The sequence below is a fragment of the Coregonus lavaretus genome (genome assembly GCF_964263955.1).
Source record: "Coregonus lavaretus genome assembly, chromosome: 22".
Classification (NCBI taxonomy): domain Eukaryota; kingdom Metazoa; phylum Chordata; class Actinopteri; order Salmoniformes; family Salmonidae; genus Coregonus; species Coregonus lavaretus.
In genome coordinates, this window is record NC_140009.1 from 17,789,946 (window position 1) to 17,915,615 (window position 125,670).

Consider the following 125,670-nt stretch of genomic DNA (forward strand, 5'->3'; position numbering starts at 1 on the left):
GGTTGGAAAGTAATAAAGGGAAATATATTGTAAAAAATAAATAAAATAAAAACACAAGTGGCAGGCACTACTCAGTCCTACCTTCAGGCAACAGTGAACCTGCCAAAGGCACCAAGTTGGCTGCAGAGGCAGAGCCATCAGTCAGCTGAGCCCTAGGCAAACACAGCTCTATTGACTTTTAGCCTTTTAACATTTAACTTCCCTCCAGCTCAGGCATCGGCACAGTTACAGAGCACATACATTCTGTTTCCACTCTAACACGAAAAATCTTGATGGTTTGATTTTTAGTTTAATTATACTGGATTGGGTATAGTTCCAGTTTTAAAAGAAGTCTGTAGCACACTTTTAATAGTAAGATATACAGTATATCTTGATTTGGATTCATAGCATGGAAGTGTGGATACCTAGTCTAACCATTCTCATTATAAGTTGACCGGGTAATTTCAGGGCTATGTTGATTCTGTCCATGTACCTGTTGATCACTTTGATGCACTCACACTCTGTGATTTACTCTGGTATTAACATATGTAACGCTCCCACCAACTATATGCACTAGCTCTAAACTGATTGATCAAGTTTAGCCTAGATAAAAATAAGGTTTTCTTCTCATGAAGATTTCTTCTTTCTCTCAAATAATCAGACACCCACACTCTATTGTGGTTCTCAGGGCCTTGGGTTCTGCAGTCCTTTTGATTTTCATTTCTCCTTTCACTTAATTGGTTGTTTGGCTGGGGACAGTAAGAAGGGCATACTCCTGGCTACCCAGATATAAATCAGTCTATGAAAACTAGCAGACGTTGTGGCCCCAGAGGACCGTACCTGTGCACCTTGTTGTAGTTTAACCAGGCACTTTGGTACTGTCCTGCTAGTAAGAATGCCATCTAGATGCTACTGAAACTTTAGTGTGTTGTATGATCTTTGGATAAACATAGCAAACAAGAGTTTGTGATTGGTTGCTATAACACTGTATCTATCTAACTGTTGTGTGCTATTATCTCTTCATCACTTTATGCTTACACAGCTCAACTTCATGACTTGGTTTGATTTAGTCTCCATCTATAAAGCCCTCTCTATCTGTTCTGTGATTAAGGGTGTGTTCGTATATTCACTCTGGCTATCTACTCTGATTTCAGAGCGCTCTCGTCTGTGAGCACTCTCGTCACAGAACAACTGATGAATTTACGAACACGCAACACCCGTATATTTTTTGGGGCCAAATACCGATGTCAGATCTTAACTTGATCACTCTCTTGTTGCAGATAATTTTCCTGCTTTTCGATCTGGGTAGCCATTTTTAATTATTTTTAAATGTTGGATTATTGTGTGCTTGTTGACATTTACTCCATTGATTGATAGGAACTAGGAACATAAGCGTTTCACTGCACCCACCATAACACCTGCTAAACAGTGTACACCACCAGTAAAATTTTATTTGAGATTAGATGTGGGATATCTGGCATCTGGTTTGGAACTAAGTGGGTAACAGGTACATGGGGACATATCCCCATCACAACTTTTCCTCATAACACATAGTAGCAGGTGACAAAAATATTGGAGTTCATAGACTGTGTTATGGGTCATACAGAGCATAGACCAGAGAGGTATACGACAAGGCAGAAACAAGAAGCTAACTTGTCTAAATATTCTGATATAACTGTTTTACTTTTTAGAATGATAAACTTGAAATGGACATGGTCTAATTCAGGGATCATCAACTAGGTTCAGTCGTGGGTCGACTTTTTCCTGAGTGGATGGTCAGTGGGCCGGAAGATAATTACAAATAATTTGTAGACTGCAAATTGACGCAAGATGCCCAAACAGATATATATAATATTTGACTAAAACATAATAATTTCAAACCTGGCTTACATTTGTATACCATCACATATATATTTATATTATGTGTGGGAATACTTTGGAACAGATTTCCTAAATTAAAATTACTTGGAGCTGATATGCTGGTGTTTTTTAAGTATGTTATGTCCAACAATAACCTTTTTATTTTGCTCAGAAAACTTGGGGGGCCAAATAAAATCATCCGCGGTCCAAATTCGCCAGTTGGGGAACCATGGTCTAATTGATTCAACAAACCAAAAACACATATCTATGTTTAGCTTTCTTAATGAACTAGAAAATCAATAGTTATTTCTTGTTGCTTATCGAAGTTAGCTGGCTAACTCATGGATCCTGCTTTGTAGTATACCTCTCAGCACTGTCTCATACAGAGTTGCACCTCTAGAGGGAGTGCCGAGATGCTGAGAGGGAGACAGAACTGGAGAGTGTGAGTGGTGGCGCGTCGGAGCTGAGGAGAGAGAGGGAGACAACAGAGTGGAGAGAGAGAAAGAGAGAAAGAAAACGACAGGAGAGGGATATTGTGCGTTTATGTCTGTTTGTCACCACTGGACTGGAATCCCTCTCTGACCATTCAAACCGTCAACAGTACGGAGGACTTCAATTCGGCCTATCCTTCCCAATATTGGCTTGGCTCGTGCGGTCTAGTTTGGAGGGAAAGAAGCGATAAGGATGATCATGGTGAGTTAGTCCTCCTTCCAGTGTGATCCGTCCTAGTGTGCATGTTTGATGTAGGCTTCTTTAGTCGTATGCTATCTAGGGCAGGCCAAACCTTATTCTATTTTACAGCCATCTAATTTGAGAAAACGGCATTATTGCCATTCTATCAGTGCGTAATTCAGAGCAGTCCGCGGAATGTTATTATATTATTATAGGGGTTGTGCGCCTGAGTCCTCTGTGTTTATCGTAGTAGTGTCTCAGTAATCGATCCGTGTTTCTTATGGCTCAATGATGTGAATAGCCCTATATAACACGGATATAAAATAAAATAAACTGACATTTAACGCTATAGGCTCTAATATGCTTGAGTTTCACATAAATTAGTTTGCAGGTTAGCGAACCACACTAAAATTACTGCTGCCATCTAGGCATGGCTGTCATAGCTGCTATCTCAAAGGTTGCAGCTGCAGGGATCTTCACGTCTAAAATGAATTTCCAACCGCAACGCTTCTGTTTGTTTCCATGTTTGAGTTATTTTTAATTAAATATAGGCTAGGTTATCATAACGGGAAGTAAGAAGGTTAACCTACTGTTGAGCCAGCCCTACAAAAAGTAAATAAGGCGATGTGATGCGTTGGAATGTGGAATAGTCCACCGCTCGTTTGTAATGTCTGTCGTGTGTTTATTGACTCGTGGCGTTTGTCAGTCAGGGCCTGAGCCATGCTAGAATGTATTCTCCCCTCGCTGGTTGAAGAACAAGACACATAGGCTACACAGCGGGCGGATGTGACATGCAACATTGTAGCCTACAAGTAGCCGCACACCGTAACACAGCATAACAATTGTAATAGCTGTGATCTCCGCTATGATTGTCACATAGGCTACGCTGAACAGAGTTATGTAACGAGTGTGTGAACTGTGAATGCGGCTGATATGATAGCCCCACCGCCTTCGCATGGAATGTTACATTAGCCTCTTGCAGACCTTGGATACATTCTTACCATTAGCCTATGTTATTAGGCTACACTGTTGTTAGGCCTACATTCCATTAATTAAACCGTATGCCTATGCTGACATATTAATTACACCAGTCTACAATAATAAATAGCCTATAACAGGCAATATATCTGATGATGCGATTATTAAATATGTTTTTACTTTGATGCGCTCCTCACACAACACGGTAGACTATAGGGTAATAGAAATAGGAGCTGTCCTCTAAAAACGGAAATAAGGATCTGATTAATAACAATTACGAACGATGCCAATCTCTACCCAGCTAGCACATAACGTTCTGAGAACCATATGTTTCTTAGAGCTTGGTGAGAGCATGGTTGTCCTATGGTTATTTTGCATACAACATTCCCACAACTTTCTGGGAATGGTGCAGGATAGTTGCTTGGCTTTGAAACATTCTCAGCACATTTAAGGAACTTGACAAAAACACTTTATTTTCTTGGTATTTCATTAATTTAACGGAACGTTTCCTAAAAGTTCAAACATGATTACATTTAATTTCAATGTTGGTAATGTTCTAAGAACGTTCTCCAACTAGTTTGAGATTGGGAATGTTCTCAAATAGTTCAGAGAATGTTAACCTTTTCACACTTACCAACAAACGGCTGTGATCGTTCTACAGTGGTCCCTGCAGCGTACGCTCAAACTGCTGTGATTAGAACGCTTATTTAGAACGTCCAGTTTCGATTGACGCAACAGTCAGCATTTGAGCTAGCCATACTGTTTATTCACAGAAACATTTTGCACAAACACAGTCCTTACAAAGGTATGTCCTGAATGTGACCAGTTAATTTTTTGGATGCAATGTTCAGACATTCACAGAAGTAGCGACAGTATACTCAATCATCCAAATCGGAAAATGTAGGCTACATTAGTCCTAGCGCTAACTGAGGAAAGATTGACGTAACACAAGCGGTCATATTTAGATAACTCTCAGCTGTCAGAAACCACAATATGAATTAGCTAATAGCAATTAATATTTATAATTCATCACATCACAGGTGAGCTCACCATTGATCAAAATAATTAAGTAAACCACTTTCTAGAAATCGAAAGTAATCCGACGATGAGTAGTTTGTACGCGCCGCCATGTTTGTTTTTTCGCCTCAACCAAAGATAATAAGAGGAGACAAGATGAGTTTGGTCAGTTTGCAGTATGCATGTTTTTCGCCTCAACATGTATACTGCAAACTGACCAAACTCATCTTGTCTCCTCTTATTATCTTATTATTACACTTCCCTTCTTTCACTTCCGGAAGTTTACCCTTCACCTCATTATAATGCATTGTATAATGTCAACAAACATGGCTCCACACATAGCTGGCAAATAGCTTAACATTAGCTTATTATAATCATTAGAACCTTCAAAAAAGTATTTTACACACATCATAGGTGTCCATTACAATCTATGCAAAAATTGGAATGCATTATTTGTCACCAGTACTTGAAAACTGTAAATACATTATGCTCCATACATACAAAACATACATACATACAAACTGTATGCTACAGTAGAAACAACAACACGATATACAGAAAATAAGGCACTTACTTTGATAGGAACGCACACATATCCAAAGTTATTATTTGTAAGGAAAACAACAAGGAAGGCAATGCGAGTGCCAGCCAGAAAATGTTCCAAATTGTGCAAGACTGTTCAAATGTCTACATATTTGATCTGCAGAAACATTGGTGAAGACGTGTTTGGGCTCTCCTCGAAGAGAGAAGTTTGGCCAGCTCAGTAAAGCCTCAAACATAAATTGTCCGCAACACTGAAATGGGCTACTTCTATGTGAATTAATGAGGAGGCGGAACACACCTCAATTCAAACTGTTGTTAGAAAATAAAACCTGTTAGAAAATAATTTGAAATTGAGAAGTTGAAACATAGCCTATAGATAAATAGCAGGTTGTAAATAGCAGCGTGTTAACTGTCCTGTTTCGTAACAATCACATTTTGGAACAGTGAGTGCATTCTAACATCACGTGCTTAAAACAACTCATGCTGGGGCGACCGTTAGAGATATTTGGAACTCACATGTGAAAAGGTTAAGAAACAACGGTCTACTCTGGGAATTTCAGCATAACGTTTCCTGCTGGTTTCCTCATGGTTCTATTTAAAGTCATGTTCTCACATTGTTCCAAGAATGTTAAGAAAACTTTCCATAAAAACCACAAGAAAACATTAGTAACATTCAGAGAATGTTCTAAGAATTAGGGGTGTGCCGAGTAGTCGGACAAAATGAGTATCGTAACGGATATGGGACATTTTCTGAAGACGATTATGATCCGAGTATTTTTTATAAATGATCCGTGATCTGATTTATTTTTATTTTCGGGTGCCAGCAAGCATCTTTCTCATGTCAGTCACATAGTTTCTAAACCATACTGAACTGTCTTTGAGTCAGTCATGTGCGTGGTCTAAATAACTCAACTGGTTAGTTTGCCTGTCTGTAAAGAGAAGGGCGGGCTGTACGTTGATCCTGTTGCTCTGATTGGATCGAGTGAAGCTGTATTTCTCTGTCCACTTGCTTCATAATTTCACCCAATCACTTTTCTTTGCATGTTTTCGGTCTGATCAATTAGATTGCTGCTGCCTGCTACTATGATAAATCACATAGCGAGGACGTTTGCTATCATTTTTTTACATTTTAGTCATTTAGCAGACGCTCTTATCCAGAGCGATTTACAGTTAGTGAGTGCATACATTATTTAAAAAAAATATTTTTTCATACTGGCCCCCCGTGGGAATCGAACCCACAACCCTGGCATTGCAAACGCCATGCTCTATCAACTGAGCTACATCCCTGCCGGCCATTCCCTCCCCTACCCTGGACGACGCTGGACCAATTGTGCGCCGCCCCATGGGTCTCCCGGTCGCGGCCGGCTACGACAGAGCCTGGATTCGAACCAGGATATCTAGTGGCACAGCCACTCGGGAGGTGGCACAGTGGTCAAGCTATCAATGTGCATTCTGACTGAGTGACAGCAAACTTGGCTGCCCGCTGCAAGTTGAGTACACAGACACACACACACAGACACACCCACTCCTCCGCGCACTGCTCCTAATCTGCATATTTTTTGTAGTGAGAATGTGCAGGGAGGTATTTTGCCAACATCTATTTAGGCATATTAAAACACTTCCGTTTTTTTCCAATCATGAGTATCATCAGATCCGATCCGACTATCAACTGTCAATTTACGCATACGATTACAAATACGAGTATGGCCATGTCGGCACACCCCTACTAAGAATGTTATTTAAAAACATAAACATTCCGTTCTCTGCATCAACAAAACTCTCTCTATTTTCTATCTTATTAAGTGTGTTCAGGTGTGTTGTCCGCACCCACTAATTGGCCACACTAGGGCCCAGATTCACAAATCCTTCTTAAGAAAAAATGTCTTCTTAACTGCCATTTTTTCCTTAACTAAAGATTTAAGAAGAAAGTTAAGCAAAGTTGCTATTCCTCAATCCTCATCTTAATTAGTGTTTTTCCATGGAAATGTTTGAATAGACTAAAATGAACAGCTTCGTATGAGTTAAAAAAACATGGCATGCTAGCTCCATCCTGGTGGTGCAGTACACTAATTCCATGGATATAGAACAGAAGATCATAGGTTTGAATCTCACTGACGTTGTGCCACAATAAAATATAAAGGTGTTTGTATGATTAATGCCTAAGCAAATTAATTTCCATGTGTCCTATCTATGCTTGGAGTTCAAAACCGTTAACCCAAACTAAACTAGCAGTGTTATGAAAAGTATTATTGAAACATGTTCTCAGAAGGTTATTTAATTACCTTCAAATAACCTATTATTTCCGTTCTCAGAACGTTAATAAAACCTCCCAGAAAAACTTTCAGTGAACTATAGTAAAATGTTCTTAGAACCTCACTGCAACCTAAAAATGAACATCCCAGAACAGGTGAAATGTTCACTTCCGTTCTCAGAATGTAAAAAAAAACATTTTTGGATAAAAGCGTCTGCTAAATGGCATATTATTATTATATTATACCTGTCAGGAAACATATGGCTTCGTTCCCAGAACCAATGGGAAACCAAAAACGTACGTTCCCACAACTTCCAAGGAACCAAATGTGCTAGCTGGGTATGCACACACTGTTTGCATTATGTAACGCCAGCATGCTGCTGTCCGGTCGAAATGTCGCGCAAACGTCCCGGAGGAATAGTCCCCCGCATTCTATTCTACAGGCGATAGCGAGGTAGGAAGGAAAGGATTCAGGCAGGATATCTACAGCACAGCCACACAAACACAGAGATAATTGTAGCTGTTGAACGCCGTAACGATTGGCAACATCACGACATTTGCAATAGGGGCACCGCACTGGTCGACCTTGTGCACCGGAGAGAAGGGAGTGTTCGGAGCCGGAGGGGTTGTAGCGTCCACTTTGACTGAAGGCTATTCTCCTTGAACACCTCTTGATCAACCAGAAGCCACAACCAGCAGGCTGGATGGTTACGTGCCAGAGAAGGCATACGATAGCCATAGCGAGGAAAATCTATTTTTGCTTCAACAACACAACATGCCTTTCGACATGAGCGGCAGTTCGTGTTCCCAATGAAAACAAAAATGCAAGGAGAGGCGACAGCACATCAGCGTTGCCTTGATATAAGCCGTTCTGCACATTCAAGAGCTCAAGTCGTTTTGAGGCCTGTCCCTGGTACGCTCAGCTGATGAGCCTATAGGTTTAGGGAATACTGAGACTTATGAGGCTGCATCAGCTTTGATACTGTAGAGTCGTGATGGTGATCATTATAATTATTAGGCAATGTTTTCTTTGTTCTGCTGATTTAGGAAGAACTAGACATATAGTAATAATTATATATAACCATATAATAACTATACATAATTATGTCATCCATGCGCATATAAATATGCCTATGCTACTATAGCCTATAAAATATGTTGCACTAGTCTTATTATTATAATGGATGGGTAGCCTATAGTTCTGCACAGATTATAAATCAGTTACAGTAGTCATTGGTAAAATAATGCACAATTCCTTGAATACATTAGAAAAGCCTATAATGTGTACAATGTATATCAGTGACAAGATTTGTTGTGCTTGTGCCCGAATATAGCCTATCTTAATTTACAGAAATTAGGAGAAATCCCTCCTTTGTCTAATTGATTCAGGAAATGTCTGAATGATCATTAGCATTGATGGTGTTAGCTGCTTGGAATCAAAGTTGCCACTAAACCACAGATCTAGGTCCAGCTTTTCCTACCCCAATGTCCACCTCTAACACCATGAGCTAAAGAGTCAAACTGACCCTTAATCTGTATTTGGAGGCAGATGGAGGAGGGTAGTGATACAGGCAGCATGTCCATGATGGTTGCCCAATCTGATTATTTTCCAGTGATCTTGTCTTCATCAGTGAGAGAATGAGTCAGTGATACTGTTCATGTCATCCGTGTTTCCTACCAGTGATGACAGGCTCTGACTCCCACCACCTGTTATCACACCTTCCTCTTTACATCTCTAATGAGTCAAGCCACCAAAGAAAGAATAGCACCCAAAACATCTGATGGGGCACAAAGTACGTGAGGATGGGGGGTAGTCTGGACGGGGGCTAGGCCCCTTCCAAGAAGTTGGAGAATTTTGCATTTTGCCAAAACCTGAAACAGCTTTTTTCCAGCAATCTAGAGCCATAATCATTATGCTTAATTCTATGTCAAAAATATGTTTATTTTTCTGCATATCAAAGCATATCTCTTGAGCTGTCTGAATAGCCTCCTGACTGGTGGTATTTAAAAAAAATAAACTAAATATGCTTCTCTGAGTCAAGCCACCAAAGAATAGCCTAAACCTTGACAAATGTTTAATTTGCGATCAGGGGTGTCATGCACACAAAAAAATCTGAGGGGACATATCTAAGCATAGCTCTTGAGCTGTCTAAGCATACCTCTAAGCATACCTCTAAGCATACCTCTGTATCCTCCTGACTGGTGGTTTAAAAAAATAAATAAACTAAATATGCTTCTCTGCGTCTCTGCAAAGATCTGGGTAAAAGAGTGAAAATAATGTGAGTCTTAATCAGTACATTTAGTAATCGCTTGCTTTTTCTAAAGTCTACCAACTTTGCCAGCAGGTACGCCAGCTAAGATAGTTACACAAGCTAGCTACTCTAACTTGATTGATAGCCTGAAATGGCTTCTTGGTAGCTAGTTATGAGGTTGGGAGATTGGGAACCTATCTGGGCTAGCTAAAGCCAACTTCATAAAATTGCTATGTGGCTAGTAGTATTACAGAGAAACAACAACAAAAAATTAAAGACTTTTATTTATATATATTATATTTTTTTACAGGACAATTCTGAGGGGGCATGTGCCCTTGTGCCCCCTATGGGCATGACGCCTCTGTTTGTGATGATTGTGGTATTGTTGTCTGACTATTCTTAGAATGCACTTATTGAGAGTTGCTCTTCATCACCGAATGATGATTGTACAACTTCCATGTATGACTTTGTTTTTGGGTGCTGTCACTGACCCATGACATAAATGTATGGTTAAGTGGTTTTCTGAGGTTCTTGCTAACACATTTCTTACTTCTAATTCCCTTCTAATTTCACCTGTATTTGTGTGTGTTTTGGGTCTCTCCTCCAAGACTCAGAAGCACTGGAGATAGGCCGGATCATAGAGTGATTCCCTAAACCCTGCCTTTCACATCACCTGCTCGGTCCGAAACTCTGGTTTCACACGCCCCTGGACTTACCCCGGTCACGATCACCCACCCACCCAACCACCTACCCACACCCCTGCAGAACTGCGTCTGAAACCCCTCACTTCTTCAGACCTCTGCCTACTGGGATAAATGAGTGGACCGGCTGGAGAGGATAGGGCTGGGATATGTACCAGAACCCACACAGGTAATGTCCACAGTCATACAGGTGACCTTAGAATAACAGGTGAACAGTTTTATTTTGGACATTAGGTTAAGAAAATACATGTGAAGGTTGTTCTTTTTTTTCTTAAAGAATTTTCAGAAAGACTATGTTGCATGTCTAATTTAAGTTGGTGGATCTATGAATGTTTCCAAGTTTATTGAAACTCTAACTGCCACCGCCCCCTCCCTCCTACATTGTGCTTGTCCCCCTTCCCTCCTACACAGAATGTCCTGGTTTAGCGGCTTCCTAGTGGCCAGAGTGGACGACCGCAAGACCTCGTGGGGGGAGCGCAATGGCAAGAAGTCCAAGCAGAAGGGAGGCTCATCCTTCTGCAACCCGCGTTACATGAGCTGCCTGCGGGACCCGGACGCCATGGAGCCCCCCTCTGGAGCCCCCCTCCACCCCCACCACCGCGGAGGGGGGGCTGGGGCGGCGGGCGGGGGGGGCAACTTTGGCGTGCGCTGCATCTGGCAAGAAGACCACTATGGCAAACGGGGCGGCGCCACCGGGGAAGGGGTGGGGCTCAAATCTGTCGACCTGGGCTTTGAGGACGGGGACCTGAAAGGGAGGAAGGGGGGGTGTAGCGGGGGTGGTGGGGAAGGGGGGGAAGAGGGTCCCAATGGGGAAGGGGAGGTGACGGTGGCGGACTGCTGGCTGCGGGTGATGCAGGTGTTCCAGTCCAAGAAATTCCAGTCTCATAAACTGGAGCGTCTGTACCAGCGCTACTTCTTCAGGCTCAACCAGAGCTCCCTCACCATGCTGATGGGGGTGCTTGTGATCGTGTGCGGCGTGATGCTTACCTTCCATTGTGTCCATGCACCCCCGGACGTGGCCTACTCCTCGGCCCTCTCTGTGGCCATGGCCTTGTTCATGGCCTTCATGTTTGTGTGTAACCGGAACGGCTTCCACCAGGACTACATGTGGATGGTGAGCTACCTGGTCATCGGGGTGCTGTTGCTGGTGCAGGTGTTCGGGGTGCTGATGGTGGCGCCTCGCAGCGCGTCTGAGGGCATCTGGTGGTCTGTCTTCTTCATCTACATCATCTACACGCTGCTGCCTGTCAGGATGAGAGCAGCCGTGCTGAGCGGAGGGGTGCTCTCCACCATTCACCTGGTCACCACCTGGCAGTTCAACCAGGAAGACGTGTTCCTCTGGAAACAGGTAGGAACTCAGCCTGCTCCCAATCCATCATAGAGATATAGTATATGTTCTATATAATTATGTGGGTGCCATAGTGTACACAACTGAAGGCAACTCTTCTATTGTTGCTAAGTGACGTCTTTGGCATGACAATGAATAAACACAGACAGGACTATCCAAATAAATTGTGACCGGCACTACTCCTTTGGCTGTCCGGCTATGTTAATTGACTGAGTTTTTGCTTTGGCTTGAGCGTAGGCCTTCATTCCACTCACGGTTGATGAGACATTTGGGTGATGATCCATATAGGCAGCAGCTTACTAGCCCACTTTTTTGGGTTAGATGGGCTTCTTGGCCTGCAGTTTGTTGTATTAATTGATTTCTACGACTGCAGTGAGTGTGTCTTTGCAAGCTGATACTTTGTGGTATCTGGGTCTTGCTCTTGGACCTACAACACAGGCTACAATATTATTATTGTATCAGTGCAGCCAACCATGTGGTACTAGTCTGACAAGACATTGTTTTCAGGACCATCATTTTGAATAAGATTTTACCAACCTAGGGCAACTCTTAGGGCAACACATATCCATTGTTTTTGTCTAAATTGCTCAGCTCAGTACATTTGGTTGGGAATCATTGCTGGACAACAATATTCAAACCTTGTCTCTGATTCTCAAGCAGATTTAAGTCAGGACTGAGACTGGACCATTCAGGAACAGTCAACACCTCTTGGAAATACCATTCTGGTGTCTTTGGCATTAAAATGGGTGTTATTGTCCCGCTGAAAAAAACCCCTCTATCCCAGGGTTTTCAGAAGACTGAGGCAGTTTATCCGATAACTTTTTACATAGTCTTTGCTTCTTTCATATTTAATTTGATCCTGACAAACTCCCAAGTCCCTGCTGTTGACAAGCATACAAATAACATGATGCTGCTACCACAATACTTGAAAATGTTACTTGAATACTTGAATTTCAGTTCACTTTGAGTAGGTTGTGTAGATCAGTAAGAAAATAAATCAAATGTAATTCCTTTTTAGATTACATTTTAAGGCAGCAAAATGTAAAGACGTTTTGGTCACTGGATGGAACAGTGTGTTTGTCACTGTGTTGTCAGTATATTTCTGAATGTTTTGTAACAGTGTGTTTGTCAGTGTGTTGAGGCAGTGAGTGTGTGTGTGTGTGTGTGTGTGTGTGTGTGTGTGTGTGTGGGTGCGTGCAGGTGTGTGTGTGTGCGAGTGTGTATATGTGTGTTTGTGTATGTACGTGTGTGTGTGTGGCCTACTGTAGGTTGTTTGTGCGTCATGCCAAGGACCCAGGGGCTAGCTGAAGGTCAGTGGGCTAAATGAACTGCCTCGGCCGGCCGGCTGTGTGTGTGTTTGTTTCTGCGTGCGTGTTTGTGTGTGTGTGTGTGTGTGTGTACGTGCGTGTGTGTATGTTTTTGCACGTGCTAACATGCACACTCGTGTAAGTGCGCATGCTCATGGCGCATGCGGGTGTGAGTGAGTGTTTGCCAGAGAGAGAATACCATGGCCCATGATAATATAAATCAGTATCACTCAGGTCTCTGTGCTCCCACACAAGAGACACTTTGTACTTTTTCCAAGGGTGGGGGGTTCTGTATGGAGGCTGAGGCTAGGTGCGTTCTGTACTACTGTAATTGTTGTGTAACAGTTTATGACCATTGGGAGAAGGTATGGGAGAGGAATAATGGGGCGATCATTCCAGGAAAAACAATAAGGGGACACAGAATAATTTTTGGCTTCATGGTAGAACATTAGTCGTTATATGTTGATTGAAGAGGACATGATTTGATAACTGCCCACTGAGAGAGTGCTCAGCCTTGGTACAGGTTCACATTTTCACAAGGCAATTGTGCATGAAATAACTTCATGTCAGAATTATAGGCTTTATATATATATAGATATATACACTGAGTGTACAATATTAGGAAGGTGTTATATGTCTATACACATATTTTGTAGAAAACAGAATTGTTTACCAAAGGACGTTATTTGGGAAGAGGAAAAGGGAACCCATTTGGTTTCTGTGAAAGAGAGATAAGAGATAGTTTACAACATGTTGTTTTTCATTCATTGAGACAGAACTATACTGGACTGTCACTCCTGACTAGACTCATGCCTATTATTGATCAAGCCACTGTAGGAAAGATCACTGCTCAAGAATATGGTAGCCTGCCAACATCTGTGTAACATCTCTATGGTGCTATATGGTGAGAACTGGGCTACTGGGCATGTGCATAATGTAAAGGTGTTCTCAATGACCCCCACATCATGCATATGACACAATGCACAGAGTGTTTTGCTTGCTGTGGTAAAATGAATGAGGGTCCTATTGAATGAGCAGAGCCGAGCGATGGTGAGATCCTTCCTGTGATCGTCCATGTGTGTACAGGGCTGTACAGTAATAAAGTGCCATCCATCACTTCTTTACGATTGTGTGCAAGTATTTCCCCTTTCTTTGATAACTCATTAACCTCACTGGGTTTCTGTTGGCGTCGTTAGCCACAGATAATGATGAACGAACACACGCACACAGTGTAAGGACATTGTAGTGTAATTAGGATGCAGGGTATGTTGTCTGCCTGTCACTCGTATGTATCGCTGGCCTCTCTCCACCTGTCACTGATCCAAGCCCCCTGCTGAGAGCACGTCTCCCTGGGCTGGATTACAACTCTAGAACCAGGATGTGTTTGGGCCTTTAATCTGTCATGGTCTGTGTGGAAATAAGACCTCTTCTTCACTCACTGGTGCTGTAGCCTTTTTAATGTGTGTGTGTGACTGTGTGTGTGTGTGTGCATATGAATGTGTGCGTATGTGTGTGTTTCTGTGTGGGTTGAGGGACTGTACACATATTGTTTCCATTTACAATAATGGAGGGCTGTGTTCTCTGAAAAGCCTTGGTGGGTAGATGCTGTGTGTGTGCACACGTGTGTGTACACTGTATGTGTGTTTGCATGATGCATGTGTGAATTTGCAATTCCAATGCAACTCTTATAAGTCTTTAAAGATTGTAATAATTGCATAGCTTTAGAAAAATCCTGGAATAGCTTTACTGCTCGCTGAGAGGTCAAGGGCGATTCAAAGAGTCTCCAGGCCAAACCCTTCACAGACTGTAGATCCTGCACCTAGTAGATCTGCTCACACTGTAGGGCTCCTCAGATGCACGTCATTATCATTTGTTTGTTTGTATTTCCTTTGGCAGAACAAAGGGGATTACAGATCTAACACCCAGATCAGATCATGGTTCAGGTAAAAATGCTTTGTGGAGAGACTATGCTAGACTAATACCTTTAGCTGCATCATAGGTACTAAACTCTGTGTTTGGAACCAAATATTTCTTATGGATAACATTTAGGTACATGCCACTTATTTAGTCACTTGGATAGTCATTATAGCGTATTGTGTGTAGTGTAGCCTAAAACTGCTGTTTTTAATGTTTGGGTATTTTTGTGTCGAAGCCAGCGAAATAGACCTAAACTTCTTCTCAGTTTTTTATTGTAAACAACCAAATTAAACATTTGGGAAGTAAGCCTCACTCAATTAGAAAATACTCTCTGCTCTTTCCTTCGCTCTCTCTTTGTAATCCTGAATGTCTTCTCTTTTCCCAGCTGGAATCAATTAACCACACACACACACACACACACACACACACACACACACACACACACAGACACACACACTGTGTGTGTGTAACCATCTCACTGAGAAATTGTCGTAATATTTGTGTGATTCAGATCTAAACATTGGAAAAGTTGGTTCTTCTCAATGTTCGGCCACCACAGACAAATTAAACAGCAGAGACAAAGACAACACAGGAAGACACCACAAAGTGCAACTATAAATGACTAAGGACATTTTTGTCCCCTTACGTAGTACAAGCTCATTTGTTGTTCTGCGTATTTAACATTTCTGCTAACCATTGTGTTGCGTCACATGGAACAGTCTTATCAGAGTCTGCGTCATAGCAGCCACTCACTCTATCCCTCTCTGTATACACACACTTACACTCACATTCGTGTGTGTGTACCATGTCACACACACTAACACACACTCTCCCTCATGCACAAGCACACACATGCGCACACAGGCAGGCTGGCACGTACCCACACACTCATACAGTGCCTTGCAAAAGTATTCATCCCCCTTGGCATTTTTTAAATTTGGATTTCATGTAATGGACATACACAAAAAAAGAAAAAGAGAAAGAATAAATAACGGAAAAGTGGTGCATGCATATGTATTCACCCCCTTTGCTATGAAGCCCCTAAATAAGATCTGGTGCAACCAATTACCTTCAGAAGTCACATAATTAGTTAAATAAAGTCCACCTGTGTGCAATCTAAGTCAAATAAAATCAAATCAAATTTTATTTGTCACATACACGTGTTTAGCAGATGTTATAGCGGGTGTAGCGAAATGCTTGTGCTTCTAGCTCCGACAGTGCAGTAATATCTAACAATTTCACAACATATACCCAATACACACAATAAAGTAAGGAATGGGATTTAAGAATATATACATATATGGACAAGCAATGACAGAGCGGCATGGACTAAGATACAAAAGTATATTATAGAATAGAATGCAGTATATCCCATCACGGTTGACAACTCCGTTGTGTCCTCCTCCCAGAGTGCGAAGAGCCTTGGCGTGACCCTGGACAACACCTTGTCGTTCTCCGCTAACATCAAGGCGGTGACCCGATCCTGTAGGTTCATGCTCTACAACATTCGGAGAGTACGACCCTGCCTTACACAGGAAGCGGCACAGGTCCTAATCCAGGCACTTGTCATCTCCCGTCTGGATTACTGCAACTCGCTGTTGGCTGGGCTCCCTGCCTGTGCCATTAAACCCCTACAACTCATCCAGAATGCCGCAGCCCGTCTGGTGTTCAACCTTCCCAAGTTCTCTCACGTCACCCCGCTCCTCCGCACACTCCACTGGCTTCCAGTTGAAGCTCGCATCCGCTACAAGTCCATGGTGCTTGCCTACGGAGCAGTGAGGGGAACGGCACCTCCGTACCTTCAGGCTCTGATCAGTCCCTACACCCAAACGAGGGCACTGCGTTCATCCACCTCTGGCCTGCTGGCTCCCCTACCTCTGCGGAAGCATAGTTCCCGCTCAGCCCAGTCAAAACTGTTCGCTGCTCTGGCACCCCAATGGTGGAACAAGCTCCCTCACGACGCCAGGACAGCGGTGTCACTCACCACCTTCCGGAGACATTTGAAACCCCACCTCTTTAAGGAATACCTGGGATAGGATAAAGTATAAAGTAATCCTTCTACCCCCCCCCCCTTTACTCCAACCCCCCCCCCCCCCCCCCCACCCCCCCCCCAAAAAAAAAAAAACATTGTAAAGTGGTTATCCCACTGGCTATAAGGTGAATGCACCTATTTGTAAGTCGCTCTGGATAAGAGCGTCTGCTAAATGACGGAAATGTAAATGTAAATGTATATACATATGAGATGAGTAGTGCAAGATATGTAAACATTATTAAAGTGACTAGTGTTCCATTTCTTAAAGTGGCCAGTGATTTCAATAGGCAGCAGCCTCTAATGTGCTAGTGATGGCTATTTAACAGTCTGATGGCCTTGAGATAGAAGCTGTTTTTCATTCTCTCGGTCCCAGCTTTGATGCACCTGTACTGACCTCGCCTTCTGGATGATAGCGGGGTGAAGAGGCAGTGGCTCGGGTGGTTGATGTCCTTGATGATCTTTTTGGCCTTCCTATGACATCGGGTGCTGTATGTGTCTTGGAGGGCGGGTAGTTTGCCCCCGGTAATGCGTTCGGCAGACCGCACCACCCTCTGGAGAGCTCTGCGGTTGCGGGCGGTGCAGTTGCCGTACCAGGCAGTGATACAGCCCGACAGGATGCTCTCAATTGTGCATCTGTAAAAGTTTGTGAGGGTTTTAGGTGATAAGCCAAATTTCTTCAGCCTCCTGAGGTTGAAGAGGCTCTGTTGCGCCTTCTTCACCACACTGTCTGCGTGGGTGGACCATTTCAGTTTGTCGGTGATGTGTACGCCAAGGAACTTTAAGCTTTCCACCTTCTCCACTGCGGTCAGGTCAATGTGGATAGGGGGGTGCACCCTCTGCTGTTTCCTGAAGTCCACGATCATCTCCTTTGTTTTGTTGATGTTGAGTGAGAGGTTATTTTCCTGGCACCACACTCCCAGAGCCCTCACCTCCTCCCTGTAGGCGGTCTCGTCATTGTTGGTAATCAAGCCTACTACTGTTGTGTCGTCTGCAAACTTGATGATTGAGTTGGAGGCGTGCTTGGCCGCGCAGTCATGGGTGAACAGGGAGTACAGGAGGGGGCTGAGCACGCACCCTTGTGGGGCCCCAGTGTTGAGGATCAGCGAAGTAGAGATTTTGTTTCCTACCTTCACCACCAGGGGGCGGCCCGTCAGGAAGTCCAGGACCCAGTTGCACAGGGCGGGGTTCAGACCCAGGGCCTCGAGCTTAATGATGAGCTTGGAGGGTACTATGGTGTTGAATGCTGAGCTATAGTCAATGAACAGCATTCTTACATAGGTATTCCTCTTGTCCAGATGGGATAGGGCAGTGTGCAGTGTGATGGCAATTGCATCGTCTGTGGATCTATTGGGGGCGGTAAGCAAATTGAAGTGGGTCTAGGGTGACAGGTAAGGTAGAGGTGATATGATCCTTGACTCTCAAAGCACTTCATGATGACAGAGGTGAGTGCTACAGGGCGATAGTAATTTAGTTCAGTTACCTTTGCTTTCTTGGGTACAGGAACAATGGTGGCCCTCTTGAAGCATGTGGGAACAGCAGACTGGGAAAGGGAGAGATTGAATATGTCAATGAACACACCAGCCAGCTGGTCTGCGCATGCTCTGAGGACGCGGCTAAAGATGCCATCTGGGCCGGCAGCCTTGCGGGGGTTAACATGCTTAAATGTCTTAATCACGTCGGCCATGGAGAAGGAGAGGCCACAGTCCTTGGTAGTGGGCCTCGTCAGTGGCACTGTGTTATCCTCAAAGCGGGCGAAGAAGGTGTTTAGCTTGTCTGGAAGCGATACGTCGGTGTCGGCGACGTGGCTGGTTTTCTTATTGTAGTCCGTGATTGTCTGTAGACCCTGCCACATACGTCTTGTGTCTGAGCCGTTGAATTGCGACTCCACTTTGTCTCTATACTGATGTTTTGCCAGTTTAATTGCCTTGCGGAGTGAGTAACTACACTGTTTGTATTCTGCCATATTCCCAGTCACCTTGCCATGGTTGAATGCGGTGGTTCGCGCTTTCAGATTTGCGCGAATGCTGCCGTCTATCCACGGTTTCTGATTAGGGTAGGTTTTAATAGTCACAGTGGGCACAACATCACCTATACACTTCCTGATGAACTCAGTCACTGTTTCAGTGTATATGTCTAAATTATTTTCGGAAGCTAACCGGAACATATCCCAGTCCGCGTGATCAAAACAATCTTGAAGCGTGGATTCCGATTGGTCAGACCAGCGTTGAATAGTCCTTAGCACGGGTACTTCCTGTTTGAGTTTCTGCTGATAGGAAGGGAGAAGCAAAATGAAGTCGTGGTCAGATTTGCCGAAAGGAGGGCGGGGGAGGGCCTTATAACCATCCCGGAAGTTTGAATAGCAATGGTCGAGGATTTTAGCAGCGCGAGTACAACAGTCGATATGTTGATAGAACTTTGGCAGCCTAGTCCTCAAATTTGCTTTGTTAAAATCCCCGGCTACAATAAATGCAGCCTCAGGATATGTGGTTTCCAGTTTGCATAAGGTCCAGTGAAGTTCTTTGAGGGCCATCGTGGTATCGGCTTGAGGGGGGATATACACGGCCGTGACTATAACCGAAGAAAATGATCTTGGGAGATAATACGGTCGGCATTTGATTGTGAGATATTTTAGGTCGGGTGAACAGAAGGACTCGAGTTCCTCTATGTTACTACAATTACATCACAAGTCGTTAATCATGAAACACACACCTCCGCCCTTCTGCTTCCCGGAGAGATATTTATTCCTGTCTGCGCGATGAACTGAGAACCCATCTGACTGGACCGATTCCGACATAATATCCCAAGAGAGCCATGTTTCCGTGAAACAGAGTATGTTACAGGCCTTGATGTCTCTCTGGAAAGAAATCCTTGCCCGTAGTTCGTCGACTTTGTTAACCAAAGATTGAACATTAGCGAATAGAATACTTGGAAGCGGTGGGTGGTGTGCGCGTCTCCTAAGTCGGACCAGCAGGCCACTCCGAGTGCATCTCCTCCGCCGGTGATGTTTTGGGTCAGCCGCTGGAATCGGTTCAGTTGCCCTGGGGAGAGCAAACAAAAGATCTGCTTCGGGAAAGTCGTATTCCTGGTCGTAATGCTGGTGAGTTACTGCCGCTCTGATATCCAATAGTTTTTCCTGGCTGTATGTAATGATGCAAAACACTTTCTGAGCTAATAATGTAAATAATAATACATAAAAAAACAATATACTGCAAAGTTTCCTAAGAGCTAGTCGCGAGGCCGCCATCTTCGTCGGCGCCAGGTAGTGTCACATAATCTCAGTATATATACACCTGTTCTGAAAGTCCCCAGAGTCTGCAACACCACTAAGCAAGGGGCACCACCAAGCAAGCGGCACCATGAAGACCAAGGAGCTCTCCAAACAGGTCAGGGACAAAGTTGTGGAGAAGTACAGATCAGGGTTGGGTTATAAAAAAATATCTGAAACTTTGAACATCCCACGGAGCACCATTAAATACATTATTAAAAAATTGAAAGAATATGGCACCACAACAAACCTGCCAAGAGAGGGCCGCCAACCAAAACTCACGGACCAGGCAAGGAGGGCATTAATCAGACAGGCAACAAAGAGACCAAAGATAACCCTGAAGGAGCTGCAAAGCTCCACAGCGGAGATTGGAGTATCTGTCCATAGGACCACTTTAAGCCGTACACTCCACAGAGCTGGGCTTTACGGAAGAGTGGCCAGAAAAAAGCCATTGCTTTAAGAAAAAAATAAGCAAACACGTTTGGTATTCACCAAAAGGCATGTGGGAGACTCCCCAAACATTTGGAAGAGGGTACTCTGGTCAGATGAGACTAAAATTGAGCTTTTTGGCCATAAAGGAAAATGCTTTGTCTGGCGCAAACCCAACACCTCTCATCACCCCAAGAACACCATCCCCACAGTGAAGCGTGGTGGTGGCAGCATCATGCTGTGGGGATGTTTTTCATCGGCAGGGACTGGGTAGCTGGTCAGAATTGAAGGAATGATGGATGGCACTAAATACAGGGAAATTCTTGAGGGAAACCTGTTTCAGTCTTCCAGAGATTTGAGACTGAGACGGAGGTTCACCTTCCAGCAGGACAATGACCCTAAGCATACTGCTAAAGCAACACTCGAGTGGTTTAAGGGGAAACATTTAAATGTCTTGGAATGGCCTAGTCAAAGCCCAGACCTCAATCCAATTGAGAAACTGTGGTATTACTTAAGGATTGCTGTACACCAGCGGAACCCATCCAACTTGAAGGAGCTGGAGCAGTTTTGCCTTGAAGAATGGGCAAAAATCCCAGTGGTAGATGTGCCAAGCTTAGACATACCCCAAGATACTTGCAGCTGTAATTGCTACAAAAGGTGGCTCTACAAAGTATTGACTTTGGGGGGGTTGAATAGTTAAGCACGCTCAAGATTTCTGTTTTTTTGTCTTATATTTTGCATCTTCAAAGTGGTAGGCATGTTGTGTAAATTAAATTATACAAACCCCCCAAAAATCCATTTTAATTCCAGGTTGTAAGGCAACAAAATAGGAAAAATGCCAAGGGGGGTGAATACTTTCGCAAGCCACTGTTTGCACGCACACACACAACACACTGGTAATTTCTTCTGTGACACTTATTAGGGCTGGGAATTTCCAGGGACCTCACGATACGATATTATCACGATACTTAGGTGCCGATACGATATGTATTGCGATTATCATGATTATCACGATTTTATATGTATTGCGATTCGATACTGTGATTTTATTGTGATTCAATGTTCCAAACATATTACACACCATGTGTCTGCTGCAGAGGGACAAGAGAGAGCATGAGAAAACTAGTGTTGATCAGTCGTGGAAATAAAAGTCCTGAAAACAAATTGGCTTCCTATTTAAAAAGAAGATGGAGAACAAGCTATGAAGGAAAAATACTGGTGCAGGTACAGCCAACTAGTGCAAAAAATAATATTGCGATATTGTCAAAACGATACAATATATAGTCAAAAATAATATATCAATATGTATCTGTATAGATTTCTTCCCCAATCACTAACGCTTATGCACACACATATGCACGTGCACACACACACACACACACACAAACACACACACACACACACACACACACACACACAGACACACACACACACACACACACACACACACACACACACACACACACACACACACACACACACACACACACACACACACACACACACACATACACACAAACACACACACACAGGTACTACACATCCACACACAAAGTCAAACACACTGGTAATTTTTTCCGTGGCACTTCATGACACCGAACATAATGCATTGTGGGATAGATATTTTCTCCCCTTTGATCCCCAACCACCGCAGAGTTCCTGAAAGCCCATTAGATGGACGGATGGACGGACGGACAGATGGACGGACAGAACATCGAGCCATGCTGTGGGACTCTGAGTCAGGGGACAGTCAATACGTTTCAATAGCATGTTTGTCTCCTTCTCACAACACGGTTAAAAAAAGTATTTATTTTATTAGACTAAATAAGTTGAAAATGACTGAGTATTTATAGCTCTTTCCTGGGTAAACAACTGTGTTTATGGCGCAAGGGTCATTGTTTTTGTATGGATATTGAATAATACAGTGTGTTGTAGGTCTTTCATAATATGTGACCCACAAATTCTGTTGAATATTCCCATATTAAGCTTTTTGATTTTTGATTTTTTTTCACCTTTATTAAACCAGGTAAGCCAGTTGAGAACAAGTTCTCATTTACAACTGCGACCTGGCCAAGATAAAGCAAAGCAGTGAGGTCAAAAACAACAACAACACAGAGTTACGTATGGAATAAACGAAACGTACAGTCAATAACACAATAGAAAATCTATATACAGTGTGTGCAAATGTAGTAAGTTATGGAGGTAAGGCAATAAATAGGCCATAGTGCAAAATAATTACAATTATAATTTAGTATTAACACTGGAGTGATAGATGTGCAGAAGATGATGTGCAAATAGAGATACTGGGGTGCAAATGAGAAAATAAATAACAATGTAAATAACAATATGGGGATGAGGTAGTTGGGTGGGCTAATTACAGATGGGCTGTGTACAGGTGCAGTGATCAGTAAGCTGCTCTGACAACTGATGCTTAAAGATAGTGAGGGAGATAAGTGTCTTGAGCGGCAGGCCTACATGTATGATCTTCGGCCTTGGCGGTGAAGCTATAGGTGAAGAACCCCACCTAGACAAGGAAAACACTAAAGGAAACACTATTTAACCCATGGCATCCTAACCCATGGCATCCTAACCCATGGCATCCTAACCCATGGCATCCTATTCAGCAGTGTAGAACCGGTCACAAGAGGTGTTAACCCCTAACCAGCCATTCAGGTTTATAAGTGTAGAATAAGATACCTCATGGAGGAGGAGGAGGAGGAGGAGGAGGAGGAGGAGGAGGAGGAGGAGGAGGAGAATCTGATATTCTCCCCATGCAGGCTTCCACTGCCTCACTGATAAATTATTTGTGGATTTAACGCCGCAGCAGCATTTTAACGAGGCTACCTGTCATGCTGAGATTCTCCTTCCTACCAGGACGTCTTCTGACAGACGGGATCACAAGGGTTTTTACAAGAGATATTACACACTGACCTATACATAAACGCAGACATACAGGGTTTTTACTCATGTCTGCAGTCTGCATGTTCACACTTGACACATGTTCACACTTTACACAGTTCACACATTTGATATTCAGTATTTGCTGTTCATGAAGGTTGTTGTTTTGTTTCTTGTGAAGCAGCAAGGTTTTCTATGATCTTTGTAACAGGCCCCCTAGAGAAGTAAGGACCAATGAGCAACATAAGAAAGGAATCATCATTTTAGCATCACTTCTGAGAATGACTAGGACAAAAAAAAGCAGCACCACTGCTAACCAATGATGTCTCCCTCAGTGCTTGTGTTCAGTTCAGTCCAGCGGTTGCCACGGAAACAACTATGGCTCAAGTAGTCAAGACCCAGTAGGCTGTGTTGGTATATATACAGTTGAGTTGCTGTTGCATTTTAGCACATTTTAAATCAGATCATACTATACTTTTTCTCCTCTATCCATCAGATAGTGGAAAAGGAAACCATATAGGCGTATTCTGAGCCCGTACCATGATTCTGAGCCCGTACCATGATTCTGAGCCCGTACCATGATTCTGAGCCTGTATCATTCATGTTGAGGGACCTCTTAGTTTTGTGACAATTGTTTTACATCCGGACAGCAGAATGAGGAGTTGGGGTTAAGGCCAAGGTAATGGTTTATGTTAGTGGTTGGGTTGTTCTAGGGTCCGTGCTATCCGGGTTCCTTGTGACATCCCTACCCCATTGAAGTAGTAATTTAAAATGGTTAAGGTAAGGGTTAAGGTTAGGGTTAGGCAAGGGTGATGGTTATGGTTATGGTTATGGTTAGGGTAGGGGTTAAGGTTAGGGTAGTGTATAGCACTGACCGTCAACCAACAGAAACCAGGGGTTGTGTTCTGTGTGTGTGTATATATAGCACTGACCGTTGTTCTAGGACTCAGCTTTGTTCTCTAACACAAATTACAAAATGGCGGCTAGATTCCGCTGCCATCCACAGGCATGACCATAGGCATAGTACATTGTGCTGTATACAAGCTGTGCTCTGTTGCTGAGCTGTTGGGCTGCGTAGAGGCCTTTGTTCTCCCCTCTGGTGTGGACGTGGCACAGTCCAAATGTAGAATGGACTATGGCTGGGAGAGAAGGCACTTGAGTGGAGACTGTGGGCAATATGTGGGAGGGAGAAGGACACACAGTGTGTTGTTTTTTGCCATCGTCCGTCTGGTTCAGAGAAGCTTATCTGTGGTCAGCTAGCTGAGGGGTCTGTGACGCTGCACGTTTTGGATGCTTCCGGGGCATTGTAAAAGCTCACTGTGTTTTCAGGCCTAGTGTGGGGGAGGGAAGAGGAGGCTGTTAAAAAAATCACACTGATTAACTCTTTAGGTATATTACAGCTTACTCAATTTACTTATGACGCTGCCTACTCCAGACGACTCGTTTAAAAAAAATCAAGGAGCAAAAAATATTGCACTTTATTTGGAACGCTAAGCCAGACAATATTAAACGTGCCTATTTATATAATGAATATGAGTTTGGGGGGCTGAAATTATTAAATAATAAAGCATTAAACGTCTCATTAAAATCTTCACTAATACATAAGTTATACTTAAACCTGAACTGGTTCTCCAGTAGATGACTAAGGAAGGCTCATCCATCGTTCATCCTTTGTTGCCTTTATACAGATTACAACTTCTCATTTTCGGTTAGTTGAAAATCAAACCTTTTTCAAGTATCGCCCTTTCTTAAACAAGGCATACAATGCTGGTTACAATTTAAATGTTATCCTCCAGAAAAAACGGAACAAATATTACAACAAATATTATGGTTAAACTCAAATTGATTGATAAAAATATATATAAATTGTTTTATTATATTTTATTAATGATATTATGAATAGGAATGGTGGAGTTATGTCACACATGCAGCTATCGAAAATAAATGGGAACGTTTGCTCAATCCAAAGTTATAACCAACTGCAGCATTACCACAAAAATGGAGGAGGCAAGTGGAAGGGGGAGAATGTAGGGAACTTATAATAAAGACCAAAATTGGCTGAAAAAGATTGGCATAAATAGAATAATACACTACTTTCATTTGTGGACAAACACTTTGGCAGCTGCACCATACAGGTTGCAAAATAGTTGGGAAGAGATTTTCGATGTACTGATTCCATGGCACATGGTTTATGAACTGATACACAAAACAACGCTTGATTCAACATTTTGAGTTTTACCATTTAAATTATTATAAAAAATTATTGCCAACAACAGAATGTTAAATATACAGTATGGGGCATACAACAATCTCAGATATGCAGATTTTGCTGCGAAGAAACAGAATCATTAGATCATTTATTCTGGTATTCGTCTCCCGAGTGGCGCAGTGGTCTAAGGCACTGCATCGCAGTGCTAGCTGTGCCACTAGAGATCCTGGGTCGAATCCAGGCTCTGTCGTAGCTGGCTGCGACCGGGAGACCCATGGGGCGGCGCACAATTCGTCCAGGGTAGGGGAGGGAATGGCAGGGATGTAGCTCAGTTGGTAGAGCATGGCGTTTGCAACGCCAGGGTTGTGGGTTCGATTCCCACGGGGGGCCAGTATGAAAAATAAAAAAATAATGTATGCACTCACTAACTGTAAGTTGCTCTGGATAAGAGCGTCTGCTAAATGACCAAAATGTAAAAATGTAAATGTCCCCATGTAGCTTGATTCTGGTCACAGGTTCAGGAATGGCTGAAAAATCACAACATTCATTTAAAATTAACCCTACAAATAGCACTGTTGGGTGATTTGGAAAGTCATAGTCAATCAATCAACAATATAATACTATGGGGAAAATATTAATGTTTAACTTACAATCTGTGGATACTATGAGACTAGAAAGGTAAAAAAATTAATGTAAGACATCATAGCACAGTTGGAGAATATATGGCACGTGGAAATCAAAAGAAGATGGTCTACAGAGATACACTATGTGGCCAAAAGTATGTTGACTCCTGCTCGTTTAACATCTCATTCCAAAATCATGTTTGCTGTTATAACAGCCTCACTCTTCTGGGAAGGCTTTCCACTAGATGTTGGAACATTGCTGTGGGGACTTCAGCCACAAGAGCATTAGTGAGCTCCCGACGAACAGTTATTGTGCTGACGTTGCTTCCAGAGGCAGTTTGGAACTCGGTAGTGAGTGTTGCAACCGAGCACAGACGACTTTTACGCACTACGCTCTTCAGCACTCGTTCTGTGAGCTTGTGTGGCCTACCACTTCGTGGCTGAGCCGTTGTTGCTCCTAGACGTTTTGACTTCACAATAACAGCACTTACAGTTGACCCGGGCAGCTCTAGCAGGGCAGAAATTTGACGAACTGACTTGTTGGAAAGGTGGTATCTTATGAAGGTGCCACATTGAAAGTCACTGAGCTCTTCATTCTACTGCCAGTGTTTGTCTATGGAGATTGCATGGCGGTGTGCTTGATTTTATACACCTGTCAGCAACGGGTGTGGCTGAAATAGCTGAATCCACTAACTTGAAGGGATGTCCACATACTTTTGCACATGTATTGTAGGTGGGATGGGCTGAGAGTAGCAGAGGGGTGGGATTAAAAAACGAATGATCGGTAATAGTTATTACTGAAAACACTATAAAGATGTCTGACTACTATGTATCCAAAATGTAATGTGTATAATCAAAAAAACTATATATTTTTTATGTAACTACTGTGTATAAAAGTAACATATATGAAACATGTGTGTAAAATGTATATGTGGTGGAGGATGAGCCAATATAAACATTAAAATACAATAAAAAGGAGGCTGTCATTCTATAACCCGATCGCCTCGCTCTGATAATGGTTTGGCTGGGGTTTTGTTTGGGTGTTATTATTCTATGATCCTGTCTGTGTGGAACTCTGTTAAACAGACCTCTTTGATGGCACAGATTCTGAATTATGATGCTGAGAGTTTGTGAGAGAAAGGGGTAGTTAAACAGTAGTTAGTCAGTCAGCACCCATAGACAGCAGTTAGTTAGTCAGCACCCATATACAGTAGTTAGTCAGTCAGCACCCATAGACAGTAGTTAGTTAGTCAGCACCCATAGACAGTAGTTAGTCAGTCAGCACCCATAGACAGTAGTTTGTCAGTCAGCACCCATAGACAGTAGTTAGTCAGTCAGCACCCATAGACAGCAGTTAGTCAGTCAGCACCCATAGACAGTAGTTAGTCAGTCAGCACCCATATACAGTAGTTAGTCAGTCAGCACTTATAGACAGTAGTTAGTCAGTCAGCACCCATAGACAGTAGTTAGTCAGTCAGCACCCATAGACAGTAGTTAGTCAGTCAGCACCCATAGACAGTAGTTAGTCAGTCAGCACCCATATACAGTAGTTAGTCAGTCAGCACTTATAGACAGTAGTTAGTCAGTCAGCACCCATAGACAGTAGTTAGTCAGTCAGCACCCATAGACAGTAGTTAGTCAGTCAGCACCCATAGACAGTAGTTAGTCAGACAGCACCCATTGACAGTAGTTAGTCAGTCAGCACCCATAGACAGTAGTTAGTCAGTCAGCACCCATAGACAGTAGTTAGTCAGTCAGCACCCTTTGACAGTAGTTAGTCAGTCAGCACCCTTTGACAGTAGTTAGTCAGTCAGCACCCATAGACAGTAGTTAGTCAGTCAGCACCCATAGACAGTAGTTAGTCAGTCAGCACCCATAGACAGTAGTTAGTCAGTCAGCACCCTTTGACAGTAGTTAGTCAGTCAGCACCCTTTGACAGTAGTTAGTCAGTCAGCACCCTTTGACAGTAGTTAGTCAGCACCCATAGACAGTAGTTAGTCAGTCAGCACCCATAGACAGTAGTTAGTCAGTCAGCACCCATAGACAGTAGTTAGTCAGTCAGCACCCATAGACAGTAGTTAGTCAGTCAGCACCCATAGACAGTAGTTAGTCAGTCAGCACCCATAGACAGTAGTTAGTCAGACAGCACCCATTGACAGTAGTTAGTCAGTCAGCACCCATAGACAGTAGTTAGTCAGTCAGCACCCATAGACAGTAGTTAGTCAGTCAGCACCCTTTGACAGTAGTTAGTCAGTCAGCACCCTTTGACAGTAGTTAGTCAGTCAGCACCCATAGACAGTAGTTAGTCAGTCAGCACCCATAGACAGTAGTTAGTCAGTCAGCACCCATAGACAGTAGTTAGTCAGTCAGCACCCTTTGACAGTAGTTAGTCAGTCAGCACCCTTTGACAGTAGTTAGTCAGTCAGCACCCTTTGACAGTAGTTAGTCAGCACCCATAGACAGTAGTTAGTCAGTCAGCACCCATAGACAGTAGTTAGTCAGTCAGCACCCTTTGACAGTAGTTAGTCAGTCAGCACCCTTTGACAGTAGTTAGTCAGTCAGCACCCTTTGACAGTAGTTAGTCAGTCAGCACCCTTTGACAGTAGTTAGTCAAGTAGTTAGTCAGTCAGCACCCTTTGACAGTAGTTAGTCAGTCAGCACCCTTTGACAGTAGTTAGTCAGTCAGCACCCTTTGACAGTAGTTAGTCAGTCAGCACCCTTTGACAGTAGTTAGTCAGCACCCATAGACAGTAGTTAGTCAGTCAGCACCCTTTGACAGTAGTTAGTCAGTCAGCACCCTTTGACAGTAGTTAGTCAGCACCCTTTGACAGTAGTATACAGAAGACATGGAGGCTTAAAGAACTGGAATAGGCGGGGCCTCCCTCTCTCTATTTGTCCATACACCTCTGGTCATTTCAGATAGGGGCAGGGAGAGAGCTGTGTAGACATGGAGCTCAGGCTGAGTACACAAACCCAGCAGATGCACAACAGAGGGAGGGAGGAATGGAAAGGAAGAGACTGGTACTGAGTGAGGGAGAGAAAAAGGGAGCCAATGAGAAACCAAAAAGAAGGGGAAATAAAGAAAATGCGACAGAAAAACAGAGAGATAGCTAAAGAAAAAGAGAGACAATCACAGGCAGACTCACGCACGCACGCACGTATGCACAAACACACACACACACACAGGGAGACACGAGGCACAGCTCAGAAAGAATGATGCATCTTCTGTTAGTGATTTGTTACTAGTTCACTCTTTTTGGGTGCGAGAGTGCGTTTTATAGACTGATCTAACACAGATGTTTGAAGGACTTCCAGATGCTTCACAAAGGCCATAGCGCTCCGACTGCTCTCTCCCTGGCCCCATTTCAACAACAATATCCCATCTGTCACTGCTCCCACTGGGAAAATGGACTTATAAATTCACTGCGGCTCTCCTCCTCTCCACTTCCTGTACTGTTATTTTCCACTAAATGACTTTTCCCAGCTAGTGCTACATGTCTTACTCCATGTCTTGAAATGACCACAATAGTAATATAATTCCTACTGTAGAGCCATGATATTACTGTTCTCCATGTAGAAGGCAGCCTGGTTGTTTCCAAATAGATCTGGTTCTGGTTACAGTGAACAAACAGTGAGTGCACGTCAGTGATAGTGGTCCCAAACGGTGATAGCTAGCTGCTAGCCTGAGACCCCTCCACCCTCCCTCTCTAGGTCCAGGTCTGTAGTACCCTCCACCCTCCCTCTCTAGGTCCAGGTCTGTACCCTCAGTGACCCCTCCTGGGCAGGGGATGGCAGGTCTTTGGAGGGAGCCTGTGGAATGTGGGTGATGCCTGCTAAGTGAACTCTGTGTGGTGATAGCGTCTCTGACAGGTCACAGTCTTTCAGGGTGTGAGGCACTGGCCTTCGCCCCATCAAGGGCTAATGCTAACCACAACCCTTTAGCCCCAGGGTTAAAGAGTGGGAGAGGACAGAGGAATATTGATGAAAAAAACATCATCATCATTAGTATAATCATCATCATCAAGGCATATTATCTGTTACACCTAAATTAATGACGAAATACTTTTTTCCCGGATAATGTCAACTATACAGTATTTCTATTTTTCCTTGGCCTTTGATTTGAATGTTGTGTATCTCTGTCTGTGTAAGAGCACAGGAGGAGCTTATGAATGGACTGAACAACGACATCAAACATGGAGACAATTGCATGCTCACGGTCACAGAAAGTGAAATGGATGTGAGGGGGAATGCTCAAAGGTGCAAACTCAAGTGTCAACTGATTTCACTGGTTGCTGGTTTCATACAAACATGCATGCACAGTCGCACACACGCACGCACGCACGCACGCACGCACGCACGCACGCACACACACACACACACACACACACACACACACACACACACACACACACACACACACACACACACACACACACTCTCACACACACACACACACACTCCCAGCTCCTAGCACCCAGCTGTGATTGGTTCCTCAGTGTTGGGTGTTGGGTGAGTATTGTAAAGGGGGAAGAAGGAGAGGAGGATGTGGGGAAGAGGGGTGGGCGTGAGATAGCCTGCTGTAGTACTACTATACTGTATGTGTCCTTGCTGGGAACAGAAAAAGAAAGAAAGGAAAAGCCCCTTACATGTGCTTCCACGAATAAGCACCCCAAATAGACCCTGTCCTCCCTCTCAGTTTTAGGTCACACATCTCTGGTGAAAGACATTAACAGAACAGTTAGCTAGCTATAGCGTGCGTAACATTTGGTTCTGGGTTCTGAGATTAGGTCAAAGCGAGCATTCCCCAAGTAAAACCCATTTGATCATAGATCGTATAATGTGTGAGATGTTAGGCTTGGGCAGTGCATGGTTGATTTCTAATGGCAACTAGATAGGGGTTCTTGACAGATTATTAGCTAAGTATATTGGATATGACACTGCTAAATGACTCAGATGGTGCGATCAGTGTCAGATGATGTTAAGTATAAGAGGTAACTTTTGCTGTGCGTCTTACTCTTCTCCCAGCTGTCTCTTCTCTCCAAATACATTCTCACTTTCTCTCTCCTTCTAAGCGCAATTCTCTCCCCGGTGGGACTGACATATTGAAAGGATATCTTCTGGCCTTAAAAGACAATGTTTATAGACACTGGGGCCAGAGCACAGACATCCTGCTAAAGTAAATGACCGGTGAGCTAAATCCATCATAAAGGAGCAGAAATGATAAATAAACCCTCTGGAGGTTCTATTAACTCACTCTCATCTTCATATGGCTTCCCAGGGTGCTGATGGCTGGGAAAAGCAAAGGGAGAGCAGGGTGAGATGTGGTGGGGTTCAGGGAGTACAAGGGAGAGGAGAGGAGTTCAGGGGGAGTATACCCCCTGGAGCTCAGCTTGGTGGAGCAAGGCCTGGACTAGGTGTGAAGGGCTAGTGGGTGGTTGGACGGTGCAAGGGCACTTTAGTGATTTGAACTTTGTAATTCCTACCTACTACAGTATGTTCTGAGCATTAGCCTACACCATATTCTTCCAGTCAGGTATTTCCTTTCTTGTGATACTATGGTTATGCATATACTCATCATATTTCCAAAGTTATAAGCAGTTATGTTTCAGTCTGTCCATATAAGCGGAAATTCTTGTTTATGCCACGATGGAAAAATCCACCGAAAACAACTAATTCCTTTTCATTTACAGTGTTAAATAACACTAATATGTGAGAAAAATTGTCCTTACACAGCCTGGAGATGTGTTGGGTCATTGTCCTGTTGAAAAACAAATGATAGTCCCACTAAGCCCAAACCAGATGGGATGGCGTATCGCTGCAGAATGCTGTGGTAGCCACGCTGGTTAAGTGTGCCTTGAATTCTAAATAAATCACAGACAGTGTCACCAGCAAAGCACCCCCACACCATAACACCTCCTCCTCCATGCTTTACGGTGGGAACTACACATGCGGAGATCATCCGTTCACCCACACCGAGTCTCACAAAGACACAGCGGTTGGAACCAAAAATCTCAAATTTGGACTCCAGACCAAAGGACACATTTCCACCGGTCTAATGTCCATTGCTCATGTTTCTTGGCCCAAGCTGGTCTCTTCTTCTTATTGGTGTCCTTTAGTAGTGGTTTCTTTGCAGCAATTCAACCATGAAGGCCTGATTCGCACAGTCCCCTCTGAACAGTTGATGTTGAGATGTGTCTGTGACTTGAACTCTGTGAAGCATTTATTTGGGCTGCAATTTCTGAGGCTGGTAACTCTAATGAACGTATCCTCTGCAGCAGAGATAACTCTGGGTCTTCCATTCCTGTGGCAGTCCACATGAGAGCCAGTTTCATCATTGCGCTTGATGGTTTTTGCGACTGCACTTGAAGAAACTTTCAAAGTTCTTGAAATGTTCTGTATTGACTGACCTTCATGTCTTAAATTAATGATGGACTGTCGTTTCTCTTTGCTTATTTGAGCTGTTCTTGACATAATATGGACTTGGTCTTTTACCAAATAGGGCTGTCTTCTGTATACTTCCCCTACCTTGTCACAACACAACTGATTGGCTCAAACGCATTAAGAAGGAAAGAAATTCCACAAATTAACATTTAAGAAGGCACACCTGTTAATTGAAATGCATTCCAGGTGACTATCTCTGGTTGAGAGAATGCCAAGAGTGTGCAACGCTGTCATCAAGGCAAAGGGTGGCTATTTGAAGAATCTCAAATATAACATATATTTTGATTTGTTTAACACTTCTTTGGTTACTACATGATTCCATATGTGTTATTTCATAGTTTTGATGTCTTCACTATTATTCTACAATGTAAAAAATAGTAAAAGTAAAGAAAAAACCTTGAATGAGTAGGTGTGTCCAAACTTTTGACAGGTAGTGTATATATATTTATTTTGTGCCTGTTTTGCATGTTATTTTGACATTAATATGTGTCACATATCAGTTTGCAAACAATGTAAAAAAATAAAGAAATAATCATTGAGTTAATAAAGCCGCATACAAATTTGGTCTCTTTTTTACTTTCTGGAGTAAGGCAGCTCCAAAATGCAGGTGTTTCAACCTAGCTCAGTGCTTTCTGTGGTGGTGGGGCAGCCAGCGGAAAATACGGAGCGTAGGGGTTGGTCATGTTTTCTAGTTGCGCCATGATTGGGTCAGTGTTCTGTCACTCATGGGGACACCACGTCACCGCAAAATCTATGGGTAGAGTTCGAAAATTCAAGCTGCCATGGAGTTACATTAGAAATGCCCATCCAAAAAGGCTCAAGGTCATTGGCCACAGATAAAATGACGTCAAATCATGTTATATCTACCGTAGCTTTGATTGGACTGATCATGTCAACATCGTACTTTCAAAATCTTAGCTAGCAAGCTAGCAGTCATCATCATGAATCAAGTCGACAATCTACTGGCAAATCCTTTTCAATCCTTGTCATATGAAGAGAAATAATGAAGAGAAATTATAGATTAAACGTATCGGTATTCACCGGCCATTGGACATAAATATTACACAACAAGTTGGAAATCGCAAATTCAACAATGAGTGGTTTGGAAGGAATCAGTGGTTAACTGCAAGCATTGCAAAGCAATCACTAGCCTGCTATTCAGTGGAGTGGGAGTGTGGTCCAAGTCTGGGTTTAAGGTTCTATTTTCCAAGCTTAAAAGGATAAACATTCAACATTGGCCATGCTGTCAATCCAGTATGACTTCTTCCGCGCTCAAAATAACTGGAAACTCAGAACTGGGAAATCGCAGACTTCAGTGTTCAAGACAACTGGGAACTCTGAAAAAAACGAGCTCCGACTAGGGAAACACATTTTGAATGGTCATCCAACTCGGAATTGCAAGTCGGGAACTCGGGCCTCTTTCTAGAGCTCCAACCTGAAGATCACTGACGTCATCATGATTCAACCTTGTTTTTTACGAGTTCCCAGTTGTCTTGAAAGCACCATAAATCCAGAGAATGACAGACTTTGATGACAAAGTTTGATTACAAAATCTACCCATGAAGGAGTCGCGCAACCTTCCTTTTCAAGTGACCACAGCATAACAAGGTGAGTCCAAAGATATCTTGTATGCTGCTGCATAAATGATGTAATATGCCGGTGAGATATGTATACTGTAACTAAGAAAGTAATACTAAGTGTATGTTGTGTAGTAAGCTGTTAGTAGCCCATATGCCTCACCCTAATAATTTGGTCCCTTTTCCCCTCATAACTTAGCCTACTGTTCTGTGCCTCGCAGAGAGGTGTCTGACATTGTGGTGGAAAAAGTGGTGGAAAAAGTACTCAATTGTCATACTTGAGTAAAAGTAAAGATACCTTAATAGAAAATGACTCAAGTAAAAGTGAAAGTCACCCAGTAAAATACTACTTGAGTAAAAGTCTAAAAGTATTTGGTTTGAAATATACTTAAGTATTACAAGTAAATGGAATTGCTAAAATGTACTTAAGTATCAAAAGTAAAAGTATAAATCATTTCACATTACTTATATTAAGCAAACCAGACGACACAATCTTGTTTTTTTAATTTACGGCTAGCCAGGGGCACACTCCAACACTCATACATAATTTACAAACGTAGCATTTGTGTTTAGTGAGTCTGCCAGATCAGAGGCAGTAGGGATGACCAGGGATGTTCTCTTGATAAGTGTGTGAATTGAACCATTTTCCTGTCCTGTTAAGTATTTAAAATGTAACGAGTACTTTTGGGTATAAGGGAAAATGTATGGAGTAAAAAGTACATTATTTTCTTTAGGAATGTAGTGGAGTAAAAGTTAAAGTTGTCGAAAATATAAATAGCAAAGTAAAAGTACAGATATAAAAGAAAACTACTTAAGTAGTACTTTAAAGTATTTTTACTTAAGTATTATACAACTCTGAACAAAACAGTGTGTACTGATTGAAAACAAAACTTAACTGCGAATTCATTGGAACATTCTCTTGCTGTGAGGAACTAAGTTGTACCAGATTCTGTAATGTAAAAGTATAGACTGTAGAACTAAGGCTGGCACAATTACCAAATAATTGTGTAACTGACGATTATAGATAAAGACTGTCATGAAAATAAAATAACCACTGTAACTGTAAAAAATATATATATTTGCTTTAGTTTTTTTGTGTGGAACAAACAGCTGACTGAAGACGGACAGCTGAGCATTCATGCAGTTGAGTCCGTTTCCGCAGTAACATGGACTCTTTACAACCTGATAAAACTTTGTTGCTCCTTGGTGAAACAAGCAAGATGTTGTAGAAAACGAGTCTTTGGTTGCCTAGGCAACGCCCCCTCCCTGCAGCAGCAGCACTTGCAGTCAGGAGGAGGAGAGGAGAAAATGTTCTTTTTTGGTGTGTTTCTTTTTGCTATTCAAACGACCAATAACCGTCATCCAAAATTCCATGACTGTCAGAACCCTATGTAGAGCAGCAAAGACTTCTGGCATCTCAGGTCATCACTGAGTGAGTCAGTCAGTCTTTTATTCCGCTGTGTATTCATTGAGTAATTTGGAAATTCATTGATTGAGCCTGTTCATACTCTCTAAGCCTTTTTTGGAGGTTTATTGTGTAATAAATGCATTTTAATCTATCCTGTGTTGTTTTGTCATGGCTGCTGCTGTTGTTCTTTTCCCTTTCTAGATCAGGGACTACTGGCTTACGTAACTCCATTTTGATAACCAAGGATTAGGTTCTCTGTCTACAGAGTGGCTTGCTGCCCTCAGTATGTCACTCTGAGGGAAATATGGACTATACCTCCTTAGATACAACAAGTATTATTGTTTTAGAGGGTCCTCATAATCACTATGTAATAGAGGGGACATAACATTATTAGTGGACAATAGGAGTATGCCTCCAACTGTACTGTGGCATGGACACTATAAGGGCCCTACTGTGTGTGTGTGTGTACACAGTGACTATGTTCTGGGACAGCTGTAGGCCCACTACAGGTAGATAGTGCTGAGTGGAGCTCCTGAAGAGTAGGTGTGTGTCTATTGTGTAAACACAGGACCTGAATGTGTGTACCATGTCAACCTGCAGGCCCTCTCCCTCTTGAGAAAAGCAAGCAATTGTGAGCCTACTCATATACCGTACAGTACAACTATACACACAGACAACACTCCGTCACAGACAAGAAGACAGGCAAGAAGACAAGAAGGCAATGTCAATTTTCCCTCACAAATATGCACACAGTACTCTCTCTACAGACCACTTAAGTAAACATACACCACACGCACGCACACAGCAGGTTTCTCTCTTCTCGCTGGGCTGTTTTTGCTTGAACAGTGAGAGTAATGTAAACAGAGCTGAGCGCTCAGAACCATCTGCCTAATGTCACTGTGTCCCATATCTGTCCTCTATATCTCTCTCTCTCTCTCTCTCTCTCTCTCTCTCTCTCTCTCTCTCTCTCTCTTTCTTTCTCTCTCTCTTGCTCTCTCTCTCCCCCTCTTCCCGCTCTCTCTCTCACTCCTTCCATCTCTCTCTCTCCCTCACCCCCCCCTCTCTATCTCTCTATCTATCTCTCTCTCTCACTCACTCCCTCCCTCCCTCCGTCTCTCTCTCTCCCTCTGCCCTCACTCCCGCCGTCTCTTTCTGTCTCTCTCTCCCTCTGTCTCTCTCTCTCTCTCTCTCTCTCTCTCACTCTCTCTCTCTCCATCTCTCTCTCTCTCCCGCTCCCTCACTCCCTCCATCTCTCTCCGTCTCTCTCTGTCCCTCACTCCCTCCGTCTCTCTCCGTCTCTCTCTGTCCCTCACTCCCTCCGTCTCTCTCTCTCTCTCTCTCTCTCTCTCTCTCTCTCTCTCTCTCTCTCTCTCTCTCTCTCTCTCTCTCTCTCTCTCTCTCTCTCTCTCTCTCACTCACTCCACTACCACCACATCCTTCCTCCCCTTAACATCCCCCTGTCTCCATGTTATCTGTTGTTGTCCGTTGTATGCTATTCTATTTTCTACTCTCACCGCTCCTCCCTTCCCAGTCTATTCCCCCTTCCCTTAGCTCACATATCTTCCTCTCTCTCTTTTTTATTGCTGCTTCTCATTCTAAATCTCTCGCTCCCTCTTGCCCCATTTTCTCCATGTATCTTGTTTATTTCTCTTTTCTCTTATTCTTCCTGTTTTATTTATTTCCCTCTTCCTTGGTGTAAAAACTCTGCATATTCACCTATGCACTTTTTCTCGGAGAGGTCAGGGAGAGTTCAAAGTAAATTAATGGGCCAGATGTGGATTAAGAGATCAAGCTAAACCAAGCCTTCTTCAGTTAATTTCACTCTTTGACGAAATGCACATATATGGGCTAGGTGGAATTTCATCCCTGTCTTGTGTAATATTCTTAGGAGGAGGAATATTTTAAAGTGTGCAATATAATGGTTGTATGTTTGCTGTAAACTGAAGTCATTCAAACCAAGCCTACCTGTGTTACAGTTTCTGCCCAGTAGGAGTCAGACTTCACCTGCATAATGATGGGGCAATCAACTGTCTATTTCAGGATGATTAAAAGTTTTATAAGGACGGTAGAATCACTTTCATATAAAGTAGAGGGAGTGCATAAGAGAGAAAGAGAGAGTGAGGTTTGGCAAAGAGTTGAATTTAGAAAAATATCTAATCTTATACCTCCAAGGAAAGATGTGGTTTAGATTGGGAAGACCTTGGTTAACCCTAGCTGGCACATTAGCCCATTAACTTATTTGCTGTGCTAATTTTGGGTAGCCACATAGGGTGTGACATAACAGTGTTTCCTGTTGGCATGCGGCAAGCCGGTGTTTGTGTCCAAAAACAGCCTTGGGAGGAGTGGAGTGTTTCCACTCTCTCACGCAGCAGACTGTAAACAAGAGGCCATCTTTAAAGGAAACAGCCTCTTGGCGTGTCAGAGGGCAGCGTTTTTTCCCACGCTACAGCTGGGGCACTCCGGGGACAGTGTGACAGGGGAGGTCCCAGAGGCAGGAAACAAAAAAAACGCCTGTTTCATTTCAAGTTTAACAAGTTCAGAAAGCAAGCTGTAAAACATGAGGTGGTCAATGGACTGCCATGAGAGGACGAGAGCAGGAGGAAACACGGTCCCACAAACAGGATCATCATGCCTCCACAGGGAATGTTAATATTTGTGTGTGTGCTCTGTCTGTGTGTGTGTGCATGCTTGCACGTGTGTGTGCATGCATGCTTGCACGTGTGTGTGTGTGTGTGTGTGTGTGTGTGTGTGTGTATGTGTGTGTGTGTGTGTGTGTGTGTGTGTGTGTGTGTGTGAATTTGTGTGCGTGAAGGAGTGCATGTGTGAGTAAATGCATGGATATTGTGTATTTCCATACAAGGTCAGGTGTATGTAATGTATTATAATGATGTAACTGTACATCTCAGTCCTTGAGTCCCGTGTAGCTCAGTTGGTAGAGCATGGCGTTCTGTATGCACTCACTAACTGTAAGTTACTCTGGATAAGAGCGTCTGCTAAATGACTAAAATGTAAAATGAAGCACAATGTGTCATTGACCACAGTATGACCAGTGAATCTGTATGTATGCCATCATAGAATTAAAGAGAGGGAGAGATGTGCAGGGAGAGAGACAGAGAGATATATACAGATAGAAGGGGGAGGTAGAGAGGTATAAGAAGAGAGGGGGAGAGTGGGAGAGAAAGATGGGGTGAAATAGATTTTAGATTATCGGTACATGTATTCATTGCTTTCAATTCCCACTAGAGAATTAGGTGCATTTCCTGGAACTGTTGTCAACTGTAGAAATGTCAATATACCTATGCCACTGTTTTAATGCAAGACAAGGAAAGCACCATTTCAGTATCAGATTCCATGTGTGTTTCATCACTGTGTTTAATACTGTACATCCCTATCCAAATACCCACAACAAGGCTCTACCATGCTCCCTAGCACAGAATGTTTTGGAAAAACCGATGTGGGGTCAAGTCTCTAAATGTCCCCCCTTTCTTCACCCTCCTCTCTTCTAGCTGAGTGCCAATGTGCTGATCTTCCTGTGCACTAACATCATTGGGATCTGTACCCACTACCCTGCTGAGGTGTCTCAGAGACAGGCCTTCCAGGAGACCAGAGGATACATTCAGGCCCGACTGCACCTGCAGAGAGAGAACCAGCAGCAGGTACACCCACACGCACACACTGCGTAAACACCTCCACTGACTGATAAAAAGCAGTAATTTTGAAGGACATATGTATTAAATGCAGATACTAACTAAGCCAGTTTCTTTCTCTCTGTCTTTCTTCTCTCCCAACACTTCAGGAACGCCTCTTGCTGTCTGTGTTGCCTAGGCATGTTGCCATGGAGATGAAGGCTGACATCAATGCTAAGAAGGAAGACATGATGTTCCATAAGATCTACATCCAGAAACACGACAACGTCAGGTCAGCATAGACACAATCATCCTGGTAACCTCAGTAGCCCTGCCCTGACAACTACATATCAATAACCACAGCATTACTTGAACAAACCAAACTGACAAGAGCTATGACCTCTAAAGGCGTCAGCATGCTTCAGTTCGGCTGCCGTCCAGCCGAAGTCGGCTAGGAGAATCGAACGAGTGTGCTCGGATACTCCCTTAAAAGACCTTCGCTTGAAAAACGAGAAAAAAACGCAATTGTACTTTTTGTCCATTTTGAGACGCCGTAGCCAAAATAGTCAGAACTAATCTAAAATAACTCAAGAAATCTGTCTTTAATTTTGATGTTTTTGCCGAGGAGATCTTAGTTGTACAATTTTACATCTAACTAAGATGTTTGGTGCAGTATTTCTCAATGAAAAAATTGCATGAAAACGAGTTGTCCCTAATTGAATGACAACAAAGAAGAATGTTGACCAATCACCGACGAAGGGGTTTAGACTTCTGCTCCGAACTTTGGCTTGCCTTTAGATTTTTTTTTATTATGCCCGAACAGTTGAAAAAACCCTCACCGAATTCCAAAATGAACAAAAACGTCACAAAATGTCGTCATAATATATACACGAGCTCTTCCGAACTGTTTCGCTGGGAAGCATGCGGACGCCTTAACATATAACATAATGTTGATGTGTTTTATCACTTGACCTCATTTAACTGCTCTAAGCAAACTACTGTTAGCATTTCTGTGCCACATATTCAACGGTATCTTTGATCAAATAAAGTCTGGGTACTTTTATATTTATTCACACATGCAGATCAACATTCTCATACACACACACTGTATAGAGACGCACGCCGACACACACACACATATACACACACCCTTACTCAGGGCTTGGCAGAGAGCAGGCTAATTAACACTAGTAAGGGAATACTTAATTACCAGCAGCCAAGATAAAATAATCCCCAAAGAATGGGAGCTCAAGCCCAGATTCAATTACAGCGACTATACACACAAACACACACACACAAACACAAATACACAAACACAAATACACACACACACACACACACACACACACACACACACACACACACACACACACACACACACACACACACACACACACACATACACACACACACACACACACACACACACACACACACACACACACACACACACACACACAGAGAGACTGGCCTCACAGAACAGGAGGATGAAGGGTCATCTGATTAGTTACTGATCAATCAATCCTATCTCTCTCTTTCTCCTCAGTATTCTGTTTGCAGACATTGAGGGTTTCACCAGCTTGGCGTCTCAGTGTACGGCTCAGGAGTTGGTCATGACGCTCAACGAGCTCTTCGCCCGCTTCGACAAACTAGCATCGGTAAATAAGCATTTCTCTTCACCTCTCTCTTTTCACCTTCCCCCCATTTTTTTTGAAAATGTTCTCCGTTAACTACTGTCTTCCCCATCCAATTGAATATCATTTGTTCTCTGTCTCGCTAACTGTCATAACTGCTTTGTCTCTCTGTCTGTAGGAGAACCACTGTCTGCGTATCAAGATCCTGGGCGACTGTTACTACTGTGTCTCTGGGCTGCCTGAGCCCCGCGCTGACCACGCCCACTGCTGTGTGGAGATGGGCGTCGACATGATAGAGGCCATCTCGTGAGTATGGGGAACGTCTGTGTGTGGGGAGATGCCATATTTTCTAGATATGACAAATCATAAAATATAAATCATAAATGAATTGCCTCAGCCTGTTGGAGTATCATGTGTTTTTTGGAAAGAAATGTAACATAAATCTTCTCTGTGTGTGTGTGCAGGCTGGTGCGTGAGGTGACGGGGGTCAACGTGAACATGCGTGTGGGCATACACAGCGGCCGTGTGCACTGTGGGGTGCTGGGACTCAGGAAGTGGCAGTTTGACGTGTGGTCCAACGATGTCACACTAGCCAACCACATGGAGGCTGGGGGCAAGGCAGGGTGAGGGAGACACACATACACACACACACACACAGACACGCATACACGTATGCATACACGCGCGCGCGCACACATACACACACACAGACTGACCTTGTGTCCCTCTCCCAGGAGGATCCACATCACCAAGGCCACCCTGCAGTATCTGAATGGGGATTATGAGGTGGAGCCGGGTTTCGGAGGGGAGAGGAACGCCTACCTGAAGGAGAACAGCATTGAGACCTTCCTAGTGCTGGGCTGCAGCCAGAAACGGGTCAGGGATAAAAATACTTCCTATTCTTGCCAACCACCACACATACAGTTGTGTGACAGTTTACAGGGCTCTCCAAACACTAGAGAATTGAGGTTGTTCCACGAAGAGTGCCTTTTGCGTCCCTTTGATATTTGAAGTAGACATTGTGCACCAATATATTTTAAAAGCATGTTATATTAAATTAAGTGCCCTTTAATATAGACCACATGGATAATTCAATAAATCTGATTTTTTATATGAATAAAGACTTGATAAAGTGGCAAAATTCTGCATTTTGACATGTCACTCTGTGCACCCTCTGTGACTTCTAGGAAGATTGTAAACTACTTAACCCCAAAATGTCAAGTCATTTCTAAAGCCCTTTTCTAAAGCCCTTTTGTGGGGAAAAACTCATTCTGATTGGCTGGGCATAGTTCCCCAGTGGGTGGGCCTGGCTCCCAAGTGGGTGGGCCTATGCCCTCCCAGGCCCACCCATGCCTGCGCCCTTGCCCAGTCATGTTGTCGTGAGGTGACTTACTTTAATGTATGACTGTTATTTATCGAATCACCTAACTATGTTTGTCACTCAATTAAATTAATAATGTAACAATTAACTCATTAGGAATTTGGGGCACCACGGAAGAAGTTGTTTAACAAGTTACCATCTCCCGAAGATATATATATTTTATATATCGATAACAGTCACTTATTAAATAATTACCTCTTATCAGTCTCATTCTGAATGTCGCAAAATCCTTGAACCTGCAAGAACCCTAAATGTATTGATCAATCAGCAAAACACAAATTGGCTTAATTATTTATTTACTAACTAACTAAATAATACCACAATACAAACACACACACACATACACACACATAGGTTATTGATTACTAACGTAATACAATGAAAACAGGTCCCTAGTGGACTGGACCAACAATAGCATGAATGCTTGGGTAGAAGGAGGGTCAGAGTGGAAGGGAGAGACAGAGATTCAAACTATCGTGGTTACACTCACGGAAATCATAATACTTATGCAGCCTAATAACGCTCATTCGGATTAGAAATGCAACATGTATTTACGTGTAGCTGTACTCGATAGTTGAGTTGATGAGGTAGGACTCTGGTTTGCCCACCAGAGATCCCAATGTCCTTTGTAGAGTTTCTTGTCGTAGTAGTGGTTAGAATATATACTTCAGATGTACCAGCGGTTGTCTGAGAGGGATTGTCCTCTCCTCTCATGTCTGTAGTGAAAGTTCTCTAGACGACTATACATGCCAGCTGCAGACTGAGATGATAAGGTCTGGTGCGTTGTCTTCTTCTTCACCTCGTTTCAACATTTTGCCATATTCAGCTCGCGCTGCATGTCGGCTGGTCTGTAGAGTTTCAACCATTTTAAGCCGTGGGGCTTCCTGGTCTTCTTGGTCTAACCATTTTAAGCCGTGTAGCTTCAGCTTCACGCTTCCTGGTCTAATAGAAATTCTACCATTTGCAACATTCGGCTTATACCAAAATCTGCTTGGTCTTCCTTTGGTAATGGAGTTGTAGTTTAACCCATTTTTAAGCATTTAGCTCACACTTCACGTCTGCTGGTCTTGTAGAGTGTCAACCATTCTAAGCCGTGGGCTTCCTGGTCTGGTATGAAATTCAACCATTTGCAACGTTTAGCTCACACTTCACGTCTGCTGGTCTGAGGTGAATTTCTTCACGAGGCTTTTTATGCACTCAGGGTAAAAGGGGCGTGGCCACTGACTGAGAACAAATCAATATGGAAAACAATCATCTCATCTAGAATGCTAAAATCACATTGTTATCTTCACAAAAGTATTATTATATTTAATCATTCGTTTTATATAACAATTGGATGCAAACCTCATAACTGGGAAGTGTACACCCCCAGAGATACAGTTATGTTGTTCCACCATCTTTAATGACATCACAACATAGTAACGAATTTGACATGATTTTTCTTTAAGTCCCCACCAACCATTTCCCACATTCTTTTAAGTAGGAATATTGTTTCATTATCCACTTTTGGATGTTGGAGTCTTGGCAGGAAAACTTACTTTGTTAACAAAGGGATTCTCCCAATACATCATGGCAAGGAAGAGAAAGTCTGCACGGTATTTATGACCGGTCATAAAACTGGCCCCCAGGAAAGGGGGTGTTCAAACCTTTGCCTAGCCGGCATGTTTGATCCTCAACCCATGAGTCATGACAATGTGAAATCTATAGATTAGGGCCTAATGAATTTATTTTAATTGACTGATTTCCTTATATGAACTGAAACTCAGTCAAATCTTTGAAATTGTTGCATGTTGTGTTTATATTTTTGTTCAGTATATATTTATTTCTATAAAATGTAGAAATGCGCCGTTTTCACACAGACACTGGTTTGGTGCTGAAGATAATGAATATGAGGTTGAAAAGTGGCATAGTTGCTCTTTAACCTATTGAGATTAGATTTTAAAAAATGTATGATATTGAACATGTGCCCTTTATGACAGAATGTTAAAATTAAGTGAAATCAAGGTATTTTTTGACCAAGTTACTGTTACAGGAGGGGGTCGCAGTTCCGGAGCGACCCACCAGGTGTCATCCTCCAACACCCTCAGGCACCTCCTCACTCACAGTCTGGACTAATCAGTATCCTATTGGTGTCACCTGTGTCTACCTGTTCACCTGTGTATTTATGCCCTCACTTCCCTGTGTTCCCTTGCTCAGTTTTCTCTGTTAGTTTCTCTATGTCCAGCAGTACTACTCAGTGTCTGATCAGAGACCTATGTACAGGTACTTGAGAAATGTTCTCCCTGTTTCGTTATTTGTTTCAGTCGTAGGTAGTATTTCGTATTTTGGCTGTCAGACGGTTTTTGGAGACTTATTTGCTCCGCCTTTCTTTTATCGTGATAAGTCCGTATTGTTGTATTTTGGCTTCGGGACCACAAGTAAAGATCCTTGTTTCACCATCTCTGCCTACTGCCTACTGTATATCCTGCACCGCACCTGTGTCACACCTCACACCAACCCTTACAGAAAACTGAGCCAATATGGACCCAGCGGAGGCAGCACAGTATCGGAGCGCATTGGCAACACAGGGAGCTATGCTGAACCAACACGACCGCAGCCTGCAGCAGATCATCGAGAATCTCCGCCAGCTGATGATCGCCGTGCAGGGCCGGGTGGACACCCGACCAGCCCCGGCAGCCGGCGGAGCGAAAGCCGCGGCCGCGGCGTCTTCAGTCTCACCTGCGACATTGCGGGAACCCCGCCTACCACCTCCGGAGAGGTATGACGGACGTCCAGAGGGCTGCAGGGAATTCCTCACCCAGTGTTCCCTGATATTCAGCCTACAACCCTCCTCCTTCCCGACGGAGCAGGGCCGGGTGGCTTACATCATCACTCTGTTGACAGGTCGGGCCCTTTCCTGGGCTACCGCGGAGTGGGATAGCCAAACTCCAGCGTGCTCCGACTCCTACCAATTCACCCGGGAGCTACGCAAGGTGTTCGACACCTCTCGGGTGGTGTCGGGACACGAGGCCGGGAGGCGGCTCACGGCCTGTCGGCAGGGTGACCGTTCGGTGGCGTACTACTCCGTGGAGTTTTAGACCCGGGCTCGAGAGGCGGAACCGAAACCCCAACTCCAGAGACTCCCAGACTTTTCTCCCCGTAAGGGTTCAGTGGGCCTGCGCTGCGCGTCGGGAGCATGCACTGGTGGATTCTGGGGCCGCGGTAAACCTGATGGACGCGGGGTTGGCCCAAGGGTGGAGCGTTCCGTTACTCTCCCTCTCCGAGCCGGTTCCGGTCATGGGCCTGGACGGCCGGCAGTTGGGGTCGGGCTTCATCACCCGGCGCATTGTCCCTGTGCGTGTCCGGGTGGCGGGGGGGCTATGGGAGGATATCCAGTTTTTCATTGTAGACTCTCCAGAGTTTCCCCTCGTCCTCGGGCACCACTGGCTGGTCGCCCACAAACCCCGGATAGACTGGTCCACGGGGCGGCTCATCCTGGAGGGAGGCTCCGCCCCCGTCCTGTTCCGGTCTCCACCGACCACTCGTCAGCCCAAACCACCGTCCCAGACCACCTACCAGTCCTCACCTCTTCCCCAGGGCCCGCACTCCGAACCGCCTACCGCTCTAGCAGCAGTTGCCACTGGGAAGATGGCGGCTACAGACTACGTCACCGGCCCAGACCTGGCAGGCGTTCCCCGGGAGTATTGGGATCTGGGGAAGGTGTTTAGTAAGAGGTGTGCCAAGGGCCTACCTCCTCACAGGCCATACGACTGCGCTATCGATCTCCTGCCGGGCGCCATGCCCACACGAGGGTGATTGTTTTTCTTGTCTCGGCCGGAGACGCTGGCCATGAGGGAGTATATCGAAAAGGCTGGCGCGGACTTCTTCTTTGTGGGGAAAAAGGACGGTGGGCAGCGGCCGTGCACTGATGACGACGGCATTCGTGTCGTTGCAGGGAGCCCGGGACTTCATCAAGCTGGACTTACGCAATGCCTACAACCTGGTGAGGATTCAGGAGGGGAACGAGTGGAAGACGGCTTTTAACACACCCAGTGGGCATTACGAGTACCGTCATGCCGTTCGGTCTAGCCAACAAGCCTGCGGTGTTCCAGGCGTTGGTCAATGACGTGCTCTGGGACCTCCTCGACTACAGCGTCTTCGTGTATTTGGATGACATCCTAATATTCTCAAAGGACATGAGTGAACACCAGCAGCACGTTCGGATGGTCCTCCAACGCCTTCTCCATCACCAGCTCTACGTCAAGGCAGAGAAGTGCGTGTTCCACACAGAGACAGTCTCCTTCCTGGGGTTCATCGTCACCCAGGGGGACCTACAGATGGACCCAGCCAAGGTTAGCGCGGTACTGGATTGGCCCCAGCCCTCATCCCTCAAGCAACTACAACGGTTTTTAGGGTTCGCTAATTTTTATAGGCGATTTATTCACAATTTTAGCTCCCTAGCTGCTCGCCGCTCCCCTGACAGCCCTCACCCAGAAGAGCGTGCGCTCCTTCACCTGGAACCCGAAAGCGAGCGAACCACTAGGTGTCATCCTCCGACAACCTTAGGCACATCCTCACTCACAGTCTGGACTAATCAGTATCCTATTGGTGTCACCTGTGTCTACCTGTTCACCTGTGAATTTATGCCCTCACTTCCCTGTGTTCCCTTGCTTAGTTTTCTCTGTTAGTTTCTTTATGTCCAGTAGTACTACTCAGTGTCTGATCGGAGACCTGTTTCATTATTTGTTTCAGTCGTAGGTAGTATTTCGTATTTTGGCTGTCAGACGGTTTTTGGAGACTTATTTGCTCAGCCTTTCTTTTATCGTGATAAGTCCGTTATTTTGTATTTTGGCTTCGGGACCACCAGTAAAGATCCTTGTTTCACCATCTCTGCCTACTGCCTACTGTATATCCTGGACCGCACCTGTGTCACACCTCACACCAACCCTTACAAGTTACACAACTCAAAATGCACTGAATTGGTGAAACGACCCATTGGGTTGTCCATGTTTGCACCACTTTAATCCACACCAGGGTTTCACCCGTTCAGTTGTCTAACCTCTGTCTCTGTCTGTGCTTTCCTCTGTCTAGAAAGATGAGAAGGCTATGATGGCCAAGATGCAGAGGACGCGGTCCAACTCTAACGAGGGCCTGATGCCTCGCTGGGTGCCCGACACAAGGTTCTCCAGGACCAAGGACTCCAAAGTCTTCAGACAGATGGTGAGACGAGACCTCTCTCTTTCTTGGATCATTTGTGTCACTCCTGCTTCTCCCCTACTTGTACTTATAGTATCCCAATAGTCTCACCCTTAAATGTTACCTCTCTTCAGAGTGCTCTGTGTGTCCCACTACCAGCGTTTTCCAAACTTGGTTCTGAGGACCCCAAGGGGTGCACGTTTTGGTTTTTATTATTTGAATCAGCTGTGTAGTGCTAAGGAAAAAACAAAACACCCTTGGGGTCCCCTGAACCGTGTTTGGGAAACCCTGTAGTAGTCTCTCCATTATGTTCCCCAGTGTCTACCGATTGTCTGTACTGTCTTTCCTCTCTGTCTCCTGAGGGCCAGCTGCATCTCTCCCCTAGGGCTAATCCCTCTCTTTTACATCTCTCGTCTGGGTTTTGTATGTTGGTTAATCCTCCTTTTCTTTCTCTTTCTCAGGGGATTGATGAGTCGTCCAGCAAAGACAAGTGAGTGGTTATTGCTCTGAGGATGTTTGTGATATACACATATAAACACTCACCTAAATACACACCCAGGGAGACAGGCTCACGTGCCAAAATGCACATTCACATACTCTAAAGGTCTTACCATCTTACCTTTCTCTTATATCTTTCTACCTCTTCCCTCGCTTCCCTCCCCCTTTCCAGCCGTGGTGCCCAGGAGGCAATGAACCCTGAAGATGAGGTGGATGAGTTTCTGGGGCGAGCCATCGATGCCCGCAGCATCGACCAGCTGAGGAAAGACCACGTCAAGAAGTTCCTGCTCACCTTCCAGACCTCTAGCCTGGAGAAAAAGGTATCTGCGTACATATCCCAGAATACTCTGGGCTTTATTTAGTTCATCCCTGGTGTGTTATGTAGTTCATATTCATAGTTGAAGTCTGCTGATAGTTTCCTAAGATTTGTTTTTTGAATGAGTTTTGATCTTTCTCTCTGGTAGTATTCGAAGAAGGTAGACGATCGCTTTGGGGGTTACGTGGCTTGTACCCTCCTGGTCTTCTGCTTCATCTCCTTCATCCAGATTGTCATATTTCCACAGTGAGTGACACACGCGTACACACACACACACATACACACACACACGTTTCTGAGTCGTCCTGTCTGTGTGTCTCCTCCTGCAGCACCCCGGTCATGCTGGGGATCTACATCAGTATCTTCATCATCCTCGCCAACATCCTCTTCATCTGTGCCATATATTCCTGCATTAAGGTAAGGCCTCCACAACACACACATCACCTACTGGACACACCCACATGCATTCTGGACACTAAACTTTATTTCCTTTATTCCTCCGCTCTTGTAGCTGTTTCCAGCTGCGATGCAGATAGTGTCAAAGAAGATAGTCCAGTCTCGTACCAACAGCACTCTGGTGGGGGTGTTCACCATCATCCTCGTCTTCATCTCTGCCTTTGTCAACATGGTGAGACTGAACAGATTGACACACACACCTACAGCAAACATTTTCCCACAATTTAACATGTATGTGTGTGTCTCCTCGGTTGTAGTTTGCCTGTGACACGGAGAGTTTGGTGGACTGCGTCGCCCGGGAGCTGAACACCTCTGTTTCCATGGTGACACCCTGTCTCATCCGCAACCTGTCTGTGTCGGTAGATGGGGGTCTAGAGATCTGTCCCAGCCAGGGCCCCTCATGTCCCTTCCCAGAGGTGAGTGGGTGTGTCACTGATGTCAGGTTGTATACTGATGTCTTTATAAACTCAGCAAAAAAAGAAACGTCCTCTCACTGTCAACTGCGTTTATTTTCAGCAAACTTAACATTTGTAAATATTTGTATGAACATGACAAGATTCAACAACTGAGACATAAACTGAACAAGTTCCACAGACATGTGACTAACCGAAATGGAAGAATGTGTCCCTGAACAAAGGGGGGGTCAAAATCAAAAGTAACAGTCAGCATTAAGTTCTGCAGTGCATCTCCTCCTCATGGACTGCACCAGATTTGCCAGTTCTTGCTGTGAGATGTTACCCCACTCTTCCACCAAGGCACCTGCAAGTTCCCAGACATTTCTGGGGGGAATGGCCCTAGCCCTCACCCTCCGATCCAACAGGTCCCAGACGTGCTCAATGGGATTGAGATCCGGGCTCTTCGCTGGCCATGGCAGAACACTGACATTCCTGTCTTGCAAGAAATCATGCACAGGATGAGCCTGCAGGAAGGGTACAACATGAGGGAGGAGGATGTCTTCCTTGTAACGCACAGCGTTGAGATTGCCTGCAATGACAACAAGCTCAGTCCGATGATGCTGTGAGTCACTGCCCCAGACCATGACGGACCCTCCACCTCCAAATCGAACCCGCTTCAGAGTACAGGCCTCAGTGTAACGCTCATTCCTTCGACGATAAACGCGAATCCGACCATCACCCCTGGTGAGACAAAACCGCGACTCGTCAGTGAAGAGCACTTTTTGCCAGTCCTGTCTGGTCCAGCGACGGTGGGTTTGTGCCCATAGGCGACGTTGTTGCCAGTGATGTCTGGTGAGGACCTGCCTTACAACAGGCCTACAAGCCCTCAGTCCAGCCTTGCTCAGCCTATTGCGGACAGTCTGAGCACAGATGGAGCGATTGTGCGTTCCTGGTGTAACTCGGGCAGTCGTTGTTGCCATCCTGTACCTGTCCCGCAGGTGTGATGTTCGGATGTACCAATCCTGTGCAGGTGTTGTTACACGTGGTCTGCCACTGCGAGGACGATCAGCTGTCCGTCCTGTCTCCCTGTAGCGCTGTCTTAGGCGTCTCACAGTACGGACATTGCAATTTATTTCCCTGGCCACATCTGCACTCCTCATACCTAAGGCACGTTCATGCAGATGAGCAGGGACCCTGGGCATCTTTCTTTTGGTGTTTTTCAGAGTCAGTAGAAAGGCCTCTTTAGTGTCCTACGTTTTCATAACTGTGACCTTATTTGCCTACCGTCTGTAAGCTGTTAGTGTCTTAACGACCGTTCCACAGGTGCATGTTCATTAATTGTTTATGGTTCATTGAACAAGCATGGGAAACAGTGTTTAAACCCTTTACAATTAAGATCTGTGAAGTTGTTTGGATTTTTACAAATTATCTTTGAAAGGGGTCCTGAAAAAGGGACGTTTATGTTCTTTATAAATAACATGTTAATCTGATCATCAATCAGTTCTCTATGTCCTTTTCTCCCTCAGTATTTCAGCTACAGTGTGCTGCTGACCCTGCTGGCCTGTTCAGTGTTCCTCCAGATCAGCAGTATAGGGAAGCTGGCCCTCATGCTGCTCATCCAGCTCACCTTCCTGCTGCTGATGGAGTGGCCACAGGTGGCGCTGTTCGACAATGCTGACCTCTTCGTCACCTCCAAAGCCCTGTGAGTACTGGGGCTGCTTTCAGGAGGGTTCAACGTTGTGGTCATCGATGTTTTCTTATGCAAATTAATTTGACTAAACCATTTTCTTTCTTATTTTACTCCTCCAGTGATTTCAATGAAACAATTCAATGGTCCAGTTTCAATGAAACTACAGACGAGTGGTAAGTTTGGATTCAAAGCCTTTCTGAAATGTTTACATTTACATTTTAGTCATTTAGCAGACGCTCTTATCCAGAGCGACTTACAGTTAGTGAGTGCCTACATTTTTCATATTGAAATCATTGTTTTATATCTGTGTAGGTGTGTGTATGAACCATTTTCTCTGATCAACTCTGTCTCTCTGCAGTTTGGTTTGTGTCTTTCTTGGTTTTCTTTCTAACTGTTTCTCTCTGACCTCCTGTTCTGTCTCTCTGCAGCCCGTTCAGTGTGACCAAAGTGTCTCTGAGAGTCATGACTCCTGTGATTCTCACTGTGTTTGTGCTGGCGCTCTACCTCCATGCCCAGCAGGTGGAGTCCACTTCACGCCTCGACTTCCTTTGGAAACTGCAGGTACCATGGGCCTACAGGGGGGCACTCCTCTACCTTGACTACAGCAGAACATAGTGTAGTATAAGATGTCCCCCACCTATCTTAACATTTTTACCTCATGTCCTCCCTCCAGGCCACAGAGGAGAAGGAGGAGATGGAGGAGCTTCAGGCCTACAACCGCCGCCTCCTCCACAACATCCTCCCCAAGGACGTGGCGGCTCACTTCCTGGCACGTGAGCGCCGTAACGACGAGCTCTACTACCAGTCCTGTGAGTGTGTGGCCGTCATGTTCGCATCAATTTCCAACTTCTCTGAGTTCTATGTGGAGCTGGAGGCCAACAATGAAGGAGTGGAGTGTCTTAGGCTGCTCAACGAGATCATCGCTGACTTTGACGAGGTAAAGAGGGAGGGAGGAGAGGAGAGGGTAGCCTACGGGATTTTGGACGCTTAGTGTCATTGTGAATTCCGTGTCTTTTGCCCTTTAGTGCATTTTCAGTTCTATCATCGTTGGCCTCATGCATTTCAAATGGTATACGTTTTTGGTCAGCCTCAAACCTGAGCCTTTGTGTTTTGTCCTACTCTCAGATCATCAGTGAGGAGAAGTTTCGTCAGCTGGAGAAGATCAAGACCATTGGCAGCACCTACATGGCCGCCTCGGGCCTCAATGATTCCACCTACGACCGTGAGGGCCGCTCCCACATTACGGCTCTGGCCGACTACGCCATGAGACTGAGGGAGCAGATGAAGTACATCAACGAGCATTCCTTCAACAACTTCCAGATGAAGATAGGTGAGGGGAAACAGTCTGAAAAAGCTAAAAAAAAGCTTTAAATAAGCTAGCTGAGGTTAAATAATATCACATGAAGTTCTGAAACACAGAGAGGATTGAGTGGGATAGGAACCAGTGTGGCAGACCAAAGAGAGAGTTGGTTAATAGGAAACGGAGTAGAATATGGTTGGATGCATGAGTTTGGTATGAATAACCATTATTTTTATGAATCTATGATCCGTCTCTCTTTTCTCAGGTCTGAACATTGGGCCAGTGGTGGCAGGGGTGATTGGAGCACGGAAGCCACAATACGATATCTGGGGGAACACGGTCAACGTGGCCAGTCGCATGGACAGCACAGGAGTCCCCGACCGCATTCAGGTATGGAGGATGTCAATCAGTTAACACTCAGTAGGTCATACCCCGTTCCTAATAAGCATAGTGTATGCCGCTCAAAATGCATTTTAGTCAACAACCCCTTGTTTCTGTTACTAATTTTTCCACTCACTCCTCAGGTTACCACGGACCTCCACCAGGTGCTTTCAGATATAGGATATGTTCTGGAGTGCCGTGGTGTCGTTAAAGTCAAGGGCAAAGGGGAAATGACGACCTACTTCCTGAATGACGGACCGCCCAATAGTTAGCAGCCGTGGCAGCACTAGCCGGGACCATTCCCGCGGCAACACTACTGAGGGAGGACTCGCACTGCGAGCTAGCGGCTAACAACTAGCGACGCCATCACTTGAAACCCGAGCCAAGAGAAAGACTTTGAGACTCCAGGACTTGAGAAGGAAATTGTTCTTGTTGAGAAGGAAAGTCTACTTGTGTGGCAGCCATGTTTTGGCGCCCGCATACATGGAAGGACTAGTGTTTTTCTCATGTCTAGCCTCTCTCTCAGGCTACTTTAAAGATGCAAAGTCTGTTTATTTAAAACAACGCCTTTAGCCTGTGTCAGAAAAAGAAAAAGGCTGTACATAAGGCTACTTTCTATTTGACTTCATTTTGTGTGATTATTTTTTTTTTCGTTCTTTTTTTTCTTCTGCAGAATTATGAAACAGGTACTAATTTTTTTTGGGGGGGGGTTACTTATTTATTTTAATCTTGATGTTTTGTGCAAAAATTCCTTTATGAAAAAGTCTGAATTCATATGTGCACAAATATCCAGTTTATTACACGTTTATAAGTGTGTATGTACATGCATATTTGTGTGTGTATGAATATGTGTATAAATTGAAGGAAAATATTGACCAAAGACCAAAATATTGACGAAAAACAATGCAAGACATGTCTGTTCTTGCAAAAGTCTGCAATGATCACCAACTCAATCTGTTGTACGGCAGTACCCTCAGTCTTTTTACTGTAGTGCTGGCAAATTGTATTTATCAATATGGGCAAAATGTGTAACACTTTCATTTTGTTTATCAATCAGCCAGCAAAGTACAGTTTATCATCGATGACATCTGTAGGATTACTCTGCCTCCATCTCCAAAATGTGTTATTTAAGATTAAATAGAGGCTTGGAAGCCTTTTTTAAAGCCAGGGGAGATGGTTCAACCTGTTGGTTCAACAAAATGTGAGGAAATAGCGGTTCCACCCAGGATGATGGTCCCCCCTCCTCCTCAACCCTTGTCAAATTTGTTCCCCCCGCCATGGCTCAGTCCAGCTATAACAGCTCAGAGCTTGAGCACCCAAGGCACAGTTGTATACGTCACAAAGGCATAAAGGCATACTATCAACTGCTTCGTCCCTTTCAAATGTGTCCCTTTCCATTTGTTTTGCGAATGGAAATTAAAGGACTCAAAACTAAAAAAGAGGTTCCAGAACCAGAGGCATTAAATACAGTGGTACCAAACAGCCTCCTAAGTTTGAATCGCTAACGAGTATTTTCTAAAGAAAGAAGGAAATCTATATATATAGACTGAATACTGTGCTTTGTAATCTTGAAGGGGCATAACTATTTTCACTGTGAGGTTTTTATGATATGACAAACTGCTTTCTTGCCTAACTTAATTGCTCTAAAGCATGTCTGATTGTGGTATCCTGTTTTCAATTTAGTTTGTTTGTTTTAACATTGGCTATTTTTTATCACCTCTGTATTCATAATTTGTATTATCCTGTATTGTATTATGATGAATTATTAAGCTTATTGTGATGAATCCATTCCAACGATAAGGATCAAAGGGCAGAACGCTTTCTTGTAAAATGCCAGACGTAAGCTCAAGCTCAATGGTACCAACTGATCAACTGCAGCCAACTACAGTATTTCAAACACTGGCCCTAGATTTGATCACACATTCTCATTAGCTGTCGCTTTTCCACAGATATACAGATTGTAACCTGTACCTTTTTATTGAGCAAACACTACTGCAGGACTAAGCTCAGTCAGTTTGTGCACTGATCCCATCCCTATCAGACTTCAGGACCCTCCTCAGAGAGACAGGACACAATCAGCAGTGTGAGCAGTATTAGAACTCTGCCTTAATTGAACAAGCCACTGGAGAATACAGCGGGAAGAGGAACCGAGTTTCACAGAGGCGGAGAAATAGAGGGAAGGATAGAGAGATAGCCTGTGAAAGCTAATTTACTGACCTTAGCATTGACTCAACACTGACATCATTTTGATAATTTTGACTTCCCCATAACATCCTCAAAACACCCCCGTCATCATTCCTCTCTTTACCAGACTTGACTATGGACACTAAAAGTTAATAATGTTCGTACCAAAGCAAGCTAATGCTGCGTCATGCTATTGGCCCCTTCCTGTGTAGTGATGTTTGGCCTTGAGCGTGTGGGACCGCCAGGGAACAGTAAAGGTCTTGGGGTTGATAAATAACTGAGGTTGTGACCAATCGAGAGTGATTAACATAGAAATAGAATACATAGAATGGACGTGGTTAGTAAGATTATATTTCTATGAGCTGTCTTGTCTTTGGGTTGGGTGGATGTTGATTGTTGACTCTTGGGATGTTTTTAGGGCACAGATGAGGGGAGGAGGGTCATCCCAGATCTACTGAAACAGTGTTTTGCTCAATCCTGATGAATCCTACCCTCTTCTTTTTGTTTTCTACCCCTGAGGTGAAGGACAAGAAGAGTTGGGGACTATGACAAAGAGAAAAATAACATTTCCCCTTGAAGAAAAAAATAAAAACCAATGGCTGTTTTGATTTGTTTTATGTGGTGTTGATTGCTGTTAATGTGTGCGGCTTTCTTTACCTGTTGTAAAAACTAGGATTACCATTGGCTGATTGTCATTGAGCAGATATTGACCAATGAAAGCCTTATAGATTATGTTGAGAGCAAGTAGCCCCAGATACCCAATACATTTCATACATGAGAGGATTCATATCATTGTCCCTCCATGCACTATCATGAAGGCGTTACAGTGCTCAACATACAGACGGCAGGTAGCAACAGCCACATTCTCTGAATTTTTCAAGCCCGCCATTGAGATTGGTGTGTGTGCTCAGTGCTGACTGACTCACTCAATGACCCTGTAATCAGAAACAGCATTGTTTCTCAGGTAGAGTGGCTCTCTCACAGATCATTACATTTACACAGAAACTCCAGGAGTTTACACGCGCATATCAGAAAGGGACTAGCAAGTTAAAGCACACTGCATACAGTACAAGAGAACAGGGAAGGAGCCTACAAGATTAGGGTGGGGAAGGGGTAAATTTGATGGATGACTGAAGACTGGTTATGCTGCCAAACGTGTACTGACAGAAAGCAAGTGATATCTGGCAAAAATATCTGCATATTCCTTTGACCTCATATGTTGTTAATGATACTGTAATGTTAGCTTATTTAGAAAAACTTTAAAGATAACATAAGGAAAACGTTTGATGATAATTTTATTGATTTAGTTAATGTACTGAAATTATGCAAAATACAAGCTTTACCAAAAATACAAACATGAAGTATCAAATATTTGGCTAGACACTTTTCAGTCACAATATCGTATCTGATCCGAGATAGTCAGTTACTATCCCCAAGGCCGAATTAATGATCTTACTGAGTGACAATAGTTAATTACTGAAACAAAATACTCTTATTTCCTCATGGGCATTACAATTTTACATTTTCATTTTTACATTTTCGTCATTTAGCAGATGCTCTTATCCAGAGCGACTTACACATTTTATTCCTCTAGAGAGACGTAACAGCTCAAATGTACCAGTTGAAAGGCAGAGGTCAATTGACAACCTGATACAGTAGCTCACAAAAATGACATGCTATGATGAAAATGGCACAGTTTATTAAACCACAATAGTCCTTAAAGTTTAAAGGTCCCACGGGTCTTTGGATGGGATTGTGTGTGTGTGTGTTACTGCAGTAGTGGAAATCAGAATAAGCTGAACTCTCGGTCTGTCATTGACATCTCTTTCACAAACCTGAGGAAAAACAGTAGGCAGAGGGTGAGTAGGCCACTGACACATCTGACTTCAAGAAACAAATGTTAGAATCAGACATGACACTCACTTGGTCATCTCACTGTTCTTGCGGGGGAATCGTCTGACTTGGGTCCAGGGTTCATGCATCTTTCCTTGGCCTCCATTAGGCATCCATCATCCACACTGCTGGCTGTCTGTCAGGGGCACTGAGTACAGCTGATTCGGGGCTAGGGAAGAGAGAGTCCATGTCACTCAATGTTGATCCATAGTGTGCCCTTGACTTCAGTTTAGTAAAATGTATACTGAACAAAAATATAAACGCAACATGCAACATTTTCATTGATTTTACTGAGTTACAGTTCATATGAGGAAATCAGTCGTTTGAAATAAATAAATTAGGCCCTATGGATTTCACATGACTGGGAATACAGATATGCATCTGTTGGTCACAGATACCTTAAAACAAATTGGCCTCACAATGGATCTCAGGATCTCGTCACTGTATTTTTGTGCATTCAAATTGCCATAGATAAAATGCAATTGTGTTCGTTGTCCGTAGCTAATGCCTGCCCATCCCATAACCCCACCGCCACCATGGGGCACACTGTTCACAATGTTGACATCAGCAAACCGCTCACCCACATGACGCCACACACGTGGTCTGTGGTTGTGAGGCCGGTTGAATGTACTGCCAAATTCTCTAAAATGACGTTGGAGGTGGCTTATGGTAGAGAAATAAACATTCAATTATCTGGCAACAGCTCTGGTGGACATTCCTGCAGTCAGCATGCCAATTGCACTCTTCCTCAAAACTTGAGACATCTGTGGCATTGTGTTGTGTGACAAAACTGCACATTTTAGAGTGGCCTTTAATTGTCCCCATTACAAGGTGCACATGTGTAATGATCATGTTGTTTAATCAGCTTCTTGATATGCCACACCTGTCAGGTGGGTGGATTATCTTGGCAAAGGTGAAATGCTCACTAATTTGTGCACAAAATATGCTTTCTGTGCATTTGGACAATTTTTGGGATCTTTTATTTTAGCTCATGAAACATGGGACCAACACTTTACATGTTGCGTTTATATTTTTTTTCAGTGTATTTCATTCAAACTGAAATCTTGAAAAGCTAAGGCATACCACCTGTACATGAACTGAGAAGTGGTACTTAAGAGTACTCACATCTAACTTAAATCTTGGTGTCTGAACCCGTTTGAGCATCTCTCTGTATTGCCCCTGGCTCCCTTGGTGTATGTCTGGGCTGAAGGGAGGCTGGTTGTAGATGCTGCCAGTAGCGGTGCATTTTGGGGGTCCCTTCTGGACTTGGATGGAGGGCAGTCCTGACTGTTTAGCCCAGCTCCTTGAATCAACCTCATCTGTGTTAAGTTGCGTCAATTCAAATCTGGTATTGGGAACAAAAGAGGTGAACACACGTCTTCTAAGATTTACTAGTATTTTAATTAATGCAAAACACTTCAATGGTAAATATGATGTTCGTATATACGGGTCCGCTGAAATACCACGCAGGGCAGACAGAGAACTGATCCATTGTTCTAAGTTCTTCCCTAAATACTCTGACAGAGATAGTTTCCGCTCCCTGCTGGCCTATCAGAGTAGAGACTGAGCGTGGTTTAGACTTACTCAGCCTATCGTTGGCGCACAGGCTGGTCCCAGCCCCTTGGCGCTTCACTGTTGCACACTGTTGCCAGGCATAAGTTGTTATCATCACAACTTGTCCAGAAAGTCGGCACTTTTTGCAGTACACGTCCTTGAGCGGACGCGGTTTAACAAAGAGGCAGTGTTCGTGTATGTGAGACACAAGTTCTTATCTCCCCCTACTCCCTAACAGCTCCTCACATGAATCACAGCTTGTTATGTTAAACAATTTATATCAGTACAGTACAAACCTATTATGTTTAATCATTAATGCATTCTTTCTAAGCTAGGCATCACATCTAGTTATAAGAAAATAGATCCCCACATCTGTAAAAGCAAAGTTAGGGTGTCAGGCATGACCACTTCTACCTTCGAATGATTATCCATGTCAGCACAGATAAAGCATAGCTATGATACTACTTATTCTGCTTGTTTTAATGACCGACCATTTAGCTAAGTTAACGTTAGCTAATTAGCAAGTAAGTCAGTGTAAACAAATTAACACAGATAACGTTACAGTACAGTAGCTAGACGACGTTAGTATGAATAATGTATGCACTCACTAACTGTAAGTCGCTCTGGATAAGAGCATCTGTTAAATGACTAAAATGTAAAATGTTAGCAAAGCACTCACCACGGGGAGAAGCAGACCTTCTTGGATTCACTAACATCTTGTCTCCGATGGGATTTTGATGGACCAAATTTTTTATCCCGAAGAAAGCCATCAAGTACCGTCGCAAGCAACAGTCTGAAGCTGTTTAGGATAGCAGGAAAACGAGGGTAAGGCAAGCAAATGCTCCATAAATAAATCACAACTTCTGTTTTACACGGGACCATGGTAACAAGCGCCACCAATCAGATGGGGATCCAGCATAGTGGGTGGAGCCTGTGAAGAAGCAGGGCTTTGTTTAGAAGTGTGTAACGTTACAAAACGTTCTGATAGAAATGCATTTTGACAGATGATATTCTGTTTTGTGGAATTATGCACCATGCCAGATTTATTTATTATTTTTATCTGCAAGGTTCTGAATGAGTGGATTCGATTATGCTGAGCTGCGGGGCACCAGGCAAAGGCCCTTCACGTCATCGGGCGAAAGCAGGAAGGGAGGAGCGCCATTCTCAAATGAACAGTAATCTAAAGCAATCACTTTTGCATGGGAAACACAGAATACTACTAATTACTACACATGCTTAATTACGTCACTTTTGTTTTGAGCCGACTTCGCTGTGGGCATTGAACGGAGCACCTGGCTCATACCTGGGAGGGTTCCAAATCGAATGCAATCAACTTTCAGCCGATGCAATACACGGGCGCCTGGGCGGGATTAATCGAACACCCTCAGAGTTTCACTCATTGAATTAACGCGTGTTAAAGACGCTATTATGCTACAGGTGTACTGCTCAAATCTATGGATATGATATGGCTACATCATGTGTAGGCCTAGTCACCTATATTGTTAAGAATAAAAGCATACAATAATTTAGCAGATAATAGCAGTAATAATTCTCCCTTATGATGACCATGACACACATAATGTGTTAAAGCTGTGCATATTCATCTTCTACTAGGCTAGATTCAACCATTGAAAAACAATGGTTGATTAAAAAGGATTAGGCTAGAGCCACTTGGCCCTGGAATAATCTAATAGTTGAATTAAGCAATAGAGAAAAAAGTTACTGTCCAACTGTCCAGCACAAGCACACCCGTAAAACAAACAAACATAGCTAGGTCTTTGTTCTTGTACAATGTTGCTTATAAGCAAACGTTGCGGATATTGAATACAGCCGTTCGTAGGGACCGAGAAATAGGGGGAGGGGGGGATGTGCCACCTTCATAAAGAAAGGAATTCCCTACAAGATGGTAGGCAAAGGTATTGAACAGGAGTATGTTGTGGTGGAGGTGTGGCTGAGAGGAGGGGTGCTAGTGGTAGTGAATTGCTATAATCCGTGTCAGATATTGGACATGGAAGTGCTGGAGAGGGTGGAGGGCCAGGAAAGTAGTAAGGTAATGTGGTGTGGGGATTTTAACGCCCACAAAACGCTTTGGGGGGGGGAAACGGATGGATGGAAATGGCCAAGTGATGGAAAATTTGATAGAAAATAAATATCTGGTGTGCCTGAATGATGGCCGAGGGAAAGAGTCTGCCTTGGACCTCACTCTGGTATCTAGTGCGATGGCAGGAATATGTGAGTGGGAGGTATGGGAGGAGTCGACAGTAGGGAGTGATCATTACCCCATTCTATGTACAGTAGGCCGGAGGGAGGAGGAGGTGTTAGTGGATGGAGTAGGCTGGTGGGTGTTTGGAAGGGCAAAGTGGGATCAGTTTCAGGAGCTGAGTGAGCAGGTGATGGCTCAGGTGGATATGAGAGGGGATGTAGATAGTATGAATAACTGGGTGAGAACAGCGTTAGTGGGGGAAGCTACTGAGGCTATACCTAAGAGTTCAGGGAGGAGGAGGAGGAAAGCAGTCCCATGGTGGACGGGGGAATGTGGGGCAATGGTGAGGATTAGGAACAGGGCATTTAGAGTACTGAAAAGGACACATAACTTCCAACATCTGATTCAGTATAAGCAGGCCTAGGCCATGGTGAGGAGAACTATCCGTCAGGCAAAGAGGTCATGTTGGCATCGGTTCTGTGACACCATTGGAAGGGCGACACCTGTGGGAGAAGTGTGGGGGATGATTAAGAGGATGAGTGGGATCAGAAGGGAGTGGGATTATCCAGTGTTGATGAGTCGGGAGGATGTGGCAGTAACAGATGAGGAGAAAGCAGAGATGATGGCCAAAGCATTTGTTCAAGTGCATAGCTCCGCAAATCTGTCAGAGGAGGTGCAGAGGGGGAGAGAGAACACGAGAGAGGAGCATCCTGGAGTGCTGGAAAGGAGGGAGGATGTAAATGATGCGTTGAGTGCACCATTTACCAGGACAGAAGTGAAAAGAGCAATAGGTAAGGGAGGGTTAACTTCACCTGGGAAAGATGAGGTGTGCTATGTTATGTTGGCCCATCTTAGTGATGAGGCACTGGATAAGGTATTGGTGTTGTACAACAGAGTGTGGGAGGAGGGGAAACTACCAGGCAGTTGGAAGGAGGCAGTAGTGGTACCAATCCGGAAGCCCGGGAAGGATCCAACGAAGCCAACAAGCTATCGGCCAATAGCTTTAACATCACATGTATGTAAGATTATGGAACGTATGATTATGGAGAGGCTAACTTACTTCCTGGAGAGCAGAGGGCTAGTAACGCCACATCAGAGTGGGTTCAGGAAGGGTAGAGGAACTATGGATTCAGTGCTCTGCTTAAAAGCAGAGGTCAGGAAGGCTCAGGTTAACAAGGAGACTGTTGTAGCTCTCTTTTTTGATGTGGAGAATGCTTATGATATGATGTGGAAGGAGGGGTTGTTAATCAAGCTTGATATTATGGGGGTAGGACGAAGAATGTACAACTGGATAAAGGATTTCCTGTTTGGAAGGTCTATCCAGGTGAGGGTGGGGAAGTCTTTATCAGGCAGCTACTTGGTGGATAATGATACGCCGCAGGGGAGCGTGATTAGTCCTCTGTTGTTCTCAATCATGATCAATGATGTTTACTCTCAGGTACAGGAGCTGGTCTCTTGGTCCCGTGTAGCTCAGTTGGTAGAGCATGGCGTTTGCAACGCCAGGGTTGTGGGTTCGATTCCCACGGGGGGCCAGTATGAAAAAAATGTATGCACTCTGGATAAGAGCGTCTGCTAAATGACTAAAATGTACAGCCGGATATAGGGAGGTCGTTATTTGCAGATGATGGTGCCTTATGGAAGAGGAGAAGAAATGTGCCATACATAGTCAGGAAGGTACAGGAAGCAATTGATGAGGTAGAGCGGTGGGCACTAATGTGGGGATTCAGGTTCTCTGTAGAGAAAACTCAAACAGTGTTCTTTACCAGGAGGAAGGTGGGAGATGAGGTTTGCTTGAGGTTATATGGGAGAAACTTAGAGAGGGTGGGGGCCTTCAGGTTCCTTGGGGTATACTTTGATACTAGACCGACCTGGGCAGAACACATTGAGAGAGTGGTGGGAAAGTGTAAGAAGGTGCTAAATGTGATGCGCTGTCTGACGGGGAAGGAGTGGAGAGCTGGGCGTTCCTCATTGAAGATCATGTATATTGCATTGATCCGATCTGTAATAGACTATGGCAGTATAGCATATGGTTCGGCAGCCCGGACCTCACTGGCAAGGCTAGATGTCATACAGGGGCAAGGACTCAGAATATGTCGTGGGGTGTTTCGAACGTCCCCATTGGCTGCATTACAGGTGGAGATGGGGGGGATATGCCGTTGCAGATTAGGAGACAGCAGCTGGCAATTAATTATTGGGTCAACCTACAGGGACATGGGGTGTCTCATCCTGCGAAAGGGATTTTACAGGCATGCTGGGAACATGAGCGAAGACCGAACACAAGCTTTGGGTGGGTGGGTAATACCCAGGCGAAGGAGATGGGACTGTATGGAAGGGAGTTTTGTCCAACGGTAGTTATTCCTGTAAATCCACCATGGCTACTCCCGCCTCCAGTAGTTGATCTAGAAGTGTTGGAGAGACTACAGAAAGATAGCTGATTTCTTTAAGAGACGTCTCGGAAACTGTGTATCAGGATTTTGTGGCCATTTACACAGATGGTTCAAAAGATCCAAGAACAGGACGTACTGGGTCAGCATTTGTAGTGCAGGAGTGTGGGGTGGAAGTCAGGAAACGTATTAAAGATCATCTGGCTGTATATACGGCGGAGCTGATGGCCATACTGTTGTCCCTGCAGTGGGTGGAGGAAGTTAAGCCAGACAGAGTAGTTATTTGCTCTGATTCATGTGCAGTGTTAATGAGTCTCCAGTCCTTTAGCTCACGTAGCAGACAAGACCTGCTTTATGAGGTGCTACAAACCCATGGCAGAATTAAACAGATGGGTATTCAGATAAGATTTACTTGGGTTCCAGCCCATGTGGGGGTGGAGGGGAATGTGGCAGTAGATGAACAGGCTAAACAAGCACTTAGTAGTGGGGATGTTGATGTTGAAGTCTCAATGAGCAAGGCAGAGGCAAAAATACTGATATATACAGTGATGGTGCAGAGATGGCAGGAGCAGTGGAATAGAGATAATAAGGGAAGGCATTTATTTCAAGTACAGAGGAAAGTCGGGGAGGGGAGGACGGCAGGAAGGGACAGAAGAGAGGAGGCTATTTTTACAAGATTAAGTGTGGGACACAGCTAGTTGAATAAGACATTAAACATGATAGGAAAGCATCCATCAGGAAAGTGTGATTATTGTCAGGAAATAGAGACTGTGGAGCATGTATTGCTACAGTGTGGGCAGTATCAGAGGGAAAGAGAGAGGATGAGATTTAATATGAGGGAGAAGGGGATACAGGAAATGAGTTTAAAGAGTATATTGAGTAGAACGTCATTAGATATAGTCTCAAATATTTTGTTATCTTTTTTAAGAGAAACAGGGTTGGCAGGTAGGATTTAGTTTATCCCTGTCTCTGGCCCACACTCCAGTACGGTAGGTGGCGGTAATGCACCATAATGTTGGATGCCAACCGCCGATGAACCCCACTGAAGAAGAAGAAGAATTGAATGCAGCCTGTGTTACCAGTTGTTATCAGTGTAATGACACACACCTGCTGCGTTCAATGCCAAGTGGAGTCAGTACAGGTAACCACATTGCAGTTTTGAACTGTTTCACAAAGAAGAGATAGAAGACAAAGTGGCTAGATTCCTGAAATTTGGCTTGAAGTAGGCTACCTCTGGGGGGTCTGGTTTTCAGATAAAAAGGTGAGTGGCATACTCATTTATTATTCCTAACATGGGGTGGTTGACTGACAAGGATGGGTTCTAAAGCTCTCATAATTCATTCATAATTCATGTGGAATATGATATGTGGTCATGTAGATCAGGTTTTCCCAAACTGGGTCCTGGCACACGTTTTGGGTACACTACACATCTGATTCAAATAACCAACTCATCATCAAGCTTTGACTATTTAAATCAGCTGTGTAGTGCTAGGGCAAACCCCAGACTTGCACCCAGGGGTGCTCCAGGACCGATTTTGGGAAACCTTGATATAGATAATAAATAGTTATCATTATCTGCTTGGTATGCAAGTGCTCAGCACTAAAAAACAGTTTTTGCTTTGTCATTATGGGGCATTCTGTGTACTGTCTAAAAATAAAAGGTTCCTGGAGTATCCTTTAGGGGTTATTTGAATTGAAACTGGGGGGGAACGTTTTGAATAACCTTTTGGGGTTAATTTTTAAACTACATTATTATTGATAATAAGAATACGCATAACAATAACATAATATTTTTGTCAGTGTTTATTATGATTTTAATGGCAAAGCAGAAAAATCAAAATATGAGGTAAACTCCCAGCAGAGCCCCAAGTCCAATGGGTATATCCTCTGGCATGTTGATGTTAATGTGTTGATGTTCTCCATATCCATACCCAGAATTATTTTGCAGTGGATGGTGATTGAACAGGTTTCCTTTTTAAATTCATCAGAGGTGTAGGGAGGGTGAAGTCTGTGAATCCAAAAAGTAGTAATTATACAGATGTTTAACAAAACATGCACACGACAGTATTCATACCTTGGTTTTTGTGTTAAATGTGAATGAAAAACTGTTTTAATAATGGTTTTCATACACATACCTTGTCCATAATGTAGAAGCCTATGGGATATTTATTGAAGAGGTAAGGGAGGAGGATGGTAAATGTGATCTGCATAACATATCAATACCAATTTGACATACCTTTGTATGCCTCCTCGTCTGTATACCTGCAGACACCGACACAAAAGTGAGCAGTTCAGTCATCTGCACCCAATACAGCTAGCCTTCAACATATTCTTATAGCATACATATTCTTACCTCTTTGTTGATTGATATCCTATGAATTGTGTCCATTTTCTGTTTTAGAAAGATTTGCACAAATATGAAAAGATTGTGTCATCATAAAACAATATCAATTTAGATCATATAAGGGACAAACCTTATCTTAAATTGAGGAAATATTAACCTTTTCAGTTTAGTGCCTGCACCTGCTGTCCTTTCAAATTCAAATCCAAATGTTTCAGTTGGTCAGTTAGGTTCTTGGAAGAACCTTTTGGGGGCCATTTTCAGTGCCAAGAACCCTAAGGTTCTTCAAAGAACTTTGAGGATCTTAGAAGAACACTTGTTGAACCCATACATTTTTGAGTGTAGATAGATGAGGAAAAAACGATTTAATCAATTTTAGAATAAAGCTATAACGTAACAAAATGTAGAAAAAGTCAAAGGGTCTGAATACTTTCCAAAAGCAGTATGTACAGTCGTGGTCAAAAGTTTTGAGAATGACACAAATATTAATTTTCACAAAGTCTGCTGCCTCAGTTTTTATGATGGCAATTTGCATATACTCCAGAATGTTATGAAGAGTGATCAGATGAATTGCAATGAATTGCAAAGTCCCTCTTTGCCATGAAGTTGAACTTAATCCCCCAAAAAACATTTCCACTGCATTTCAGCCCTGCCACAAAAGGACCAGCTGACATCATGTCAGTGATGCTCTCGTTAACACAGGTGAGTGTTGACGAGGACATCACTCTGTCATGCTGATTGAGTTAGAATAACAGACTGGAAGCTTTAAAAGGAGGGTGGTGCTTGAAATCATTGTTCTTCCTCTGTTAACCATGGTTACCTGCAAGGAAACATGTGCCGTCATCATTGCTTTGCACAAAAAGGGCTTCACAGGCAAGGATATTGCTGCTAGTAAGATTGCACCAAAATCAACCATTTATCGGATCATCAAGAACTTCAATGAGAGAGGTTCAATTGTTGTGAAGAAGGCTTCAGGGCGCCCAAGAAAGTCCAGCAAGCGCCAGGACTGTCTCGGGATCAGGGCACCACCAGTGTAGAGCTTGCTCAGGAATGGCTGCAGGCAGGTGTGAGTGCATCTGCACGCACAGTGAGGCAAAGACTTTTGGAGGAAAGCCTGGTGTCAAGAAGGGCAGCGAGGAAGCCACTTCTCTCCAGGAAAAACATCTGGGACAGACTGATATTCTGCAAAAGGTACAGGGATTGGACTGCTGAGGACTGGGGTAAAGTCATTTTCTCTGAATCCCCTTTCCGATTGTTTGTGGGCTCACTCACAATTTTGCCTAAGAACACAACCATGAATAAAGAATGGTACCAACACATCCTCCGAGAGCAACTTCTCCCAACCATCCAAGAACAGTTTGGTGACGAACAATGCCTTTTCCAGCATGATGGAGCACCTTGCCATAAGGCAAAAGTGATAACTAAGTGGCTCGGGGAACAAAACATCGACATTTTGGGTCCATGGCCAGGAAACTCCCCAGACCTTAATCCCATTGAGAACTTGTGGTCAATCCTCAAGAGGCGGGTGGACTAACAAACTCCAAGCATTGATTATGCAAGAATGGGCTGCCATCAGTCAGGATGTGGCCCAGAAGTTAATTGACAGCATGCCAGGGCAGATTGCAGAGGTCTTGAAAAAGAAACGTAATGTAATTGTCAATAAAAGCCTTTGACACTTATGGAATGCTTGTAATTATACTTCAGTATACCATAGTAACATCTGACAAAAATATCTAAAAACACTGAAGCAGCAAACTTTGTGAAGACCAATACTTGTCATTCTCAAAATGTTAGACCACGACTGTATTACATTTGAGTCATTTAGCAGACGCTCTTATCCAGAGTGACTTACAGTTAGTGAGTGCATATATTTTCATACTGGCCCCGTGGGAAACGAACCCACAACACTGGTGTTGCAAGCGCCATGCTCTACCAACTGAGCTACAGGGGACTGTATGTATGTATGCATGTATGCATACACACAGTGCCTTCAGAATGTATTCAGACCCCTTTACTTTTTCCACATTTTATGTTACAGCCTTATTCTAAAATGTATTAAATAAATAAAAATCCTCATTAATTGACACACAATACCCCATAATGACAAAGCAAAAACAGGTTTTTAGACATTTTTACAATACATAAGTGTTCAGACCCTTTACTCAGTACTTTGTTGAAGCACCTTTGGCAGCGATTACAGCATTGAGTCTTCTTGGGTATGACGCGACAAGGTTGGCACACCTGTGTTTGGGGAGTTTCTCCCATTCTTCTCTGTAGATCCTCTCAAGCGCTGTCAAGTTGGATGGGGAGCGTTGCTGCACAGCTGTTTTCAGGTCTCTCCAGAGATGTTTGATGGGGTTCAAGTCCGGGCTCTGGCTGGGCCACTCAAAGACATTCAGAGACTTGTCCTGAAGCCACTCCTGCGTTGTCTTGGCTGTGTTCTTAGGGTTGTTGTCCTGTTGGAAGGTGAACCTTCACCCCAGTCTGAGGTCCTGAGCGCTCTGGAGCAGGTTTTCATGAAGGATCTCTCTGTACTTTGCCTCAATCCTGACTAGTCTCCCAGTCCCTGCCGCTGAAAAACATCCCCACAGCATGATGCTGCCACCACCATGCTTCACCGTAGGGATGGTGCCAGGTTGCCTCCAAACATGACGTTTGGCATTCAGGCCAAAGAGTTCAATCTTGGTTTCATCAGACCAGAGAATCTTGTTTCTCATAGTCTGAGAGTCTTTAGGTGCCTTTTGGAAAACTCCAAGCGGGCTGTCATGTGCCTTTTACTGAGGAGTGGCTTCCGTCTGGCCACTCTACCATAAAGGCCTGATTGGTGGAGTGCTGCAGAGATGGTTGTCCTTCTGGAAGTTTCTCCCATCTCCACAGAGGAACTCCAGAGCTCTGTCAGTGACCATCGGGTTCTTGATCGCCTCCCTTACCAAGGCCCTTCTCCCCCGATTCCTCAGTTTGGCCGGGCGGCCAGCTCTAGGAAGAGTTTTGGTGGTTCCAAACTTGGAGGCCACTGTGTTCTTGGGGACCTTCAATCCTGTGTCGGAGGTCTACGGACAATTTCTTCGACCTCATGGCTTGGTTTTTACTCTGACATGCACTGTCAACTGTGGGACCTTATATAGACAGGTGTGTGCCTTTCCAAATCATGTCCAATCAATTGAATTTACCACAGGTGGACTCCAATCAAGTTGTAGAAATATCTCAAGGAAGATCAATGGAAACAGGATGCACCTAAGCTCAATTTCGAGTCTCATAGCAAAGGGTCTGAAAACGTATGTAAATAAGGTATTTCTGTTAGCTAAAATGTGGGGTATTTTGTGTAGATTGCTGAGGATTTTAAAAATATTTAATCCATTTTAGGATAAGGCTGTAACGTAACAAAATTTGGAAAAAGTCAAGGGGTCTGAATACTTTCCGAAGGCACTGTATATACACTTTCACATTCCTTATATTAAGCAAACCAGACGGCACACTCAGACATCATTTACAAACTATGCATTTGTGTTTAGTGAGTCCGCCAGATAAGAGGCAGTAGAAATGACCAGTGATGTTCTCTAGATACAGTAAGTGTGTGAATTGGATTTTACTGTCCTGCTAAGCATTCAAAATGTAACTTACTTTTTGGTGTCATGGGAAATGTGTAGAGTAAAAAGTACATTATTTTCTTTAGAAGTGTAGTAAAAGTTGTCAAACATAAATAGTAAAGTACAGATACCCCAACAAATGACTTAAGTAGTACTTTACACCACTGATAGTGCAGCAAAAGGTGAGCGTGGCAGATGGAACAACTGTCACATAAAGAGGATTTGATGAGGAGACATTCATGAAGCAGAGTGAATTTTCAACATTATGGTCTATCGGCTAATTTGTCATGATTTAATCAGCCTAAACTAGAACAAATTATGCATTTAAGTAAAGCAGGCACTTTATGTCTGTAAGGTAATCAGATAGTATCGCGACAACCCTAGTTTGAAGACTATGATACCAGATTTTCCATGACAAAACACTAATTAGACTAAACTCTATGGTCCTATAAAAACCTACTTTATGTAAAATGGTGGGTGCTATAGCTTGCAAAATAAACAAATGTGACTCTAGGTGACAACAATGCTGTTTCTAACATTAGGACTGTTTTCCTCCAGAAATTAAATCCGCTTCATGTTTTGTTTCCTTTCCACACTACTTCTGAGTATCACGATACTGGAATTGTGACCACCCTACTTCAGACTGAGCAATATTATGGCTGGCATACATGAGTTACCTTTTCCTGTTTCTTTTACAGTAAACATATTTCTTCCAGCTGTTTATAATAAATGAATGAGGAACTTGTGTAGCCTAATCCTCTTATGTAGAGATATGAATGACAGGCTCCAGTTCAGCATAAGGTCAGTGTTTTTGGAGGCTCTGTTTGTTTGGTCAAATTCAAGATTAGCCAGTTTACGTCTCCTCTCAAATGTTTTTATTCTATCCACAACTTTCATTGTACCTCACACGGACAAATAGAAAGCCATAGTTATACACACAAAAGTGTGAAGGGAAGTGCTACAAGAGAGGATACGACAGCTTTGTCTGTTGTTCCTAGAGGACAAAGCTTTTATCAGGCACTCTATTTACATATCACACAATGAAGCTTCTCAGAGGTGTCCCATGACTCCCTGTTTCCTTTTGCTATTGTAGAATGTAGAACTGATTACTCTGACAGATACTAGTTACTGTAAACTATGTTAGGAATGTTGTTAGAAATTATTCTCAATTAACAATAGTATTTAGTTAGTTGTATTTGGGATGGTTTGATAAATGGACTTCTCGGGACAGTCAAATGCAATTGAGTCATCACTTGACTCATGTCTTTATCACTCCTGTTTCAGCCCTGCAGTCTTTCTCCGGTACGCCGGCACGATGCGTGCATTCTCCCGCCATCACACCCTTCCCTTTAAGCTTGCCATTCTAGCGGGTTCCCTCTTCCTGGTCCTGCTGCTCGTCATGCAGTACGACGTGGGAGGTGGGATTTCGCCTGAACCCTGGCTCCGGGAGCTGTCGAACAAACAGTCACAGGTGATGGGTGTGGTCAGAGGTGCTGTGTCAAACATGGGATTTCAGATCGGTGCCCCCCTGCCCCCTCCCTCAGAGCCTGAGACTAACCCCTTTGATCCCCGCTGTCCACCCGGGTTCTACAGCAGAGATGAGCTTCAACCTCACCTGGATAGGCCCCTACAGGACCCAGAGGGCCCCGGGGCCTACGGCCGACCATTTGTGATGGGCAGGATGACCTCTGCAGAGATTAAAGAGAAGCAGGATGGGCTGACCAAAAATTGTTTCAACCAATTTGCCAGCGACCGTATCTCCCTGCACCGCAGCCTGGGTAATGACACGCGCCACCCAGAGTGAGTACAGGGGGACTGAAAGAAAGCTAGTTTGGAGTGATATGTACAGTATGTCCATATACAGTGCATTCAGAAAGTATTCAGACCCCTTGACTACTTCCACATTTTGTTACGTTACAGCCTTATTCTAAAATGGATTAAGTAGTTTTTTTCCCCTCATCAATCTACACACAATACCCCACAATGACAAAGAAAGCAAAAACAGGTTTTTAGAAACGGAAATGTTACATTTACAAAAGTATTCAGACCCTTTTCTCACTACTTTGTTGAAGCCCCTTTGGCAGAGATTACAGCCTCGATTCGTCTTGGGTATGACGCCACAAGCTTGGAACACCTGTGCTTGGTGTACACACAAGACCTCATAATGACAAAGCGAAAAGAGGTTTTTGGATTTTTTTTGCACATTTTATGAAAAATAAGTTCTTTACATAAGTATTCAGACTCTTTGCTATGAGACTCAATCTCCCATTCTTCAAATAAAATGTTATTTGTCACGTGCACCGAATACAACCGGTGTAGACCTTACCATGAAATGCTTACTTACAAGCCCTTAACCAACAATGCAGTTCAAGAAATAGAGTTAAGAAAATATTTACTAAATAAAATAACGAGGCTATATACAGGGGGTACCGAGTCAATGTGCGGGGGTACAGGTTAGTCGAGGTAATTTGTACATGTAGGTAGGGGTAAAGTGACTATGCAGAGATAATAAACAGCGAGTAGGAGCAGTGTAAAAACAAAGGGGGGGAGGGGGGTTAATGTGAATAGTCCGGGTGGTCATTTTATTAATTGTTCAGCAGTCTTATGGCTTAGGGGTACAAGCTGTTAAGGAGCCTTTTGGTCCTAGACTTGGCTCTCCGGTACCGCTTGCCGTGCGGTAGCAGAGAGAACAGTCTATGACTTGGGTGGCTGGAGTCTTTGACACTTTTTGGGGCCTTCCTCTGACACCGCCTAGTATATAGGTCCTTGATGGCAGGAAGCTTGGACCCAGTGATGTACTGGTCTGTACGCACTACCCTCTGTTGCGCTTACGGTCAGATGCCGAGCAGTTGCCATACCAGGCGGTGATGCAACCGGTCAGGATGCTCTCGATGGTGCAGCTGGATAACTTTTTGAGGATCTGGGGACCCATGCCAAACCTTTTCAGTCTCCTGAGGGGGGGAAAAGGTGTTGTCGTGCCCTCTTCACAACTGTCTTGGTGTGTTTTGGACCATGATAGTTTGTTGGTGATGTGGACACCAAGGAACTTGATACTCTGCAGATCCTCTCAAGCTCTGTCAGGTTGGATGGGGAGCGTCACTGCACAGCTATTTTCAGGTCTCTCCAGAGATGTTCGATCAGGTTCAAGTCCAGGCTCTGGCTGGGCCACTCAAGGACATTCAGAGACTTGTCCAGAAGCCACTCCTGAGTTGTCTTGGCTGTGTGCTTAGGGTCGTTGTCCTGTTGGAAATTGAACCTTCGCCCCAGTCTGAGGTCCTGAGCGTTCTGAATAAGTTTTTCATCAAGGATCTCTCTGTACTTTACTCTGTACGTTCATCTTTACTCTGTACGTTCATCTTTCCCTCAATCCTGACTAGTCTCCCAGTCCCTGCTGTTGAAAAACATCCCCACAGCATGATGCTGGCACCACCATGCTTCACCGTATGGATGGTGCCAGGTTTCCTCCAGAAGTGACACTTGGCATTCAGGCCAAAGAGTTCAATCTTGGTTTCATCAGACTAGAGAATCTTGTTTCTCATAGTCTGCCAAAAGGCAACTGAAGGACTCTCAATCTCCAAGTGGGCTGTCATGTGCCTTTTACTGAGGTGTGGCTTCCGTCAGGTCACTTTACCATAAAGGCCTGCTTTGGTGGAGTGTTGCAGAGATGGTTGTCCTTCTGGAAGGTTCTCCCATCTCCACAGAGGAACTCTGGAGCTCTGTCAGTCACCATTTGAGTTCTTGGTCACCTCCCTGACCAAGTCCCTTCTCCCCTGATTACTCAGTTTGGCCAAGTGGCCAGCTCTAGGAAGAGTCTTGGTGGTTCCAAACTTCTTCCTTTTTAAGAATGATGGAGGCCACTGTGTTCTTCAATGCTGCAAAAATGTTTTGGTACCCTTCCCCAGATCTGTGCCTAGACACAATGTCTCGGAGCTCTACGGACAATTCCTTTGACCTCGTGGCTTGGGTTTTGCTCTGACGTGCACTGTCAACTGTGGGACCTTATATATAGACAGGTGTGTGCCTTTCCAAATCATGTCCAATCAATTGAATTTACCTCCTATCAAGTTGTAGAAACATCTCATGGATGATAAGTGGGAACAGGATGCACCTGGGCTCAATTTCGAGTCTCATAGCAAAGGGTCTGAATACTTATGTAAAGAACGTATTTTTTATAAATGTGCAAAACAATTCTAAAACCTGTTTTCACTTTGTCATTATGAGGTATTGTGTGTAGATTGAGGGGAAAAAAAAGTAATTTTAATACATTTTAGAATAAAGCTGTAATGTAATGTAACGTGGTGAAAAAAGGGAAGGGGTCTGAATACATTCTGAATGCACTGTATATGGATGATGTTTATAATCCATCCATATGTTGTGTACAATCGAAGCTCATCTAGCAGATCCCTTGGAGAATAGCCACTTTGTTGTCTTTGACAGTTGTGTGGGTCAAAGGTTCCGGCACTGCCCTCCTCTCCCCACCACCAGTGTGATCATTGTGTTCCACAATGAGGCATGGTCCACCCTCCTGCGGACCGTTTATAGCGTCCTGCACACTGCCCCTGCCTCCCTGCTCACAGAGATATTACTGGTGGATGATGCTAGCACAGATGGTGAGTGCGGTATGAAAGGTGTTGTAAGCCTGACTGAAAGTGACAGACTTGTCGTGACGTGACTTTCATTATTGTGATGTCTATTATTTATCTAATAATTACATTTTTACATTGACATTTTAGTCATTTAGCAGACGCTCTTATCCAGAGCGACTTACATGAGCAATTAGGGTTAAGTGCCTTGCTCAAGGGCACATCGACAGATTTTTCACCTAGTCTGCTCGGAGATTAGAACCAGTGACCTTTCGGTTACTGGCACAACGCTCTTAACCACTAAGCTACCTACTATGTTTAATTGTTACTAGATTAAATTAATCATGTATCAATTAAATGGTTAGGAATTTGCGGCACCACGGGAAAAGTTGTTTAACGAGTTACCGTTTCCCGAATTAACTCTAAAGATATCTAGATATCGTTTATCATTTAAGAGTCATTTATTAATAATTTACCTCATCAGTCTCATTCTGAAAGTCAGACTCTTTAAGTCTGCACGAACCCGGTTCTTACTGATCAAATTGATTTAATTACTAATTAAAAATGATAACACAAGATACAAACACGTACACGGTATAGGTAGGGATTAGAAACTTAATACAATGAAAACGGGTCCCTAGCGGACTAACACAATATGACACTTGTTACAAAAGATGGCGAGTTAAAGAGAGAGAACACTTGGATACACATGGACCTACGCTCACAGTAATCCTAATACTTTGCCCCGAACTGCTGCCCGTTTGGGAAGAAAAGCCATGCATGTATTTATAGTGGCTTGCGAATGTATTCACCCCCCTTGGCATTTTTCCTATTTTGTTGCCTTACAACCATAATAATAATATGCCATTTAGCAGACGCTTTATCCAAAGCGACTTAGTCATGCGTGCAAACATTATTATTATTTTTAATTTTTTTGTATGGGTGGTCCCAGGGATCGAACCCACTACCTTGGCGTTACAAGCGCCGTGCTCTACCAGCTGAGCTACAGAGGACCACCCATACTTTGAATTAAAATATATATTTTTTTTGGGGGGGGGGGTTGTATCATTTGATTTACACAGCATGCCTACCACTTTGAAGATGCAAAATGTTTTTTGGTGCGAGACAAACAAGAAAAAAACTGAACTTGAGCGTGCATAACTATTCACCCCCCCCCCCCAAAGTCAATACATTGTAGAGCCACCTTTTGCAGCAATTACAGCTGCAAGTCTCTTGGGGTATGTCTCTCTAAGCTTGGCACATCTAGCCACTGGGATTTTTTCCCATTCTTCAACGGCAAAACTGCTCCAGCTCCTTCAAGTTGGATGGGTTCCGCTGGTGTACAGCAATCTTTAAGTCATACCACAGATTATCAATTGGATTGAGGTCTGGGCTTTGACTAGGCCATTCCGAGACATTTAAATGTTTCCCCTTAAACCACTCGAATGTTGCTTTAGCAGTATGCTTAGGATCATTGTCTTGCTGGAAGGTGAACCTCTGTCCCAGTCTCAAATCTCTGGAAGACTGAAACAGGTTTCCCTCAAGAATTTCCCTGTATTTAGCGCCATCCATCATTCCTTCAATTCTGACCAGTTTCCCAGTCCCTGCCGATGAAAAACATCCCCCAGCATGATGCTGCCACCACCATGCTTCACTGTGGGGATGGTGTTCTCGGGGTGATGAGAGGTGTTGGGTTTGCGCCAGACAAAGCGTTTTCCTTGATGGCCAAAAAGCTCAATTTTAGTCTCATCTGACCAGAGTACCTTCTTCCATATGTTTGGGGGAGTATCCCACATACCTTTTGGCGAACACCAAACGTGTTTGCTTATTATTTTCTTTAACAATGGCTTTTTTCTGGCCACTCTTCCATAAAGCCCAGCTCTGTGGAGTGTACGGCTTAAAGTGGTCCTATGGACAGATACTCCAATCTCCACTGTGAAGCTTTGCAGCTCCTTCAGGGTTATCTTTGGTCTCTTTGTTGCGCCTCTGATTAATGCCCTCCTTGCCTGGTCCGTGAGTTTTGGTGGGCGGCCCTCTCTTGGCAGGTTTGTTGTGGTGCCATATTCTTTCAATTTTTTAATAATGTATTTAATGGTGCTCCGTGGGATGTTCAAAGTTTCTGATATTTTTTTTATAACCCAACCCTGATCTGTACTTCTCCACAACTTTGTCCCTGACCTGTTTTGGAGAGCTCCTTGGTCTTCATGTTGCCGCTTGCTTGGTGGTGCCCCTTGCTTAGTGGTGTTGCAGACTCTGGGGCCTTTCAGAACAGGTGTGTATATATACTGAGATCATGTGACAGTTAGATTGCACACAGGTGGACTTTATTTAACAAATTATGTGACTTCTTCTGAAGGTAATTGGTTGCACCAGATCTTATTTAGGGGCTTCATAGTAAAGGGGGTGAAGACATATGCACGCACCACTTTCCGCTATTTATTTTGTAGAATATTTTGAAACAAGTAATTTCTTTCACTTCCACTATTTTGTGTATGTCCATTACATGAAATCCAAATAAAAATCTATTTAAATTACAGGTTGTAATGCAACAAAATAGGAAAAACTCCAAGGGGGATGAATACTTTTGCAAGGCATTGTATGTGTTGGAGGTCTTTGTTGTGTATCTCTGTTGGACCCAGGCCTTTGTGGGAAGGGGTCGATTGGGCCTTCTCTTCAGATGGCCTTTTAGATGTAAGGCTCAGATTGTCCACAATGTCCTTCTTAGTTGTCTGTTTACTTTCACTCGTTCTGGAAGTGGTCTTCTGAGGATGGCTAATCAGCCATGTCGATTATCCCCTGTGGGGTGATGAGAGCAGTGTAGTAGACGATGGCTTGAAGAGAGTAACAGGATGGTCCCACTTAAATTCACTTTCTTAGATACGGCTGAGTAGCTGTTCTAAGTACTGTAACATTGATTGTTAGTGGAGGCAACTTTGTCGTCTTCACCTCGTGTTGATTTTCAGGATCGGGACCAATATGGACAAAAGCTGCAGCTTGAGGTCTGTCTAGTCTGATCTGATAATTCTTATCTCAATATTTTATGCACTCTGGTAAAGAGGGGCGTTTCCGTCATACTGACACGCTCTCTGAGCTCCCTCGGGCGTGGCTAGTTACGAGGCAAAAGTATTATTATCACTATGATCTTGTTAGAAAGCTAAAATCACATTCCTATCTTCACGAAAACATTGTCTTCCTCCTTGATATTTTCTACACAAGGTAAAGGATGTAAGCCTGATATACACAGTGTAAAAGCTCTTCAAGTCAATGTTTTTGTTATAATGCCTTTATACTATTTTTAATGACATCTCAAAATAGACATTTATTTTCCATATTCCATTTCTCATCATTCCCAATGTTTGGATGTTGAAATATATTGTCCCAATGTTCATTATTGGATGTTGAAGTTTTTGGGCGGCAAAAAGTCTCTGAAACAAAGGCATTCTTTTCACCCATACTAGAATGCCAGAGAGATTCTCCTCCTCTCTAATTTATGGCAGTATTAAGGTGTCAAGACCGGCACAGCCCCCCTGTGGGTAAGATTCTGCAAGTTTGCAACCCACCATAAAATAAATGACCACGGGATGTCCTGCTTGTGGATCATCGTTGCGGGCCCGTCGTCCGGTTGTCCAGGCTGGTAGATCTAGGCAGTAACTTACACAGACGTTAACAACGCACAACACTCAAGCAATACATCATTACATTTCTTCCCCAAATGGGCGGCGTTGTGGCACTAACTGGTGGTCGTATGGGGAACTTGTTTGTGGCAATATCACTTCCTTAGTGTCAAAGGAAATACAAAATCAAAGAATAAAAACACAACAAAATATAGTTCCCCACCTTAATCATCTACTTGGACTCTTATTCTATGTACGCCCATGGTCTTGGTTAAATGACTCTATCATGACATTTGTCTGTCATATCTAGGGCGATCCTACTTGAAGGGGGGTAGTTAAGGTGCTCTCTAAATGGCATGCTCAATGACAAAGCTTCCATTGGTGGCACTACAGGGCTGACCTAACGAACTCTGGGGAAGAAGCTGGGGATGCTGTGGATGGGTCACCTGATGGGGTTTTGGAATCTATTGCCAGTTTTCTGAAAATCGGGATTGCTTTCGTCCCATAGGTGATCCTAGCATAAGACCTCATTAGGTCTTCCATTGCGCGTGTGCGCCTGTGTACATAGTAGGTGCACACGCCAAGGGCAATAAAACCAAGGATCATGGTAAGACAAGGATACTGTCCGGCACCGTCCAAGAGCGGGTGACAGACCAATCTTTTGTCTTTATAGCCAATCGGGTCAACTAAAAGTGCCTCATTCAGTATGCTAAGTTCAACAGTCATTGGTCCCTCGTACTGAATTTGGTGGTAACTCAAGGGAACGTTTAGCAAAAGCGTCAGGCATTTCAATATCTGTGTCTATCCTGTCGTCAGGAAATTGGTATAGGGCTAGGTCGTCTGTGGATAATCGCCCTCTCTCGTACCTTAACAAAAATTGTCTGATTGGGGAGGTTCAGTTGGGTGGTTGAGTCATGGCGTTTGTAAGTCATAGTGGCGGACGTGACTGGGGTGTTAATCAGCCATTGATTCCCTACTACTTCCACTTGCGTGGTGGTGACTCCACCTCTTGCTGTTAGTTTGGCTCTACAGCGTTCTTCGCTGGTGACAGTCTTAAGGCCACAAAGGCGCTCAGTGTTATCCCTGCCAAAGGGTTTGCTAGGACACAAGTAGGGGTGAGATAGAAATCTGGATTGTGTTCCTGATAAGCTACGACTGGAGGTGTGATGATTTTCACATGGGTGTTGTCGCGCCAAAATCCTACGTTTACAACTGTTTTCAACCTATAGATATTCTCCAGTTCAACAACCGGCAGCGTCAGTAAAAATCCCACTTCATTTCGATTAACATCAACGTGTATTGGAATTTCAGACCCCAAACTATAGGCCAGGTGTGACTGTAATGGCTTTATCATGGTTATGGTAGCTGAGGTCAATATGTTGTGCACCATTGAGAAGGACACTAGATATGAGGGGATTCTATTCATGGACAAGTGGTCCATAGAAGAGCTAACTTCAAGGAGAAAATCCTCCAACAACAATCGAACCAATTGGACATGGGCAATAGTCATGGTTCATGACCGACAGGATGATTTTTGTTCAGGAGAGTAGCGTGTGTGTTTACCACCAGAATAGTGTCCTGGAGAGACCTTCCCACATACTGCCACCTGAGTGCCTGTGATTGCATCTGTTGCTGGATAAGTGGCATCTCTTCAGTAATCTCCCTAACATTTATTTTGACCATGGCTAGACTGCGTTGACGGCAGTGGTACCTAGAGCAAATAGTGACCCTACGGCTGCACCTATTGAGAGTAGCGCCCCGAGGAATCGTTTTTCTCGCCTGGGCTCTGCTAGTTCTGACAGGGTGACTGTGAACTTTTGGAGTTAGGCCAACATGTGGGCAGTGTCTAGCTGAGCGTGCTTAACTGCCTGGGTGGTCCAGTCAGCCCCGGCCCAACTCATATGTGCCGCAGGGGAAATGTGTTGGCGGTACATGTTCTCTGCATCTAGGACGTACACCCTCTGCGTGTGTACTCTGCAGTTGGTTATAAGGAGTCCTGGATCATCACGGAGAACGATTCCCGTAGGGGGTCCACTCGTGAGTACATCTGCTGGGTTGGTTTTGACCAGGGAGCAGATTGTCAGTATCATCCAAAGGATATTGTTTGATTATTTGTTGTTTTGTTAGTTTTTTTGAAAGAAAATCAAATGTAGCTGATTTTCCTATTTTGAACAGCACAACGCAGGACAATATCAACAATGACAACGAAATGTGTGTCTTGTAGCTGGGAAGAGAAGAAAAGATGTTAGGTGCAATGTACTGACCTCCTGGAAGGGATCAGCTGAGGATACTTAAAAATGTTGTTAGTACCTCTGATTGGCTAGGTTTCTATCCATTCGGGACTGTACAACTTGATTTGGTTCCTGTGGACCCACTTGAACGTGATGTTCTGTCGACCTTTGCTGATTCTGATTTGATAAGCAACAGGTGACAGCTTTAACACAATCTCATGTGGCCCTGTCCAGTGGGGCAGGAACTTTTTCACAATGGCCACGGGTTTGGTGTATACGTAGTAACACCGTATCCCCGACCTCAAACTCCTGGTGTGAGGCCTTTTTGTCGTAATGGGTCTTGTCACCTTCCAAACTTCTTTCCAACTTTCCTTGAGCGTACGCAAAGGTAGTCTGGAGGTGGGTTCGCAAGTCCATCACACATTGATGGGCCGTGTACGCGGCGACATCTCCCGGTTGGTACAGGAGATGCAGTGGAAGCGTCATTTGCCGGCCCGTCATCTCAAATGGTGTTATTCACATAGACATGTTGTGTGTGGCTCTGATCGCCCTCAATACGAGTGGGAGTTTGAGGTCCCAATCTTTGTGGTTGGCTGCCACATATTTCCTCAAGATTGTGACGATTGTTTGGTTGCTCCTTTCTACCCTGCCGGAGCTCCAAGGGTGGTACGCGATGTGGAGTTTAGCTTTGACTCCCAGGAGCCGCCACAGCTCGGTCATTACAGCAGCCGAAAAATGGGTTCCTCTGTCGCTGTCCACGGTTGCTCCTGGCAGGCCGAAACGACTGAAAATGTGGTTGAGCAAAAGAACGGCCGTGGTTTCCGCTGTGTCATTGGGTGCGGGCAGGCACTCCACCCACTTTGTGAATGCGCAAATCACTGTGAGGAGATAATTGTTGCCTCTTGCCGACCTGGCAACTGGGCCGACCCAGTCGTTCTGGATCGAGCTCCAAGGGTAAGACACTGCAAGGGTGCTCTGAAGTGGCTTGGAGGGTTGAAACTGGCAGCAAACTAGACACCCCTTCACGTATTTTGCCAAGTCTTGTTCCATGTGAGCAATCTTTCACATGTAGCCTTGACCCCCCTATGGTCCCCACATGGCTCGTCGTGGTCATGAGCTATCATTATCCCCCTCTGTGTTTTAGGAACCACCCACCCCTTTGTGTGTCGTCGGTTTCTGAAACATAAACCAGTTGGTCATCTACAAGTGTGAGGTGCTGTTTAGTTACGGACAGCGAACGCAAGTCGTGTGAGCCTGCCAAAGCCAGCTCGGACCCTGGGTGATTGATAGGATCAGACAAAGACAGAGAGATTCTCCTCCTCTCTAGTTTATGGCAGTATTAAGGTGTCAAGTCCGGCACAGCCCCCTGTGGGCAAGAGGGTCTGGTTGTTGTCGGCCATTTGCTGATGTGAGGCCTTTGATCCTCACGCAGGGAGAGTCATGACACTGTCCTGGCACAGACCTTTAAGACTTTACATAAACGTTTGATAAGAGCATTTGCAAATGGGAACACATGGGTTATTACCCTACTGCTCTCTTGTACCTCTCCACAGTGACATTTATAGAACAATGCCAGAGTTTATATTATAAACTGGGTGGTTCGAGCCCTGAATGCTGATTGGCTGACAGCTGTGGTATATCAGACCGTATACCACGGGTATGACAAAACCATTTATTTTTACTGCTCTAATTACGTTGGTAACCAGTTTATAATAGCAATAAGGCACCTCAGGGGTTTGTGGTATATGGCCAATATACCACGGCTAAGGGCTGTATCCGGGCACTCCGCGTTGCGTCGTGCTTAAGAACAGCCCTTAGCCGTGGCATATTGGCCAAATACCACACCCTGCTCGTGCCTTATTGCTTAAATAACTCCCAGTAGCAATTATCTCAGTAGAATACATATCTACCTCAGTGGATTGATGTAATCCAGCTGCATTTTACCATCCTCATGCAATGGTTTTCAGATCACCTGAAGTCTCGTCTGGATGAGTATGTCCTGCAGCTGAAGATTGTGCGTGTGCTACGACAGCGGGAGAGGAAGGGGTTAATCACTGCCAGACTACTGGGGGCACAGACGGCTCAAGGAGAGATCCTCACCTTCCTTGATGCCCACTGTGAGTGTTCCAGCACACACTGCAAACCATAGAATTAGGAATTAGAATACAATTTTAGTAATTTAATAGGATCTGTAAACGGCAGACCTTGTCAGGAAGGGCTGTCTTCTTGCAGGAAGCTCCTGGCACTTTCTTCTCTTGACAGCTGATCAACTATTTTATACTACTCCTAAGCAGCAGCAGCAGCAGCATCAAAGCCCCTTCTTAGATCTGACATTTGAAATTGTCATCACATAAGTCAGTTAAAAGAAACTGAAGATGATTGAGGGAATATATTAATATGATATGCCTGTTTGTGTGTCTCTCTTTTTCATCCCTGGTTAGGTGAGTGCTTCAATGGCTGGCTGGAACCCCTCCTGGCTCGGATAGTGGAGAAGCCCACTGCCGTGGTCAGCCCTGAGATTGTCGTCATCGACCAAAACAACATGAAGTTCACCAAACCCCTTGCCACAGCTCGTGCACATAACCGTGGAAACTTTGACTGGAGCCTCATCTTTGGGTGGGAGCAGATCCCTGAGAAAGACAAAAAGCAACGCAAGAATGAAACGTATCCTGTCAGGTACTTTATACACACACACTCACTTGTGAATTGATGTCATACTGAACATAAATATACTGTCTACTCCTAGGACTCCTACCTTTGCCGGTGGTCTGTTCTCTATTTCTAAGACTTACTTTGAGCACATCGGGACCTACGACGACAAGATGTTGATCTGGGGAGGTGAGAATGTGGAGATGTCCTTCAGGGTAAGTTATGCAGAATGTGGAAGGGCAGGAAGTACATCAACAATCATGTTGGCCTGACTGATGTTGGTGGTTAATGTAGACTTTAGCCCTCTGCTGGTCAAAGCAGACACTGCTTCGTTCTGTACTCTGATTCCCTTCATGGTTACTTCCTGTCTTCCCAAGGATACTTTTATTTTGTCACTGTTGCGCCAAGCTTGTGCCTCAGCCATTCAGTCCATGCCCTTTTCTGTGTCTACTCCAGTGACCTGGAATGCCCTGTGTGATGTATTGTAGGTGTGGCAGTGTGGAGGCCAGCTGGAGATTATACCCTGTTCAGTGGTGGGACATATATTCCGCAGTAAGAGCCCTCACACCTTCCCCAAAGGCACGTCTGTGATAACCCGCAACCAGGTGCGCCTAGCTGAGGTCTGGATGGAAGACTACAAGCAGATCTTCTACCGCAGGAACAAGAAGGCTGCCACCATTGCCAAAGAGGTTGGGAATAGTGTCCCCTCACAAAATGTTTTACACATGACACTAATGTTCTCACACTGTTAGTTACACATCGCTCTTCTGTGTAAAGAGTGGTATTGTACTGTAGCCTGCATTATTGTTTACATAATGTAAAAATGACACCTCGCCATCATTGTTTTAATGTTATTCTTCCTGTTCACTCAGAACACATATGGTGACATCTCCGAACGCCTCAAACTCAAAGAGAAGCTAAACTGCAAAAACTTTACATGGTACTTGCACAACGTTTACCCAGAGGCCTATGTTCCAGACCTCACCCCTGTCATGTTTGGAGCGGTAATGTTATTTAATTAACTTTCATTAGAAATTGGGTTGTCAGTTTATAAATACTCATTCACTTTTTTATTTGTATTCTGCAAAAATTATATTTTATCAGCTCAAGAACTCCGGCTCAAAGACTTGCCTGGATGTGGGAGAAAAGAATAAGGGTGGGAAACCGGTTATCTTATACACATGCCACAACATGGGAGGAAACCAGGTACTTTAATCTAAATATAAACTGGGTGGTTCGAGCCCTGAATGCTGATTGGCTGACAGCCGTAGTATATCAGACCATATACCACGGGTATGACAAACATTTTATTTTTACTGCTCTAATTACGTTGGTAACCCGTTTATAATCGCAATAAGGCACCTCTGGGGTTTGTGGTATATGGCCAATATACCACGGCTAAGGGCTGTATCCAGGCACTCTGTAATTGGCCATATACCACACCCCCTCAGGCCTTATTGCTTAAATATACAATATGCAGAGCCGTGTGTGCACGTTTATAATTGCCACACAGATTTTTTTCTAACAGTACATTTCTGTGTGTAGTATTTTGAGTACACATCCCACCAGGAGCTTCGTCACAACACAGGTAAGCAGCTGTGTCTACAAGCGACCCCCGGGGTGGCGCTGGTGTCCATAAACTTCTGCCGCCTGAAGGGCAAAGGAACTACAGTGGCCCCCGAGCAAGTGTGGCATTTCACACCGGTACGTAACCATGACATTGTAAACTGTCAACATATATATATTTTATCGGTTCATTAGTTTCACATTTACACTCTAATAATAAATATCTTCTCCACTGCTCTGGAAGTGTTACTGCAGGTCTTGTACATGGGTTTGTTTCATATACAGTATGTGGAAACCATTTTTTCCTCTTCACAAGGACACATTACTGATTGAGGCTTGTATGTCATGCAACACAAGGACATTAACAACTTTACAGTATACACATGCTGTTACACACATTAGCTATGTTCATGCTGCACTGTTTTCAGGAGGCAAGTGCAGAACAGAGCATTGTGGTCACTTACAGCGCACAATAGCCTTTTATTGTTTTTATTTATTGTTCTTATTTGTGTGTGTGTGTGTGTGTGCGCGCACAGGGTTCTCTCCTAAAGAATCCCTCCTCGGGCAAATGCTTGACAGTAGACGGAGGTGAAGTGGTGATGAGTAACTGTGACTTGGCCAATCTCGGCCAACACTGGACCCTCAGCTGACCAATGGGATCCAGGGAGGAAGGAGGATCACTTAAATCATGCATTACATTTGGGAGATCTGCCCTTTTTGATGACAACACCTGTATCTATGAAATATGGGACCCTGCACCGTTTGACTCAGTATTTTGTGTTATTTCTTTATTTATTAAAAGGAGATGTTGAAAAGTTTGAGGCTTTTTAATATTTTATTGTAGAGGATCCCAATTAGATGAATTTGTAGAAGTTTCTGTTTTGACGTTTTATACACTTTAAAATTACATTGCGTTTGAAATTCTTTAATAATCACTAGGTCAAAGGGGAGATATATAAACAGCAAACAAAGAAAGGTCCTCTCACTGTCAACTGTCAACTGCGTTTATTTTCAGCAAACTTAACATGTGTAAATATTTGTATGAACATAAGATTCAACAACTGCGACATAAACTGAACAAGTTCCACAGACGTGACTAACAGAAATTTAATAATGTGTACCTTAACAAAGGGGGGGTCAAAATCTAAAGTAACAGTCAGTATCTGGTGTGGCCACCAGCTGCATTAAGTACTGCAGTGCATCTCCTCCTCATGGACTGCACCAGATTTTCCAGTTCTTGCTTGTGAGATGTTACCCCACTCTTCCACCAAGGCACCTGCAAGTTCCCAGACATTCTGGGGGGAATGGCCCTAGCCCTCACCCTCCGATCCAACAGGTCCCAGATGTGCTCAATGGGATTGAGATCCGGGCTCTTCGCTGGCCATGGCAGAACACTGACATTCCTGTCTTGCAGGAAATCACGCACAGAACGAGCAGTATGGCTCGTGGCATTGTCATGCTGGAGGGTCATGTCAGGATGAGCCTGCAGGAAGGGTACCACATGAGGGAGGAGGATGTCTTCCCTGTGATGCACAGTGTTGAGATTGCCTGCAATGACAACAAGCTCAGTCCGATGATGCTGTGACACACTGCCCCAGACCATGACGGACCCTCCACCTCCAAATCGATCCCCCTCCAGAGTACAGGCCTCAGTGTAACGCTCATTCCTTCGACGATAAACGCAAATCCGACCATCACCCCTGGTGAGACAAAACCGCGACTCGTCACTGAAGAGCACTTTTTGCCAGACCTGTCTGGTCCAGCGACAGTGCGTTTGTGCCCATAGGCGACGTTGTTGCCGGTGATGTCTGGTGAGGACCTGCCTTACAACAGGCCTACAAGCCCTCAGTCCAGCCTCTCTCAGCCTATTGCGGACAGTCTGAGCACTGATGGAGGGATTGTGCGTTCCTGGTGTAAATCGGGCAGTTGTTGTTGCCATCCTGTACCTGTCCCGCAGGTGTGATGTTCGGATATACCGATCCTGTGCAGGTGTTGTTACCCGGGGTCTGCCACTGTGAGGATGATCAGCTGTCCATCCTGTCTCCCTGTAGCGCTGTCTTAGGCGTCTCACAGTACGGACATTGCAATTTATTGCCCTGGCCACATCTGCAGTCCTCATACCTCCTTGCAGCATGCCTAGGGCACGTTCACGCAGATGAGCAAGGACCCTGGGCATCTTTCTTTTGGTGTTTTTCAGAGTCAGTAGCAAGGCCTCTTTAGTGTCCTAAGTTTTTGTAACTGTGACCTTAATTGCCTACCATCTGTAAGCTGTAAGTGTCCACAGGTGCATGTTCATTGTTTATGGTTCATTGAACAAGCATGGGAAACTATGTTCAAACCCTTTACAATGAAGATCTGTAAAGTTATTTGGAATTTGACTAATTATCTTTGAAAGACAGGGTCCTGAAAAAGGGACATTCCTTTTTTTGCTGAGTGTGTGTGTGTGTATATGTACATATGTATATATGTGTGTGTGTGTGTGTATATATGTACAGGTGTGTGTGTGTGTGTGTGTGTGTATAGATGTACAGATGTGTGTGTGTGTGTATATATATATATATATATATATATATATATATATATATATATATATATATATATATATATATATATATAGATAGATAGATAGATAGATAGATAGATAGATAGATAGATAGATAGATAGATAGATAGATAGATAGATATCTCAGTGAGGGGAAAAAAGTATTTGATCCCCTGCTGATTTTGTACGTTTGCCCACTGACAAAGAAATGATCAGTCTATAATTTTAATGGTAGGTTTATTTGAACAGTGAGAGACAGAATAACAACAAAACAATCCAGAAAAACGCATGTCAAAAATGTTATAAATTGATTTGCATTTTAATGAGGGAAATAAGTATTTGACCCCCTCTCAATCAGAAAGATTTCTGGCTCCCAGGTGTCTTTTATACAGGTAACGAGCTGAGATTAGGAGCACACTCTTAAAGGGAGTGCTCCTAATCTCAGTTTGTTACCTGTATAAAAGACACCTATCCACAGAAGCAATCAATCAATCAGATTCCAAACTCTCCACCATGGCCAAGACCAAAGAGGTCTCCAAGGATGTCAGGGACAAGATTGTAGACCTACACAAGGCTGGAATGGGCTACAAGACCATCGCCAAGCAGCTTGGTGAGAAGGTGACGACAATAGTTGGTGCGATTATTTGCAAATGGAAGAAACACAAAATAACTGTCAATCTCCCTCGGCCTGGGACTCCATGCAAGATCTCACCTCGTGGAGTTGCAATGATCATGAGAACGGTGAGGAATCAGCCCAGAACTACACGGGAGGATCTTGTCAATGATCTCAAGGCAGCTGGGACCATAGTTACCAAGAAAACAATTGGTAACACACTATGCCGTGAAGGACTGAAATCCTGCAGCGCCCGCAAGGTCCCCCTGCTCAAGAAAGCACATATACAGGCCCGTCTGAAGTTTGCCAATGAACATCTGAATGATTCAGAGGAGAACTGGGTGAAAGTGTTGTGGTCAGATGAGACCAAAATGGAGCTCTTTGGCATCAACTCAACTCACCGTGTTTGGAGGAGGAGGAATGCTGCCTATGACCCCAAGAACACCATCCCCACTGTCAAACATGGAGGTGGAAACATTATGCTTTGGGGGTGTTTTTCTGCTAAGGGGACAGGACAACTTCACTGCATCAAAGGGACGATGGACGGCGCCATGTACTGTCAAATCATGGGTGAGAACCTCCTTCCCTCAGCCAGGGCATTGAAAATGGGTCGTGGATGGGTATTCCAGCATGACAATGACCCAAAACACACGGCCAAGGCAACAAAGGAGTGGCTCAAGAAGAAGCACATGAAGGTCCTGGAGTAGCCTAGCCAGTCTCCAGACCTTAATCCCATAGAAAATCTGTGGAGGGAGCTGAAGGTTCGAGTTGCCAAACATCAGCCTCGAAACCTTAATGACTTGGAGAAGATCTGCAAAGAGGAGTGGAACAAAATCCCTCCTGAGATGTGTGCAAACCTGGTGGCCAACTATATGAAACGTCTGACCTCTGATTGCCAACAAGGGCTTTGCCACCAAGTACTAAGTCATGTTTTGCAGAGGGGACAAATACTTATTTTCCTCATTTAAAATGCAAATCAATGTATAACATTTTTGACATGCGTTTTTTCTGGATTTTATTTATTTATTCTGTCTCTTACTGTTCAAATAAACCTACCATTAAAATTATAGACTGATCATGTCTTTGTCAGTGGGCAAACGTACAAAATCAGCAGGGGATGAAATACTTTTTTCCCTCGTGTATATACAGCTGCGGAAAAAATTAAGAGACCACTGCAAAATTATCAGTTTCTCTGGTTTTACTATTTATAGGTATGTGTTTGGGTAAAAATAAAATGTTTGTTTTATTCTATAATCTACTGACAACATTTCTCCCAAATTCCAAATAAAAATATTGTCATTTAGAGCATTTATTTGCAGGAAATGACAACTGGTCAAAATAACAAAGATGCAGTGTTGTCAGACCTCGAATAATGCAAAGAAAATAAGTTAATGTTAATTTTTAAACACAACAGTAATGTTTTAACGTAGGAAGAGTTCAGAAATCAATATTTGGTGGAATAACCCTGATTTTCAATCACAGCTTTCATGCGTCTTGGCATGCTCTCCACCAGTCTTTCACATTGATTTTGGGTGACTTTATGCCACTCCTGGCGCAAATATTCAAGCAGCTCGGCTTTGTTTGATGGCTTGTGATCATCCATCTTCCTCTTGATCACATTCCAGAAGTTTTCAATGGGGTTCAGGTCTGGAGATTGGGCTGGCCATGACAGGGTCTTGATCTGGTGGTCCTCCATCCACACCTTGATTGACCTGGCTGTGTGGCATGGCACATTGTCCTGCTGGAAAAACCAATCCTCAGTGTTGGGGAACAATGTCAGAGCAAAAGGAAGCAAGTTTTCTTCCAGGACAACCTTGTACGTGGCTTGATTCATGCGTCCTTCACAAAGACAAATCTGCCCGATTCCAGCCTTGCTGAAGCACCCCCAGATCATCACCGATCCTCCACGAAATTTCACAGTGGGTGCGAGACACTGTGGCTTGTAGGCCTCTCCAGGTCTCCGTCTAACCATTAGACGACCAGGTGTTGGGCAAAGCTGAAAATTGTACAAATACATTTAAACTCAGTTTTTCACAATTCCTGACATTTAATCCTAGTAAAAATGCCTTGTCTTAGGTCAGTTAGGATCACCACTTTATTTTAAGAATGTGAAATGTCAGAATAATAGCAGAGAATTATTTCAGCTTTTATTTCTTTCATCACATTCCCAGTGGGTCAGAAGTTTACATACACTCAATTAGTATTTGGTAGCATTGCCTTAAACAATTTAAACTTGGGTCAAACATTTCAGGTAGCCTTCCACAAGCTTCCCACAATAAGTTGGGTGAATTTTGGCCCATTCCTCCTGACAGAGCTGGTGTAACTGAGTCAGGTTTGTAGGCCTCCTTGCTCGCACATGCTTTTTCAGTTCTGCCCACACATTTTCTATAGGAATGAGGTCAGGGCTTTGTGATGGCCACTCCAGTACCTCGACTTTGTTGTCCTTAAGCCATTTTGCCACAACTTTGGAAGTATGCTTGGGGTCATTGTCCATTTGGAAGACCCATTTGCGAACAAGCTTTAACTTCCTGACTGATGTCTTGAGATGTTGCTTCAATATATACACATAATCTTCCTTCCTCATGATGCCATCTGTTTTGTGAAGTGCAGCAGTCCCTCCTGCAGTAAATCACCCCCACAGCATGATGCTGCCACCCCCGTGCTTCACGGTTGGGATGGTGTTCTTCGGCTTGCAAGAGTCCCCCTTTTTCTTCCAAACATAACGATGGTCATTATGGCCAAACAGTTCTATTTTTGTTTCATCAGACCAGAGGACATTTTTCCAAAAAGTACAATCTTTGTCCCCATGTGCGGTTGCAAACCGGAGTGGCGGTTTTGGAGCAGTGGCTTCTTCCTTGCTGAGCGGCCTTTCAGGTTATGTCGATATAGGACTTGTTTTACTGTGGATATAGATACTTTTGTACCTGTTTCCTCCAGCATCTTCACAAGGTCCTTTGCTGTTGTTCTGGGATTTATTTGCACTTTTCGCACCAAAGTACGTTCATCTCTAGGAGACAGAATGCGTCTCCTTCGATGAACGTGGTACCTTCAGGTGTTTGAAAATTGCTCCCAAGGATGAACCAGACTTGTGGAGGTCTACCATTTTTTCTGAGGTCTTGGCTGATTTCTTTAGATTTTCCCATGATGTCAAGCAAAGAGGCACTGAGTTTGAAGGTAGGCCTTGAAATGCATCCACAGGCACACCTCCAATTGACTCGAATGATGTCAATTAGCCCATCAGAAGCTTCTAAAGCCATGACATCATTTTCTGGAATTTTCCAAGCTGTTTAAAGGCACAGTCAACTTAGTGTATGTAAACTTCTGACCCACTGGAATTGTGAAACGGTGAATTATAAGTGCAATAATCTGTCTGTAAACAATTGTTGGAAAAATTACTTGTGTCATGCACAAGTAGATGTCCTAACCGACTTGCCAAAACTATAGTTTGTGGAGTGGTTGAAAAACTAGTTTTAATAACGCCAACCTAAGTGTATGTAAACTTCCTACTTCAACTGTGTGTGTAAATATATCTCTATATATACATACAGTCGTATGAAAAATGTTGGGCACCTCTCTGAGGCTGCATAATAATTTACTCTGTCGTCACAGAAAATGATCACAGTGGCATGCCATTCATTTTCTAATAAAAGCTGAGTACTGGGGTATTGTCCAGACAAAGATCTTTAGCGTAGCAATATTAAGTTGTATGAAATTAAATCAGATGTGAAAAATAGGCTATGCAAAAATTTGGGCACCCTTGTCATTCTGTTGATTTGAATACCTGTAACTACTTAGCACTGATTAATTGGAACACACAATTGGTTTGGTGAGCTCATTAAGCCTTGAACTTCATAGACAAGTGCATCCAATCATGAGAAAAGGTATTTAAGGTGGCCAATTGCAAGTTGTTGTTCTCTTTGACTCTCCTCTGAAGAGTGGCAACATGGGGGCCTCAAAAAAACACTCAAATGACCTGAAAACAAAGATTGTTCAACATTATGTTTTAGGGGAAGGCTACAAAAAGCTATCGCAGAGATGTAAGCTGTCAGTGTCCACTGTGAGGAACATAGTGAGGAAATGGAAGACCACAGTTATTGTTAAGGCCAGTAGTGGCAGGCCAAGTAAAATATCGGAGAGGCAAAGGCGAAGGATGGTGAGAACGGTCAAAAACAGCCCACAGACCACCTACAACATCATCTTGCTGCAGATGGTGTCACTGCATCGTTCAACAATTCAGCGCACTTTGCACAAGGAGAAGCTGTACGGGAGAGTGATGCGGAAGAAGCCTTTTCTGCACACACGCCACAGAGTCGCTTGAGGTATGCAAATGCACATTTGGACAAGCCAGCTTCATTTTGGAATAAGGTGCTGTGGACTGATGAAACAAAGATTGAGTTATTTGGTCATAACAAGGGGCGTTATGCATGGCGGCAAAAGAACACAGCGTTCCAAGAAAAACACTTGCTACCCACAGTAACATTTGGTGGGGGCCAGTGCCGGTACTGGGAATCTTGTTAAAGTTGAGGGTCGCATGGATTCCACTCAATATCAGCAGATTCTTGGGAATGATGTTGAAGAATCAGTCACAATGTTGAAGTTACGCTGGGGCTGGATATTTCAACAAGACAACGACCCAAAACACAGCTCAACATCTACCCAGGCATTTATGCAGAGGAACAAGTACAATGTTCTGGAATGGCCATCCCAGTCCCCAGACCTGAATATCATTGAGAATCTGTGGGATGATTTGAAGCGGGCTGTCCATGCTCGGCAACCATCAAACCTAACTGAACTGGCGATGTTTTGTAAGGAGGAATGGTCCAAAATACCTTCATCCAGAATCCAGACACTCATTAGAGGCTATAGGAAGCATCTAGAGGCTGTTATTTTAGCAAAAGGAGGCTCTACTAAATATTGATGTGATTTTTCTGTTGGGGTGCCCAAATTTATGCACCTGTCTAATTTCGTTTTGATGCATATTGCACATTTTCTTTTAATCCAATAAACCTAATTTCACTACTGAAATATTACTTGGTCCATCAGTTATTTGATAGCTCAAAATGAAATTGCTGATCCAAACACCCAATATATGTCAGGGGTGCCCAAACTTTTTCATACGACTTTATATACACAGTGCATTCAGAAAGTATTCATACCACATTTTTTTACGTTACAGCTTTATTCTAAAATGGACTAAATTGTTTTTCCCCCCTCAATCTACACACAATATCCCATAATGACAAAGCAAAAAACAGGTTAAGAAATATTGCATAAGTATTCAGACATTTTACTCAGGACTTTGTTGAAGCACCTTTGGCATCGATTACAGCCTCGAGTCTTGAATGAATGGGGCCATGTATCGTGAGATTTTGAGTCAAAACCTCCTTCCATCAGCAAGGGCATTGAAGATGAAACGTGGCTGGGTCTTTCAGCATGACAATGCACCCAAACACACCGCCCGGGCAATGAAGGAGTGGCTTCGTAAGAAGCATTTCAAGGTCCTGGAGTGGCCTAGCCAGTCTCCAGATCTCAACCCCATAGAAAATCTTTGGAGGGAGTTGAAAGTCTGTGTTGCTCAGCGACAGCCCCAAAACATCACTGCTCTAGAGGAGATCTGCATGGAGGAATCGGCCAAAATACCAGCAACAGTGTGTGAAAACCTTGTGAAGACTTACAGAAAAGGTTTGACCTGTGTCATTGCCAACAAAGGGTATATAACAAAGTATTGAGAAACTTTTGTTGTTGACCAAATACTTATTTTCCACCATAATCTGCAAATAAATTCATTAAAAATCCTACAATGTGATTTTCTGGATTTTTTTTCCTCATTTTGTCTGTCATAGTTGACTTGTACCTATGATGAAAATTACAGGCCTCTCATCTTTTTAAGTGGGAGAACTTGCACAATTGGTGGCTAAATACTTTTTTCCCCCACTGTATATGTGTAGGCAATACTGTGTGTGGCATGTATCATGGATGATGAAATCAAGCATAAGCAGAGAAATTCTTATGTTCTCCTGTGAAAGGAAGTATTTCCAGATAGTGGACTAACAAGGATCTTCCATACCAGCTGATGATCTGTTGACTTACGTTTATTATTTAGAATTAGCAGTGTTTCGTGTCTCTTCCATGTTCATGTGGTTTATACATTACTGTATTTATAATCCCAGAAAGTATATTGTCCGGTAGTTGACCCAGGTTGGTCAAACTAGCCCCTCTCCTACATATCCACTCGCATGTCAGTCAGGGCTATTTCTTCACTTTTATTGGTGTTTTTTCTCTGAAGAGTGTACAGAGAACCACGCCCCACCCATCTTTTTGTGGGACTTGGAAATGTGACGTCATTGGAGCCCACAGTGATGGGAAGTGGCTCGAGCGCTGGTGAGTTCCTCTCTAAACCAATAAAATCACTGAATTCGATTGTGTCATTTCGACAGGGACGAAAGAAACTGCAATACATTTTGGGGCTTGTAAATTTACGGAAGTATCGGGCGAGGATAGCTCTGTTATCGCAACATTCTCAGCTAATAGTTTGATTTGGAAATGGCTGGAAGTAAGTAAACGTATTTTGTTTTGTAAAGGTATTCGTCTGCTTACGAACAGCTTGACAGTTGGCCGCGCGCTAGCAGGTAATTTTGCTGCTACATTATTGTCATGCTGTCAAAACAGCCACGAACGTGATGGGATGTTTTAGTGGCAGTATGGTATGTGTCATTAAAGAAACTTGTGTAATTTATAGCTAGTTACTTTGATGGGTAACCTAGATCCAAATATTGTGTACAGAGCATGCATAGTTTGCTTGCTAGCTAATTTACCTTGTAACGTTACAGGTGCAAATTCGGCTAGTTAGCGTGCCGAGGTAAATACATGTGCCCAGTCAGTATTATTTCAGTGGTCACAGCACGGCTAGCTAGGTTTGGCCATTTTAAATACGGGATTGGGCTGAGGATTTGGCTAATAACATTATAGTTGATGGTGTGTTGTCACTATGTGTGTCTGCAAAGTAGAGAACGCTTATGTGCGCAGTCTGTAAATTTGTATTTAATATAACAATTTTGGACCGTTGACCCCTCTCCCTGCTCGTGTGGGTCCTCTAACGTTACCTGACCCAAGAGAGACCTGCCAGTGTTGCCATTGCACAACAAGGAACTGGTATGATTACTGTAGCTTACAGAAATAGTGATGTAACATGTCTCGTCTTGCATAAAGAATCTTGTAGATGTGTGCTTATTTTATTGATCTTGTCTATTCTACTTTCAGATTATGTGACAGAATAACTATATACACTGAGTATACCAAACATTAGGAACACCTTCCTAATATTGCGCCCCCCTCCCTCCCTCCTTTGGGTGGTGGACCGTTCATGATACACATGGAAACTGTTGAGCGTAAAAAACCCAGCAGTGTTGCAGTTCTTGACGCCTGGCACCAATTACCATACTCTGTTCAAAGGCACTTAAATCTGTTTCTTTGCCCATTCACACTCTGAATGGCACACACACAAGCCATGTCTCGAGGCTTAAAAATCATTATTTAACCTGTCTCCTTCCCTATATCTACACTGATTTGAAGTGGATTTAACAAGTGACATCAATAAGGGATCATAGCTTTCACTTGGTCAGTCTGTCATGGAAAGAGCAGGTGTTCTTAATGTTTTGTACACTCAGTGTATAGAAACAATGTATCTTGATTTAGAAGAGGTGCTAAACCAGGACTTAGTTATAACCCATTGCCATGTACAGTGGGGAGAACAAGTATTTGATACACTGCCGATTTTGCAGGTTTTCCTACATACAAAGCATGTAGAGGTCTGTAATTTTTATCATAGGTACATTTCAACTGTGAGAGATGGAATCTAAAACAAAAATCCAGAAAATTACATTGTATGATTTTTTTGTAATTAATTTGCATTTTATTGCATGACATAAGTATTTGATCACCTACCAACCAGTAAGAATTCCGGCTCTCACAGACCTGTTAGTTTTTCTTTAAGAAGCCCTCCTGTTCTCCACTCATTACCTGTATTAACTGCACCTGTTTGAACTCGTTACCTGTATAAAAGACACCTGTCCACACACTCAATCAAACAGACTCCAACCTCTCCACAATGGCCAAGACCAGAGAGCTGTGTAAGGACATCAGGGATAAAATTGTAGACCTGCACAAGGCTGGGATGGGCTACAGGACAATAGGCAAGCAGCTTGGTGAGAAGGCAACAACTGTTGGCGCAATTATTAGAAAATGGAAGAAGTTCAAGATGACGGTCAATCACCCTCGGTCTGGGGCTCCATGCAAGATCTCACCTCGTGGGGCATCAATGATCATGAGGAAGGTGAGGGATCAGCCCAGAACTAGAGTCTCAAAGAAAACCATTAGCAACACACTACGCCGTCATGGATTAAAATCCTGCAGCGCACGCAAGGTCCCCCTGCTCAAGCCAGCGCATGTCCAGGCCCGTCTGAAGTTTGCCAATGACCATCTGGATGATCCAGAGGAGGAATGGGAGAAGGTCATGTGGTCTGATGAGACAAGAATATAGCTTTTTGGTCTAAACTCCACTCGCCGTGTTTGGAGGAAGAAGAAGGATGAGTACAACCCCAAGAACACCATCCCAACCGTGAAGCATGGAGGTGGAAACATCATTCTTTGGGGATGCTAGGACGACTGCACCATATTGAGGGGAGGATGGATAGGGCCATGTATCGCGAGATCTTGGCCAACAACCTCCTTCCCTCAGTAAGAGCACTGAAGATGGGTCGTGGCTGGCTCTTCCAGCATGACAACGACCCAAAACACACAGCCAGGGCAACTAAGGAGTGGCTCCGTAAGAAGCATCTCAAGGTCCTGGAGTGGCCTAGCCAGTCTCCAGACCTGAACCCAATAGAAAATCTTTGGAGGGAGCTGAAAGTCCGTATTGCCCAGCGACAGCCCCGAAACCTGAAGGATCTGGAGAAGGTCTGTATGGAGGAGTGGGCCAAAATCCCTGCTGCAGTGTGTGCAAACCTGGTCAAGACCTACAGGAAACGTATGATCTCTGTAATTGCAAACAAAGGTTTCTGTACCAAATATTAAGTTCTGCTTTTCTGATGTATCAAATACTTATGTCATGCAATAAAATGCAAATGAATTACTTAAAAATCATACAATGTGATTTTCTGGATTTTTGTTTTAGATTCCGTCTCTCACAGTTGAAGTGTACCTATGATAATAATTACAGACCTCTACATGCTTTGTAAGTAGGAAAACCTGCAAAATCGGCAGTGTATCAAATACTTGTTCTCCCCATTGTAGGTAAGATAAGAGTACTGTTTTTGAAGGTGGCACACAATACATCTTGATTATTTCCTATCAGCCTATGACCAGAAAGGGTAGGCCTATTCTTTACCAAATGTGTATAATGCAGTACTGAACAAATGGCTGTGTAATACCTTTATCATATGATTTGTGTTTATGATGGTTTATAGACTCTAGGCTGTTCAAGTTCCCTGGTTAGGCCAATCTTGTTCTTGATAATAACTCGTTTTTGACATTTACCTTTGCCTAGGAAAAATGAGTGCCATTCCCCTCTCTCGGTCTGAGGTGTTCGGGGAGCTGCGGAAGGAGCTGCATGAGGACGAAGAGTTCCATCAGTCTGACGCTCACATCTTCATCATCATGGGAGCATCGGTGAGATAGGGAAGATGCGAGGGAATGTGGGGGAATTAGAGGCTACTTTGATTATTGATGAATGACCCTGCAAGTTTTGGCACTCCACAGCACAGGCAATTTAATTTTTATAATTACAAAAGTTGTGAATGTATGTGTGTGTTGGATGCATATTTTAGAGAGTCATTGATAAAATAAGTGAATCACTTGAGGTTATGAAATACTCTGAAAATGTGTGCCATTTAAGACGCTTTTATCCAAACCAACTTACAGTCATGCGTGAATACATTTTACATATGGCGGCCCCAGCAGGAATCGAACCCACAACCTTTGGCATTGCAAGCGCCATGCTCTACCGGCTGAGCCACACAGGACCAATATGATGAAATGAAACCAGTAATCCATTCTGAGGTAGTTTAAGATCGATCAAATTTGCATTAGATTAACTATTTACTAAATGTAGGCTACCAAACTGCATATATTAGGATACATTTGGCCTAGGCACATATGAGTATTTTCCCAGAATCATTGTTATTTTTTGTTCAGTTATACCTATTTTATACACACTTTATAATAGATTTTAGGTGGACAGAGAAGGGAACACATTTAGTGAGAACGGTGTGTTGAAACCTCAAAACGGACAAGAGGGGTTGCACATGACTGTTTGAGGAAATGTAGAAATTTCATTGAGACACATTACACAGAGCTTGAGTAACTAAGCAACCCCAGAAACACTTCAGCTCTCTGTAGTCTGGCCTTGATACAAAGAGAACCAACAATCATGAACCTTGACATTATGGTTTGGACACAGACCGTTTGTTAGCCAATCATGGTCAGCTCAAACAGTTTGTTAGTCAATCATGTTGCGCAAAGACAGTTTGTTGGCCAATCATAGTGTATGAACTGATATTTTGTTGACCAACTCAGCTTACTGACTGTATGTTCCCCAGTCACATAGAGATAGCCTAACGAGTCAGAATGTCATATTTCCCATAGCCATTAATTCTCTCCTCCTATCTGTACCTACAAGGATGATCAATTCAGTGACTCAGTCCAGTCACTTTGAAGTTGTATTTTCTTACAGTATTTCCTTCTCTAGAAATGTCACCCTCCTCTTTAGGCCTACACTGTTTTTTCATGTTTCCTTCTTCTCTACTGGCCTGTAACACCTGCCCAGTTAACTGATAAACTGTACTGTCGGAGAGTAGCTCAGATGTTTCATTCTTCCGCCCACTTTTCCATCTAGGCTAGGTTCTCCCACTCTATTTTCTCTTGGTTGAAAGGAGTGGTGTGAGAGCTGAATAGTGCAGTTCCCTTTCATAATGAAGGTAATAGAGAAGCATGTTGGGAATCAGGATGGGGGAAGGGTAATGGTGGTAAGGCATAGCCTTGTGGTGTCTGGTGGTTTTTGGGAACAGTGATGTACTACTACATAGGTTACTGTAAAATATGCTTTGTGTGCAATGCTGCAGTCTGTCCTTGACACTCAGCAAGCACACACCAATCATCAGCTGGTGTTACATGCACACAAAAACACACCGCAGGCACACACACCACCTCACTCGACATGGCCTCATTATAGTCACTGTGCCAATTTAAACGGTTAGTAAATATTCATGATTAACTGAAGAATGACGAGAGACATGTGATTGGAGGGTGTTTGTCAAGTCGCCCTCAGTTTGGATTTTTCTCTCAGCTGAGGCGGGACAGAAGGCCAGCAGTCATGGACAGACTGGGGCATAGGCTAATGCATATCAGTTTAAAGGTGTAACCCATTGAGTCATTAAAGACACAACAACTCACTGGAATAGGACACAAATAATAGTCCATAAGGCCATTCGGATGATTATTATGTTTAAGTTTTCCCCCAAATGACAAACAAGTGGCAAACAAAGCCCGCTTGGTGTTCAACCTCCCTATGTTCTCCAATGTCACCACGCTCCTCCGCATACTCCACTAGGTTCCAGTCGAAGCTCGCATCATCTTCAAGACCATGGTGCTTGCCTACGGAACAGCAAGGGGAACTGCACCTCCTTACCTTCAGGCTATGCTCAAACCCTACATCCCAATCCGAGCACTCTGTACTGCCACCTCTGGTCTCTTGGCCCTCCCACCCCTACAGGAGGGCAGCTCCCGCTCAGCCCAGTCCAAGCTCTTCTCTGTCCTGGCACCCCAATGGTGGCACAAGCTTCCCCCTAAAGTCAGGACAGCGGAGTCCCTACCCATCTTTTGAAAACGTCAACCTTACCTCTTTGAAAAGTGTCTTAAGTAACTCTCACTATGACCCCCCCCACACACTTTGCTGATAAATACTTTGAGGGAAAATGTACTTTATACAATTGTGATGTTGTCTCACCTAGCTATTTTAAGATGAATGCACTAATTGTAAGTCACTGTACTAATAATCACCACACTGACAGACCTGAATGAACGGTCTGCCTGTAGTGCCAAGCTAGCCTCTGTTTCAGTCAACATTGTAGAGGTGACTAATCTGGTTTTGTGTTAATAATGTTCATATGTTTCTCTTTAGGGGGATCTAGCCAAAAAGAAAATCTACCCAACTCTATGGTGAGTGTGCAGCCTCTTTAGTCTTAAAATGAGAAGTCTATCACAGGGCAGCTGTTTGCACTGGATTTTCGTGTAATAAGCAGTCAACCCCTCTTTTTCTCTGAGTTGTCAAGTGATGAGTAAAAACTCCTGTCTAATGAGCCTCCTTTCTGTTCTCCCCCCCTCACTCAGGTGGTTGTTTAGAGATGGTCTCCTCCCTGAACAGACTCACTTTGTGGGCTTTGCCCGCTCAGACCTCACGGTGGATGCCATCAAAAATGCCTCCATGCCCTATATGAAGGTGATTCTTTCCCATCAACACATTATCTAGCATTACACATTGATCCACATTTTTTACACTGAGTGAGTTAATGCATATGTACAGTGGGGGAAAAAAAGTATTTAGTCAGCCACCAATTGTGCAAGTTCTCCCACTTAAAAAGATGAGAGAGGCCTGTAATTTTCATCATAGGTACACGTCAACTATGACAGACAAATTGAGAGAAAAAAAATCCAGAAAATCACATTGTAGGATTTTTAATGAATTTATTTGCAAATTATGGTGGAAAATAAGTATTTGGTCACCTATAAACAAGCAAGATTTCTGGCTCTCACAGACCTGTAACTTCTTCTTTAAGAGGCTCCTCTGTCCTCCACTCGTTACCTGTATAAATGGCACCTGTTTGAACTTGTTATCAGTATAAAAGACACCTGTCCACAACCTCAAACAGTCACACTCCAAACTCCACTATGGCCAAGACCAAAGAGCTGTCAAAGGACACCAGAAACAAAATTGTAGACCTGCACCAGGCTGGGAAGACTGAATCTGCAATAGGTAAGGAGCTTGGTTTGAAGAAATCAACTGTGGGAGCAATTATTAGGAAATGGAAGACATACAAGACCACTGATAATCTCCCTCCATCTGGGGCTCCACGCAAGATCTCACCCTGTGGTGTCAAAATGATCACAAGAACGGTGAGCAAAAATCCCAGAACCACACGGGGGGACCTAGTGAATGACCTGCAGAGAGCTGGGACCAAAGTAACAAAGCCTGCCATCAGTAACACACTACGCCGCCAGGGATTCAAATCCTGCAGTGCCAGACGTGTCCCCCTGCTTAAGCCAGTACATGTCCAGGCCCGTCTGAAGTTTGCTAGAGTGCATTTGGATGATCCAGAAGAGGATTGGGAGAATGTCATATGGTCAAATGAAACCAAAATATAACTTTTTGGTAAAAACTCAACTCGTCGTGTTTGGAGGACAAAGAATGCTGAGTTGCATCCAAAGAACACCATACCTACTGTGAAGCATGGGGGTGGAAACATCATGCTTTGGGGCTGTTTTTCTGCAAAGGGACCAGGACGACTGATCCGTGTAAAGGAAAGAATTAATGGGGCCATGTATCGTGAGATTTGAGTGAAAACCTCCTTCCATCAGCAAGGGCATTGAAGATGAAACGTGGCTGGGTCTTTCAGCATGACAATGATCCCAAACACACCGCCCGGGCAACGGAGTGGATTCGTAAGAAGCATTTCAAGGTCTTGGAGTGGCCTAGCCAGTCTCCAGATCTCAACCCCATAGAAAATCTTTGGAGGGAGTTGAAAGTCCGTGTTGCCCAGCGACAGCCCCAAAACATCACTGCTCTAGAGGAGATCTGCATGGAGGAATGGGCCAAAATACCAGCAACAGTGTGTGAAAACCTTGTGAAGACTTACAGAAAACGTTTGACCTGTGTCATTGCCAACAAAGGGTATATAACAAAGTATTGAGAAACTTTTGTTATTGACCAAATACTTATTTTCCACCATAATTTGCCAATAAATTCATTAAAAATCCTACAATGTGATTTTCTGGATTTTCTTTCTCTCAATTTGTCTGTCATAGTTGACGTGTACCTATGATGAAAATTACAGGCCTCTCTCATCTTTTTAAGTGGGAGAACTTGCACAATTGGTGGCTGACTAAATACTTTTTCCCCCACTGTATGCATGTTAAAACCATAGACATATGACATCATTACTATCTCTCTGTGGTCCCAGGTGGCAGACTCTGAGGCGGAGCGGTTGTCGGTGTTCTTCAGCCGTAACTCTTATGTCAGTGGGAAGTACACGGAGGAGAGTGCCTTCTCCAACCTCCACACCCACCTGTTGTCCCTGCCTGGGGGGAGCGAGGCCAACCGCCTCTTCTACCTCGCCCTGCCGCCCAGCGTCTACCACGACGTCACCAAAAACATCAAGCACCACTGCATGAGTACCAAGTCAGTAACCCTGTCATGTCTTGCTCTGACTGCCTCTCCTCTCAATCCTCTTCTGTGGTGTTGCTAGGGACTGGAACAGGCCTGGTCATATTTAATCCACTTGCTTTATGTAATTGGTCTTGTCTGGGGAGAGTTGCTCATTAGATTAGCTTTCCCCTCTTCCGCTGTTTAATAACCAAAACATGCTTACCTCCCCTCCTATCTGTGTGTTTTTAGTAGGGGCTGGAACAGGGTGATTGTGGAGAAGCCATTTGGTCGTGACCTGCAGAGCTCAGAGGAGCTGTCCACCCACCTCTCTTCCCTGTTCACTGAGGACCAGATCTACCGCATAGACCACTACCTGGGCAAGGAGATGGTGCAGAACCTCATGGTCCTCAGGTACAGTGCCTTGCAAAAGTATTCACCCCCCTTGGCGTTTTTCCTATTTTGTTGCATTACAACCTGTAATTTAAATTGATTTTTATTTGGATTTCATGTAATGGACATACACAAAATAGTCAAAATTGGTGAAGTGAAATGAAAAAAATAACTTGTTTGAAATAATTATCCAAAATAAATAACGGAAAAGTGGTGCGTGTATATGTATTCACCCCCTTTGCTATGAAGCCCCTAAATAAGATCTGGTGCAACCAATTACCTTCAGAAGTCACATAATTAGTTAGATTGCACACAGGTGGACTTTATTTAAGTGTCACATGATCTGTCACATGATCTCAGTATATATACACCTGTTCTTAAAGGCCAACTAAGCAAGGGGCACCACCAAGCAAGCGGCACCATGAAGACCAAGGAGCTCTCCATACAGGTCAGGGACAAAGTTGTGGAGAAGTACAGATCAGGGTTAGGTTATAAAAAAATATCCGAAACTTTGAACATCCCACGGAACACCATTTTAAATCCATTATTAAAAAATTGAAAGAATATGGCACCACAACAAACCTGCCAAGAGAGGGCCGACCACCAAAACTCACGGACCAGGCAAGAAGGGCATTAATCAGAGAGGCAACAAAGAGACCAAAGATAACCCTGAAGGAGCTGCAAAGCTCCACAGCGGAGATTGAAGTATCTCTCCATAGGACCACTTTAAACTGTACACTCCACAGAGCTGGGCTTTACGGAAGAGTGGCTAGAAAAAAGCCATTGCTTAAAGAAAAAAATTATCAAACACGTTTGGTGTTCGCCAAAATGTATGTGGGATACTCCCCCAAACATATGGAAGAAGGTACTCTGGTCAGATTGAGATTTTTGGCCATCAAGGAAAACGCAATGTCTGTCTCTCATCACCCTGAGAATACCATCCCCACAGTGAAGCATGGTGGTGGCAGCATCATGCTGGGGGATGTTTTTAATCGGCAGGGACTGGGAAACTGGTCAGAATTGAAGGAATGATGGATGGTGCTAAATACAGGGAAATTCTTGAGGGAAACCTGTTTCAGTCTTCCAGAGATTTGAGACTGGGACGGAGGTTCACCTTCCAGCAGGACAATGACCCTAAGCATACTGCTAAAGCAACACTCGAGTGGTTTAAGGGGAAACATTGAAATGTCTTGGAATGGCCTAGTCAAAGCCCAGACCTCAATCCAATTGATAATCTGTGGTATGACTTAAAGATTGCTGTACACCAGCGGAACCCATCCAACTTGAAGGAGCTGGAGCAGTTTTGCCGTTGAAGAATGGGCTAAAATCCCAGTGGCTAGATGTGCCATGCTTATAGAGACATATCCCAAGAGACTTGCGGCTGTAATTGCTGCAAAAGGTGGCTCTACAAAGTATTGACTCAGGGGGGGTGAATAGCTATGCACGCTCAAGTTCTCTGTTTCTTTGTCTTATTTCTTGTTTGTTTCACAATAATAAATATTTTGCATCTTCAAAGTGGTAGACATGTTGTGTAAATCAAATGATACAAACCCCCCAAAAATCCATTTTAATTCCAGGTTATAAGTCAACAAAATAGGAAAAATGCCAAGGGGGGTGAATACTTTCACAAGCCACTGTACAGGACAAATACAGGCTACACTCTGTTTTTCTATTCTCTATTGCAGTCTCTGTCCCTCACTCTCTTTGCTTGGAGTTAGAGAGAACAACATGAATAAACCTTGCCACAGACAGTTGTTTGCATCTTTGTCCATGTCAATAAGGCTGAGGTTAAACAGTGGTAAATATTCCAGGTTTGGGAACCGGATCTTTGGGCCTATCTGGAACAGGGACAGCATAGCTTGTGTGGTCCTCACCTTCAAAGAACCCTTCGGCACCCAGGGCCGGGGCGGCTACTTTGACGACTTTGGAATCATCCGGTGAGGAGAACTGCCTTAGTGCTCAATGAAATCAAACCTCAATGAAGGCATTTATTTGTGCCATGTTTGTAACTTATCTCACCCTCAATTCTGTATAAACATTTCTTTTCAGGGATGTCATGCAGAACCACTTGCTCCAGATGCTCTCGCTGGTTGCCATGGAGAAGCCTGCCTCCACCAGCTCTGATGATGTCAGGGATGAAAAGGTACAGCAACATGGACACAAACTAAAGCCCAAAACACATGTCTTCACTTGACTCCACCATTGGCCCCCGTCCAGAAAACGACTGATACAAATCTTTAATAGGTAGTAAAACCAAACAGAATAAACAAGTAGACTTAAAACCGATCACTTTGTACTCACTCTCTCCCTGACCACTGTCTCCCCCTGCAGGTGAAGGTGCTGAAGTGCATTGCCCCCATTACCATGTCAGATGTGGTGTTGGGACAGTACGTTGGTGACCCAGAGGGAGAGGGGGACGCCAAGCTGGGTTACCTTGACGACCCCACTGTACCCAAAGGCTCCACCCAGGCCACCTTCACCACAGCTGTGCTCTACGTGCACAACGAGCGCTGGGATGGTGAGAATAATACATTTACATTTACGTCATTTAGCAGACGCTCTTATCCAGAGCGACTTACAAATAATAATATGCCATTTAGCAGACACTTTTATCCAAAGCGACTTACAGTCATGTCTGCATACATTTTTACGTATGGGTGGTCCCGGGGATTGAACCCACTACCCTGGCGTTACAAGCGCCATGCTCTACCAATTGAGAACCTCGGCTTTCTTTCTATCACAGACTTGCTTGTTGTGCTTTCACTGTCTGGTCAAACCAGCTCACTCCTCAGAAATAACTGTAATAACTCTGTTCTTCCAAAGGTGTTCCCTTCATCCTGCGCTGTGGCAAAGCCCTGAACGAGAGGAAAGCGGAGGTGCGGTTGCAATTCACGGATGTTCCGGGGGACATCTTTGGAGCGCAGTGTCGTAGGAATGAGCTGGTGGTGCGTGTGCAGCCCAACGAGGCCGTCTACGCCAAGATGATGAGCAAGAAACCAGGAGTGTACTTCCACCCCGAGGAGACTGAGCTGGACCTCACATACAAGAGCAGATATAAGGTGAGATACTGAATGAACACACACACACACAATCATTCATAGAAAACAGACACCCACACACACTACCTCGCCACGCTCACATTTTAGTAACCCATATACTGGCACAATGTTCAACCATATTGACATAATTTTCACTGTTATCTTTTCTCTCCTCAGGATGTGAAGTTGCCCGACGCCTACGAGCGTCTCATCCTGGACGTCTTCTGTGGCAGCCAGATGCACTTTGTCAGAAGGTCAGTCAGGCTGTCTTGGCTGTCTGTCTCGCTCAGAAGTCCCCTCTGTTGCCATGGTGTTTGTGTTATGCAAATAAGACCATGAACCTGCATTATAATTATGTCCACAAGATGGTGCCATAGGGTTTCTTTCCCCCATTGGCTGCATTGCAGTGTGGTGCTCTCTTTACATTATGTCTTCTCTTTTCACTCAGTGATGAGCTGAGGGAAGCCTGGAGGATCTTTACGCCTCTCCTTCATCAGATCGAGAGCGAGAAGCCTCCCCCCACCCCCTACATATATGGAAGGTAAGATTTACCATTAACAGTTGAACAAGCATTTCGCTACACTCGCAATAACATCTGCTAACCATGTGTATGTGACCAATACATTTGATTTGAAGTATCGCAAGTCAATAGTCCCATTCATTTGTCAGTGATATTTTTGGTGTTATTTTGTGATTGATTTGTTCCTTTCCTTCTTCCTAGCCGGGGTCCAACAGAAGCAGACGAGCTTTCAAAGAGGGTCGGTTTCCAATATGAAGGAACATACAAATGGGTCAACCCCCACAGACTGTGAGAGGGGGAGGGGCCAGAGCGCCGTAAATGAGCAGCATCGTGTTCCAATACTTTTGTCTTCTTTGGGTCTGTGGAGTTTCTGCTGTATTGCTCTTTCCTTTCCAGACCTGTCAGGGCAACAGTCAAGTGAGAGATTAGGATGTATGTATGGAAAGGAAGCTATGTAAAAGTATTGGAACATAGACTAGGTCTCAGCTACTACATGAATGCTCTGTACGGTGACCTGGCGTCACTAGTGTCCATCAGGTCTTAACTAGTTGGGAGGGCGGGAGGGAGCACTTAACCACTGGGGAAGAAGGGAGCGAGAGAGAAAACAACACTAGCCCAATTCTGTTTCTCCCTCTTCTTCCTGAAGTGTGCACTCTTTCACTTCTCTTCATGGATTCAAAAGCTTGGTTGTGATCTGATTCTCTACCCTTCCACCGCTTGTTTCCAAAATACTCCTCATATTAGTCCATTCCATAAGGTGGAGTGTGTACAAGTGCAAATTTAGGATTGGGAGAAGGGTAGAGAATAGGACTGCTGCCATTGAATGGATGTAAGCATGGGCTAGACAATTTCCCACTGTCTTACACCTTGAGGGGGAGTGTACAAATACCACATTGGTGGTGTTTTTTTGTTTTTACTGTTAAGGTTATCCTTTTGTTTTGCTCAAGCTATTTTGGACCAAGGAAATCGTGTTGCATAGTAATAATACTTATTGTGACTGTGAAGTGGATGCAGAGGTCCAGATTTCGGACAACATTTTAGTAACGGCAAGGTCTGTCACAGGGTCAACATGATGCAGTCTTTATAATGATATACTGTGTTATAGACTGAACATTCACATGTTATTTCCACAACTTGCAATAAACCAGTCTTATTTCTTTGTGTTCAGTCTCCATTAATACAGATATTTTGTGTTTTAAGGGGTTGGTCAATAGAAGTATCTTGCATTCTTGTGACACTTGATCATGTGTAGCCTATTAAACAAAAAAAAAAGGTTTTGCCGTTTTTACATTTTTTATATGCGCAATAAAAAATTGCTTTCCATTGCTTTGTATTACAATTTTGACGGTTTGTCTCATGTAAAGAACAAATATATTAATGGCTTTGTTGATTTGGTGCCACAGCATTTTCATGTGAAGTGCCTAGCCTAATTGGCTTGGTTGACTGTCGCAGATAACTTTCCCCATGATCACTGCTCAAGTCTCATTTTAAAGCAATTAACTTATTCCTTAAGTTAGCCTGTTACTGCTGGGTTGGAACAAAAAACCTGCACAGCCAGTAGCTCTTCAGTACTGAAGCTGTTTTATTCACAGTGCCTCTCACTTTGCTGTCAAACTCTTTATAGGTTTCATGTTACTTCTCTGTTCCCTGGCTCTGATGTGCTTGTCCATGCAAATCGCAACAATTGATTCTGACCACGTGAGCTACAGTGCTGAGATTCCAGTTGACAACTTGCCATCACCGGAATAAAACTCCCCTCAAGAAGCTTATGTGAACAAGTAGCCAAATGAAAAGGGCAGCCACGACACAAATCAATTATTTATTTCAAAGGCAAATCTTTCTTTTGACATACACTTTTTTCAAACATACTGTGCAAGCCATATGTCAGTGAAATTCAAAGGCAGCGTCATGGTGACTAATGGCTTCATGGAAGGACAATAAGGGGAAAAACTATTTGGTTTCACAAAGCACATAAACAGCCAAGACTTTTTAGGAATGTGGCATAGAAAGGCACTTTAAATTGTTTTAACAGGTGCTAAGCAAATCTAGCCTAACTATACATATAGTATAAGTCAAGACATCTCAAAGGATGCAGAGAGATTCAGAATTAGAAAAAAGGAGAAGGACAATTAATCAAACGGCCACCTGGACTATTTACATTGACTCCCCCCCCCATTTGTTTTTACACTGCTGCTACCCGCTGTCTTATCTATGTATAGTCACTTTACCCCTACCTACATGTACAAATTACCTCGACTAACCTGTACCCCCGCACATTGACTCGGTACCAGTACCGAGTCAATGTGTTATTTTATTGTTATTTTATTGTGTTACTTTTGATAATTTCTTTACTTTAGTTTATTTGGTAAATACACTCTTTCTTGAACTGCATTGTTGGTTAAGGGCTTGTAAGTAAGCATTTCACGGTAAGGTCTACCCCTGTTGTATTCGGCGCATGTGACAAATAAAGTTTGATTTGAAGGACACAAATAGCCTAGCATCTGCTACAACGCCCTACCACAATTAACATGAATAAGCCAAACAATAAGAAAGTGAGGTCACAATGGACAGACCAAGATAACAGCTGAGGATGGACAGTGGCGTCTGATTGGGTGACAACAAAAACATGCTGGGTCACACTCCTGTTGAAAACCAGGAGGAGAAAAGCACTTGTACTATAGCGGTACATACAAAAACCACTTAGACAGTACAGAGTAGATAGCTGCAGCACACACCACAAGTCCAATGCAAGCTAACTTTACTTCACATCGTCCGATGGAGTCTGCTTGCTGCATCGGAGCTGTGGAGTGTGCAAGTGTACGTATTTTCCTATCCGGTACAAAGTGGAAGTGGTGTTGATCCTTCTCCTGGCACTTGGTCAGTCTGTTAGCCTACATATGCTCTGGGTGGTTCTGCAAACGTTTGATGAACTCTGTGATCGGATGGCCCTGGTAGCAGATCTGGTACACAGCGTTGAATAGTGGGAACCTGGGACGGGAGGGAGGGAGGGAGGGATTGTTGAGTTGTCACAGTCTTTGTCCTTTGAGAATAACTGCATTGTTTTGACCATTTCATATTTATCCTTTTATCTGCATTTAACTGAGGTGACAGAGCAAGAGGTTTTTGGTAAGTGAATCATCACATTTAATGTATAATCAGTTTCTTCAATGGGTGAAAGAGTGGTTTGATTTCTGTGCCTACTTGTCAAGCAGATTTTTGTTCTTTAGGATAACATGGACTTCAGCTGCTGTTGCTGGTCCCTGGAGCTTCTGTCCATTCAGCATCTCTTTCTCCAGCTCTTCAATTGACTGAGCAGAATACAGACATGGCAGTTAAGTCAAGACTACTATTGTAGTATTACACCACTCTCCAAAACAACATTGAAATGAAACTCACTCTCTTTACTTTACTAACTTTATCTGTGGCCCCCTTTATTTTCAAACCTAATAATTACAGCGTTCATCTACTGTATTTTTCCCCCTTCCAATCCTAAATGCTATAATTCAAACCTTCATTTTTATATCGACCCTAAAAGCCAATTAGTAACGTCCCCTCTCACCTTCCCCCCTTTAGCAAAGGCTTCGGCCACTTTGCGGTTGCGGCCGCCGTAGCAGGTCGTGATGAGGTCGGCAACGCCACAGCTCTCCAGGAAGGTGGCAGAGGAGACGGGCCCGGCAGTGCAGAAGATTCGTGCGAAGGCGATCATCTCCATCAGGCCCAGCCGGATCACCGCCGCCTTCGTGTTGTCCCCGAAGCCCAGGCCGTCACAGAAGCCCGCCCCCACCGCCACAATGTTCTGACAGCCGCAGAGGTTAATGGCTTCAACACATTAGGGCAGTAATTTCTTACAAGCACACTTTCTCTCGTCTAGCCCTCTTCTCACTACCCTTTTATGTTTTCAGTAAGAAGTAGATTAATTGAGATTCAGACATCGAGACAACATGACTAGACATGAAGTAAGACGAGGCCAAGCAGAATCTCTTAACGGTTGAGTGCTCACCTTCAGTGCTCCACAGATTTCAACCACATCGGACTCCTCCACTACCGTGACCCGGAAGTTACTGGTCTGCATGAGTTCCTTCAGCAAAGCCCCATGTTTTGTATTCTTACATCCTGGGGAGAGAGGGAGAATGAGAAATGACCCTTTTCGATCCTAACATCCGTATCTTTCACAACCACCCCGTTCAAATACTTCACCACTCTTGTATTGTCATGCTTAGTGCTGGAGTTTTTCCAGACCACGTGGCTTAACCCAGAAAACTCAAGGTCCACTCAGGGCCCAGACTTATAGGCTAGGGCACAGTGTTTTCATGGGCAGGTCACACAGTAAGGAACAACTTGGCCCTAGACATGCTCAATGTCATGTTTCAAATACACAGTACAGAAATGACATACCAGAGTTCACTAGTGCTGCATACAATTACAAGTGTACAGAACTACCGTAAAATAAGCCAGCTCACTCTCTGTAATGTAAACAGCCAGACTTTTACCCCCATGCTGACATGGCAGTCTTGAGCAGAGACATTGTTTTATTGCAGGTTGATTAAATCTGGCAAAGGCTGTCCTTACAAAAACAAGTTTTGCCTATTTACTTTTTTCTACTCCAGTTCAGTCTCTAACAACTAAACGTCTAACATCTATGGTGAACACCTTTACTAATGTCTACACACACACTGACAAAATGGACCAACTCTCAAAACAGTTTATATTAATGCCTTACTTTTCAGTTTGCACTGTGCTGTATAATCTACCCAAACTATTAAGAGGCATTTTCAGGAAGGGAAAAAGACAAGGGACAGCACGCCATTCAAACGTACAGTGGGGAGAACAAGTATTTGATACACTGCCGATTTTGCAGGTTTTCCTACTTACAAAGCATGTAGAGGTCTGTAATTGTTTATCATAGGTACACTTCAACTGTGAGAGACGGAATCTAAAACAAAAATCCAGAAAATCACATTGTATGATTTTTAAGTAATTAATTTGCATTTTATTGCATGACATAAGTATTTGATCACCTACCAACCAGTAAGAATTCCGGCTCTCACAGACAGTTTTTCTTTAAGAAGCCCTCCTGTTCTCCACTCATTACCTGTATTAACTGCACCTGTTTGAACTCGTTACCTGTATAAAAGACACCTGTCCACACACTCAATCAAACAGACTCCAACCTCTCCACAATGGCCAAGACCAGAGAGCTGTGTAAGGACATCAGGGATAAAATTGTAGACCTGCACAAGGCTGGGATGGGCTACAGGACAATAGGCAAGCAGCTTGGTGAGAAGGCAACAACTGTTGGCGCAATTATTAGAAAATGGAAGAAGTTCAAGATGACGGTCAATCACCCTCGGTCTGGGGCTCCATGCAAGATCTCACCTCGTGGGGCATCAATGATCATGAGGAAGGTGAGGGATCAGCCCAGAACTACACGGCAGGACCTGGTCAATGACCTGAAGAGAGCTGGGACCACAGTCTCAAAGAAAACCATTAGCAACACACTACGCCGTCATGGATTAAAATCCTGCAGCGCACACAAGGTCCCCCTGCTCAAGCCAGCGCATGTCCAGGCCCGTCTGAAGTTTGCCATAGACCATCTGGATGATCCAGAGGAGGAATGGGAGAAGGTCATGTGGTCTGATGAGACAAAAATATAGCTTTTTGGTCTAAACTCCACTCGCCGTGTTTGGAGGAAGAAGAAGGATGAGTACAACCCCAAGAACATCATCCCAACCGTGAAGCATGGAGGTGGAAACATCATTCTTTGGGGATGCTTTTCTTCAAAGGGGACAGGACGACTGCACCGTATTGAGGGGAGGATGGATGGGGCCATGTATCGCGAGATCTTGGCCAACAACCTCCTTCCCTCAGTAAGAGCATTGAAGATGGGTCGTGGCTGGGTCTTCCAGCATGACAACGACCCGAAACACACAGCCAGGGCAACTAAGGATTGGCTCCGTAAGAAACATCTCAAGGTCCTGGAGTGGCCTAGCCAGTCTCCAGACCTGAACCCAATAGAAAATCTTTGGAGGGAGCTGAAAGTCCGTATTACCCAGCGACAGCCCCGAAACCTGAAGGATCTGGAGAAGGTCTGTATGGAGGAGTGGGCCAAAATCCCTGCTGCAGTGTGTGCAAACCTGGTCAAGACCTACAGGAAACGTATGATCTCTGTAATTGCAAACAAAGGTTTCTGTACCAAATATTAAGTTCTGCTTTTCTGATGTATCAAATACTTATGTCCTGCAATAAAATGCAAATTAATTACTTAAAAATCATACAATGTGATTTTCTGGATTTTTGTTTTAGATTCCGTCTCTCACAGTTGAAGTGTACCTATGATAAAAATTACAGACCTCTACATGCTTTGTAAGTAGGAAAACCTGCAAAATCGGCAGTGTATCAAATACTTGTTCTCCCCACTGTATGTAATGATAACCCAGCCCACAAAGTTCATTTTCACAAGGTTAATTTTCTCTCCTAAGTAAATGTTCCCCTTAACCCCATGAGTCTAACCGATAGTGGTCTCACAGAACTTCTCATCGGCGACTTCGTTGGCGATGTTGGCCCCCATCAACACACTCATGGTGATGCCCAGCTTCTCCTGGATCACATCAGAGATGAGCTTCAGCCCATCTGGACCCTCATCCACACCCTGGAGTAGAACACACAGCACATGAGTACTCAGTATACGGTACGCACAATAAAGCAATTCAAGAGAGGTACTGTATATTACAGTGGAGCATTTAACTACATAATAACTTCACATTAACACAATCAGAATCTGGCAACACTACTTATTTATTATTGCTAATACTGCACAATTTAAACACTTGCCCCCCAATCCTCCCTTCCTTGATACATTGTGCTATAAATTGTGCCTTCCTGTATTATACTTATGCTAAAATGTCTATTCTATTCTACTGAGCCATTTACTTGATGTATTCTTATATTTTCTTATTTGTTATTGTTGTTGCATTGTTGAGAAGGATCCTGCAAGTAAGCATTTCGTTGGACAGTGTATACCATGTGTATACAGTACATACGACAAATAAAACTTGAAACTACTGCTTTAAAACCTTTAGGGGTGGTTTCCTGGACATAGATTAACCCTGCGTTCATAACCAACTGAGAAGGTGGTATTTACCATATACGACTGGAAACACCCCTCCAACTGGTAATTACAAGTGGGAAACTCGTCTATCATCCCTGAACTCCGACTTCTCCTACATGCTGACCTCTGACGTCACCTACTATGGGAATTATACGATAACAGCATTTCTGTCAATTAAATGCAACAACAAAACATGATTTATAAAAAGCAATATATTAATATGTTTTTTGAACACTATAATTTGTTTACAAGCATGATGGTCGGCTAAAATGGCGCAGACAGAAAGGGCTGCGTCGCTTCTAGTCCTTAGGAAACTTTGCAGTATTTTGTTAGCCCAGAAAAAGTGTTATTCCATACAGCCGGGAAGAACTATTCCATTCCTTTTGTGTGTATTAGATATTTGTTGTGGAACTGTTAGATATTACTTGCTAGATATTGCCGCACTGTCAGAACTAGAAGCACTAGCATTTCACTACACTCGCAATAACCAATACATTTGATTTGATAGCTGTACTTTTAGTTCATGGTTGACGCAGCTTGTTGGCCATTAGCCAATGGGCGTTTCTCAACGAGTTCAAAGCACGTGAATGCATCTAACTAGTATTTACGACTTCATAACTGGTTATTTCAACTTTCCTACTTGGTTATGAATGCAGCATAAGCCTAACCCTGGCCTAAAAGGTATTTTCAATGAGATTCTCCATTTAGGTTGCTTTTTAGTCCAGGATTAGTTTTACTGTAATCTGTGTACTGTAAACCACCCCTTAATTTGTAATGCAAGAGGCTGAAGGAGTCAATGATTTACAGAGCATGATAATGAGGGTCAGATAGTTTCTTTCAAGGATCAAGATAAGGACAGAGTAGGACACGTTTTCTCAATGATTGAGTGACCAGTGTGTAAGAAAATTAACAAGCACCGATTTCATAAGTTCTCAAGTGCTAGTTTTAATTAGAATAGTCCCCAAAGGAGCACCAAACCCAGCCAATCCAGTCCCTTATGTAAAAAAGGTTGAGAAACACACACAGCCCATTCACAGTGAGGAGAGCATGGGTATTAGGATGGATATACATTTGTAAAATATGTGTAGTGAAATCTATCTCTCTTCAACATCAGACTTGGATGTAGCATGACCAAAGGCACATTCCTGCTTCACCTGTAGGTGCAGCTATTAGCATACCGTAAATACCATAGTATATAGACAAACAAAATAAGGATAGCAATTTAAATTATACAGGAGCTTCCCATCTAAACCATTTTGCACATAGTGTGGCACGACTGATTAATGCAATGATTCACAAATGTGTGGATATTTTAAAAGCCTTTCATTTTCTATTTGGCTAACAGAGCAAAAATGCTGTCTACTGGTTTTAAGGTAATTCTTGCAGGAACATGTGGTGTGGGAGAGCCTTTGTCTTTACACTGTACCACTCAGAGGGGGGATGTTGTGTAGATGTCTCCCACACTACCTCCAGATGGTAGTATGGGAGACATCCCTTAAAGAGAGATTTGAATCTAGATCTGTCTCTTTACACTACATTTACATTTACATTTTAGTCATTTAGCAGACGCTCTTATCCAGAGCGACTTACAGGAGCAATTAGGGTTAAGTGCCTTGCTTAAGGGCACATCGACAGATTTTTCACCTAGTCAGCTCGGGGATTAGAACCAGCGACCTTTCGGTTACTGGCACAACGCTCTTACCCACTAAGCTACCTGCCGCCAGTATCTCTCCTGGACCTAGTTTGCGTTATCAAAGTGTAGTAGTGTAGTGTAATGAGGCCCTTAGCCAAACCTTGATGAGTGACATTCCTAGTGCATCGCTCTTTATCTTCCCCTTCATGGTGTCACAAACTCTGCCGATGAACTGGTGGGGTATCACAAACACTAGGATGTCTGCTTCCTTGGCAGCGTCCACCAGCTCAGGAACAGCCAACTGGGGGAGAGAAAGGAGAGGGGACAGTCAGGGCACTGGCCTTAGCCTGTTTGTCTAATATACAATGCCTTGCAAAAGTTTTCAACCCCCTTGGCGTTTTTCCTATTTTGTTGCATTAAAACCTGTAATTTAAATGGATTTGTATTTATATTTCATGTAATGGACATACACAAAATAGTCAAAATTGGTGAAGTGGAATGAAAAAAATAAAAAAATATTTTTGGGAAAAAGTGGTGCGTGCATATGTATTCCTTCCCTTTGCAATGAAGCCCCTAAATAAGATCTGGTGCAACCAATTACCTTCAGAAGTCACATAATTAGTTAAATAAAGTCCACCTGTGTGCAATCTAAGTGTCACATGATCTGTCACATGATCTCAGTATATGTACACCTGTTCTGAAAGGCCCCAGAGTCTGCAACACCACTAAGCAAGGGGCACCACCAAGCAAGCGGCACCATGAAGACCAAGGAGCTCTCCAAACAGGTCAGGGACAAAGTTGTGGAGAAGTACAGATCAGGGTTGGGTTATCAAAAAATATCCGAAACTTTGAACATCCCACGGAGCACCATTAAATCCATTATTAAAAAATGGAAAGAATCTGGCACCACAACAAACCTGCCAAGAGAGGGCCGCCCACCAAAACTCACGGACCAGGCAAGGAGGGCATTAATCAGAGAGGCAACAAAGAGACCAAAGATGACCCTGAAGGAGCTGCAAAGCTCCAAAGCGGAGATTGGAGTATCTGTCCATTGGACCATTTTAAGCCGTACACTCCACAGAGCTGGGCTTTACGGAAGAGTGGCCAGAAAAAAGCCATTGCTTAAAGAAAAAATAAGCAAACACGTTTGGTGTTCGCCAAAAGCCATGTGGGAAACTCCCCAAACATATGGAAGAAGGTACTCTGGTCAGATGAGACTAAAATTTAGTTTTTTGGACATCAAGGAAAATGTCTGGCGCAAACCCAACAACTCTCATCACCCAGAGAACACCATCCATGCTGTGTGGATGTTTTTCATCGGCAGGGACTGGGAAACTGGTCAGAATTGAAGGAATGATGGATGGCGCTAAATACAGGGAAATTCTTGAGGGAAACCTGTTTCAGCCTTCCAGAGATTTGAGACTGGGACGGAGGTTCACCTTCCAGCAGGACAATGACCCTAAGCATACTGCTATAGCAACACTCGAGTGGTTTAAGGGGAAACATTGAAATGTCTTGGAATGGCCTAGTCAAAGCCCAGACCTCAATCCATTTGATAATCTGTGGTATGACTTAAAGATTGCTGTACACCAGCGGAACCCATCCAACTTGAAGGAGCTGGAGCAGTTTTGCCTTGAAGAATGGGCAAAAATCCCAGTGACTAGATGTGCCAAGCTTATAGAGACATACCCCAAGAGACTTGCAGCTGTAATTGCTGCAAAAGGTGGCTCTACAAAGTATTGACTATGTAGAATAGTTATGCACGCTCAAGTTTCCTGTTTTTTTGTCTTATTTGTTGTTTGTTTCACAATAAAAAAATATTTTGCATCTTCAAAGTGGTAGGCATGTTGTGTAAATGAAATGATACAAACTCCCAAAAAATCCATTTTAATTCCAGGTTGTAAGGCAACAAAATAGGAAAAATGCCAAGGGGGGGTGAAGCCACTGTAGTCCTTGCACATTGTAAAATGAATCCGTTATCAGTTCTAAATAGCGTGTGCCACAGTGCACAAAGCTAAATCAAAGGCATCAAAATTTGGCCTCCTGCAAAAAATGATTTCATTATAAAGTTTAATTTTATAATTGTGTTCCATAATGCAGTGACTGGTTGGTCTGTGCTAAATCAGTCAAGTCAGAATGACCCATCCTACAAAAGCCAGGTGGCAGGGATTCACAATACTATAGTGGTGGGGATTGTAGTGAGAGGTACTGAGAGCTGCAAGGACAGCTGCAGTTGCAACACATAATAACTGAGCCAGGGCTGACCCTTTACACACATGGACCAGCAGCAGACATCGGGCCCTATTCCCCACAGCAGTTTATTACTCATCACATTAGGACCTCCTAGTTGTGACAGAAGAAACGGTCACACAGCATTTGGCAAGATGTGATCAGGGTAACATTGATACAGGCAAAAAGGGTATTGGTTTAGGGGTAGGTCAATTTAAATTATGTGAATAAAGGATTATAGAAAAATAAATCCCATTCCCGAGTAGGATTACAACACATAGTGGCGTTTGATGTGTTTCTCACCACATTGGGGGGTAGCTTGTGTCCAGGCAGGTACTTGACGTTCTCATGGTCGGTGTTAATGATATCTGTCAGCTTGCGACCATCCACCATCTCCTCAAACACCCACATGGTCACTGTGTTGTCAAACTTGGAGTTCTGCGCAGCATTGGAACCCACTATTTTGGCAATAGCAGAGCCCCTGTATAGTAGAGAAATTGCAATATAATCATGCCTTTAAGTTTGTCGTCCATGATTTAATTCAATACCTAGACACCTAGAATACCTATTCTATTCTATCTGCGATTTTCGGAAAGAACATCTGAACTGTGCACATGCACCCTAGATTGAACAATGCAAATGCCCAAAATACTTTTTGGAAAGAGCCCAGAGCACAAACAACTTCATCTTATTGCAAATTTGCAACTTGCAAGATTGACCATCAATTATCCTATTAAATAGGCAAATGGTAGTTGCTGCACCCTCCCTGTCCGTTTTATGGTTGAAGGCTTGATCATCACTTGGATTGTTGACCAGCTAAAGTTAGTTTGTTTGCTGGCCTTGCATTCAGTGGCCAATTCTGGTTAAACGTTACATAATGCAACAATGTAAGATGAATCTCATTACTCAAATAAATACATGTGGTGCTATCATTACAATCCAAGAGCAGCTTTACTGCAAGGCAAGGGTCAGCATCATGTAGCTACTGCTCGAGTGACTTGTTTCCATGGGAAATGCTGCTAGAATGATCTAACTAGGCATGCTAGCTAGCTGCAGCACGCCCAGGCCTGGTCCTGGCCGTTCTGCCGCCTAGGTGAGACAAAAAAATTGCCGCCCTTCTCCTATTCCCGCAAAACTAGAATAGGGCCTAGCAACCCACTGGGCGTCAGTTCAACGTCTAGTTTTTATTTACATTTGATTGAGTTGTCAACTAATGTGAATTCAACGTGAAATCAACTAAAAATTCACCCTGTCATTGGATTTAGGTTAAAAGTTGGGTGAAAAAAATATGAAATTCCTTTACGTTGATGACTGTTTGCAAATCCAATAATTTTTCCACGATGATTCAACGTCATCACTGAATTTTGGGGTTGAAATTATGTGGAAACAATGTTGATTCAACCAGTTCTTGCCCAGTGGGGTAGCCCAGAACCATATATTTAGATGGCTCTGGTGTAGCCTACAGTGTCGGCCTGCAATGCAATTTAATGAATGCCGATCCGTGTTGTACCGTTTGTAAAACAGGCAGTTGCATTGGCTTTATTAGCCTAGTCCGGATTCCTGACCTAAGCTTAAGACATCATTTTGGCTATTTAAGATATGCATATCAGCTACCCATCAGGAGTTAGTTGGAGCCTATTTGCAAAGAGAATCAATGTGTTTACAAAGCGGGAAATGCAGAAGTATTCTCTTTTTCGCTATGATCAGCTCGTCTTTAGTGCAGCTAGATTCCGTTAATAGAACAGGAAGTTACCAAACCACAGAACAAGATGAAAATATGTGGTTTTCAGTGATGGTATAGCTAGTAAACAATTACCCATTCCTATAAGTGAGTACTATTTTAATAGTAATATTAAATAATACACATTGGCTGCTAAACACATTATATTATATGACTGTTGCCTTCTGTTTTTGTTTCTTTTTGAGGATAAGTATTAGGTGGTCGCTAGCTACAGTATATTCAACCTAGCCTAGCTTTTAGCTTGTTAACTAGCTAGCTGCTCTGTAAGCTAGCTCGACTTGCTAGGAAGTTAGAGAAACAAGTTGAGGAAAAAGTTGTATTATCACCTGAAACAATCTGCAATCTCCCAAAATAAATATGATCTCTGACAATAGACTAGGCTCTCCTCCAGGTCTGTTAGTGTATGACATAACGAGGAAAAATGACCATGCACTACCAAATTAATTGCACCGTGTGCAGCCATTCTACTAGTACAACTCTCAACAGAAGTAAGTTGAAAGCGGCCCGTATTGATCCCATTCTGGGTCCAGATCCGGACCGCAGTCTGCCAGTTGAGAATGGCTGCCCTATGCTCTCCGTCCAGTAACGGAACAAGATTACATGAAGATGACGTACGGCGTAATGAAATATGTCACGATGTAAACGAGGTAAATCAGACCGACAGCATCATTGCATATTGGTACACTGGAAGTACATTCATTTCCAATATAACGCTGCGTTTGCCTTGCAGCATTGCGTTTCAGAGGCAGTTGCAGTGCATAACTGTGATCTGTGTGGTGCATACGTTGGATATATCAAACGTATGCATCAAATTGTATGCGTAGACTTGGCAGAAATAGTAGCATAAGGTGAATGTTGAACTTTGGTTGCACACATATCCAGTAAAAATGTCGGGTTACATAATGAAAAAAGTTTGACCGCTGTCTTTTTTTGGTGCGGTCCAGACCGGCCTTGATTATAACGTCCAAGGACGTTGATTTTTGGTCCGGTCCAGATCGGACCAAATCTGAACCAATCATAGACGTCTATGTTTGGTTCAGATTTGGTCTGGTCTGGCCCTGATTTGGCCCAAACATAGACTTCTATGCTTGGTTCAGATTTGGTCCGGTCTGGACTGACCCAAATGTGTACTTGTTTGGGGGCGGAGCTTATTATAATAATACCCAGCATGCTTTGCAAGTGTTTGTTTTTACATTTACATTTTGGTCATTCAGCAGACGCTTTTATCTTATAAGGTAGATAAGCAACAACATATCACAGTCATATCAAGAAAACAATATTTCTGTAACCGTTACTGAGAATATTTTTGTAGTTGAAGTGGTCTGTTGGTTTATTCTGTAGACTGGAGACTTTGAACATCATCACTGCCACTTTTAAAGCTTTTTGGGCGCAATAGTAAGTATTCTATGTTGCAATCTTCAGTTGGCTCCTGTTTCCTATAATAAATAATAATAAATAATTATTTTGATATAGCTTAATGCTTACTTAATTGAGAATGTATGTGCAGTTGAAATTTGGCCAAAATTGTATTTTCAATGTCTGTAAATAACGTATTTTCAACTTTCATTCAGAACCGAAAATGAACTTGATTTCACGTCCAGAAAATACGTATTTTCAACATCCGGAAAGTACATATTTTCAATGTCCCGAAAAACTTATTTTCAACTATCATTCAGAACTGAAAATTAACTGGATTTCCACGTCAGGAAAAAAACGTATTTTCAACGTCCGGAAAATACATATTTTAAACGTCCGGAAAATACGTTATTTTCACCTTTGATTCAGAACCTAAAATGGACCTAACTTCAACGTCTGGAAAATACTTTTACATGCTGACCAGACCGCCCGCACGCGTGCGTCCACGTTAGCCATCGCGCGCATGTTGATTTTGTCCACCCACACCAGACGCGCTCAGGACACGCAGGTTGAAATATCAAAACGAACTCTGAACCAACTATTAAATTTGGAGAGAGGTCGAAAAGCATTAAACATTTGTATATTTAGCTAGCTAGCTTGCTGTTACTAGCTCATTTGTCCTGGGATATAAACATTGGGTTGTTATTTTCCCTGAAATGCACATGGTCCTCTACTCTGACAATTAATCCACAGATAAAAGTGTAAACATAGTTTGTTTCTAGTAATGGCTTCTTCTTCTTCTTTGGAGTTTATATGGCGGTAGCAACCAACTTTAAGGTGCATTACCACCACCAACTGGACTGGAGTTTGGACCTCAGTTCCCCTTTCAATCACCCATGTGGGTATATGTTCCTAAAAACCAATGAGGAGATGGGAGAGGCAGGACATGCAGCGTGTCAAGCATCACAAATAGAACCAAGTTCTACTTTTAGCGCCTGGCCACGCAGACGCTTGTTGACGCGCGCGAGCAACGTAGGTGCAATGATTGAATAACATGTATGTGTACATTTGTTTTGCGACGCGTGCGGTGTGGTCAGCATGTTAGACGTCTTTTCAACGTAATTTTTGCTTACTGGGATCATTTCATTCCATATTGTCCATTTTATTCTGACCTGTGCTGTTTTTAGGATATGATGTTTGTTGTTAACATATTCAAATCCAAGCGCATTTGTATTTGCTGTTTTTAGGATATGGTGTTTGTTGTTAACATATTCAAATCCAAGCGCATTTTTCTTTGATAGCCATACATTTGGCCTATTTGATCGGAGAAACAGTACGTGCATGATGTGTGCATGATGTAGGCCTATAACAAAGTGTCTGTCTCATAACATTGTCATAAATATGGTCTCCAGTCTGTAAGCAAAACCACATGAGCTACTACGCTTTCTGCTATGATTATAGGCTATGCTGCGTCTCTCTAGCAACAGCACCCTGTACACCCACACACAAACACAAAGCCTTCGATATAGATATGTTTTCTTACCAATTGCCAGAGCCAATAATGCAGACTTTCTTGGGAGTTGCCATTGAAAAGACCCTTGCCGACTGACAAAAATGGCACACTGTTACAAACCGGGCTACAGTGAACTGGACATTCACAGGGGCACTTTGTATGTAAAGGCAGTGCACAGCGGGGTTGGTAGATCTAGCTCTTATTTCATTGGTTAGTCTGAGGGGAGACAGTCCCGCCCACTGTTTTCATCCAAGTCCTATAAAACATTTGGCGTCTGAATAACTAGGCCAAAAGTTCCATGTGGGCAAATTGTAATTGATGACAATCTCGAAATTAAAAGTCATACTTTATGCTTTTAAAAAGAAAAACAGGTGCAAACATCACCATCTGGGGAAAAAAAAAAAAACCTGTGAGAGAGACATAGGCTCTTCATTATTCTCAATGACAAACTATCAAATCAAAACTGAGCCTTGCAACCTTGGATGACTGGATATATGGACCTTGGATAAAATTCAGCCTTTGTTACGCAGATTAGTTTAGCAGGGCTTGCACACACAACATTCCACGGATCTAAATTCAAATGAATCTCTTCTGCTGTCCTCAGATGGCTGTGGGTGTTGTTCATTGTCTCAATGTGAATTTCACAGACCATAATCTCATATCCAACACTAACTGGCAGAAGGAGGGAGTCTTATGTGAGACACTATTGAAGTGTTGAAACAATAGGGGACCTTGTTGGGGAAAGAGACTGGTCACAAGGGAACACAGACATTCCAGTGAAATAATAGATTCAGCTGTTTAGATTTTACAATTTGGTAAAATAGAGGACATTTTCAGTTGTTGTTTACATAGAAAAGTGCCTGTTCAAACAAGGTTAACATAGACTCTGGTTATTAACGCCCTTAACCCCATGTTGTAAACAAATATTTTGGTATTGTATGCATGTGTTTCTTCTGTTTCTCTGTAGTACAGGAAAGGTATAGCTGGCATAGATATGAAAGAGTAAGAAGTTTAGACCATCTTAAAAAATAAAATAAAGTCTGTCTTCAGATCTTGCCAAAAATGAAGCCAGATTCCACTGAATTGAAATTTCATTATACTTTATTGTTGCTTTTAAATAAATAAAACATCTGAAAACATGTAAACTGGTAGGCATAGTTTTTATAGAAAAACAAAAGTAAGAACACATACACATGGCTACATTAATTACATCAACAACAATAGGCAAGACTATGCAACCATGATCAGAACATTATCCATAGTCCTTCCTTGCAGTATTCTATTTACATGTTCATGGTACTGTTGTGCTTGAGAATAACAATACACAGTTATACACTATCATACAACTCCCCTTTTCCTATGATAAATACATCTAGCATGGCTAACTGAGGCATGAGTGATAAGAGATAGTTTCATCATATGTACAGTAGGTGTTCCTAACTACCTCCAATGGTTCCTACCAAAATATATTGTAGTAACAGTTGTCCAATTGTTTAACTTTGGGGAGTCCGGCAGTATTTCCATTGTCAAAAAGGTGGTTTGACATCTCTCATCATCTAGTTCTATCTCATCTACTCATTTGGCTGTAAAACTTTCAAACTTCTTACTAAGAAAATAAAAATGTTGACTTCTCTGTTTTATTTCTTAGAAAATGGTGAACAATCTTTTCAATTGAATAATTACTTGTTTTTCACTCTATAATACAATATGAAAAATGCAACTTCATTATATTATGTCAAATTGACCAATTGGACAGAAGCAGTAAATTAGAAAACGGGCCAATTTCGTGACTGCAATTCATTAACTTGAGAAAGTGTATTACTCTTGAAGTATCACACACACACACTCAAAAAGGGCATGCACACAAACACAACCATACAAACAAACAGACCAAAATTGTAGCACGGACAAACATGCCAATATACTGCGAGGACATTTCCCATCATCACACACCCAAAGCCAAAATATCTTAGTCCTGCTTGCTATATCTAAATGTAGCCCAAGTAAAATTACATTCTTAGAAGACAATACAATAACTATTTTATTTTGTACGTGGGTTAACATTGCCACTTTCATGACATTGCAGTCATTATGATCCAGCAGGCTATACGTGGCTAGCACTACTCTTGCACCAGTGGGGACTTCAGTGCTATTGAAGTGTTACGTATTACCGATCATCAAGCTTTATAATCTGTCCACTTTTGAATCAAATTTAAATGCTCCATTTCCTTACTTCCTTGTGTTCTGATTGGCTCAGCAGGTGACGTCCTCTGAGTTGCTCTGCCCTGTGTGATGAGGTAGAATATTGGCAGAGTATGGAGGTGGTGCATGACTATTGTCATGGAGAGACTGTGGTGGATAATGTGAAATGGATAGTTAGTGACAAAAAAAGTGGGAGTATAACACAAGAAAAAGAGAAGTTAAACTCAAACTCATGAAAGACAACCAGTGAGATAGCAGAGATTGAACAGACAACATACAGTCATGCATATAAAAGTGTATCCTTCTGCAGATATGCTTCATAAATAAAATGCACAACATATTAGAAAGTTCCCTTTTAAATCCAAGTGCCACATTACCCACTGGCAGCGGTGTAAAGTACTCAAGCACTTTTTACTCCATACATTTTCCCTGACACCCAAACGGGACAGGAAAATAGTCCAATTCACACACTTATCTAGAGAACATCACTGGTCGTCATACTGCCTCTTATCTGGCGGATTCACTAAACACAAATGCATCGTTTGTAAATTATGTCTGAGTGTAGGAGTGTGTCCCTGGCTATCCGTAAATTTAAAAAACACGAAAATTGTGCCGTCTGGTTTGCTTAATATAAGGAATTTGAAATGATTTATACTTTTACTTTTGAAACTGAAGTATATTTTAGCAATTACATTTACTTTCGATACTTAAGTATATTTAAAACCAAATACTTTTAGACTTTTACTCAAGTAGGACTCACTTTTACTTGAGTCATTTTCTATTAAGGTATCTTTACTTTTACTCAAGTATGACAATTGGGTACTTTTTCCACCACCGCCCACTGGGCACACCACGTAATTTCAATGAGGATTATCAGGTAATATTTGGTTGAGATGTTGATCAATGAGATTACAACCTATATTCACCCACTCAAAAAGTTTGTTGAATTTCCAATGTATTATCACTATGCTTTCAACCATCTAAAAGCACAACCAAATTCCAATGGAAAAACAATGTCTGAATTTTGGTTTAGTTGTCACCCAAATGCCTATCACTGCGCTTTCAACCATTTAATAGCAAAGTTCAAATGGGAATACAATGTCAGATATTTTGATTATTTATACAATGGATTAATGTGTTATCACTGTGCTTCATCTAATAGCAGAACCAAATTACCTGGATTGCTGTTGAGATTACATTAAACGTGCATGGTGCAAGTGATCAACGCTGTTCAAGATTCTGTGCAGATTATTACAGCAATTATAAAGATCTCCACAGATAAGTGTGGATCTATGTATGCTATCTTGAACATGCACACTTTATATGACCACATAAGAAGACATTTATAGGTACAGTAACCTTAAAATGTGGCCATGGATGTGTCACTCATTTTAAGGTTGAATGTTACATTTGTAAGATAGCCTTAACTTTAGGCTATTTACTGTATTACAAAAGTTATATTGAATTGACAACGCAACCCAATATCAACATTTAAAGGAGATGTATTTACTGCTTGGATAGTTCCACCTGAGCCACTGGCTTTATCCCATTCTTTAACTTTTATTTTTGGTTGAGTTGGAGACGTGAATCTAACATAGCATTTGTTGACTTGTTGACACGTTAATAGGCTATTTATTGTATTTCAAATGTGATATTGAATTTTGTTTGGTTGTCAACGCAACCAAATACTGTATCAATATTTGAAGGAGATTTATCTTCTCCTTGGATAGTTCCTCTGTGCCACTAACTTAGTCTAGCTTTAATTTGTGTTTGTCTACAAATTCATAATTGATATGTTGGATTCACGTCTCCATCTCAAACAAAAAGTACTTTAGATTTTAGCAGACGCTCTTATCCAGAGCGACTTACAGTTAGTGAATGCATACATTTTTTTATTTTTTTCCCTACCCCCTGTGGGAATCGAACCCACAACCCTGGCATTACAAACGCCATGCTCTATCAACTGAGCTACATCCCTGCCAGCAATTCCCTCCCCTACCCTGGACGATGCTGGGCCAATTGTGCGCCGCCCCATGGGTCTCCCGGTCGCGCCGGCTACGACAGAGCCTGGATACGAACCAGAATCTCTAGTGACACAGCTAGCACTGCGATGCAGTTCCTTAGACCACTGCGCCACTCGGGAGACATACTGAACTTTAAATATACTGAACAAAAATATAAATGCAATATGCAACAATTTCAAAGATTTTACTGAGTTACAGTTCATATAAGGAAATCAGTCAATTTAAATTAATTAATATGGCCCTATCTATGGATTTCACATGACTGGGAATACAGATATGCATCTGTTGGTAAAATATACAGTACCTATAAAAAAAAAAAAAATCGGGGCGTGGATCAGAAAACCAGTCAGTATCTGGCATGACCACCATTTGCCTCATGCAGCGCGACACATCTCCTTCACATAAAGTTGATCAGGCTGTTGATTGTGGCCTGTGGAATGTTGTCCCACACGAAGTTGCTGGATATTGGCGGGAACTGGAACACGCTGTCGTACACGTCGATCCAGAGCATCCCAAACATGCTCAATGGGTGACATGTCTGGTGAGTATGCAGGCCATGGAAGAACTGGGACATTTTCAGCTTCCTGGAATCCTGGGCTGGCATGGTTACATGTAGTCTGCGGTTGTGAGGCCGGTTGGACGTACTGCCAAATTCTCAAAAAACGTATGGTAGAGATATTGTAGAGAAATTAACATTCAATTCTCTGGCAACAGCTCTGGTGGACATTCCTGCAGTCAGCATGCCAATTGCACGCTCCCTCAAAACTTGAGACATCTGTGGCATTTTTTGCACATTTTAGAGTGGTCTTTTATTGTCCCCAGCACAAGGTGCACCTGTGTAATGATCATGCGGTTTAATCAGCTTCTTGATATGCCACAACCTGTCAGGTGGATGGATTATCTTGGCAAAGGAGAAAAACTCACTAACAGGGATGTAAATACATTTGTGCACAAAATTTGAGAGAAATAAGATGTATGTGCTTATGAAAGATTATTT

The 125,670-nt window shown here is 43.4% G+C and overlaps 4 protein-coding genes and 1 pseudogene across 9 annotated transcripts; 3 read left to right on the top strand and 2 right to left on the bottom strand.

Moving 5' to 3' along the window:
* The first annotated feature begins 2,291 nt into the window (after positions 1 to 2,291).
* Positions 2,292 to 55,347, top strand: LOC311150109 (adenylate cyclase type 6-like). Its single transcript, XM_084187395.1, has 23 exons — positions 2,292 to 2,532; positions 10,161 to 10,422; positions 10,665 to 11,601; positions 39,214 to 39,363; positions 39,504 to 39,625; positions 40,880 to 40,991; positions 41,146 to 41,273; positions 41,432 to 41,590; positions 41,702 to 41,843; positions 47,419 to 47,547; positions 47,985 to 48,013; positions 48,194 to 48,341; positions 48,486 to 48,583; positions 48,667 to 48,754; positions 48,849 to 48,965; positions 49,051 to 49,209; positions 50,715 to 50,890; positions 50,998 to 51,051; positions 51,307 to 51,439; positions 51,552 to 51,815; positions 52,004 to 52,208; positions 52,444 to 52,568; positions 52,703 to 55,347. Exons 2-23 carry the CDS (start codon positions 10,403 to 10,405, stop codon positions 52,829 to 52,831), a joined length of 3,624 nt encoding a protein of 1,207 aa, XP_084043521.1. The 5' UTR covers positions 2,292 to 2,532; positions 10,161 to 10,402; the 3' UTR covers positions 52,832 to 55,347.
* Positions 55,348 to 56,529: 1,182 nt separating this feature from the next.
* Positions 56,530 to 58,960, bottom strand: LOC311150134 (sperm microtubule inner protein 11-like; annotated as a pseudogene). Its single transcript has 4 exons — positions 58,870 to 58,960; positions 57,758 to 57,955; positions 56,667 to 56,805; positions 56,530 to 56,578 (listed from the first exon to the last, which is right to left on the bottom strand). The product of its transcript is annotated as a sperm microtubule inner protein 11-like (transcript).
* A 5,024-nt stretch (positions 58,961 to 63,984) lies between these two features.
* Positions 63,985 to 84,069, top strand: LOC311150112 (polypeptide N-acetylgalactosaminyltransferase 6-like). Its single transcript, XM_084187398.1, has 11 exons — positions 63,985 to 64,038; positions 69,990 to 70,505; positions 73,143 to 73,315; positions 81,101 to 81,250; positions 81,575 to 81,809; positions 81,880 to 81,997; positions 82,271 to 82,471; positions 82,655 to 82,786; positions 82,887 to 82,988; positions 83,328 to 83,486; positions 83,885 to 84,069. The coding sequence occupies exons 2-11, from the start codon at positions 70,021 to 70,023 to the stop codon at positions 83,996 to 83,998; spliced, it is 1,869 nt and encodes a 622-aa protein (XP_084043524.1). The 5' UTR covers positions 63,985 to 64,038; positions 69,990 to 70,020; the 3' UTR covers positions 83,999 to 84,069.
* An 8,842-nt stretch (positions 84,070 to 92,911) lies between these two features.
* Positions 92,912 to 106,024, top strand: LOC311150114 (glucose-6-phosphate 1-dehydrogenase). Of its 5 annotated transcripts, none has more exons than XM_084187401.1 (14): positions 92,912 to 93,056; positions 93,617 to 93,655; positions 96,048 to 96,169; positions 98,679 to 98,716; positions 98,888 to 98,996; positions 100,735 to 100,952; positions 101,172 to 101,330; positions 103,121 to 103,246; positions 103,359 to 103,452; positions 103,641 to 103,827; positions 104,133 to 104,368; positions 104,525 to 104,601; positions 104,796 to 104,888; positions 105,069 to 106,024. In XM_084187401.1, exons 1-14 carry the CDS (start codon positions 93,047 to 93,049, stop codon positions 105,157 to 105,159), a joined length of 1,599 nt encoding a protein of 532 aa, XP_084043527.1. In that variant the 5' UTR covers positions 92,912 to 93,046; the 3' UTR covers positions 105,160 to 106,024. The 5 variants fall into 5 exon arrangements, with proteins under 5 accessions (XP_084043527.1, XP_084043526.1, XP_084043528.1 ...); XM_084187400.1 differs by having other exon boundaries at positions 92,913 to 93,056; positions 101,169 to 101,330; XM_084187403.1 differs by lacking the exon at positions 92,912 to 93,056 and adding an exon at positions 93,106 to 93,132 and having other exon boundaries at positions 101,169 to 101,330.
* Positions 106,025 to 106,670: 646 nt separating this feature from the next.
* LOC311150123 (glycerol-3-phosphate dehydrogenase [NAD(+)], cytoplasmic) lies at positions 106,671 to 120,606 on the bottom strand. Its single transcript, XM_084187417.1, has 8 exons — positions 120,478 to 120,606; positions 116,141 to 116,318; positions 113,769 to 113,909; positions 111,378 to 111,516; positions 108,868 to 108,980; positions 108,427 to 108,663; positions 108,069 to 108,175; positions 106,671 to 107,855 (listed from the first exon to the last, which is right to left on the bottom strand). The coding sequence occupies exons 1-8, from the start codon at positions 120,519 to 120,521 to the stop codon at positions 107,759 to 107,761; spliced, it is 1,056 nt and encodes a 351-aa protein (XP_084043543.1). The 5' UTR covers positions 120,522 to 120,606; the 3' UTR covers positions 106,671 to 107,758.
* Positions 120,607 to 125,670: the final 5,064 nt, after the last annotated feature.

Coding starts and splice junctions, on each gene's coding strand:
- LOC311150109 (XM_084187395.1), top strand. CDS start 10,403: ATGTACCAGAACCCACACAG. Junction 41,274..41,431: donor GACATGATAGAGGCCATCTC/GTGAGTATGGGG, acceptor GTGTGTGTGCAG/GCTGGTGCGTGAGGTGACGG. Junction 48,755..48,848: donor CCATATATTCCTGCATTAAG/GTAAGGCCTCCA, acceptor CCGCTCTTGTAG/CTGTTTCCAGCTGCGATGCA.
- LOC311150112 (XM_084187398.1), top strand. CDS start 70,021: ATGCGTGCATTCTCCCGCCATCACACCCTTCCCTTTAAGCTTGCCATT. Junction 81,998..82,270: donor ATGTGGAGATGTCCTTCAGG/GTAAGTTATGCA, acceptor GATGTATTGTAG/GTGTGGCAGTGTGGAGGCCA. Junction 82,787..82,886: donor CCCCTGTCATGTTTGGAGCG/GTAATGTTATTT, acceptor ATATTTTATCAG/CTCAAGAACTCCGGCTCAAA.
- LOC311150114 (XM_084187400.1), top strand. Junction 100,953..101,168: donor CACCACTGCATGAGTACCAA/GTCAGTAACCCT, acceptor GTGTGTTTTTAG/TAGGGGCTGGAACAGGGTGA. Junction 103,453..103,640: donor ATGATGTCAGGGATGAAAAG/GTACAGCAACAT, acceptor CTCCCCCTGCAG/GTGAAGGTGCTGAAGTGCAT.
- LOC311150123 (XM_084187417.1), bottom strand. CDS start 120,521: ATGGCAACTCCCAAGAAAGTCTGCATTATTGGCTCTGGCAATTG. Junction 111,517..113,768: donor TAGGAATGTCACTCATCAAG/GTTTGGCTAAGG, acceptor GTTCTACTCCAG/GGTGTGGATGAGGGTCCAGA. Junction 108,981..111,377: donor GTTCTGTGAGACCACTATCG/GTTAGACTCATG, acceptor CTCTCTCCCCAG/GATGTAAGAATACAAAACAT.